General features: G+C 47.0%; 10 protein-coding genes and 1 non-coding gene across 28 annotated transcripts; 6 read left to right on the top strand and 5 right to left on the bottom strand.

The window, feature by feature from the left end:
• The first annotated feature begins 10297 nt into the window (after nucleotides 1-10297).
• Nucleotides 10298-11455, top strand: LOC133886488 (uncharacterized). Its single transcript, XM_062326176.1, has one exon. The coding sequence runs from the start codon at nucleotides 10298-10300 to the stop codon at nucleotides 11453-11455; it is 1158 nt and encodes a 385-aa protein (XP_062182160.1).
• Nucleotides 11456-16737: 5282 nt separating this feature from the next.
• LOC133886797 (putative disease resistance RPP13-like protein 1) lies at nucleotides 16738-33030 on the top strand. 3 transcript variants are annotated; one of them, XR_009903426.1, is made up of 4 exons: nucleotides 16738-17188; nucleotides 29337-31757; nucleotides 31899-32142; nucleotides 32356-33030. XR_009903426.1 is itself a non-coding variant. In XM_062326634.1 (3 exons), exons 1-2 carry the CDS (start codon nucleotides 16856-16858, stop codon nucleotides 31719-31721), a joined length of 2718 nt encoding a protein of 905 aa, XP_062182618.1. In that variant the 5' UTR covers nucleotides 16738-16855; the 3' UTR covers nucleotides 31722-31757; nucleotides 31899-32283. The 3 variants fall into 3 exon arrangements, 1 of the variants encoding a protein (XP_062182618.1); XR_009903427.1 differs by lacking the exon at nucleotides 32356-33030 and adding an exon at nucleotides 32230-32283; XM_062326634.1 differs by lacking the exon at nucleotides 32356-33030 and having other exon boundaries at nucleotides 31899-32283.
• Nucleotides 33031-39276: 6246 nt separating this feature from the next.
• On the top strand, nucleotides 39277-41954 carry LOC133886798 (putative disease resistance protein At3g14460). 3 transcript variants are annotated; one of them, XM_062326638.1, is made up of 3 exons: nucleotides 39277-40365; nucleotides 40491-41606; nucleotides 41743-41954. In XM_062326638.1, exons 1-2 carry the CDS (start codon nucleotides 39327-39329, stop codon nucleotides 40523-40525), a joined length of 1074 nt encoding a protein of 357 aa, XP_062182622.1. In that variant the 5' UTR covers nucleotides 39277-39326; the 3' UTR covers nucleotides 40526-41606; nucleotides 41743-41954. The 3 variants fall into 3 exon arrangements, with proteins under 3 accessions (XP_062182622.1, XP_062182621.1, XP_062182619.1); XM_062326637.1 differs by having other exon boundaries at nucleotides 39277-41598; XM_062326635.1 differs by having other exon boundaries at nucleotides 39277-41606.
• Nucleotides 41955-52484: 10530 nt separating this feature from the next.
• Nucleotides 52485-54991, bottom strand: LOC133886814 (protein ELF4-LIKE 4-like). 6 transcript variants are annotated; one of them, XM_062326667.1, is made up of 2 exons: nucleotides 54883-54991; nucleotides 52485-53375 (listed from the first exon to the last, which is right to left on the bottom strand). In XM_062326667.1, exon 2 carries the CDS (start codon nucleotides 53312-53314, stop codon nucleotides 52955-52957), a length of 360 nt encoding a protein of 119 aa, XP_062182651.1. In that variant the 5' UTR covers nucleotides 53315-53375; nucleotides 54883-54991; the 3' UTR covers nucleotides 52485-52954. The 6 variants fall into 6 exon arrangements, with proteins under 6 accessions (XP_062182651.1, XP_062182650.1, XP_062182649.1 ...); XM_062326666.1 differs by having other exon boundaries at nucleotides 54871-54967; XM_062326665.1 differs by lacking the exon at nucleotides 54883-54991 and adding an exon at nucleotides 54396-54841.
• A 10826-nt stretch (nucleotides 54992-65817) lies between these two features.
• Nucleotides 65818-66733, bottom strand: LOC133887441 (protein VACUOLELESS GAMETOPHYTES-like). Its single transcript, XM_062327396.1, has one exon. The coding sequence runs from the start codon at nucleotides 66680-66682 to the stop codon at nucleotides 65933-65935; it is 750 nt and encodes a 249-aa protein (XP_062183380.1). The 5' UTR covers nucleotides 66683-66733; the 3' UTR covers nucleotides 65818-65932.
• Nucleotides 66734-71393: 4660 nt separating this feature from the next.
• Nucleotides 71394-72948, top strand: LOC133887401 (stress enhanced protein 1, chloroplastic-like). 2 transcript variants are annotated; one of them, XM_062327343.1, is made up of 4 exons: nucleotides 71394-71629; nucleotides 72192-72385; nucleotides 72479-72626; nucleotides 72703-72948. In XM_062327343.1, exons 1-3 carry the CDS (start codon nucleotides 71533-71535, stop codon nucleotides 72581-72583), a joined length of 396 nt encoding a protein of 131 aa, XP_062183327.1. In that variant the 5' UTR covers nucleotides 71394-71532; the 3' UTR covers nucleotides 72584-72626; nucleotides 72703-72948. The 2 variants fall into 2 exon arrangements, with proteins under 2 accessions (XP_062183327.1, XP_062183326.1); XM_062327342.1 differs by having other exon boundaries at nucleotides 71395-71629; nucleotides 72479-72948.
• Nucleotides 72949-78662: 5714 nt separating this feature from the next.
• On the top strand, nucleotides 78663-86163 carry LOC133887537 (glycine-rich domain-containing protein 1-like). Of its 8 annotated transcripts, none has more exons than XR_009903597.1 (12): nucleotides 78663-78803; nucleotides 79293-79478; nucleotides 80264-80381; nucleotides 80597-80848; nucleotides 81129-81584; nucleotides 81809-82335; nucleotides 82793-82994; nucleotides 83086-83241; nucleotides 83314-84426; nucleotides 84508-84691; nucleotides 85416-85515; nucleotides 85769-86163. XR_009903597.1 is itself a non-coding variant. In XM_062327525.1 (10 exons), exons 2-10 carry the CDS (start codon nucleotides 79318-79320, stop codon nucleotides 84322-84324), a joined length of 2814 nt encoding a protein of 937 aa, XP_062183509.1. In that variant the 5' UTR covers nucleotides 78663-78803; nucleotides 79293-79317; the 3' UTR covers nucleotides 84325-84501. The 8 variants fall into 8 exon arrangements, 3 of the variants coding, with proteins under 3 accessions (XP_062183509.1, XP_062183507.1, XP_062183508.1); XR_009903595.1 differs by having other exon boundaries at nucleotides 85387-85515; XR_009903594.1 differs by having other exon boundaries at nucleotides 85387-86013; nucleotides 86097-86163.
• Nucleotides 86164-107954: 21791 nt separating this feature from the next.
• LOC133886085 (uncharacterized) lies at nucleotides 107955-110541 on the top strand. The gene is made up of 2 exons (XM_062325811.1): nucleotides 107955-108501; nucleotides 109864-110541. Exons 1-2 carry the CDS (start codon nucleotides 108155-108157, stop codon nucleotides 110372-110374), a joined length of 858 nt encoding a protein of 285 aa, XP_062181795.1. The 5' UTR covers nucleotides 107955-108154; the 3' UTR covers nucleotides 110375-110541.
• Nucleotides 110542-125595: 15054 nt separating this feature from the next.
• TRNAS-GCU (transfer RNA serine (anticodon GCU)) lies at nucleotides 125596-125677 on the bottom strand. Its single transcript has one exon. It is a non-coding gene; the product is annotated as a tRNA-Ser (tRNA).
• Nucleotides 125678-128413: 2736 nt separating this feature from the next.
• LOC133887265 (pollen receptor-like kinase 3) lies at nucleotides 128414-131514 on the bottom strand. Its single transcript, XM_062327206.1, has 2 exons — nucleotides 129855-131514; nucleotides 128414-129336 (listed from the first exon to the last, which is right to left on the bottom strand). Exons 1-2 carry the CDS (start codon nucleotides 131233-131235, stop codon nucleotides 128711-128713), a joined length of 2007 nt encoding a protein of 668 aa, XP_062183190.1. The 5' UTR covers nucleotides 131236-131514; the 3' UTR covers nucleotides 128414-128710.
• A 1189-nt stretch (nucleotides 131515-132703) lies between these two features.
• LOC133886831 (monosaccharide-sensing protein 3-like) lies at nucleotides 132704-137338 on the bottom strand. Its single transcript, XM_062326700.1, has 6 exons — nucleotides 137065-137338; nucleotides 136058-136170; nucleotides 135383-135949; nucleotides 134150-134835; nucleotides 133805-133992; nucleotides 132704-133392 (listed from the first exon to the last, which is right to left on the bottom strand). Exons 1-6 carry the CDS (start codon nucleotides 137319-137321, stop codon nucleotides 132960-132962), a joined length of 2244 nt encoding a protein of 747 aa, XP_062182684.1. The 5' UTR covers nucleotides 137322-137338; the 3' UTR covers nucleotides 132704-132959.
• Nucleotides 137339-140776: the final 3438 nt, after the last annotated feature.

Below are 140776 nucleotides of genomic sequence, written 5' to 3'. Positions count from 1 at the left end.
TTTCCTCATCCCGCAAGAGGGACCTCATAGGATGGTGACACATGGCGGACGGCGGGCCTGGCCTCGGAACTTAGGGATCCCCGGTTCCTGATACACCGACAGTAGCCCCCGGGCCCATTGGCAGGTGATGGCACGGAGACTGCGGATGGGCCCTTCGTCGCGGACGATGCCGAGGCTGGCGTGGACGCCACACGGCAGGCTTTCAAGAGGTGGCCTTTTAGACCCGGGCCTCGGGTACGGCCCAGCGAGGAGACAAGCGGACGCGTAGTCACACAACTCCTGAAGGGCATGACAATGGTACGGGCGGCACGCGCGGCTGCCGCGCAGATCGAGGAAAATACACCTGGCAGCCGCTGACGCCGCTGACGTCGCACGATCGGCGGGAGATTCGCCTGGCAGTTGCGTCAACCGAGGAGGCCGTCCCGCCGAGCAAACTGTTGGCCGGCAACGTTTGAACTCTGAAATATAAAAGGGGCAGGGGATCGATCCGCCCCCCCCCCCTCTTTACGCCTTCTTGCAATCTTGCTCTTGTCTCCTTCGTGCTCCGGAGCCCTTAGAAACCTTTCAGGCGATCGGAGCGCTTTCCCTCCTTTCTCTCCACCACCAGACAACCTCCGCTCCCGTCGAGATGCTGAGAGTCGGAGGAGGCCGTCGTGACAGGACTCCGGACGGTGTGCTGCCGGAGTCTCGTTTGAAGAATGAAGAAGCGGCGGCCAAAATTAGGAAGCTGCTGGTCCCCGAGGGGCAGGAGGGAGCCGTGGTGGTGACGTCGGCGAACTTCCCGCCGGCGACGACCGTTCCTGGGCGAATCGTTTTGTTCACTTCTTTCGTGGCAGCGGGGTTGGTGCCGCCGTTTTCAACCTTCTTCCTCCAAGTTCTTGATACCTACGGCATCCAGCTGGTGCACTTGAGCCCCAACTCCATCGTGGTGCTGGCGGTCTTCGCGCACCTCTGCGAGATGTTCGTGGGGGTGGTGCCTTCGGTGACGCTTCTCCGGCACTTCTTTGTCTTGCGGCCGGCCGGGAAGAAGAGGGGGTACTCCACGGCGGACGTCGCTGGGTGCTGCAACCTTCGGCTACGAGATAGCTTGGGGGAGCAGTACATCCCCCCAGGTGCTGCACAGCAAGTGGGAGGAATGGCGACGGGACTGGTTCTTCGTCGATGTCAACCCCCATGATCGTCTCGCTCTACCGGAAGCGGCGGCGGAGCCCCGGAGGTCGACGTGGGAGGTGCCACCGCCGGAGGACGCGAGGATGGAGCCGGTGTTCGAGCGCATCAGACTCCTGCGCGACTCCGGGCTGACCTCGGTCATGGTGGTGGCGGACTTCTTGCGCCGTCGCCTGGCGCCCCTGCGGGAGCGGGCCCGGCCGTGCTGGTTCTACACCGGGCCTGAGGATATCACTCGGACCCAAATCGGCGCAAGCTGGGACCTGGGCCCAGCAGAGCTGAGAGGCATGAACCGAGTGGTGACCGGAGTGGAAGACATGAGCCGGGCGGAGCTCCTGTGGCCGGAGATGGCGCTCTGCTCCAACCCCGAGCGCGCAGCGATCATGGCGCAGCTGCCGGAGTTCGATGCCCAGGGGCTCATGGACCGGCCGAGGAGCCGGAGCCCCAAGGCCCCCGAGCACCCTGGGTTGGAGGAGTTGGCCAGCGAGGAGGCCACGGATAGCCCGACGCGGGCTGATGGCGGGGCCGCTGCGGGCAGCAGTCGCCGCACCAGAGAAGAGGGCACCACCAACAGCGTAGTGGCGACGACGCCGGGGGATCAGGGGAAGCGCCCCTGAGTCTACATCCCAATGCCGGATTCCCCGCCGTCGCCATCGGCAGCGGCGGCGTTCCCGGTCCTGGAATCATGTCTTGTGAGGATGGGGCCTGACCCGGCGCCTCGGAACCGCGCGGCGGCCCCGCCGAGCCCCTGGCGGAAGAGGAGACGGGAGGATTCCGGGCCGGCACCGCCGGACCCAGACTTCAGGCTCCCGGCGGCCAAATGGCAGTACCGGGGGACGACGACCGAGTTAGTTTCATTCTTCGCTCTTTCTTGGGCGCTCTTTGCCCGAACTAGGCTTTGATTTTAACCTTCGTCTACCTCCCGCAGGCCGCCCACGGGCGCCGCTACGATCGAAGGAGCGTCGGGGCCGGCGCCAGAGCCAAGCCCGCCGGTCGGGCCGAGGCAGGCGGACGCAGCGATGGCGGGGGCGCCAGCGGACGCGGCGGCCGAGGGGAGGATGGCGGAAGCGGCGGCTGAGGGGAGGACGGAGCCGTTGCCCGAACCTACGGCACCGGTGGAACCTACCCCGGGCATGCAGAGCCCGGGGCGGATGGTGGCGGAAGCAGCGTCCTTGCCGGGGCCGGCGGATGCGGCGGCCGAGGCGGGAACGCGGCCGTCGCCCGAGCGCCGGGCGCCGGTCCAACCTACCCCGGGCGTGCCGAGCCCAGGGCGGATGATCGTGTGGCAGCCCTTGGGGACTTCGAACCCCCCGGAGACGAATCACGGGGAGACCGGCGCTCCACCGGCGCCCGGCCGGCCGGCCGACCCCTTCCTAGCCGCGATCGAGGGTGTCCAGGTGGCGGTCGGGCGGCTAGGCGCGGCGGTGGAAGCGAAGGAGGGGCAGCTCAAAGCAGAGCGCGCCCGGCCGATCTTGGAGAGGGCGCAGCTTGCGAGCGCCCAGGATGAGGCCCACGTGGCGGCTGCGCGGGAGCAGAAACTCCTGGAAGATACCCGCGCGGAGGTCGCGCGGGAACAGGAGATTTTGAAGGCCGCCCGCGCTGAAGCCACGCGGTAGTGAGAAGACGCCGCCCGCCTGGTTGAGGCGTCACGGCAGCAGGCTACCGAGGCCCTTGCCAGGGCGGGGCAGGCGCAGGAGAGGGAGGAAGCGGTCGCGGTCCATGAGAAGGCGACGGAGGAGCTCCGGGCCGAACTGACCCGCCGAGAGGGCGAGGTCGATCAGACGCGCACCGGCCTCCAACGTTGGGAAAAAGACCTCCGGAAGATTGAAGAAGATATCCGCTAGTGGGAGGAGGACCTCTCCCTCCGGGAGGTCGACAATGAGATCACGGCGGCGGATCTGGGCGCCCGGGAGGACTCGCTGGCCCACCAGGAGGACGTGCTGACCCGCCGGGAGGGGGAGCTGACCCATCGAGAAGGGGAGGCTGCCGCGGCGGCAGCGGCCGTTGCCACCAGGGAGGAGGAGAACGCAAAACACGAGGCGGAGCTAACCGCCGGTGAGCGCACCTTGTCCGAACTGGTGGCGCAGACAAAGCAAGCCGCCGGCTCCGCAACCGACGGCATTTCTTCTGGCCCGGCTGGGGGCCAGGGACTCGAGGCGCAGCTGCGGGCCGCGAAGGAGAAGCTCGAGACTGCCTTTGTCTCGCGGGTCAACCTGTAGCAAATGTTGGAGGACATACTCCGGCGGATGCGGCGGGCCGTGGAGAGGGCCGGCCTTGGGCGACTCGTCGCGGACGAGAAGAGTGATAGCCCCGCACGACAAGTCCTAGGGCTTCAACAAGTCTGCGAGCGCCTTGAGGCGCTGCCCTGGGCCGTCCAGGAACTCGCAGCCCGGGAAGGAGCGGCTTGGCCCACGCGGTGGTCGAGCACGTCCTGGCCTGCTACCGGAGCAGAGACCCGAACTTCCCGCTGGAGCCGGCGTGGGAAGGAGTGGTCGAAGCCGAGGGAGAGGCCGCCCGGGAAGCGATTCGGAGCACCACTGCCGAGGTGGCGGCTGGCTTCAGGCGGGAAGTGCCGCCGCCGCCGGCCCCCGGGGATGGCCCAGACGACTCTGATGCCGACTCTGCCGCCGATTAGGCTTTTTGTAGTAGTTTCCTTTTCTTTTGTTTTTGTCTTGGATGGATGTAAATATGGGAGCGATCCCTCAGAAATGCTTGTATTTTCCTTGTGAATATAATGGGAGCTTTTCTTTGGGCTTGCAACTCTAGTGTTCTTGAGTACTTAGTGTTTCTTCCGATGTTTTGCCTTGAAGCCCCAGGGAGTACTCAGTCGGACCGTTCCCGACCTTTCCGTCCCCAAGAACGAAGTCGTCCCGATCGTCGTTCTTGGCGCGTTCAGCCCCCGAGCCCTCGCGAGTCCGCATCGTCTAAGTCAAAAGACAAAGACACGAACTTCCTTGCTCGGGAGATGGATCGATCCAGCACGGAACACGCCATGACCGGTGAATACTTTTTCACCTCGCGACCACTCAGTCAGTAGACCGGAGACGCGCGCGGGTGGAAATGTGACCAAGAGTCCCCATGGTTCGGTGGTACCCGGGCTTAAGACGGACCGAACCGGGCACTGACAGCCCGCCCCTGAGGCCTAGGCTCCGGACTACTCGAGTGGCTCGAGCGATAGGATTACCCAGGGCACCCAGGGACTCGGTAGTTCTCGGGGTCCTTAAAAGCGGACCGAACACCACGACCACCACGAAGGGCTTCGGTCGGACATTACCGTACGTGCGGTACACCTTTCTACGAACCGTTCTGTCGTTCCAGGAAAAAGTAGACACACGGTAGGGTTTTGTGCGCGAGGAGATCATCTCACCGGGCAGATTAGAATACGAGGGCCCCCGAGGATGTCTCGGGAACAGAGTACTATTGAACGTAAATTTGTCTAAATTTAACCACTCACCGGACAGCTGTCGGCCTTCCGGCCAACCGATCCAGGAGGGGCGTGTGCTTCCGAGCTCGAGGTGCCCTGGGACTTGGTTCCTTCAGCCGGAGCGCCCGAGCGTCCAGGGGCACGCGAGGATCCCAGGGTCGGGTGATCTCGACCACTCATGCCTAAGCGGTAGGACCACCCGAGGACCCTTGGGGCCGACCAGCGGCCTGGGCATCGAGGCCCTAGTGGTCGAGCTGCTCTTGATGGTCGACTTGCGACTTGCAATTAATGGCCCCACGCCTCTCTGCCAAAGCATGGCAGGGACTGACACTGTGGCGGGAGCAGTTGGGGATATCAGGATGTCAGGCCGCGCACGCCCATTAAATGCGGCCTCGGACCTCTGACTGGTTAACACCTCGTCGGCGGGCCCCTCGGGAGCCCTTCTGGGTCGTCGGGGCACCGAGTGCTCGGGGGGTACTGTTCACCTCCCCGAGCACTCTCTCCCGGGCACTCTCGCACGAACCTTCGGGGAACCGAGTGCTCGGGGGCTGCCACATGCAACCCCGAGCGCTCTCTCCCGAGCACTTTTGCACTGACCCTAGGGGAGCCAAGTGCTCGGGGGCTGCCACGTGCAACCCCGGGCACTCTCTCCCGAGCGCTTTTGCTCGAACCTTCGGGGAACCAAGTGCTCGGGGGCTGCCACGTGCGACCCCGGGCACTCTCTCCCGAGCGCTTTTGCTCGAACCTTCGGGGAACCAAGTGCTCGGGGGATGCCACGTGCGACCCCGGGCACTCTCTCCCGAGCACTTTGGCACTGACCCTCGGGGAACCGAGCGCTCGGGGGCTGCCGCACGCAGCTTCTCGAGCTCTCTCTCCCGGAACTTAGCTCTTCTGATCATCGGGGGACTAGGGTGCTTGGGGGCGACCGGGCACCCCCCCCCCCCCCGAGCACTTTCTTCCCGGCGCTTGGACTCTGCGGGTCATCGGGGAAATGGGGTGCTCGGGGACCAGAGACTGTGGCCCCGAGCACCTTCTCCCGGAACTTAGATTTTCCTCATCCCGCAGGAGGGACCTCGCAGGATGGTGACACGTGGCGGACGGCGGGCCTGGCCTCGGGACTCAGGGATCCCCGGTTCCTGATACACCGACAGTGTCGAATATGTGTACAGGTTTGGTTACAAATAGGCTTCAGTTGTAATTGTGTGGGGACTAGGAATAGAGTTGTAGTCGAACTCCTAATTCCGGGCCTTTAAATAGAAGACACCAACATTGTAACCATAGATGGACTGAAAACAGTTGGGGAGGAGCGCCCACAGTCATGCCGCGATGATGTAGGCAAGTTGGCTGAATCTTGTTAAAAAATATCGTGTCTTGTGTGTTGATCTTATGTTTGGTTTGTCGATTCTAATGATGCTTCCGCTAAAACCCTAACAAGCAGTACCAGAGTCATGGAGAAAGATCAAGGGAAGACGCGAGGATATGCTCCACACCGCGCAAGGCTTGCACGGGTCCGGGGAAGGACGGGCGCAAGGTGGAGCATGGCGGCGATTAACGAATCGATCGGTGGATTCGGGCACTTCGAGCGCAGCAGCTTGAACCTTCCGATGGCCTGCATCAACGGGGATCCGTCCAGACATGGAGATCGGGTTGATGGCGGCCGGTGGCTGCTGTTCGATAGGGGTCGGTCAGACATGACGGCCATATTCGACGATGCGGCTGGAAGATGTCACGAACAAGGCGGTGGCTTTGACTCGCGATTTGATTGACGGGTAGTCAATCCAGATCGGAGTGGCTGCTGTTGGCTCAAGGTGGAGCAGCAACGGCGATGGCGAAAGCCATGGTGGACTTCGGAGGTTGCGAAGGCGTTCGGGAGGTGCAACGTCATCAGAGGAAGCCGGGCACACCCGCGAGGGCATCCAGACACGTGAACGTGCCGCATGGGAGCCGTGGTGACGGGCGTCGGTGGTGGTCCTGCACGGGCGATGTGGCGAACGAAGATGGCCCGTGGAGGCGTGCAGACGTGCGTGGAGATGGATGCCAGGAGATCGTGCATGCCTGGATCAGCCTCAGGCACGATGGAGAGGTGTTTTGGCGTCAGCATGGCGGTTGCAATCCGTGACAGTCTTGAGTGCAGAGGCTCGGTCAGGCGCTGGGAGGCTGGATGCGTGGCTCAGTGGCTGGTGCGGCCGTGACGCGTGGCCGGCCGGTGCTGCTGGCGTGCGGGCGCAGGACGTGGAGAGCACTCGGGGCTGGGCAGGAGGCGCTCGGCGCTGGCTCGGTGCGATGGGCCCGAGCGCGTGCTTGCGAGAAGCAGGCGCATAGGAGTTTCGGTCAGTTGGAGAATCGTGCGCAGGTCGGAGTTGTCGTCCAGTTGACGTACATGGTTTGGAGTCCATGAGTGTTGGTCAGAAACCGTGTCGGAGACATTGTCTTGGATCGGTCGATGGCCGGGCAATAAAAGGAACCGAGGGGATATGTTGTGCCGTGCAACAGAGGCAGCGCAGAGGCAACCAAAGAAGTATAAGTTCACAGGGATTGCAATCAGGTTGTTCGTGAACCGTTGCTTGTGGCGGTTGACAGCGAACAACGGGCGGCGATCGAGCGGGTCAGCTTCATCGTGTGCAAGCGGCGTGGCAGTCGACGGGGCTTGAGAGCAGCGGATCATGCACGGGAGGTGTACGAGGCGGCGTACGCGCGGTTCAGCATGTGCGTGGAGGTGCGTCTAGGCGGGGCGCGGGGACGAGCGTGCGAAGGCGCGTTCAGCACACATGAGGTACACGTGAGCGGGATTTGACGGTCTGCGGCAACAGGCAGATGGCATCGATGGCATCCAAATTCAAGGTGACGAGATTTGATGGGATTGGCGACTTCAGGCTTTGGCAGACAAGAGTTAAGGACTTACTGGGGCAGCAGGGGATCTTGAAGGCTCTTAGCGACAAGAAGCCGACCAAGGCAGATGATGACAAGTGGGAAGAGATGCAAGCACAAGCAGCGGCGACAATCAGGTTGTGTCTCTCTGATCAGATCATGTACCATGTCATGGATGAAACATCACCGAAAAAGATTTGGGATAAATTAGCCGATCAATTCATGTCCAAGAGATTGACTCAGAAGCTGTATCTGAAGAAGAAACTCTATGAGTTTAAGATGCAGGAGGGGTCGGATCTTGCTGAGCATATAAACATCTTCAATCAAGTTGTCGCTGATCTTGTGAAGGTGGAGGTGACAATTGATGATGAAGACAAGGCGATTATTCTTCTGTGTTCCTTGTCAAGGTCTTATGAGCACTTGGTCACAACACTGACGTATGGAAAAGAGGCAATCAAAGTGGATGATATTCTTGCGGTTGTTTGCTCATGAACAAAGGAAGAAGAACAATGTTAGTGAGAGTTCATCTGGAGATGCTTTTTTTGTCAAGGGTGATCGAGGCAGGGAGACTGACAAAAAAAAAAGAAGAAGAAGGGGTCGTGGTGCTATAAATGTAAGGATTGGGGACATGTGAGGAAAGATTGTCTGGAACTGAAGAAGGGCGTGACAAATATTATGGTTTCCAAGAAAGATGACTCAAATAGTGATGGTGATCTTCTTGTGCTATCAAGTGAAAGGTCTTGTGGTGAAGCGTGGCTGTTAGATTTGGCAAGCTCATATCATGCCAACATCAAGCAAGGAGTGGTTCACTTCATACTCTGAAGGTGACTTTGGTCTTGCTCGCTTGGGAGATGACACGGGTTACCGTGTTATGGGAGTTGGCAATATCAAATTGAAGATGTATGATGGACAAGAAGTGCTACTTGAGAGTGTGCGGCATGTGCTGGGACTTAGGAAGAATCTAATATCATTTGGATTTCTGCATGGAGAAGGTTGGTTGTATCAGGCGATGCCAGATAAGAAGACCTTGAATGTGATGCAGGATGGCAAGACTGTGATGATATGTGAGAAGACTGGAGGTCATCAGTACAAGCTGAAAGGTGAAGTCATGGAGGTGGGAGCTGCAATTTTTGCGGAATATGTTCCTGGCAGCGAGGCATCCTCGTTGGGCTGTTCGGGATGAGCAGCGGAGATAGACGGCTCAAGTCTAGGTACACGGAGGTTCACATATGGCGGATTCAAGTTGGCATGCATATTTGCCAAGGTGGAGTTTGTTGGAATATGTGTCGAATATGTGTACAGGGTTGATTACAAATAGACTTGAGTTGTAATTGGGTGGGACTAGGAATAGAGTTGTAGTCGAACTCCTAATTTCAGACCTTTAAATAGAAGGCACCACCGTTGTAACCATAGATGGACTGAAAACAGTTAGGGAGGAGCGCCCGTAATCATGCCCCGAGGATGTAGACAAGTTGGCTGAACCTTGTTAAAAAATATTGTGTCTTGTGTGTTGATCTTGTACTTGACTTGTCGATCCTAATGATACTTCGTTAAAACCCTAACACAGCATGCCTGCGTATTATGTTCCTGCAATGTGTATGCAGGAGCTGGTTATTACTCTACATGTTTCAAACACCCAATGTATCGTCATTTTCAAAGCTGCTACAAATTTCTGGAACCAAGACCTTTTTTTGTTTGAGTCAGTGAACCCGTTGATTTCTTGAAACAGGAAGATGGATGCATCAGCGCATTTAGTGCTCGGCAAATCTCTGAAGTTTTTTTGTTGGATATGAAGAACTGCCAATTATTACTTTTTCTGTTCTTCTGTGATTTCTTTTCCAGGGGTTCTTCATGCGTCTACAGATGCATTAGAGGAGGCTGGATAGTGGCTGTGCCATAAGAATTTGGTGGCAACTGATGATCCTCTCTGCTTCTCTGCTAGTGATTTGGTCTTCTAATTGCTGAGAGTGACTAGGGGGTAACCGTTTCATCCATAGTTTTAAAGCTTCCCCTTTATTGTCGATGTTGCATCCCTAATTCTTTCCTTTGAGATTTTCGGAAGATTTTACAATTTTCTGCTAGTGATTTGATCTTTTAGCATTTTTTCTTCTTGCTCCTGTTCTTCTGTATATCTTTTCATTTCGTGAGTACAATTTTTTTGTTTATTTTTGTCGTGAAAGGCAGCAGACGAGGATTGCCATTCAATAATATTTGTCCGTGCCGGGACCAAATCACTGAAACAGCTGATATTTTCAGTGTACTGCATCTAGTACGGGAAACAGAGCCTGACAGTACTGGCACTGGATCTGATACTCAGATTTACTGCTGGGATTTTGATTCTGAATGTACTGGAGTTCTTAATTACTGGTATAGTTTCGTTAATGTTGATCAAATTTACCTACACCGGAGGGATTACTGAATGCAGCTCAACTTGAGCTCTGCTCTTTTATCTGCAAGAACTGATGATGTCCAGAGAGAGATTCTGTTATGACCGGCATGCAGTATGAGAGGCGCAAGCGCATTAGTGGCTAGGATTGCTCCTTTGATTAAGTCCTTTTCTATTTTTAGTTGAGACAAGATCTCAGATTTGCTTGTTAGGCAGGGATAAATATCCCAAAACAGTGATTGAGATAATCAAGCTGGGCAACGCATTTGTTGCCAGGCTTCTCCCCCCCCCCCCAGCTCTCTCTCTTTCTCCCTCTCGTTCACCACCGCGCCGTGACCACCACGGCGCCCACTCGCCACGGGCGGTCTAGACCTCGGCCGCTGATCTCTCACCCCTACAACCTCCGCAGTAATCGCCGTAGGATCATCGATCCTATCAATCTGGTATCAGTGATGCCCGGTTCCGATGACGGCGAGCAGCAGCCTATGGCGCCGTCCGCTCCCTCTGCTTCGACGTCCGATCCCTTGGTCAAGGCCGTGGCGGAGTTAGCGCAAACGGTCGCCGGCATCTCTGCACGCCTGGCGACCGTCGAGGCGCGACCGGCCCCGGCTCCAGCCGCCCCCATGCCGCCAGACTTTCCCTATGGGTTGCCGGGGTACGGCACGGCGGCGCCTTTCCTTCCTGGCATCATCCCCACCACAGCACCGCCTGCCACTACCTCCCTTCCCTTACCCATCCACCAAATCCAATTTCCCCATTCCCCATCGCCGATTCCCTCCGTGGCGTTGCTCTCAGCGGGCTTTTCCGCGGCCGCAGACACGAGTGCTCCCGCGCCCAGCGCCGGCGCGACATTTGCTGCGGCGCCCAAGCGCGGCGCCCCCTGCCCCAACGGCGTGGCTGGCCCCTTCCTGTCCGGCGCGAGCGCGGGCCCCTCGTTCGGCGCGGGCGGCCACCTTACCCACGGCGCGAGCGCGGCCTACCCGCAAGGCGCCCCGCACCAGGCGCCGTTCCCATCCGCGGCGGGCACGCCCCCTTTCTTCGGCGCCCCTGACGCTCCAGTCCACGGTGCCGGGCCGGGCTGGGGCGCACCCCGCTTCTACAAGCTCGAGCTCTCCACCTACGACGGCTCCGAGGATCCCCTGAACTGGCTCAATCGGTGTGAGCAGTTCTTTAGGGGCCAGCGCACCCTCAACTCGGACCGCGTCTGGCTCGCCTCGTACCACCTGGTCGGCGCAGCACAGACCTGGTACTACGCGCTGGAGCAGGACGAAGGCATGCCCGGCTGGGAGCGCTTCAAGGAGCTCTGCAACCTGCGTTTCGGCCCGCCTGTCCGCATCAACAGGCTGGCTGAGCTCGCCCGCCTTCCGTTCTTGTCCACTGTGCAGGAGTACTCCGAGCGCTTCAACGCGCTCCTGTGCCACGCACGCAACCTCTCCCCGGTGCAAAAAGCGGAGCTGTTCGTGGGCGGCCTTCCCGAGCACATCCACGTCGACGTCGAACTGCGGGAGCCGCATGATCTCCAGACGGCGATGCACCTGGCACGGGCGTCCGAACGCCGCGCAGAGGCCACACTCCCGACGCCTGCCCAACGCATCGCCCGTGCACCCTAGCGACCGGCGCCGGCCCTCCCAGCGCCCCCACGGCCGGCTGCGGGCGCCCAGGCCGCGCCCGGTGCGGTGGCAGCCCTGCCGGCGCCCCCTCCATTTCCGGCCCTGCCAGCGCCACCTCGTGCCTTCCGCCGTCTATCTCCGACTGAGATGGCGGAGCGTCGCCGCCAGGGGCTTTGCTACAACTACGACGAGCCCTATGTCCGCGGCCACAAGTGCCAGCGGCTGTTCTACCTGGAGGCATCCGACTTCGACGACGACGACGTCCCCGCGGAGGTGGTTGTCGCCGCGGCAGTCGAGGACGCCGCTGACCAGCCGGTTGTGTCCCTCCATGCCATTGCGGGCATCCGCACGGAGGACACGATGCACCTCCACGTCTACATCCACGGCCACCGTCTCCTCGCGCTCCTCGACTCCGGCTCGACCCACAACTTCATCAACGCCGGGGTCCTGCGCCAACTGCAGCTGCCCACATCCGCCCACCCCAACATGCGCATCGCTGTGGCCAATGGGGATCGCGTCTCCTGCAAAGGGGTGGCACGCGATGTCTCCCTGGGCATCAACCAAGAAGACTTCGCCATCAGCTGTTTCGGCATCAACCTCGGCGGGTTCGATGTCGTCCTCGGCGTCGAGTTCCTGCGCACACTAGGCCCCATTCTGTGGGACTTTGAGAACCTGTCCATGGCCTTCTGGCGCGGCTCCAGGCGCATCCTCTGGAAGGGCCTCGGCTCCCACCACGATGACATTCGGGAGCCGGTGGTCCGTGCGGTCGCCGCGGCGCCCGCCCACCCCTGCTGGACCGCCTGCTGCACCAGTACAGCTCGGTGTTCGAGGAGCCCGCGGCCTTCCACCGGCGTGGCCCTACGATCACCGCATCCACCTCCTGCCGGGCACTGCGCCGATGGTCGTCCGCCCCTACCGCTATCCGCAGCTCCAGAAGGACGAGCTCGAATGCCAGTGTGCCGCTATGCTCGTCCAAGGGATCATCCGGCCCAGCACGTCCCCATTTTCCGCCCCAGTCCTCCTGGTACGGAAGGCCGATAATTCCTGGCGGTTCTGCATCGACTACCGCGCCCTCAACGACAAGATCTCAAAGGACAAGTTCCCGATCCCGGTGGTCGACGAGCTCCTCGACGAGCTCCATGGCGCGCGCTTCTTCACCAAGCTCGACCTACGTTCGGGTTACCATCAGGTGCGGATGCGCCCGGCGGACGTCGAGAAGACGGCCTTCCGCACCCACCACGGCCACTTCGAGTTCCTCGTCATGCCATTCAGCCTCTCCAACGCCCCGGCAACCTTCCAGGCCCTGATGAACGACGTGCTTCGACCCTTCCTACGCAGGTTCGTCTTAGTGTTCTTCGACGACATCCTGATTTACAGCTCGTCGTGGGCCGAGCATCTGCAGCACGTCCGCCTCGTCCTCGACGCGCTTCGTGCGCACAACCTCCACCTCAAGCTGTCGAAGTGCTCCTTCAGGGCTCCTTCGGTCGCCTACCTCGGCCATGTCATCTCCGCGGACGGCGTTGCTATGGATAGCGACAAGGTGGACGCCATCACCTCCTGGCCGACGCCCTGCTCCGCCCGGGGTTTGCGCGGCTTCCTGGGTCTCGCGGGCTACTACCGGAAATTCATCCGCGACTTCAGCACCATTGCGGCGCCCCTGACACGGCTCCTGCGCAAGGACTCGTCACGTGGTCCGACGAGGCGGCAGCAGCATTCCAGGCGCTGCAGCGCGCCTTATCCACCGGGCGGGTCCTCCAGATGCCCATCTTCGACAAGCCCTTTGTCGTCGACAGCGACGCCTCAGGCGCTGGTTTCGGCGCCGTCCTTCACCAAGACGCCGGGCCAGTCGCATTCTTCAGCAGGCCGTTCGCCACCCGCCATCTCAAGTTGGCGGCCTACGAGCGCGAGCTGATTGGCCTCGTGCAGGCCATCCGCCACTGGCGGCCGTACCTTTGGGGTCGTCGCTTCCTCGTTTGCACCGACCACTACAGCCTCAAGTTCCTTCTCGACCAGCGCTTGTCAACGGTGCCGCAGCATCAATGGATCAGCAAGCTGTTTGGCTTCGACTTCGCGGTGGAGTACCGCCCCGGCCGCCTGAACACGGTGGCCGACGCTCTATCCCGCCGCGACACCGACACGGCTGAGCTGCATGCGCTCTCGGGCCCCTCGTTCCATCTCCTCGACGAGATTCGCGCGGCTACGACCGCGGACGAGGAGGCTCGCGGCCTCCTTCAGCAGCTCCTGGCCGGTGAGCTTGGGGAACCCTGGCGCGCGTCCGAGGACCTCCTCCTGCATGGCTCGCGCATCTTCGTCCCGATGCAGCAGGACCTACGCCACCGTGTCCTCTCCCTGGCCCATGCGGCGGGCCACGAGGGCGTCCAGAAGACCCTCCAGCGGCTTCGCGGCGAATTCTTCATCCCCAGCGACCACGCCCAGGTGCGCGACCTTGTGCGCGCGTGCAGCACGTGCCAGCGCAACAAGACGGAGACTCTGCAGCCGGCCGGCCTCCTGCAGCCTCTCGACGTGCCGTCCCAGGTGTGGGCCGACATCTCGATGGACTTCATCGAGGGCCTCCCCAGAGTACATGGGAAGTCCGTCATCCTCACCGTCGTCGACCGCTTCTCCAAGTATGCGCACTTCATCGCCCTCGACCACCCCTACTCCGCCGCGTCCATCGCCCGCGCCTTCTTTGATGGGGTCGTGCGCCTGCAAGGGTTCCCCTCCTCCATCGTCAGCGACAGGGACCCGGTTTTCACGGGCAATGTGTGGCGTGACCTCTTCAAGATGGCGGGCGTCACTCTCCGCATGAGCACAGCCTTCCACCCGCAGACGGACGGCCAGTCGGAGGTCGTCAACAAGGTGCTCGCCATGTACCTGCGCTGCGTCACAGGGGATCGGCCTCGTGCATGGGTCGACTGGCTGCCATGGGCGGAATACTGCTACAACACATCATTCCACACCGCCCTGCGCGCCACCCCGTTCCAGGTGGTCTATGGTCGGCCGCCCCCACCGCTGCTGCCATACAAGGAGTGCACCGCACGAACAGACACGGTGGACACCCTCCTTCGCGAGCGCGATGACTTCCTAGTTGAAGTTCGGGAACGTCTTCTTCAAGCCCAGCAGCTCTCCAAGCGCTACTACGACGCGCACCACCGCGACCTGGAGTTTGCGGTGGGTGACTGGGTGTGGCTGCGCCTTCTTCACCGTTCGGCGCAGTCGCTCGAGCCGCGGGCCAAGGGGAAGCTTGGTCCCCGCTACGCTGGTCCGTTCCAGGTCTTGGAGCGTCTTGGCCAGGTGGCCTACCGGCTCCAGCTACCAGAGGGCGCCCGCCTCCACGACGTCTTCCACGTAGGGCTGCTCAAGCCTTTCCGCGGCGACCCTCCAGCAGCACCACCACCTATACCGCCCACGCTGGACGGCCGTCTTCTGCCAGCCCCCAAGCGTGTCCTGCGTGCTCAACTACGCAGGGGTGTGTGGCATGTCCTTGTACAGTGGCACGGTATGTCCAGCGCCGACGCCACCTGGGAGAAGCTCCAAGCTTTCAAGGACCTCTACCCGGACTTTCAGCTCGAGGACGAGCTGTTTGAAGAGGCCGGGAGAGATGTTATGACCAGCATGCAGTATGAGAGGCGCAAGCGCATTAGTGGCTAGGATTGCTCCTTTGATTAAGTCCCTTTCTATTTTTAGTTGAGACAAGATCTCAGATTTGCTTGTTAGGCAGGGATAAATATCCCAAAACAGTGATTGAGATAATCAAGCTGGGCAACGCATTTGTTGCCAGGCTTCCCCCCCCCCCCCCAGCTCTCTCTCTTTCTCCCTCTCGTTCACCACCGCGCCGTGACCACCACGGCGCCCACTCGCCACCGGCGGTCTAGACCTCGGCCGCTGATCTCTCACCCCTACAACCTCCGCAGTAATCGCCGTAGGATCATCGATCCTATCAGATTCCTTGCACAGAAGGACATTATTTCCCTCACCAGCTGCCAAGGCGAAATCCAGTACGATTATTGCAAAGCAGAGGCTTACGGTGATCGTGTTATCTGATAAGCATGAAGCTAGTCAGGTCAGTGATGAAGCAAAGAAACAGAATGTGCAGAAACATCGTCAAGGTGCTGAATGACTCTGTAAAGAACTCAATAGGATAACAGATTCAGAGAAATAATCCCAACTGCTGCTGGGCCCTGCTTGGTGTATGTTGCAACTGTTGCTGTGTGAGCCTGAGGAGTACCAGGAATCTGAGGATCAGTGTAGAGGAGGATTTGTCTGCAAAGGCACTGCAGAATCAAACGTTTGTCTCACTTTGTTTCCTTTTCTGTTCTCCTGACCCATTCCTGTTATTTGCTTCTACAATCTTTTTTTGAAAGTCATGATTCTACAGTCTACGATTTCGTCCTCTAGAGATCTCGGGGAGGGTGCTATCGCTGTTCCAAGATCTGTCTGCCAATATCTCCTTGTCCTGTGCTGCTGAAGGAATAATAGCATCATTTTTGCCATCCTGCAAACTCAATCATCTTGTCCCATGCTTTATGTGACTGTAAAGTTTAATCATACTAAAATATGACGCTTCACCTGATTGGTTAAGAAAAAAAAAGAACAAAGGTTAGCACAGCATCTCTGAATATGGTGCTCCAGTGCGTACTGATGCTGCCCTATACTCTCAGCTTAAACAAACAGCCACTTGGCAGAGGTTTCAATGCCTCCGATGTACGCATCCAAGACGTCGGATGGAAATCTCGCGGTTAAAATGAAACCAAGGAACCGGCGGTCGCATAGTTGCACAGAGACGTGCTCCCTGCCAACGGCGGCGACGTGCTCCGGTGGCTGCGCTACGCTCGCCAGATCCTCGCTCAGCCCGCCGCCGCGCCTCCCCGGCCACGCCCTCCAAGGTGATACCTCCTCCCGCTGCCCCCTCTGGCAGAAGATGAAGAGCCCCAAGTCAAGAAAGATGGATGCCTTTTGCGAGCATCATCTGTTTCTGCTTAAGAACTAGGATTACCGTAATGCGCCAAGTACCGAGAACCATCACGATAATTGCAGGCCGCGATTTTTTTTCTTTTGTAGTTTTTGCATCGAGTGATAAAGCAGTTGTTTTTCCCTAGCTTCCAGATTTTATGCATAAGTATTTCTTTTTATGTGGCAGCTAGATTATGGTTGACGGCGGATTCGACGCGCAAAGGACTCGGCTAGTCAAGCTACGAATGGGACTCAGTGTTCACCTGTGGCCATAGGATCTAGTGTTGCTTTCTTTGACTGATTCCAATTCGACTGCTCCGAAGCTACTCTCCATTAGCTTTGCGATTGCAAGGAAGCTTCCTCTTGTGCCTTACTATAGCCAACACTGCCTAGAACGACCTGCAGCCGCCTATCCTTGTTCTAGTCTCCCTCTTCCGAGAGCTTCTAATGGATCCGGTGAGCATTGCCGCCGTAGGGTGGGGCATCTCGACCGCAGGTTGGCTTGTCTCTCCAATCATCTCCAAGCTCCTCAACAAATGCTCCTCCTACCTTGGTTTTCGCTCGTCGGATGAGCTCGAGAAACTCGAGAGCAAAGTACTACAGATGAAGCTGATGCTTGAAGCAGCTGAGGCCAATCCTCAGAGGGGCAGATTGGAGCAGTGGACGACGAAGCTCAAGTCTGCTTTCTACGAAGCCGAAGACATCCTTGACGAAATTGATTATCACCAGCTGGAAAATAGTGTCCTATCTAAAACGAATTTTCGACGCCGCACGAAGCAGGTTTGGTTCATATCTTGACCTTAAATAAAAAAATATATACGTCTTTCCTTCTTTTAATTAATTGCTGCAATTTTTGGCCATTCTGTTTAAACAAAGGTACATGCGCTACATAACTCTCATGCTTGTGACTAAAATACAATTATATTTATTTTACCGTTCTAAAAAATAGATTAAATATATATAGTTGTATATGTCACACATGCGGGTGTTTTTGGTGATAAAATCTATAAGCGTGTGTGCGGTAGAAGAAAGCAGCAGGTTGGTTTTAATGTTCACCTTCATGAAAATATCTTTGTGTGGTAAGATGTGCAAAATAATAAAGTAAAATAAATGGACAATACGCATATGATGCTTAAAAGTATAAGGGTGTCTATAGGTTTTTTTTGAGCTAGGTCATATTATCCTCTATAAAAGACTTCGCATCGTTTATGTCAAATTTTTTTAGTAAATCTTTCGTTTACTTTGTCTAATAGATGAATATACCTTACTTGCATTGCTTAATTTGAAACCCAAGGAAGAAGTTGAACTCGTTCATCATCGACAGCTCGAATTTCCTGCTCATTCTTTCTGCAAATTTGGCCACAAGAGTATGAGAAGAGTAACCAAAAATGATATCATCCATGTATAACTAAACAAGTAGAAAATCATTGTCATGCTTGAAGGTAAACAATATTTTATCCATCGATCTCATCACATACCCATGTCCTAGCAACAAAGACTTAAGCCTATCATACCAAACCCTAGGCGTCTGCTTAAGCTCATACAAAGTCTTCTGAAGCTTGTATACTGTATGTGGGTATTTTGGGAGCTCAAAATCAGGAGTTGCCTGATATAGACCTCTTTCTCTATGAACCTATTTAGGAAAGCACTCTTGACATCTATTTGATATACTTGAAACCCTTTTAATACCGAAAATGCTAGGAGGATCATAATGGCTTCTAATTTAGCTACCGGTGTAAAAGTCTCTCCAAAATCTATCCTCTCTATCTGAGTGAAACCCTGGGTCACAAGTCTCGCTTTGTTTCTCACTACAAACACATCATCCCCTGTTTGTTTTTTTAAAACCTATTTGGTGCCTATGATATGAATATTTGAGGGTGGTTCTACAAGTACCCAAACTTATTTTCTCTCAAAGTTCTCAAGCTCTTCATGCATGGCATTGACCTAATTTGAATCAAAAAGAACATGTCCAACATCATGGGCTCAAAAAAGCAACGAATGCAGAATATGTGAAGTGAGCATTTTGAGCAGATTTGAACCTTGTTACCCTTTCACTGAGATTACCAATCATCAGCTGTGGGGATGTCTCTGCTCAATGTGTTGAGAGGCCTTACACTGTGAAAAGATCTCCCCCTCAAACTGTGCTGGTGCAGACTCGAAAGCCGCTGATGTGGAAGTAGAGGTTGCATGACACTCTGCCGGTGTCGAAGAGGCAGGAGCCAGCTCAGAAGCAGGTATGATAGCAGGAAGTAGCGGATCATCCTCATCATCACCGAGAGATGGAAGGTTGCCATATACAAAGATATTTTTGCTCATCTCTTGATCACCTGTACACTCAAGACATGACTAGCACAAGGGGTTGATTCATCAAAGATCACATCACAGGACTCCATGATAGTGTTAGTGTAAAGATTGTAAACCCTGTAAGCATGACTATGAAGAGAATAACCCAAGAAAATTTCATTGGAAGAACATGACTTGAACTTATCAAGATTGCCATGCTTTAGGATGGAGCAACGATATCCAAAAACTATCAAATGTAAAATCTTCGGCTTCCTCCCAAAGCGCAACTCATAAGAGGTCAAGTTCAAAATCGAGCATAACAAAATCCAATTTGAGATGTAACAAGCTGTGCTAATAGCCTCTGCCCAGAACCTCCTAGGAGTCCTATGCTCATCAAGCATCGTCCTAGCCATCTCAACCAAGGTTCTATTCTTCCTTTCAACCACGTCATTCTATTGAGGAACATGTGGGGTAGAAAATTGATGCTAAATACCATGTTCAAGGTAGAAAGCGTCAAAGAGATAGTTCTTGAACTCGATGCTATTATCACTACAAATTACTTTTAATACACCAAGGAGTTCCTTGAACAATCTCAAAGCTAAGCTCTGAAAGTGTGAAAACACCTCATCCTTGCTAGCAAGAAAGAATACCCAAGAATAGCGAAAGTAGTCATCAACAATGACAAGTACATATCACACCTGCCGAACGAACTCGAGATGGACCAACAATGTCCATATGGAGAAGGTCTCACAGTCGTTCAGTCATCACCAGCTTAATTGGTGGGTGAGAGACGTCAACCATCTTGCCATGCCGATAAGGAGCACAAACAAGGTTATTCTCAAACTTAAGCTTGGGCAATCCTCGGATCAAACCAAGGCCACTCAACCGTGTGAGCAAATCAAAACTCCTATGCCCTAGCCTCATATGCCACATCCAAAACTCAGAAGAAGGTTGTGCAATCAAACAGCGAGAAGAACCAGAACATTAAAAAAAATTGGCTCCAAAAACTCTCCCAACTTGAGAAATCCAACAAACCAAAGCGTCCGAAAATCAAGAACTCGAGAAGTATCACGTTTGAAACGTATTTCCAAGTCCTCATCCAACAACTGAGATACAAAAAGCAAATTATATCCCAGATGCTCCACCAAAACCACATCTTTGAGAGTAAAACTCTCACTCACCTTTACTATACCTTTGGCATTCACTCTATCTTTTCTATCATCCCCGAATGTGATGTACTTATGCCGCTTCGTCGGGGTAAGGTTGGAGAACCATGATGCATCTTCGATCATATGTCGTAGACAACCGAAGTCGATGAGCCACTTGTTCTCCAGGCCTTGACCTGTCACCTACACAAAGTAAGAGGAGCTCGAGTACTCAGTGCTGGGGTAAGTAAGAAACTTCTTGGGAATCCAGCACCAAGACACTTGAGGAGAAGAGGTAAAAATAGGTGTAGGCAAAACAGATCTAGCACACCAGGGGCGAGTTCCACGTGGACCACCAAAGTGTTGCAACTCAAAGCCTCTGACGTGCGGATCAAAACCATATGTCACATGGTATGGTCTAAGCCGGGCACCACCTCTAGAAGAGAACTGAAAAGCGTCAGAAACTCATGAGCGAGAGCAAGGAAAATGCTCATGTACACCAAAAAAAAGAGTGGTATATGTCCCAAGTGCTCCATTCCCACTCACACTACCCACCTCTCCTACGGCGAAAACAGAACTCAACTAGGTGACCCTCTCTCTGAAAGTGAGTGCACACATAGAGTCTCTCAGGAACTGGCATGCTGGTCACTATAGGCTATGTCATAGGGACTTTCCTCTTTGGCTAAGGAGCTCTCTTGGGTTGTGTCTTTGGGGCTCTCTCTTCTTAATTTGTGGTGTGGGATTATTCTTTTCTGGCACAAGCTATGTGGCATTGATCTTGGCTTTTTAGACTCTGGGGTAGTGGATGTAGTAAAAACAGTCTTGCCAAGACTGTTGTGAGCAACTCTCTCAAAGCCCAAACCTAGAGCTAATAATGTCTTATCCGCACACATTTTGGTCTTGGTCAAAATCGAATCCATTTTGCCCTTGCCTTCTGAGCACTTGTCCAACAAGAGAAAGGAGGTACTCATTTTCAGCCATGAACTTCTGAACTTACCCTCTAACCCAGCTGAGTTTGCCCTTAAAGACGATGCAGCTGGAACAGTTGGGCTGCACATCCTTAAAATATCCAGCACTCTCCAATCTAGATTCTAACTCCTTAATGCACTTGTCTTTCATTGCAACATCCTTTGCAATAGTCTAAGGGAGTAGATCTAGACTCTTCTCAGCAGTCTCAAGCCGACTGGCGACTTGAGCATGCAAAGTCTGAAACTCGGCAAGCTTAGTCATGACAACCAAACAACTCTCATAATCCTCATCCTCAACCTCGGCCCTAGACCTAAGCGACTCAAGTTCAGATACTGAACTTTCTAACTTAGACTTGAGCTCCTTAACCTCACAAACCGCTTTCTTAAGTAATCTATCCTAGCTAATAAGAGCATCATTCAAGGTATCAATCTGAACAGAGACCTGGTCGTAGGAAGGTAATACCTCAGAGGGATCAAGCTCGAGGTCGTTGTCATTGTCGTCCATGAAGCAAAGGCCGGTGAAGTTCTTATTCTTCTTCTTGTTCTTCATAGTCTGTTCCTCCTCTTCCGAGCTCTCATCCTTGCTTGAGGAGGTGTGGATGTCGCTGAGTGCCGTCACAAAAGCTCATGAAGCCGCCTTGGCCGCCTTCTTGACCATCTTGTCGCGCTTCTGGAAGGATTGTCATGGTCATGGTTACAATCTTCCTTCTTCTTGAGATTGGGGCAGTCCGTCTTGAAATGAGTGGTGTCACTACACTCATAGCAAGCAGGAGAACCACCTCTCCTTCGGTCTCATCGGTTGTTGTAGAAGCGGGTGAACTTCTTCACAGTCAGTGCTAGATCTTCATCATCAAGTGCGTCCACCTGCTCTTCTGTGATAGAAACCAAGAAAGACAAAGCAAATCCACAAGGTGAAGTGTTAGCACAAGAAACACCAACTCCTGCCTGAGTGCCACCACTAGATCCTAAAACCAACGTCATGTCCTGAGACAGGGGGTTTCCTAGACCTATCCTAGCCGCATTGGCTATCTCTGTAGATTTTAGCTTGCTAAAGAGTTTATCACATGCCAATGTATCATAACTGGATAACTCATCAATGCTAGAGATCTTCACTTCCCAAATGCTACGATCAAGAGTATAGAGAAGCTTGATCGCCCTCTCATGATCAGAGTAAGGCAAAACTCTAGTGTATCTAAGATTGCTAGGAATCCCATCAAATCTAGCAAACATAGCATCCAAAAACTCTTCAAGACCTTACACAAACATTTGATATTCTTGATTGTATGTGCTCTGAAGTCTAGCCTTGATTTGTTTAATGCCCTCACGAAAGACAGTAAGAGTGGATCAAATCTCTCTAGGAGGTGCTGAACTCTATCAAACTCATTACGACTTAGACTAGTGAACAATATATTTCTAGCCTTGATGTTAGCTTCATATTATTCAATATGAGCCTGAGAAGTGCGAGCGATAGGAACTTCATAGTTGGAGTCTACAATCTACCATATAGCACTTTATTGGCTTAAGAGATAAGTCATCATGCGCACCTTCTAGTACGAAAAGTCAGGACCCTCAAAGAACGGGATCTTCCCTTGTCTCTCCATTGTTGCCTACAGATCACAAAACTGGTTAAAGTCAACAATTGATCATATATGCTCTGATACTAATTGTAGGACCGAGAAAGACAACTAGAGTGGGGGTGAATAGGAGCCTCACCAAAATTTAGGATGATCTATCCTAATATTTCACCCAACACGCCTCAAATCAACAAGCGAAAGCAACAAAATGAGATAAACAGTCACAATGAAAATCTTCAAAGAAAATATGGCTCCCATGGATGGGATTGAACCCTAGGTTCCACAGAACACCATTCCAAGAGTCTTCGCCATAAAATTGCAACTTGAACGAGAAATACTTAGATCCAGGCATTGAATAAAGAAATTCTTCAAGTTGATAGATATAGAGGCAAGGAAATTCAAGACCAACTCTGATGTGAATTTTATGTCTCTAGCAACAAGAAGAATGACTCTAACACAATGAAAAATTTCAGCTCTCCAACAAAAACTAAAATCACAACAAAAACCGAAGAACTTGCAAACAAGCAAGGGAGCCAAGAGAGGGAAATTAGAAGAAGATGAACACAAGCATAAAAAGAAACATATTCTTCAATACTAGCAGAGGAACACCCTATTTTTGAAGGATTACAAAGTGTTTTTGCATACAAAACCTCTCACCTAAAACATAGGCTAAGCTATCCTCTCTCCTCTCTTCTAAAACCCTAGCACAATGCTCTAAAATGACTAGCTCAAAGGGCTCAACGAGCCCTCCCCTCTATTTATAGCATAGGTTCTTTGACCCTTAAGTTTTCTAAATTGTTTCCAAAATGTCCCTCTCTTCCAATACACTCCTACATACCACCAAGAGCATTTTCGTCTATTTTTTTCCCTCGTCCATCGAACGGTCGTGACACCTTCATGACTTAGCTTTGTCTCGTCGCAAGCTTTTGCGATGATGCTACATGCACTTCACACCTTCCCACGGTTTTGAGGCCAAACCGCGAAATCGCTTTGCACACTTCTCAAAGCGTGACTCACCGCCACTTGCTTACACCTTAAGCAAGCCACCCGATATCGACGCGTGTACTTTGTCTTGCGATCTCGACCGCCGCCAAGTATCTCCTGCTCCTGATCCCTCAGGCTACCTCTTCACTTGCACCGGCATTCCTTTCATTTGACTTTGTCAACACGCTGTCTTCATCCACATTTTCATGATTGGCTTGCTCTCCACGTATACAACTAGCATCACCCTTGACTCCGCTCGGCCTCCTTGATAGTCCGACACCAAGCACCCCGCTTACCCAATCATCTCGCCATCGATCACCAAGTTGCATCCGTCACCTGCACATCATAAGGCAAGAACAAACATTTCCCAACTCAATCTCGAGTTAGTCATAATCAAAATTCTCAATTGAAAGCTCATCTCAAAAAAATTGTGAACACTAGATGATCCGGTGTACACTCCTTTCTGAACACCGGACCATCCGCTGTGTAGAAGTCATTTCTTCACAGAGCCGAGAGAAAGTCTCCTGGAAAACACTCCGATGAAGCATCCGACATGTACATTCTCAATCATCGGACCATCCGGTATGTACAATGCTATTCTTCTGAAAATTTTCTTCTCTGCAAGAAATAGTCCAGTGTTCGCATCTCTTAAACACCGGACCATCCGGTGTACTCTTTAATTTTTGCCTCTGAATTGAAATGCTCTGGCGTGAACTTCATCTGAACATCGGACCATCCAGTGTGGTCAAAATCCCAAATACCCGACCATCCGGTGAGTTCATTTTTCCTAACTCAGAGATAAAAACTCCAATTTTCATTTCTCTTCAACTCCAGTTAGTCATAATCATAATCAAACATTATAATCCATCGACATGCTCATGCAAACCGACCTCAAGTCAATTCAAACATTATCAATTACTCATCACATGTAAACCAAAACACATATCCACTTGGGTTCTCATGTTGGAATGATGATATCTTTATTTTTGTAATTTTTTCAAATGGACGTCTAGTTTTGCAATTTTTTATTCTGAAATATAGAAATTAAAAAATTGTCAATTTCGCTACTGTACACGCGCCCCTCCTAGGTTTCGCTCTCTTCCTTGGGCCGCGCATGCTACCCGCCTGGGCCACGCACACTCGAGCTCAGGTCGCCAGCTGAGCTGGCCTCTTCATCACTTCACGTTGTGCGCCTCCTGGGCCAGCCCATCTGCGCCCAGAGCCGCGCTGGACCACACCTGGAGTTTTTTTATTTTTATTTTTTTTTTATTAAAATTTTAAATAAATAGATTCCTCATCGCAATAATTGCACAAATAGACGCATGCAGTCCCCTGAGAGGGCTGCAGCCCTCTAAGAGGGCAGTTAGCCTTGCCACCCTCTGAGGGGGCAGGTAGGGCCTGCCGCCCAGTGGGAGGGCGGTAAGGAAGCAAAATTTAGTGTATTTACTCAAAATTTGAAATAGGTATTTTGCAAAATTTGGATTTAAAATGGTTGAAGAGTACTGAAAATGGTATACTGAGGAAGCGAGAATTTGGAGTATATTGCGTATTATTCGAAGGATAAAAAATCAATATTTGTGAACAAATTGTATATGTGAAGCACTCGCAGCATATTACGAGGGTATGAGGTTGCGAACGGCAACAAACATAAGATTAAACATATGGTGGAAAACATTACATGAGACTATAACCACGACGACACGACGAGAAAAAAAAGGTGGCATGTACGGTTCGCACAAAGACCTACTTATTAGTGCGTCGCTCATAATCATAACATGCCTTAAGGAGTGGAAACATATCAGGTTACATTACATACTCTCTACTGAGTGCATCTATGATATTTTCCCTTTCGCATGGTATCGGGATCTGCCGCCTTAGCGCGATGGGCTGTCTCCCGCTTCCTTGCCCTCTCAGCCTCCCGAGCCTGAGCCGCGGTATGGTCGTGCGTTTCCTTCCTCATGCGCTCTTCTTCCTGCCACTTCAGGCGTAGTTCCTCTTGCTGTTGCTCGTACTCACAACATGCGTAAGCTTCCCTTCTCCACCTCATGGTCATGTTGACCCACTGCTTCTATTCCTCATTTTGCTCAATGTCGAGCCATTGAATAAAATCACAGATCGGTGGGGAGGACTTAACAAATAGAACAAGATGAGAGGTTAGTAAAATAGGGTGCGAAATCAACAAAGATGTGGCTGATATTTGTTGCTATACCGGTGGATACTCATATGTTCCATGTTGAGACTTGTCATATTGGTAGTTGGCACACATGAAGAAGCGTAGCCCATAGGTGTATAAGATGTCATGCGACTCTCGAAGCCTGCAACGGTCACCACAGAAGCACATGGGTGGTTGGATCCCTTGAGGGATGAGAATCCCCTAATGTTTTTTTGGTGGGTTTGGTGGAGCTGAGGAAGACATTGCACTTGAGAGATCTAAGAAATGAGTGGTGCATCAATGTATAGAGGTTGGGCTATTTATGGTGGGGGAAGGCAGGAGCATTGGATTGCCTCTTGAAGAAAGGAGTGGGTGGAAGGGCTTAGAGGGTGGCAGGAGCATTGGATTCCATCTTTAAGAATGGAAAAGTTATGGCATTGATGCCGGACAGAGATTCCATGTGTATTGGTACATGTGTTGTCATTAATTTTTTGGTAAAAGCTGTTCTGCATTGTCACTTCTTGTCTAAAGCTTGCGCAAGGAGACATGTGTTGTCATTTCATGGTTAAAGTTGAGTGGTCATATCGTTTCTACAAATTACACCAAGAAAGAGGTGATGTCGTTTAATGGTTACAGTTCAGTAGTGTGGTCACTTCGTGAGTAAAGTTAGACTCCCGACAGAGTTATCGAGCGGTCACTTCGTGTATAAGTAGCTTTGTAAGATATACTTTTCTAGTCTATCGTGAACGGTTCATACTTGTAAAAGTGTCAACATTGCCGTAACCATACAGCTCATGATTCCAGGTGTTTAGTATCTGATTCTTCATGAAATACTTTGAAACATATTGCCTGGAAAGCATATTGTTCTCTGCACACGCAACTTTGACGTATGTACAAGGTTTGTGAAGTAATTGTGGCTTCTAGCAAGTACAAATGCATGTCCCACTCCTAAGCATGCACTCTTACACATGCCGCTCACGTCTTCCACCCCTACGACCCTTATCCCGGCACAGGACACTAAACCTGTGCTCCGCAGACCCCTCTTGATTAGCACGATACATGTGGGCCTTCTTTGTGGCCTTCTCCATATACTCACATAGCATTCGTCCAAAAAGCATACAATTATCCTCCTTTACATTTTTAGTAGCTGCGTACCGATCAATAAAGTATTTACAAGTTCCATGCAAAATGCCTTCTACAATTCCAACAAGTGGGAGGAACCTCATTCCTCGCATGACCCAGTTATAAACCTTAGCAAGATTTGTTGTCATTGCTCCATACCTTGCCCCACGACTGTCGTACAGCAAAGCCCATTTTTTCATTTGGCTCCTTATGTATCCACTGTGAAAAGCTCCTAATAGCTGACCTTGACCTCCTTACTATCTGAGGAGTATCTGTTGGGAGAGATCCAGGAGTTATCGGTTCATCACCAGTGGGTGTAGCCTCCGCTATCTGTTTCAGAGTTAGTTCGTCCAGTCTTGCCCATAGCCCATTGAACTTCCATTGCTGGTTTTGACTGCACAATTTTTTGAAAAGCTTCATCAACTCTTTCTTTTTGAACTGTCTGTAGAAGTTCGCACCCATATGGCGCATGTACCACCTGCTCTTCAGGTCGGGCCACTGTGCTGCAACACCCCATCGAACACTCCCATGTTGCATATCCAGCAAAGCCTGCAACAACCCTGCATGTCTATCATGAATTAGACACACATCTGGCCAGTCAAAAACAATAGCATGTTTCACCCGCTCAAGGAACCAATACCAGCTGTCCCCGTTCTCACTCTCCACGAAGGCAAACCCCAGTGGCAGGACTTGGTTGTTACCATCGACTCCAATTGCAGACAATATATGTCATTTGTACTTCCCAGTCAGGAATGTCCCATCCAAGCAAATAATAGGTCGACAATACCGAAATGCTTTGATGGTTGCAGCGAATGCAAAGAAAGCACGCTGCAATACTCGTTTCCCGCTGTACTCCGCATCAGTGGAGGGGTAATGCTTGATATCATAGTAACTGCTTGGGTTCCTTCCACATATTGTGGCTAATTGACGAGATAGATTGTGATATGAATCTTCATATGTTCCAAACCTCATCTCAATAGCCTTCTATTTTGCCCTCAATGCCTTCGCATAGTTTATTGTGTATTGGACCTTTGCTCAATAGCATGGATTATTGATCGTGACTCATACCTTAGGTTGTCCACAATCTCCCCATACATAGCATTAGCAATAAAGGCAGATGACAGGTTCCGGTGGGCGAACTCTATTTCCTCAATATGACAATTATGTTCCCTGACTATTGAGCACTGCTAGTAGTCTACCCATTTCCCTCTGAATGCGTGCACCCGCCAAGGACATTGAGGCACCAAACACTTCACATCATACTCCCTTTTACTGGATTTAACAACCTTGAACTGCCTCCAAAGAGACAGTGATAGATCTGCCGGTTCAGCTTATGTTCGTAATATGAACCGACAGAGCAATAATTAACAACTATCACTACCGGTTCAAAAGCTCACTGACAGAGCAATAATTGAGCCAATACGAACCGACAGTGATAATCCTTATCTCTGTCGGCTCGTATTCCAAACCGGCAGTAATAAGGATTATCACTACCGGTTCATATGCTCACTGACAGAGAAATAATTGAGCGGATATGAACTGACATTATTAATTATTATCACTTTCAGTTCGTATTCCAAACCACCAGTGACAATTCTCTTATAAATCCCGAGTTCGTCTCACTCAGTCGCGCCCCATCTCACTTTGCTTCCAATCTCCAAAAGCTACTCCCGAGGGGTAGTGGCGGTCGAAGTGGTGCGATGGTCACCGTCACCACTACAGCCGCCTCTACCCCTTGTGCGCGGCTTCCACGTCCTCCAAGCTCGTTACCGTCTCCCGTGCCCGAGCCACCTTGGGACTGCCCTCGTTTCCCCGAGCCACCTCGCGATCGCCCGAGCCACCTCAACACCGCTGTCTACCAAGCCTGAAGCCACTCCTGGGGGGTACTAGCAGTCAAAGTAGTGCAATGGTCACTGTCGCCACTGCGACTGCCTCTACCCCTTGGTCCTGTCTTCCACGTCCTCTGTGCTCATAGCTCTCTTGCCGACCTCACCATCTCCCGAGCCCGTAGCCCCATCTACTCATCTCCCGAGCCCGGCGCCCCATCTCTCAAGCCTATCTCTCCATCTCCCGAGCCCATCTCCCCATCTCTCCAACTAAACAAGTGACAAGTTGAGTAGCTAGATTGTGGCAATATGCATATCTAAATGAGTGACAGAAAATACATTTGATTCAAAATGATTGTGTTTTTACCATTTATTTAGATGTATTATTATCATTTGGATAGCGCAAGATATAAAACGGATGGCGCAAGGCAGCTGTACTAAGAGCTCTTCAACATTCCCAAGTCGAAGAGCTCCTAACACAGCTGCTTTGTAACATCTGTTCCTATTTGTCTAGGTTTGAGATGTAAAATACTATACCGCGAACATTTCGATATGGAGGTCTCTTTCTAAGTAGAGATCAAACTTAGGCAGATCCCCATACTGAAGAGTTTGCGGTTGAGTATTTTTCACATATGAATGGATTATCACTATTGGTATATAAGCCGTCCATAATTATCACTGCCGCTATTTCACTACCGGTTCTAAAACCATCAGGGATGCCAGTTTTGTATGATTATGTGATTTTTTTACTGAAATTTTTCATGTTGTTTTGGTGTGCTAACCAAAGGGATTTGCATGATTAATTGAACAAAGGTACCAGTTTGCACAAAAAAAGAATTCATCCTAAAAAAATGGTTGTAAATTGCTTTTGCAGGATGCTGAAATCAATGTTCCTAGATTGTTAAGAGAGAAACTGGAGTTTACCTTAAAAAGGATAGAAACCCTAATCAATCAAGGACAGGGACTTCTTCCATGGGTCAAGTTGCCAGCCACCTGTTGCAATATCAAGAATACACCGAACAATACTGTGACATCGCCCACTAGAACTACTACTTCAACTCCACCAGTTGAAGTATTTGGCCGTGAAGATGATCGTAAAATGATAAGAAGAATGCTTCGTGATACACCTGCTGCTGATAAATCAAGCTCAAGTAGAACTAAATGTTATTCCGTAATTGGTATCCATGGCATTCCAGGTTCAGGGAAGACGACCCTCGCACAGTATGTTTGTAAACATGAAAGGGAAGATGCTTATTTCGACCTCGTCATGTGGATTCATGTTTCTCAGAATTTCAGTGTGAATACTGTTTTCACTGAGATGTTGGAGATAGCATCAAGTAAGAAACAGGATCAGCTTTGTAATCTTGACATGTTGCAAAGGGAATTGGAAGCAAAACTGAGAGGCAAAAGGTTCTTCTTGGTACTGGATGACGTCTGGAAAGGTGTCAGTGACCAGCAACTGGATCGATTACTTTCTCCATTGATGGTTGGGAAGATGGGAAGCAAAATATTGGTGACCACTCGATCTGCAGATGCAGCAAGAGCTCTTGGTGCTCAGAAACCGGTTTCAATGCCTGAAATGGATAAGGACCGATACTTGAAAATGTTCATGTATTATGCACTTGGTACCATGAGTAGTGACCAAGCATTATTTACAGAGCATTATTTGATTGGGAGAAAAATTGCTGAAAAGCTACGACGATCACCTCTGGCAGCAAGAACAGTGGCAGGACAGCTAAGGAGAAGACTAGATATTGATTTTTGGAGAAGGTCCCTGAACCGTGACTTGTTCAGTGATACTATGGGAGCTCTATGGTGGAGCTACCAACAACTTGAAGAGCATGTCAAGCAATGTTTCACATATTGTAGTATGTTCCCCAGAAGATATCAGTTGCAGCGAGACGAGCTAGTTCATCTGTGGATAGCACAAGGGTTTGTGGGTACGGAAGATATCGGTTATGACTGCTTTGATGTGCTACGATCATGCTCATTTATTCAACCAAAAGGAAAACTTACTAGTGGTATAGAGTACTTTACAGTTCATGATCTATTGCACGAGTTAGCGGAAAGAGTTGCTGGAAGTGACTGTTTTAGATTTGAGAAAGGTAAGAGGGTGGATCAAATTCCTCGAGATGTTCGGCATCTTTTTATTTCCTATGGCGTAAGAGTCCCTACAGAGCAGATTTTGAAGCTGCGTACCTTGCGCACTCTAATAATGTCTGGATATGCCGAGAAAATGACTAAAGAAGATTTCGAGCGCATGCTCATGAGTCTAAAGAAGCTGCGGGTGGTGCATGTAAGGCTCGAAATTTTGCATGAGATCCCATCATGTATTGGTCAATTAAAACATCTTCGCTATCTTCGTCTTTATGGGTCCGATTTCGTCAAGATAATTCTGCCACCCACATTTACCAAGCTCTACCATCTGCAGAAGTTCTATGTCTCACGTGACACCATTCTGCATTGTTCCTCCGGTGTGGAAATGCCCAATCTTGTCAATTTGCGGCGCATATTATGTCGCGAGTTCAACTTTCCTAACATAGGGAGGATGACGTGGCTCCGAACTCTGCGTGTCTTCAGGGTGAGGAAGACAAGGGGTTATGAGATACAGCAGCTGGAGCACCTGGACAACCTTCGTGGAACCCTAAACATCGAAGGACTTGAAAATGTTGATAGCGGGGTGGAAGCTCGTCAGGCCAAGCTAGATAAGAAGGTACATGTCTCTGATCTGGCACTTGATTGGAAAACCTATAAGATATCGGAAAACCATGATGGCCGAAAGTCAAAGAACTCATTTAGGCCCCCAAGACATTTTCGCATTCAAGAGGATGTCCTTGAGGCCCTCCGTCCACCGCCCGGGATCACATCACTGGAAATCAAAAACTACAGTGGATCGACATACCCAAGTTGGCTGTCGGGAAAACAGGGCACCCTACAGAACCTGAAATGTCTCCACTTCTCAAGTTGCAATGGATTGGATGCTCCCCTCAAGATTAGCAAATTTCTCGTGTACTTGCGTAAACTTATTGTTTCATACTGCAGCTGGAAATCTTTGCCTGAGAACATGGAACATCTAAAATCTCTCGAGGAATTAATTATTGGTAACTGCTCGGAGATCCGATCACTGCCAAGATTACCTAAGTCCCTAAAGAAACTTTCACTTTCCCAGTGTAACCGCTCTCTCGTGAAAAGCTGTCAGACGGTTGGACATCCAAATCGGCAGAAGATTGAGCATATCCCTGAGAAACGCATTTTTTAACTTTCCTTTGCAACTACATGTAGCAGCAGTCTGCACGTAAGTTTATTAATTATTTGTTCGGTTTTCTTCCCAATCCCTCCTTGTAAAAAGGATGTAGGCTCTCTGACAAAGAGCGTCACAAAAGAGTCATTGCTCATACTCACTCATCGGCTCATTTTCATTTTGGGCTTTCACCAGGGGTCAGAGGATGCACGGAGCTGATGGAGTATCATGGAGGCACACAACTATACGAGCCTAAGCCCCCTTCAACACGCCCACTTCTCGATCCAGCTTCTCTGCAGTCCCTCCCGCATGCTCGGGTGTCATATTGGTCGTGTGTATCAATGATGTGAAGACAATGTTTCGTATTTCATTTGTGACTATGTGCACGGGACATGGCTTTAAGGTTTTGTATTTGAAACGGAGTCCGTTTTCGGTACAGGTAATTTGTTACACATTTGTAATTTGTGGCCTTGAGCAGTAGTTGAGCAGCATGCCTGCGTATTCAGTTCCTGCAATGTGTATGTAGGAGCTGGTTATTACTCTACATGTTTCAAAAACCCAATGTATCGTCATTTTCAAAGCTGCTACAAATTTCTGGAACCAAGACCTTATTTTCTTTGAGTCAGTGAACCCGTTGACTTCCTTGGAACAGGAAGATGGATGCATCAGCGCATTTCTGGGGGTTCTTCATGCGTCTACAGATGAATTAGAGGAGGCTGGCTAGTGGCTATGCCATAAGAATTTGGTGGCAACTGATGATCTTTTCTGCTTCTCTGCTAGTGATTTGGTCTTCTAATTGCTGAGAGTGACTAGGGGGTAACCGTTTCACCCAAAGTTTTAAAGCTTCCCCATTACTGTCGATGTTGCATCCCCAATTCTTTTCTTTAAGATTTTCGGAAGATTTTACAATTTTCTGCTAGGGATTTTATCTTTTAGCATCTTTTCTTCTTGCTCCTATTATTCTGTATAGCTTTTCATTTCATGAGTACAATTTTTTGTGTTTATCTTTGTCGTGAAAAGCAGTAGACGGAGATTGCCATTCAATCATATTGGGACATGGCTTTATTGTTTTGTATTTGAAATGGAGTCCAGTTTGGGAACAGACAATTTGTTACACATTTGTAATTTGTGGCCTGCGTATTCTGTTCCTGCAATGTGTATGTAGGAGCTGGTTATTACTCTACATGTTTCAAAAACCCAATGTATCGTCATTTTCAAAGCTGCTACGAATTTCTGGAACCAAGACCTTTTTTTGTTGGAGTCAGTGAACCATTGATTTCCTTGGAATAGAAAGATGGATGCATCAGCGCATTTAGCTCTCGGAAAATCTCTCTGATGTTTTTTTTGGTGGATATGAAGAACTGCCAATTATTACTTTTTGTGTTTTTCTGTGTTTTCTTTTCTGGGGGTTCTTCATGCGTCTACAGATGCATTAGAGGAGGCTGGCTAGTGGCTATGCCATAGGAATTTGGTGGCAACCGATGATCTTTTCTGCTTCTCTGCTAGTGATTTGGTCTTCTAATTGCTGCCTCTCTGCATCTAGTACCGAAAACAGAACCTGGCAGTACTGACACTGGATCTGATACTCAGATTTACTCCTGGGATTTTGATTCTGAATGTACTGGAGTTCTTAATTACTGGTACAGTTTCATTACTGTGGATCAAATTTACCTGCACCGAAGGGATTACTGAATGCAGCTCAACTTGAGCTCTGCTCTTTCAGGCAAGCATTTATCTGCAAGAACTGATCATGTTCACAGAGAGGTTCCTTGCTCAGGAGGATACTGTTTCTGTATGATCAAGATTGACGATTAGAGAAGGGTGAATAGGCACCTAACAAATTTCTTGCGAAATAGATTACCTACTTCTTTTCACCCAACGCACCTCAAACTACACAAGCGGAAGCGAACCAAGAGAACTGAAAAGAAAATAACCTAAACTTAACAAGACGGTGACTCTAGTGAAGAAAGGATTAACCTTAGGTTCCATTCGTTACAAAAACACTAGTCATTGTCACAAAACATGCAACTTGCAAAGAAACTAAGTAAGATGAACGCCTAAGAAACTCTTCAACATGATAGTCTAGTAGCAAGGAAACTCAAGACCTACTCCAATACAAGAGAATGTGAGTGTTTATGCCACTAGCATCAAGAAAAATGACTTCACAAAGCAGGAAAAAAAAACTACAGCTCAAAAGAACAACTAAAAACACAACGAGAAACACCAAAAGATTGCGAACTAGAAAGAGGAACCAACAGAGGGAAACCAGAAGGAGGGGAGCACAACCAAATGCAAGAAAAACATCTTCATTAAGCACAGAGGTCGGCCCTATTTTAAGTGGATTACAAGATTTTTCTCACACAAAAGCTCTCACCTATTACAAGGCTAAGCCTACCCTCTTCTCTCCTCTAAAACCTATTACAAGGCTTTCAAATGGCTCAAGGGACACTTCCTCAACCAGCCATACCCCTCTATTTATAACCTAGAAAATTTGATCTCTAAGTTTCCTAGCATGTTCCCAAAATACTCCTAGCTTCCAATGACCTCCTATCTACCACCGGAGTATTTTGGTCCAGATTTTTCTCCGTCCATCTAACGGCCACGGCTTCTTCACGACTCTACTTCACCTCGACGCTAGCTTCGTGATGACGCCACGTGACCCTCCAGACCTCCCACGGTTTTACGGCCAAACTGTGAAACCCTAGCACACTTCTCAAAGCACGACTAACTGCCACTTGCCTCCATCTGAAGCCAGCGTTCTGATGGTGACGCGTGTCCTCTATCTTGCGATCTTGACCACCAGCAAGTCTCTCATGTTTCCGATCCCTCGAATCGCCTTATCACTTGCACCGACATCTCTTTCGCTTGACTTTTTCACCACGCCGTCTTCATCAATCTTCATCACATGCCTTTCTTGACCTCCACGTGTGTCTCTATTCGGAGCAAGTACCATCTCTACGAAATCAACTAAAGAATGTGGAATAGAACCCCAATGCAGAGCATCTCTAATAAGGCACCAAGAAAATTTAGCAATAGGATATTGAAACATGATATGATCATCATTTTCCTCCAAACCACAAAGCTTGCACCATTTACTCCCCTGCCAATTCTTCTTAATGAGCTGATCAGCAGAAGGGATTCTATTTTTGTGCAAACTCCAAAGGAAAATTCTAATTTTACGGGGAAGGTCAGCTTCCCAAATCTCCATCACTCTATTATCCCTCATCCCAGAAAAGAGAATGTGTTTGTATAAAGAAGAGGTTGTGAAGGAGGCTGTTCTATCAAAGGCCCAAATCACAGTGTTTGGGACATTACTCAAAACCACCATCCCTGCCAGCTGAATCAAATTCTCCCACTAACATTGGATTTTGGCGGGTCCGTTGCCCCGCTGCCGCCCTAAGCCGTCGTAACCTAGATCTGCCAACTTCGACATCTGGTTTGGGCGGATGTATTGCCCTAACACTGCCCTGAGCCGTTGGAACCTGTATCTGTCGCTCTCGACGCCAACTGATACCGCCGGAGCCCGTATCCGACACCCACCGACACCACCACAACCTCCATCTCGGTCGCACCGACACTGACTGAGCAGAGCCCTCCACCCCTCTCCCTTTCTGTGAGCCACCGCCGCTACTGACCCTATCCACGCCGCCGCCTTGAGTCACTCGGGCGTATGTGTGAGAGAGAGAAGAGTAGGAGAGGTGGAGAGAGTGGGCTGGGATGAGAGAGAGAAGGGCTGTTATGTTTATTGTAAATAAGTATTCGTTTTGTCCAAATTACTCCCTGAACTATTTTTAGTGTCCGGATCGGAACTTTAAAACTGTTTATTTAACCCCTCAAACTTTAAATACCGGATCACATAATCCCCCGTAGTGGTTTGCAATAGCGGTTTTGATGATGTGGTGCCAGTTTCACTGACGTGGCAGCCCATAATGTCATTTTCGTCGTCCCGCCCGCTCCACCGCACTAGTCCGCGTCACCGCTGACCTACACTCAGTCCAGCTGTCGGAGGGTTAACTCTTGTCGTAGGGATCCTGAGGGACCCCTTTTTAGAGATTCGGCCAGGGGGATGATTCTGAATATGTTTGCTGGAGAAATAAATGGATGTAAATGCGATGGCAGGTGGGGTGGAATGATCTAATACAGAAAAGAGTAACTGCGTTGGGGGGATTTTTAGACAGGTTCGGGCTGCACGGCGCGTAACACCCTACTCCTGTGTGGATGCTATAAATGCCCTGAGAATGTCACTCAGGAATGTGCTGGTTACAAGAATGTTTGCCTATCCAAGAGCCTCGTGCTCCTTGTTCTTCGGTGTTCACAGCTTCTATGCCTGTACGAAGGTGTTCTTCGGTCTCTGAGCAGGCGCCAGAGAGTTTGAGCGCTCCTCTGTACCAACTCAGACTTAGTCTCGATCTCAGCTTCTTCCTTTTTTCCTCCTTTTTCTGTCTGCGCCCGCCGGCTTCTTAAATATCCGCCAGCGGTGGCGTGCCCCGAATGGGAGGGCACAAGTTCCAAGGTGCCATAAATGGAAAAGGCAGTCATCATAGCCTCTGCGCGAAGTGACGGGGTGTCAGACCCCTCCTTTGGGGTCACCTCGTGTAGCTCATACCAATCCCTGGATCAGTAGCTGGTACGCATGAACTCCAACAGAAGTAGACATCATAGTCATAAATCGAATACATACGATAATAAAGTACAATACAGAGTTCATTACAATAGAAGCCCGAAGGCATAATTTAACAAACCCTCAAAACACAGTGGAAACACACAAAAGCGACCCAAGCCCTACAGGCAGCTTGAGTGTAGACGAAACCGGCTTCTCTAATCTTCATCTTCTCTTTCGACGAAGTCAGCCTCTAGATCATCTGGATCCACAATTAGCAAGTGTGAGTACATAAGGTACTCAGCAAGTCCTACCTCAAGGGGAGAAATTAGATGCTTAAGGGTAGATCGAGATAAAGCTATAGAGTCTTTTAGGTTTTGCGGAAAGCTAATTTTTATTGATGCAGGGTTCATTTTGTAAATACTAACTTTAATAAAAACATTTCCGAAGTGAACACATATGTTGAGCTTATGGGGGTTGACGGCCCTGGGGGAGGTACATCCGTCCCGCCAGTTCCCACAAGACTTTGCCAGCGGACACACAGTCCAAGAGGCTTAGGGCACAAAGCCAAAACCCTTCTTTTTGAAAACACGGGCACACAGCCCACTCACACACCAAGGAGTTACTCACGCCGAAAAGCTAATCATTGTGACCAAACCATAGCACGTCCTTAACTGAGAACACGGCTATCCGGATAGGTTTAACACTCTGCAGAGGTTGTACACTTTACCCACAAGATATGCACAGGCTCCCACCTTAGCAACTGGTGAAGCTGTCATAACGAGACGCAACGACCTCACAACGAAGCCACAATATCCACCCATGGGGCACTAAGATACCAGGGGCTTTAGAAGAATCACGGGAAAGATCACTTAGCAATTCCAAGGCTTTGACTTAGCCTCAATAATATCACCAGCCGGACCTTGGGCTACACACTACCCAAGTCTTCTCCTGGTCCCCATTGCCACTACCAGCCTCCAGGTGGGTACCGCACTAAGTCAGAGGGGTTAGATCAAGTCCTGCCCATACAGGCCATGTGGTTGTACGAGTGGATACTAGGTAAGATGTCACAGCAAACTGGTCCTTATACGACCGAGGCAAGAGTCTCCCAGCAAGAACACCACAAAGGCGAACCTTGCTCCAAGGTGGCTCCCACCTTTGTGGGGTACCTTACTCACCCTCGTCAACACTACTCTAGAGTTTTCTCAAGAACACAAGTGTTACAGGCACACGCACCAAGCACACATCACTTCATATTGTAAAGCATGATTATCACATGTAAATAATCCAGTTCTTTCTTTTGGACAAAGCAATCCTAAGCATACTAGTAAACAAGTATTCTTCCAAGCAATCATTATAGTTGATGTTGGAAACCTTCTAGGGTTTCAACGGAATAAAGGTAACAATGGCAAGGCATAGGATAAACAAGCTGGGTCATAACTATTCTAGCATTTCTTTAAGAATCATAACTATTAATCTAAACATGCATACTCCTATTATTTGAAACAATGGCTCTACGGGTTGTATTTAAAAACATAGGATCAACATCGTCAACGGTTGTAGGACTTGCCTTCGTTGAAGTCCTCGTCTGCTCCTTCTTCAAACTCTGGGTCCTCAGGGTCTTCCTCGAATGCTCCTTCCTCTAATAGTCGCAATAACGACATAGGCACAATCAATCAAACAATTCGAACAATGACCAAACAATTTACAAAAATTATGAAATTGATATGATTGGATAGATCTCGAATTTAGATGAATATCGGTGGAAGAATCGACGAAAACGGAGTTAGGACGGAGGAGAAACAGGCTTCGGAAGTTTTGCCGGGAGAGAAATTCAGAAAAAGAAAAAGGGGAGAATATTCCAGGAATATTCAGCTGAGTCGGCTCTGGATTAGACTCGGCTCATGGCTCACGGCTCAGTTTTCGGCTCGGCTCTTGGCTGTCGGTGGGCTCGACGGCTCGGCTCGTTCTGTTGGCTCGGCTTCAACGGGCGGTTCGGCTCAAGGAAACGGACCCACCTATCAGCTAAACAGTGAGAGAGAGATATATATATTAAGCGAGAGAGAGAGCAGAGAGAGGTGGAGAGGGGCGGCTCGGGTGGAGAGCGCGAGGGGGAGAGAGAGAGGGGCGGCTCGGGTGGCGGCAGCGCTGGCGCGACGGCGCACCGATGGCAGAGGGCGGCGGTGGAGCGCCGGCAGGAGGGCGGCAGCGGCCGGAGGGAGGCGGTGGACCGAGAGGACTTCGGCTGGCACGGAGAAGCGGCGGCGGCCGGAGGGAAAGGAGGGAGAGGGAAGAGGAGAAGGGGGGGGGCGGGGAGCTCACCGGCGGCGGGGTTCTCGGAGTGAGGTGGCGAGGTGGCGGAGTGCTCGGGGAGAGAGAGAGAGAGAGCGGGTGTGAGGTGGAAGGAGGGGCACTGTTCATCTCCTTTTATAGCGATCGGTGACGGAGCGGCACGTGGGACGAAGTGGCTCGGGGCGCGAGACGGAGCGGGGTGCAAGATGATGGCGCGGGGCGCGAGGTCTACCGGCGCGGCGCGCGGCGACGGGACGGCAGGCGTGGCGCGCGGCCACGGGACAGGCGAGTCACGGGGAGAGAGAGAGAAGAGAGAAAGAGAGAGGAAGGAGAGAGGGAGAGAGAGGGGAAAACAATTTTAGGGTTTTGACACGGGGGTTGAAAACGCGCCCTGCGCCCGGTCTTCGGTCGTCATGATGGCGCTGGCAACGGGCGCCGTGGAGAGGGCCTACTGGGTAGCCGCAGAGCGGCCCGGAGTGCTCGCTCGGTCTTGTTCGCCTGCCACAACATCGCGGTAGACGGAACACCTTAGGCCTCGCGATGCTATCCCGAGGCGCGCCAGATGGCGCAAGATGGGACCTATGCATTAAATGTCCCCACGCTCTTCTGCCAAAGTATGGTAAGGACTGACATCGAGCGTGGCAAGAGTAGTTGGAGGTGACAGGCCACACGCCATCGCCATGTGGATTCATGTTTCTCAGAATTTCAGTGTGGATACTATTTTATCTGAGATGTTAGAGAAAGCAACCAAAAGGGAAAAGGTTAAGTTTAGTAGTCCTGACATGCTGGAAACTGAACTGAAGGAAAACCTGAAGGTAAAAAGATTCTTCTTGGTACTGGATGATTTCTGGAGAGAATGTGTCAGTGACCAGCAACTGGATCGACTACTTTCTCCATTGATGGTTGAGAAGATGGGAAGCAAAATATTGGTGACCACTCGATTTGCAGATGCAGCAAGAGCTCTTGGTGCTCAGAACCTGATTCCAATGCCTGAAATGGACGAGAACCAATACTCGTTAATGTTCATGCATTATGCAAGGATCAGTGACCAAGCATTATCAAGTGAGCATGAGTTGATTGGGAAAAAAATTGCTGAAAAGCTAGGACGATCACCTCTGGCAGCAAGAACAGTGGCAGGGCAGCTAAGAGGAAAATATATTAATTATTGGAAACGTACCATGAACAGTGACTTGTTGAACAATGAAACTTGGGCCGCTCTATGGTGGAGCTACCAACAACTTGAGGATCATGTCAAGCAATGTTTCACATATTGTAGTATGTTCCCCAGAAGATATAGGTTGCGGCGAGACGAGCTAGTTCACCTGTGGGTGGCACAAGGGTTTGTGGATATGGAAGATATCGGTCATGACTGCTTTGATGTGCTACTGTCATGCTCATTTATTCAACCAAAAGGAGTGGGTTGGCACTTTACAATTCATGATCTGATGCACGACTTAGCGAAAAGAGTTGCTGGAAATGACTGTTTCACATTTGAGAAAGGCATGGTGGATCGAATTCCTCAAGATGTTCGGCATCTTTGTATCGAGTCCTACGATGAAACTGTGTTTAGAGAGCAGGTTTTGAAATTGAAGACCTTGCGCACTATATTTGTCTCTGATTGGATGGCAACGATGGCTGAAAAAGATTGGGAGAAACTGCTCATGAATCTAAAGAAGCTGCGGGTAGTGCAGGTGCCCGGATGGAAGGGAAAGATCCCAAACTATATTGGTGAACTGAAACATCTCCGGTACCTTTCTTTTAGTCGGATAGGTATTGAGACGATTCTGCCACACACATTTTGCAAGCTTTACCATCTGCAAAAATTTTCTGCATCAGAATGTAAAGTTGATTTATCCCTCGTTAATGAAACGATCAGCAACCTTGTCAATTTGCAGTACATCGACAGAGTCATCGGGTGGGACTTTCGTAACATAAGGAGGATGACGGGGCTCCGAACTTTGGGTGCCTTCATTGCGAGGGAGCGAAGGGTTATGAGATACAGCAGCTGGAGCACCTGGACAACCTTCATGGCGACCTATGGATCGAAGGACTTGAAAACGTTAACAGCAAGGAGGAAGCTCAGCAGGCCAAGCTAGCTAACAAGGTACATCTCTCAGAACTGACACTCAGATGGCCGATCGATGATCAGAGCTTGACCGAAGATGACCGGAAGTCAAAGAAAGCACGTAGGAATTGTTATCAGAGTCCAGATCCTCAAGAGGAGGTCCTTGAGGCCCTCCGTCCACCATCCCTGCTCAAATCACTGGCAATCAGAGACTACAGCGGATCGAAATACCCAAGTTGGCTGTCGGGAAAACCGGGCACCCTAGAGAACCTGCAATGCCTCAAGTTCTATAGATGCAATGGATTGAACTCTTTGCCTGAGAACATGGAACATCTAACATCTCTCGAGGAATTAGTAATCAGTAACTGCAAAAAAATCATGTCACTACCAAGATTACCTCCATCCCTCAAGAAACTTGAACTTGACGATTGGGAAGGATCGGATATTCCCTCTATGACCAGTGAACTTTTTTATTTGCGTGTGCTTGTTATTTCAGACTGCAGCTGGAACTCTTTGCCTAAGAACATGGAACATCTAACATCTCTTGAGGAATTAATTATCCGTGACTGCAAAAAAATCATGTCACTACCAAGATTACCTTCATCCCTCAAGAAACTTGAACTTCACAGATGGGAAGGATCGGATGCTCCCTCTGGGATCAGTGAACTTTTTTATTTGCGTACGCTTGAGATTGGATTCTGCAGTTGGAACTCTTTGCCTGAGGACATGGAGAATCTAACATCGCTCGAGGTATTGACTATCATTGGCTGCAAAAAAATCATGTCCCTACCAAGGTTACCTATGTCCCTTAAGGAACTTACATTTTTCGAGTGTAACCGCTCTCTCATGGAAAGCTGTCAAACGGTTGGACATCCAAATCGGCAGAAGATTGAGTATATCGCAGACAAATTCATTGGTTCTTACTACATGTAGCAGCAGTATGCACGTAAGTTTTGTTAATTATTTGTTCGGTTTTCTTCCCAATCCCTCCTTCTAAAAAGGATGCATGTAGGCTCTCTGACAAAGAGCGGCACAAAAGAGTCATTGCTCATCGGTTCATTTTCATTTTGGGCTTCCATCAGGGGTCAGAGGATGCATGGAGCTGATGGAGAATCATGGAGGCACACAACTATACGAGCCTACGCCATTCGGCACGCCCACTTCTCGATCCAGCTTCTCTGCAGTCCCTACCGCATGCTTGTGTGCCATGTTGGTTGTGTGTTACTTGTGTATCAATGATGTGAAGACAATGTGTCGTATTTCATTTGTGACTATGTTGTATTTGAAACGGAGTCCATTTTCGGTATAGACAATTTGTTACACATTTGTAATTTGTGGCCTGCAGCAGTAGTTAAACATGCCTGCGTATTCTGTTCCTGCAATGTATGTAGGAGCTGGTTATTGCTCTACATGTTTCAAACGCCCAATGTATCGTCATTTTCAAAGCTGCTACAAATTTCTGGAACCAAGACCTTTTTTTTGTTTGAGTTAGTGAACCAGTCGAAACGATTTTGATGGAACATCAATGTGTTTTTGGTGCAACATTTGGAAGGAAAAAAATCGAAGAACTTTCCAAAATGAGGAGCTCTCGACTACGCAAGTTGCATTGTGGATCAAGGAAGACATTGACTAACGTTGTTTAGCTCTCGCCCACTCTTAAGTTCCTCTGTTATGTAGTGGTCTTCTAGCTTTTGGCTTAAGCACTAGCAGCTGAGTTTTCTTCATTTTTGAGAGGGTTTCTGTCCCTAGCTCCAGTTGGTGTGAGGGTCAGATGACTTCTCTGTAACTCTTGAGGAGCACTGAACTTTTATTTTTTTCTTGAATTTTATTCCTTCTAATATATAACGGCAGCTCTCATGCCATCCGTTTGAAAAATTCATTTCCTTGGAACAGGAAAATCGATGCATCAGCACATTTAGCCCTCGGCAAATCTCTTGTTGGATATGAAGAACTGCCAATCATTACTTTTGTGTTCTTCTATGATTTCTTTTCTGGGGGTTCTTCATGCGTCTACAAATGCATTAGAGGAGGCTGGCTAGTGGCTATGCCATGAGAATTTGGTGGCAACTGATGATCTTTTCTGCTTCTCTGCTAGTGATTTGGTCTTCTAATTGCTGAGAGTGACTAGGGGTAGCCGTTTCACTCAAAGTTTTAAAGGTACTTATTACCGTAGATGTTGTACCCCCGACGCCCTTTTGACTCCACCAGTCTAGGCCTAAGGACCATCAGACTCAAGACCCCTTCGGGACCCCATGGCTCTGGAGGGTCCTGGAGGCCATGCCTTCGGAGCCCTCCAGACCCCCAGAGCCATCGGCTTTTCAAAAAGATCAATCAGGAGGGGGCTCGCAAGTCGCCTCTCACTTGCAGCAAAGTGACCGGCATTTAATACCAGTCAGGTAGTGGTCGCCTGACATGCTGGTGCAAATGGTGACCGCTTGACACGCTGGTGCAGTGCGGCGCCAAAATAGACGACCAATCACTAGAATAACCACATCACAGGTCGTAGCAATGATTTACGAGGCTTTCCCTATGCTTTGTGGTACAATAAAGAACTTGTATATCTACCAGCCTTATATAAGCATGTTTGTACATTTACACTCTGAATATCAATATAAATACAGACCCTTAGCCACCAAGCCAAGCGAGGCAGATTTCCCTAAAAACTCGTGGTGTTCTATCCATCTCCATTTCTCCTCTAAGCTTGAGTTATTCCTGTGAATTAGCTCTCACAGTGTTTTGTTTGTGGAAGATATTTTCTTTCACCAATAGTTGGCACTGTCAGTAGGGAGAGAATAAGTGTATAAGCACTGGGAGAGGTAGGATGTCGTCAAAGAAGAAAACTGTCAGAGCAGTGGCCCAGGTGGCTGACTCCTCGACCACACTAGTGCGAAAGTCCACACGACCGTCACAACCAAGCTCACGCTAGATGACGCTAGCCCCTCAGCTGGCCGAAATGAGGGCCCAGTGGCCACTGGCGATTCGGCTAGGACCCTGGCCGTGGCTGATTCTAAGGGCCCCACCGTTCCGGAGGCCCTTCAGAGGCAGCAAGGTGCAGACCTCGCTGCATCCCAAGGAGCTACGGTTAAGGCCACAACCATCCCAGCTGACCAATAGGCGCACGTGGTGGCCCTCTGAGCTCAGCTGGAGGAGCTGTAGGTGGCTCTGAGGACCGCACAACTGCCTACCGACTTGCCCATGCTAGCACCCGTAACGGCCAATGCAACACTAGCTCAGGCTCCAGGGGCCACTGAGGGCTTCAACATCACGACGCAACATCACAGTGTGCCATCCACGGCCGACCAACAGGCAGCGGAGCCTCGGGCCCGTCAACCCCGACTCTCCCCTTCAAGCGCACCTGCAAGTCGTACCCTTCCCGGATGGGTTCCAAACCCAAAGCTACCTAAATCCAAAGGTGATTCAAATCCGGAGGAGTTCACTCGTGCATGTGCCCTCGCCGTCAAATCCAACGGAGACGAGCATGCTACCATGGCTAAGTGCTTTCCTCTCGCTCCGGAAGTTGTAGCACTCCGATGGTTCTAGGCACTAGAACCTAGGTCTATTTACACCTAGGCGCACCTCAGGGACATCTTGTGCAACAACTTCTAGGGACACCTCATGCTCATTTATTCAACCAATAGGAGCGGGTTGGTACTTTACAATTCATGATCTGATGCACGACTTAGCGAAAAGAGTTGCTGGAAATGACTGTTTCAGATTTGAGAAAGGCATGGTGGATCGAATTCTTCAAGATGTTTGGCATCTTTATATCGAGTCCTACGACAAAACTGTGTTTAGAGAGCAGGTTTTGAAATTGAAGACCTTGGGCACTATATTTGTCTCTGATCGGGTGGAGGAAATGACTAAAAAAGATTGGGAGGAATTGTTCATGAATCTAAAGAAGCTGAGGCTAGTGCATGCGCCCGGATGGGAGGGAGAGATCCCAGAATATATTGATGAACTGAAACATCTCCAGTACCTTTCTTTTAGTGGGTCTGGTATTGAAATAATTTTGCCACACACATTTTGCAAGCTTTACCATCTGCATAAGTTTTCTGCACCACATTGTAACGTTGATTTTTCCTCCGTTAAGGAAATGAGCAACCTTGTCAATTTGCAGCACATTGAGACATACTGTAGGTGGAACTTTCCTGACATAAGGAAGCTGACGTGGCTCCGAACTGTGCCTATCTTCACGGTGAGGAAGACAAGGGGTTATGAGATACAGCACCTGGACAACTTTCGTGGCCACCTATGGATCGAAGGACTTGAAAATGTTAACAGCAAGGAGGAAGCTCGTCAGGCCAAGCTAGCCAACATGGTACATCTCTCAAAACTGGTACTCAGATGGAAAAGCGAACGTAGGACTCCTGATCAGCACGTCCAAAAGTCGAAGAAAGTGTCTTTTTTTTTTTTCGACAACGGGGGATCCCCATTTCCATTACCAAGATAACGGAAAAACCATTCTTAAGTCTTACATCCAGATAAAAAAGGTAAAAGAGGAGAAAAAGAGATCCAGAACAAGCAAGTGCTACCAGGAAACAAGATGCTAACAGACAGCATACAGGTCCAAGGAGTAATACTAATCCACGCTAAAACTTAATAGCAAATCAGGTCGAAGAAAGCACGTAGGACTCCAAATCCTCAAGATGAGGTTCTTGAGGCCCTCCGTCCACCATCCCTGGTCAAATCACTGATGATCACTGGCTCCAGAGGATCGACATACACAAGTTGGTTGTCGGGAGAACAGTGCAAACTAGAGAACCTGCAAAGTCTCATTCTTTCATTGCTATCAACTGGACGCTCCCCCCATGATTAGTGGATTCTTAGTTTATTTGCGTAGACTTGTTATTTGTAACTGTAGGGAACATGGAGCGCCTATCATCACTCGAGGAATTGATTATCGACCGGTGCGAAAATATCCAGTCACTACCAAGATTACCTTCGTCCCTCAAGAAACATAAACTTGTCAGTTGGAATGGATCGGTTGCTCCCCCTGGGATTACCAAAATCTTGGTTAATTTAAGTGTGCTTTTCATTTCATACTGCAGTTTTCACACTTTGCCAGAGAAAATGGAGCACCTAACATCACCCGCGGAATTGAATATCCAAGATTGCAAAAATATCCTGTCACTACCAAGATTACCTCTATCTGTCAAGAGACTTAACCTTGTCAACTGCAACCGCTCTCTCACGGAGAGATGTCTGGCGGATCCAAATTTGAAGAAGATTGTAAATATCCTAGACATGAATCTGTAAGTTTGTTAATTATCTGTTTGGTTTTCTTCCCATGCCCTCTTTGTAAAAAAGGATCTAGGCTCTCTGGATAAGAGCTACATCATCATCATTGCTCATATTCACTCATCAACTCATTTTCATTTGGGGCTTTGACCAGGAATGGGAGGATGCATGGAGTCGAAGGAGTATCATGAAGGTGCATAACTTCACAGGCCTACGTCCCTCGGCACGACCATTGCACTTGCTCCCACACGCTTAGTTTTGTGTTTTTCGTTTGTACCAGTGATGTGAAGACAATGTTTCATACTTTGTCTGCGAGATGTGCATGTGACATGGCTTTAAGGTTTTTTATTTGAAATAGATTGTGTTTGCTGAACAGACAATTTGTTACAATTCGGCATGCACATAGATTGTGTTTGCTGGTTACTCTACATGTTTCAAACACACACTGTATTGTGCAAATTTCTGGAACCAAAACTATTTTGTGTAGAGTGGTGTTGGTTTATTTTGAATGCAAAGATATATGCATCACACTACTAGAGAAATGGATATTAACGATAGGATAGGTGATCTTTAAAAGTCACATATGTGGTTGTTAAAGTTATTAACATCACAAAATTATTGTCATCTATTGTCGTTAAAGGCTCCGTCGTTAAAAGTATTAACGACTACGTTGTTAAAAGTAATAATAACGACCACATACAAATTCCTATTGTTAATACTAGAGAAATAACAACCACTTTTATAGTAATAACGACCACCTCGTTTTGTCTTTTGTCGCTAATAATATTACGCTGGTTACTATTGGAGAATTAACAACCACTCTGTGCTATTAACGACCACAATTTTGTCGTCACGAAAGCTACAGCACATATTCATGATATTAACTTCCACTCTTTTACCATAAAAGGAATTGCAGTGCACTCTTATACTGGAAATCACATATTTTAACAGAATGCAATAAATGACCGAGCAATAGCAGCCACTTCTTATTCATCAAACTCAACACGTCAAGAACTTCTTTTGCAACAAATAGTAAAAATGTAACCAATCTGAAACATGAAAATAACATTCAGTACTGTTTCACTATGAACTCACTCCATCACAATAAGCTTGTTAATATGCATCATCAAAGCCCTCCCCTCAAATAATTTTCTTCTCATGCTTCTACTATACGTGAGCCCTACGCTCACAAATTATGTTCCTTCTCAGCAGCTTGACGCAGTAAGCTTGTAAATTCGCTTCCATGCCTCCTTTAGTCTTCAAGAATGTGTTAACTTCATTGCACCCAAAACTCTTCTTCATCATGATCCCTACAATGACAAATGATGTTCCTTCTCAGCAGCTTGATGCAGTTAGCTTGGATGCCTTCCTCATTCGTCAAAAATGTGTTAACTTCATTGCACCCAAAACTGTTCGATGGAAAAACGATTAAGTACTTGAATTAATAACAGTCACTGAATATATGAATTAAGGACAACCTTGTAGCTTTTGAAAACCCTTTGTGTATGGGCTATCAATTACTGTCTGGCTGATGCATACCCAATTCTTGCTTGTAATATTTTCAGAACAAAGCCTTCTCAGATTTACTACTAGCATTTTTCTTCTTGCTCGTGTTAGTCAGTACATCTTTTCATTTCGCGAGTTAAATTTTTGTGTTTATCTTTGTCGTGAAAAGCAGTAAATATGGAGTGTCATTCAGTCATATTTGTACTGGCATCATGCCCTGATGGTCCTGCCCCGGTGCCGGGACCGGGACTGAATTACTGAAACAACTGATGTTTTCAGTGTATTGCATCTAGTACGGGAAATAGAACCTGACAGTACTGCCACTGGATCTGATACACAGATTTGCTGCTGGAAATTTGATATTGAATGTACTATAATTCTTAATTTCTGGTACAGTATCATTAATAAGGACCAAATTTACTCGTAGGAGTGTCGGGCTGGAATTGTTCATGTTTATTATTCATGAGAGGGACATGCATTTTCCCACTGCGTTAGATGCTAGCCTTTTTATTGTTTTCCTGCCTGTCAATCGATGACGAACATCCATCGCTGATATAAGCGCTCAAAAAATACTGGAGTTATGAATGTACTGGCACTGGATCCAACTCGAAGTCCAGTACGACTATTGCGAAGCGGAGGCTTACGGCGAGCATGTTCTCTGACAGGCATGAAGTTAGTCTAGTCGGTGATGAAGCCAAAGAAAAGAATGTACAAAAATATCGTCAAGGCCCTGAATGACTACGTCAAGGTTTGGATATCATCACAGATTCACAGAAATAATCCAGGTGTATGTTGTCACTGTAGCTATGTGCCTTGTGAAGCCTAAGAGTACCAGGAATCTCAAGAGCAGTATAGAATATAGCTGTCAGTGTTGGGTGCAAAGACACTGGATCAGAGAATCAATCGTTTGTCTCAATGTGTTTCCAATTTTGTACTCCTAATCCTTGCTGTTATTGGATTCTACAGTCTACAGATCTGTCTTGTAGCAGAAATAACATGGGCTCTGCTGTTCCAAGCTCTTTCTGCAAATATCTCTCTGTGCTCTGCTGATGAAGGAATGATAGCATCATTTTGCCATCCTTGATCGTCTTGTTTCATGTGTCATTTTCCAGATGTACCTTATGTGATTACAAAGCTCTATCATACATAGTGGAGAAGAATTTCTAGATTATTACACCTGTTGTACCTTAGGTTTGCACAGCATCTGTCAGTGTGAATGTGTGATGCTCCAATGTGTACTGATCCTGCACTATACTGACAGCTTAAACAAACAACAAATTGGCAAAAGTTTCAATGCTGTTCCTTCCTTTAAAAAAGATTGTCAGCAGTCTAGTAATTGTGTTGTCCCCTATGGCCCAGGTGTGTTGGGTAATAATTTAATATCATCTTGGTAGTTTAGATGGCTGAGGGACAGCATATAAACCTTAGCGTTCCAAATATATTACCTCCGGATTAACTATTTTACACGAAATGAAGATAAAAATATAAGAAATATGCTATGCATATGTGGGTCTGCTTCATAGGTGGGATGGACTAGAAGCGGATTTTAGACACTGGGTGTAACATTTCAGGAAAAGGACGTGGTATTTCTGAACCAGTATTGGATTGTAGCAGTAGCAGCAACTACCAGCAGCCCCATTCGCTAGTCTTAAAAAAAAAAGGAGCAGGACAATCAGGCTTGCGTTCTGGCTAAGGCCGAGTTCCATACTGTGAGAGGGATCATAGATTCTCTGCCTCTTTCTGTCTTTTTAGTGCTGCTGTTGCATCATGTTCAGGGACCCCAGCCTTTGTTATTTGTAATCTGAACATGGCAGCAACCATGTTCTTTTTTTCTCTCTTTGGTGCCTTTTGTGGTCCTGACTTTGTTATTAGTTGAGAGAAAATTGACTGCCAAACTACCTAGTTCTTGAAAGCAATACATCCGAACTTTCTTATTTTTTATTATTGGTTTCGATAAATGAAACCGGGAGAATTACTGGTACGACACCGGGTTATTACTTTGTATATATTGAGGCGTGGTCCACTGCTACAGGTTTTGAGAGATATCATAGATTCAAGATTTGATGGGCACACATATCAGAAAACTGCTGCACTCACTAGATGTGCTTAGGCATGCCATGAGGATTATTAGTGCTCTCTCTTTCACATCATTTTCAGAACAGCCAAGAGTCAGCTAGGTCTCTTATATTCATGTGGACTTGTGTGATTGGCTACGTGCAAGAAGATACAAAGGTGAACATGAAAGGATAAGCTGCTGATTTGTGCACAAGGCTGGCATCACCTGTGAAATATAATTACAATTGTTAATTAAAAAGGAAAATTGTTTGCATAGTGATAGCTTATGGAATAGAACTGGCGGTTTTTGTTTTAATCGAGACGCTTATTTTATGATAAGTATAAACATGTCTGATTTATAACAAAAAAACATAGATATGATTTATGTGGATTCGCAATAAACTCTCCAAAAAATTAAGAGAAAAGGCGCACCACTGGACAAAAATAATTGGCCACAAACAAGGTCAGCTCAAATTATTTTACATTATCAGCCTTAAATATATTTATCGCAGATAAGAACCATTCCTGCAAATCTAACATCAGAAAAATCTTCAAAGATGGTTCTGGCTTAATTTATTCACATTGTCTATCTTTAAGAAATGGTTGGTTATAAAACTGTAAAAGGCCTTTCATGCACCCTAGGGAGTAGCTAAGGACAAGTATCCTTGGAGGATTCTTTTAAGGGAAAAAGGAAAAGGAGAGCCCTTTCACTAGATTTTTGGATGGATATGGATACTTCCAATGCTCAAGAACACATAAGTTAATGCCTCAATGGCACAAGATAAGCCCAATTAACATCCCTATCATTGCACTAATCAGTGGTCCTAGTCCTGCCAAACAAGAAACACTTTGCCCCAATGTGAGGTGGTCCTCTCGCAATTTTTTTCCCAAACCCAACAGCTCCATATACCTACTCCAAGGTACAACATAATTGCTGGTGGTGATGTATCAGATTTCAGTGAAGTGGAGTCAATCAGCTGATAGAGTATCAGATCTGATCTGCCGGAACCTAATCCTCCACAGTTTTCAGTGGCGGCATTATTTAGCATATATAGAAACATTTATTATATATCCACATATATTATAAGACCGGCCCATTTTTTATTTATTTGGGTTAATCGTAAGGCTTGACTTAATGATGTTGTTTTTACTCATCGATCAAATCCTTAATTTCTTAGGACAATTCTGATTTTTATGTTGGTGTGCCTTGAACACTGTTAATAATTATTCTGTTCCTAAATAAAACTGAATTTCATTTGTCAAAATTCAATAACACTATCTCTGTTTTTTATCCATAATCTCCTATAGATTGTATGTTAGGGTATGAGATTTCATAAAAATACATCTTTTTTTGAGGTGATGTGCAAATTGGCCTTGAATCACTATCGTTTCAGTAAGAGAAAACTTTCTAAATAGACTGAACATATTCACTACAAGAAATTCTTTTGAAGAAATTTACTACAACAAATAAACTGCACCATGTGGTGCCAAGCTTGTGTATTTCCTTAACAATTAAGCAAGCAAAAAAAAACTTTTTTAACCAATCAAGTAGTATATCTATCCATATGGAATTGTTGTGGGACCCCCCAAATTTGGCCAGTTCCCAGAGCTGTGATCCAAAAACTGATGTGTTTTGTGTGACTGGGTGTAGCTTAGCTGTGGGCCCCACCAAAATGCAGTCTCTGAGCAATGGCTAATGACCATGTCATTTTCCTGCATTCATATGTAGCATTTTGATGGAGAAAGGAAACAGAAGATCCTCAAGTTCTAGAGAGAGACTGGGAAGGGATAAGCATTTGGAAAGAGCTGTCATCAGATCACAAGAAAAAAAAAAAGAAACAGCCTCTCCTGCCATGTGGGCCTTCCCCAGCTTGTCCTCCCTGCTAGGGGAACACTGTGCTTAGATGGTTCTGGTAATATTCTCTGGTGCTTTTGCTCATGCTATCCTGGCTATTTGATTATTGCTCAAGTAGTCCTTTGAGATGTCCACCAGATATATTTAATGGAAATGGTGAGGATCAGTACCTAGAAATATTATGATCAAGGCAACATGTCAAATGATCAAGGCTGAAAATATTGGAAATAAATAACCATAGCACTACAAGTAGCATTTAGCATTGCCCTTTTGTTCTAGGAAGAGCCACCTCAACGTACCTCAAATCATTTTAACTGGATTGTCGGAACTTCAGAAATAACCTTAGCCAAATAGAGTCGCAAAGTTTGAAGCATGCAAAATGAAACTCGATTTGAAATTCCCAAATGCAGAATTCATACATCTCAAATAGTACTTGTTATCATGAATTGGTTCTAGTCCAACACATATGCTGCCTAGCTACATGCCTACATTCCTTGTGTTTATTTCATTGTTTGAAACAGTTTAACACTGTAGACAGAGAACAACGGGGACCCAGCGATACTGTGGAGCAGGCCAAATCAGTGGTCAAAAAGGTTCACAAACTTAGATCAGAAAAGGGAGCAGATTTCACACACACACCACTCACTGAAATAGGAGTAAGATTCTGTCCATGGTGTTGCACACCATGATTGGCAGCCAAAAAATTATTGAAGCTTTTCCCTTGTCCTCCTGCTGCTGATGCTGTCCAGCATCTTGCAGATAGATGCCCGCCACTAGGCAACCCCATCTTTTTCCCTCTCCTTTGGCAGGCAGAAAAGGAGCCTTATCTAAATTATACCAACTCAAGTGAGTAGCAACAACAGTAGTAAAAAGTGTGTAAAGAAAAAGCAGGGAATTTTAGGGCAGCACAAGTAGGTTGGCCATCCTCAAGCTTTTCATGATAACTCATCAGGACAAGGAGGAAAAAAAATGGCAGGGGTGAGTGTGCAGGAGCAAATCTTTGAGAAAGCTGTAAAGCCTTGCACTTTGCATCGTCAGTACATGAGAATTTCAGGCTCAGATGAGCCACCATTTTGGTTGCTCTCATCATATTCAGAACTTCGCACATGAATGAATGATCCCTGGGGCAAAAGAGCACTGTGAGATCCTCAAAGTTATAAACTCATCAGATTCAGAACCTGGGTAAAGAGGAATGAAAATAATGGTGGCAATGTCAGAGATGGTAACAAAGATGCCTCAAGATCTGTCCTGAGAAGCATTAACTGCCTACCTGACCCACCTACAGTGACATGGAACTGCAATGCATATGCTCAGCTCTCCCATGTCCTGGGACTCGAAACTAGCCTGGAAATAATTTTCCAATGCTAATAGTAACAAGGCTGACAAGCATGAACATTTTGTCAAGAACATACTACAGTGCCGCTTTTTTTTTCTTTCTCATCGTCATAGCAACTTCTACATAAAAATTTCTGTTTCTCCCCTAATCGCTCATGCAGAAGCATTTGCAGCAAGGACAAAGAAGAAGTGCAAGAGAAGGCAAGCCTAGTAGCTTCCCCTGACTGCTACACAAAACACTAGAGAAGTCCTCCATCCTAGCTGAGCTTGCGCGTGCCAAGAAAGATCTTTCTTGGAGTACCAGACTAGCCGGGCCGGACGCGCTTCTGTCCGGCCCGGCCGTCGGAGGAGCGGAGCGTGCCCGACGAGTCGCCCTCCGAGGAGGCGTCCATGGTGCGGGCGAAGGAGGCGGAGAGGTCGGCGTAGAGGCCGACGACGCGGCGGATGTTGTTGTTGAGCTCCCGGATGAGGCCGACGTTGCGGGTGAGGTTGTCGGGCGCCCGGGACTCGTGGTTCTGGTTGATCTCGTTGATGAGCAGCCGGTTCTGGTCCAGGATGTTCTGCACCTGCACGAAGCTCTTGTGGAACGTCTGGACCAGCTTGCCGTCCACCTGCCCGCCGCCGCCGCCGCCGTTCGCCATCCCGGAGAAGCTGTCACCTTCCATCTCTGCCTCCACTTCTTCTGAATCCCACCTCTCACAAACCACAGCAACTAGCTAGCTAGTCCTGAATTGAACACAAACCAAATCAAATTCATTGAGTCAGATGGGGCTAGAAAGATTTGAATTTCAGACTTGTAAGCTCTGCATTAATGTGGGGATTGGGGTGTACTAGAAACAATTAAAGGCTCATCAAGAACATGTAGTGTGAGGATTCAATGGACACATACAGTACAGATGTACAATCCAAGCAGAGGTAAAAATTAAAAAAAAATCAACAAATGAAATACCATGAAGGTAAAATTCAAGAACTGAACTTGGATAACAGGCAAAAGCAAACAAACACAAACATGTGGTTTCAGGATGATTCACCTCTTTCAGGAGACAAAAGATTCAGAGGCAGCACAGTCTATTGGCATGACCAGTTACTGGTTACTACTGCTATTCTCTCCATTGTTGACATGGAATTGAAGAACTTAAATAGGAGGGGAAGGGAGGAAAAGCAACATGGAAAGGAGGGCAGGATTCTATAGGACTCACCTAGCAAATGTTATCCCTGCAGAAACCTTTGCAATTAAGAAGAGAAAAGGTGGAGGATACCAAGGATGATAGAGAGGGGATGGAATCTATTGGGAAATGTTCAGGGCAGAGACTAGGCAGAGAGCATGGGGACTATGTGAGAGAATAGAAGAGGGGCCTGAGTGACCCTGACCTGATGCTGAGGTGAAATCATGGCCAGTGGCCATCTCCTCATGCCCACTTTTATTCTCTCTCTCTCTCTCTAAAACACAAAACACACAAATTCAGAGAAGAGAGGCAAAGATGGAGGGATCAAGAGGACAGGCAGAGCTTTTCTAATCAGCAAAGCTGGCCCCAATTCCATAAAGATATGGGCCTCCCTATGTTGCTTTCTGCCCACATTTGCATGCACCAAAATGAGATGTTAACTAATGACCCCATAACCCAGACCTGCCCCTTTGCGGGACAAGATGCCAAGAACGGGAACTGAAGCAGCAGCACATAAAGAATTGCTACAGACTAGTAGAGACAGGGGAGAGCTTGGGAAGGGGAAGAAGGAGCCCGTCACCTGCTTTGCACCAAACAAAAAGAACAATTCCCTCTGGAACAAGCAGGCCATCAAAGATTGGATCTTTGATGTGTGCCTGCCTCCAAACAGAAGAATTCCCCGAGGATTGTAAGCAGGAGAAGGGGTTGTTGTTGAGCCCAAGATTGGCTCGAGTTCAGGCAGGGGAAGGAATCCACCTATCAAGGAACTGATCCTGCCTGTAGAAGTGCAGAAAAGGGAGAAAAAGAACTGAAAAGGCCAAGGCAGAGTGAGCACTGATCCGAACAAATAAAAAATTGCAGTTGTGTTGCTGGATGTGCAAGTAGGCAGGCATGCACAGCTGCACACAAGCACATGGAGATGTGCATGTATTTCTATTGTATAACAGCAGCAACAAAATAAGATCGCCATCTGCCACCGTGTTATTCCTTGTGCCTCGCCACCCGCAACACATGGTCACCGGACTAGAGAGCACAGAACAAGACATGCTACCTACCTTGGAGCTAACCTGGAAGAGGGAGAGCATTTCCTCGAGGGTGGGGTAGAGTGTGGCGTGTGGGTGGGGGGAAGAGGGCAGGGTAGGCAGGAGATGAGAGATGACGCATCGCCGGTCGGAGGAAGAAAAAGGGGTGGGCTGAATATTTGTTTTCCTAGTGTGTATCACGTTACAACTAAAATATAAATATTAGATATAATAATATTAAATATAAATTTAAGTATAAAAATATGGTTACGTTATAAGAGCATTGCCGAACGAATACGTTAGGAATAATAACTTAATTTGATTTTAGATATGATTCGAAAAAGGATAAGAAAATTATCTGTTAATTTTCTTATTAATTTTTTATTTATTTTTATTAATAAAATGAGTCTTATATTTATAGCCAGTAACGATATAGGAGGATAAATAATGAAAGTGGATAGCAAAAGTGAGTAAATTATTTAAAATTTAAGAGTTTTTATTAGATAAAAGAAAAATAAAATAAAAAATTATATGAAAATTATCTTATATTTTATATAGTAGAGATTTGTTTTTAAGGCTTGAGGAAAGCAAGCCAGCCACCGCCAAGGACAAACTGCTACCGGGGTGTCTGCGTGCACAAAAAGGCAGGTGGATAAGCATGGTGTTTTCTTTTTGTTTGTCTCTTGTGCTTGACAAAAAGAATTGCCCGTGTTCAGTTCCAACTCCAGTGAGCTTTGGACCAAATTTGTCCATGGTTGAAGCTGAATGCAGAACCAAGCACGAGAAGCTATATATCCCTACACAATCTGGTTTCAGTGTAACGGCTAGAGATGATGCAAAGGGATGTGACTAAAATTTCTAGAGTCTACTGGATGATCCTATTAGTCTATTACCTACTAATAGATCATACTTCTAGAAACATCTACACGTTTCTACTTGGTAGTGAATCACAAGTATCTTCTAGAGAACACCCATGAATATGAAATATCTTCTTTAGGAAAACCACAATGTGAAAAAAAAAAAACAGTCCATATACAATAAATATGTCTTACTGTTTGTCTATAATTATTATGAAATTAATATGTAGCATAATAGATAAAAAATCGTCCATTGCTATATGAGCAGTCTACAAGTTACTAAACTATATTATTTTACTGAGGATCAAAATCTTGTCACGCGCAAGGGTCATAGGAGATTGAGAAGGAACGATCGTGGGATCCACTTATTTTCTATCCTATACATCAACATTGTGTTTTTTATCATAATTACTCTACCTACAGTGGGTCCCGCCCATATAAATTACTTGGCTAGATACATTGCTCTTGCCCAAGATAAATAGACACTGGTGTGTAGTATGTGTGTGGTAGAGATGTTCCTTTCGTTGGGTGTTAGTACTTCCCGAACTGTGGGCTCTGAATTTCGTACGATATTTCCATACGACTCAATTTCCAACCAAAACTCAGCACAAACATGTGATAAAAAGAAAAGCAACCGCTCCCTTATGTAGAGGTTGACCTGGCCTTGTGAGACGTCAGACCCCAACTTGGAATCGTTATTTCAGCGGCGGATCAGGGACCTGGACGGGGGCTTGAGCCCCTACCCGGGAATACTTGAGAGCTATCAAATTTCTCTGAAATTTTTAGGAATAAAAGAGGAAGAAAAGAGGAAGAGAAAAAAAGGAAGAAGAAATTGAGCCTCCTCTAAATTTTGGCTTTTAGTCCACCATTGGTTATTTGGGCTTTGTTCCCATAATTGGGACCAACGCAAACCAGAAGCGTGGAGTTGGACTCCACCAAGGCTTAAGGCAATACACAGGCAGTAACATCGGGTGTGGCAGGATTTTTTTTATTTTTTTATTTTCATAATAAAAAAAATTGGTGCGACTTGCGTGGAGGGAAGCGTATTGGACTCCGAGAATGGAAGCAACGGCCAGCGAGCAACGGCCACATCCTCAGACTTTGATGCCAGCGAGCAACAACCGCGTACTCAGATTTTGATCCTTCAATTCGAACCGAGTTGAAGCATCAAATGGAAGAATATTTTGACATGTGTTGGTGCCTGGAGCCGTCTAGGGTGTGTTTGGTTCCCTAGATGAGCTCTTGTAATGCTGCATTATATAGTCTGACTGAGTAAAAGTATGTTGAGTTGAGTTATATTTGTTGAAAAAAAAGAGTATTTGATTGGTTATATCTGTTTGGACAAACTGAGCTGAGTTTCTGTTTAGTTTATCGAATCTGATGTCGTATGAGCGGGTGCAAGAGTTAAGATTATAATTGATTGTTCGAATGAAGATGATTTCATGATACTGACAAGTGGATCCACTTGCATGAGCGGATGCAAGAACATGCATCTATCGAGCCAGGCTAAAGAACTATATTTGTATCCATTGTGTCAGGTTGGAATAGTGGGATGCGGACAACCAAACACACTTCTCTCTGAGATTATACGTATCCATCGGACCATGCTAGGGCAAATTTGGACAACCAAACACAACCTTAATAAACACCAAAATTCAGATAGGAGGCAGAGGCCGGTGGTGAAGATGAGGCCGAGGGTGAGGAAGAGGAGGATGACACTGGCAAGGAAGAGGAGGATGATGCCGACCAAGGACCCCTCCGGGCGTGGGCAATGCCAAGCCTAACGTCGAGGGCGACGTCGGCACCGAGGATCCTTTAGTATTAGTTGGATGTAGCCATTTAGTAATGATGATATGGATTGCAATATTTTTTCTAAATCCGGATCTCTTGTAGTAACTGATCTTTCTTTTGTGTAAATTTATAAAAAGATCAGTTAGCAGTTGCGCTAATGAAGAAGGCTAGGATAGTATAGCTAGGAATGCTAAAATGATCAAGGTCATCCTCCATGGCTACCACGACCGCACCTAGTCGCGTGACCCGATCACTTTGTAGGGCCCCACCCACTTGGGAGGGAGCTTATCCCGACCTGCCTTATTCTGGATTTGTCTAAGGACAAGGTTGCATATGGCTAGTGTTCATTCCCATACTTTGCAGTCGTAGTAGTGTCTAAGGCTCAGCCGATATTGGGCTGCTCAAATTAGAGCACGATTGCGGAACTCTTTGATCAAGTTTATATCATCCTCTCATTGCGCCACCTAGTCATCGTTCGAGTAGTTGGTCACTTAAGGTGATTGGAGGGCGATCCCTGAGGGGAGCATTGCCTTTACGCCAAAAACTAGGAAGAAGGGGTTTCGACCGTAGCCCTATTGGGAGTCATCCGTAGCGACCAGAGTATTGTAGGCAGCTCATCTGCCTGGCGTTTTGAATAGCTCTGGAGCCGATCAAAGACTCGGGTTTTGATCCCCCACAGTATCATCCCAGTCGCCCCTTAGACCTGTTAGTTGCTTTGGGGGTGTGCAACTGATGCATAGCAAACTTTTGTCCCGATATCTTCGCAGTAGTCTCGGAAGGCACTACTGACAAACTGAGTTCTGTTATCCGTAATTAGATAATTTGGACTGTCAAACCGCACTACCAACCCACGTATGAGCATGATCGCTATTGCGGCCATGATCTTTCTGACAGGCTCGGCGTCGGTCCACTTAGTGAATTCGCCGACTGCCTCGAACAGGAATTGAAAATTGCATCAGGCTTTAAGGAATGGTCTCACGATATCGAGCCCCAGCCAGCGAAAGACCAAGAGAGTGGTATGGTTTACAGCACCTGGGCGGGTAAGTTGATATATCGGTCATAGTATTGACATGACTCGCACCGTTTCACTGGCTCGTAGGCATCCTGAAGGGCAATGGGTCAATTGAATCCTTACCAGAACGTTCGTCCATCTAAAGTGCGGTGTGAAGCGTGGCTACCACATATGCCTCTGTGGATACTAGGGACCGTTGTGCTCCCCTCTTCCTAAGTGACAAACTTCAGTAAAAGGTCGTTGCTGCCCTGTGGTAAAGGCATCCATCTACCAAGGAATATCTGCGTGCTTGCCACGAGACCCTTTCTGCTGATGTATCATCTTCAGGGACTGCTCAATTCTGAAGGTAGTTCAAGATCTGATTCATCCAGGTCATATCCAAGTCGAGCAGGGGGACCACATGATGGGCGTCCGAGGTCGACAACACCAAAGGAGGCGTTGCCTCAAAAGGTGTTACCTCTGGTGCTCCTTTTCCAAGCAAAGCATCCCTTCCACGTCAGCCCGAGACAGCAGTGGGTGGTCGTGTGAATATTTTTTCAAAGACTTCGATCGGGATAGGTGCGCGAGAAGAGGCCAGACAGGTTAGCTCATCGGCTAGGAAGTTATCCTTGCAAGGGACGTGTTGGACTTCTAAACCGGTAAAGCATCGTTCTAACTTTCTCACTTCAGATAGGTATGTCGCCATTGTCAGGTCCGAGAACTAGAAACCCTTTTGCATGTGGTATACAACCAGTAGCGAGTCCCTCATCGCTAGTAGGTGTATCATGCCTCGTGCAGGTGCTGCTCGTATTCCAGATAAGAGGCCCACATACTCCGCAATATCAATTAGTGGTTTGAAAACGTAATTAAACTACATACTTGTGGGTGTGGCTGGTTAGTAAGGACATGATCACTCCATCCCCCGCTCCCTTCTGCGTGAGCGACCAGACGAGGTGCTCGATCCAGTGGTCGTCCATCTCTGGTCGCTAGTCCTGCTCTGGTTCAAAGGACAACCACTCGGCCTCAAGGTTGACCAGCGCCTAGAGCCCGATAGCCGTTGGTGGGACGAATTGAGTGTCAGATTCCCCGAGATCTACTGCCCACTTTGTTGTTCTTCTCATCATATCCAGGTTGCGGAGAATTTTCCTAATCGGGAGCGATGAGATACCTTAATTTTACGGGTTTAGAAGTGGTGCCTAAGCTTATGAGAGGCTATCAGCATGGCGTACAACAACTTCTGAACCTGGGGGCACCGAGCTGTACGATGGTATTTTGCCACGGACAGTTGCAATCCCCCGTATACGCATACATACATGTATACATATATATAAAAATAATAAGAAAAAGAAAAGAAAAAGAAAAAAAAGAGAAATGGGTCCTCAGCCGGCCCATTCTTTCGGCCGGCCCGGCTCGGCTCTTTCCCCCTCCTCCTTTCTTCATCAGGCCGGCCCGGCCCATCCCGGGCCACCTTATCCTCATGCGCCGGCTACCCTAGGGCGCCTGGGCGCTGTTCCTCTTCCTCACACACCCGAGCGGCCGCCTCTCTCTCTCACACGCGCCGCCGCCTCGCTCAAGCCGCGCGTCCTGCCGGCCAAGCTGGCTCTCCCCCTTTTCCCTCCCTGCTCCTTCGGCCTACGCCGCTCTCCCACGCAGCCGAGCCGCCCCGCACCGAGCTGTTGCGCCGCACCGCCTCGCCCCTTGGTCCACGGGCCGCGCCGCTCGCGTCGCCCAAGCCATGCCGGCGCCCTCTCTCCCTTTCCCCTGTATCTCCAACTAACCGAATCCTCTCCATCTCTATCTTCAATCCCCAACGGAATCCCTTCCTATCTCTACTGGATTTGGGCGGAATTTCCTCTTCCCCAATCGGGTTCCTCGCGGATTCGTGGAGTCCGGTTGCAACACTCAGGAAATCCCAACGGATTTGAGGTAGGCTTCATGATTATCTCCTCGCAGGGGAGCCCTGTGCCGTGCCTATATAAGGTGCAGGGAGGGGGTGCCCGAGGGGGAGGAGTTTTTTTTGGAGGAGCACGCTGGAGCCCTGCTACTCTGCGCCGCCACCTCGCCGCTACCTCGCATTGTCGCCTTCGTGCTCTGCCGAAGCCTTGAAGGGTGTCGCCCTGCTGCTTCCCCATCACTGATCAGAGCGCATTGTTGATCCGTCCCCATCGCCACCATGACGTTGACCCAAGGTGAGCCCTGGCTGTGACTTTTCTTTGTGATGCACGGCCTTGCCGTCGTAGCCGGTGCTCCGGCTGTGCCACTGCTCTTCTCCCCCCTGCTCTGTGATAGCCCAGCCTTCGTGCCGTCGTGCTTTTGCCGTGGCCGGTGATGTTAAAACTGAGGCCCGGCTGTCGTTTCATGACCTGTGTGCTCCGTGGTGCTCGAGTTTTGAGCCCGGTTGCTATCTTGTTTGTCATCTTGCCTGTGCACGTATGGTTGCTGTGCTGCGCTTGTCCCCGACCTTTGTGCTGCGGTGCTCTTCGTTGGTGAGATGTTGTCGTCGGTCTGTGGTGCCTTGCCGTTGTGCTGCTGATTTCCTCGCCATGGGCCGGTGATGCTAAAACTGAGGCCCAGCCGTGACTCTCCCTTATGCTCTATGCCGCCCACGCGCCGCCCGAGCATGCCTTTGTGCTGTTTTGAGCCCCGGCCACCCTTTACTCTCTGTGTCATGCGCTATTGAAGCACTGGACTCCGACCGTGCGCCGTTGAAGCTTGGCGCTTTCGGCCATACGTTGTAGCAGTTTCGGGCTTCAATTATCCCATAAGTCTTGCCATTACCTGTTACTGTTGCCTCCTGGTGGGTGCTTATGAATGAGACCCCCTTCTGTTGTCAGTTGATCTCAAGCAGTTAGGTTTTGCTTCTGTTCCTGGTCGATGTGGAGATGGCTAGTGATAGTGCTTGCCCCCATGCCATCTGCTACTCGGTGTTGGTTGGAGTTTCTACCTTGTGACTGCTAGCCTATGCGGATGCTATCCTATTTGTTGGCCTGATTTGGTCCAAGTAATTCTGATTATTACACTTTGAGGTGCTGTTGTCGGATGGCGCTGTTCTTGTGCGGCTAGGTGTGTGGGATTGGTTATTGATTCCATCGCCCTATTGTTATTATTCTCCCTGTTGCTATTTGTGATATGAAACAAATACGATGATGGCTTGCTGGTGTGTGGCTGGACAGAGATGGTTCGGTATAGGGAGGGAGAGTTGGCTTTGATTACCTATAAAAAAAAAAAGAGCTAATGATGCTACTTTCAGAGAGGTGGTTCTCTGCTGTACCGAGCCCTCTTGCTACCTGTTGCCTTTGTGGCTTGATACTCTAGTGATTGCTCTTCGCCTATGTGGCATAGTGCCTGTGTGGCAGAGAATAAATGCGCCGTTGTGGCTGGAGCCTGCGTGGCCCGCAAGTGATCACCCCGCCTTTGTGGCTTTGCCTCTGTGGCATGTTTGCCTGTTGCTTTCGGAGACGGCCGATGAGGACAAGTCCGAGGCCCAAAGAGGAGCTAGTGAGTCAAGCACGACGTCGGAGCTCCCGGTTGTGGCCATGCTGCTGCTTTCGGTCGAAGCTACGCGTCGTGCCGCGCTCCTAGCCCACCTCTTCATAAAAAACATAATTCTGAGGCCTACGAGGCCGATGATGACCCGGGATACATAAACAGTCCAAAAAGCTCATGCTAGACTGTTATCCCATTCTTTACTACTTTTGATTTCTAACGCTTACTTTGCTTGGTCTTTGTTGCGTGTGACTACAGCCTTGCAGACTCAGAGACGACTTCGGTATGACGACCGCCAGCGCACTTAATCGGAGGTAGCCCGAAGACGGGCGTAATTAACCGGAGAGCCTCACGAGGCCACAGGAACCAAGACAAAGCAATCGCCAAATCATGAAGATAGTCAGATAGCGTGTGCGTTTGAGGAGTAAAACAATTGTAATCGAAAGATGTACTTTATGAATTCAATATGAATGAATAAAGTTACAATTCCATTACATTGTATCATGTCTCTTGTATACTCTGTATACTAGCACGCCCGCAATATTACATACACAGTTTCAAATACAAATTCAAACGCGAGACGTTTTGAATCCGCAAAACACGAGCCTTACTAACGTAGCATACTGGTCGCTCAAACCCTCCTCACCTAACGATCTGAATCGTGCGTGTGTCCTGTGGAGTAACCGTGCATAGAACATGATCCCCTCATCTGGCTGAGGCGCGGTTAGTACAGGAGGTGAAGAGAGATACCTTTTGAGATCTTGGAAGACCATTTCTGCTTCCGATGTGCACAGAAGGTGGTTGTCTTTCTTTAGAAGCCTGAAGAGCGGCATACCCTTTTTTTCAATCCTCAAGATGAACCAGTTCAAGGAAAAAAACGCATCCAGTCTGTTTCTATACATCCTTTAACCTGGTCGGGAATCTCATGTGGACGATGGCTCTGGTTCACATTACGGAGGTCACTTTGGTGAAGAGGATCGCACAGGTTAGCGGGTTGGCTGTCCTGACACGATGTGTGCTCTTCCAGGCAGTGTTGTAGTTACCAGGGATGGTTCCCCCAGGGTACACGGCCTGGAGCTCACTGTAAGTACCTGGGACATAAGAACCTCTGCTGCTCTCTGTTGCATGGTCTTTGTTGAATCTCGAAACCTTTGGATTTTGATCTGATGTCTTAACTCTAGGGTGCACCGGACTCATCTAGGTCGCATCCCATGATGAATACCTTGCGGTGATTGAGGTCTTCGGAACAGGACTCGGCAGTTATCATAGAACCGGCCATGGTTAGCCCAACCAAATTTCCAGCACTCACCAAAATGCAGAAACGCGCTCCCCCTACCTGGCGCACCAACTGTTGAGGGTTAGTCCCTGACAATGATTCCGGGGTGTACCGATCGATGGGCACATAAACAACGCTTGCAGTGTGTGTAATAAACTCAAGAACAAATGGGTTGTCCAAGTTCATGTCTCCCAAAGTATGACAGTCGTACGTCCTATGTATTTGGTTATGAGTGTTTGTGAACTGGTTATAGATAAGTTCCTTCTAAGTCCTCTGCTTCCTCCCCTATAAATCGAGTCCTCCTCTCTTTATATACTACAGATAAGGAGGACTTACATGCGGGCCTATACAAGAGACCCAAGCCTATCTAAGCCTTTCACACCTAGGCCATCATTACACAGGGCTCATGCATGCTCCTTGCTCTAGAGACATGGGGTGGGGCCCATCCCATCTGATGGATGCCTCTGTGCTTACCTCACCCCAGTTGTCCGGCCTACACTGTCCCACCTTTGTACTCCGCACGCACTCCCGCAAAACCCACCTAATGCGCCTACAAGGACGTCCCGTAGCATTTAATGCTATGGGGCGGGGCACAGCACCCCTGCGCTGGCCATAACCTTACCCACAGAGGGGGAGTACCTAGGGAAGGAAAAAGCACTTGAGTAGATCGCATTAAATGAGAATAGACTGGTTTGATATATACATGTCCCGCAACCAGCAAAGGCTGATCGTGGAATTTCCTTCTATAGTAAGGAGCCTGGTCACGCAAGCTCTGGCTGGTTGCAAGATGGCATTGACCCATGTGGATCTTCCTGACCGAGGACCCCTTATTATTTACACCAACAAAAGGGGAGGATGATGCCGACCCCAAGGGCCTCGCCACGAGTGGGCAATGCCAACCCTAACGTCGAGGGCGATGCCGACACCGAGGATCCTTTAGTATTAGTTGGATGTAGCCATGTAGTGATGATGATATGGATTGCAATATTTTTTTCTAAATTCGGATCTTTTGTAATAACTGATCTTTCTTTTGTGTAAATTATGAAAAGATCAGTTAGCAGTTGCGCTAATGAAGAAGGCTAGGATAGTGTAGCTAGGAATGCTAAAATTTACTGGTCTTATTTTGTGTATAATGAAAAGATCGATTCTTAAATTAAATTTACTTATAATTATCTTGTGTTCTTGTGTTAATGTATGGTTTAAATTTTGGAATCACCTGAATGTACTAATAACAGGTTAAAAGAAATATATTATGGAACCCTTTCATGAAACACAAGCTAGCTCAATGGTAAGAGGGTTATATCACAAGTATGAGATCTTGAGTTTGAATCTCAGACGAAAATAGTTAGAAAATGGTGAAAAAGAAGGGGGTGATGCCTGGGTGGCTTGGCTGTCCCAAAATTTTTAGGCACATTTTACTCTCTTTTTTTTTTGTCTTTTTCAGCCTCTAGAATAAAGTATCACTGACATCGGCCTCTTATGGTTTCAACTGTGAATAGTAGGAGATAGTGATTATCTCACTTGGTTATTTATCAGTGGAAGATAATATACGGTAATATCTGACGATATAACTATGACGGCTAAAAAACGTACGAAATGAGGTCTTAGTTGAGAATAGAGCTACTTACGGGGAGCAGAGCTCATTGAGCTCAATCGACACCGCTGGGGCAATTTACAACATGATTTTTTGAGTTGTTTGTTGAGGAGAACCAGGTTGAGCGGAACTATATTTACTGAAAAGAAAAATATTTGTTAAATTATATCTATTTGAATAGGTTGAGCAGAGTTTTTATTTGGTTAGTCGAATATGAGACTGTATGAGGAGTTAGATGTGTTGAGCTTGCACGACTCGGGCTAGGCTCGGGAACGAGAGACCTCGCGGGCTTCTTTGCGGGGACACGCCAGGTGGGTATTTTTGCATGCATTGAGACAAGCCACTCAGATTTATACAGGCAACTAATCACCCTTCTCTTCAGGATTATACTCACAAGTTGAGCCTAGTTGAGGCAGATGCGGGTAACCAATCAAATCCTTAGGGTGTTTTTGTTCCCCGTATCCCCCATACTGACACAACAGATACGTATAATCTCAAAAAGAAATTTATTTAGTTGTTTGTATCTACTGTTGTAGTATGGTCTGACGAGTACAAATATACGGTATCATCCTGACCTGCACTCTGTAGCCTGGCTAGCCTGCATCCGCTCATACAGGAGGACTTATTTGTCAGTGTCACAAAATTATCTTCAAACGAGTAATTAATCATAATCTTAACCCTTGCATCAATTCGTACGGCCTTAAGTTGAATTAATCAAACAGAAACTCAGCTTAACTTATACAGATAGATACAACCAATTAAATATTATTTTTTCAATAAATATAAGTTAACTCAATCTATTTCTCCCCAATCTACTTATATAATACAAATATATAAAATCTCATCTGCGGAACCAAATATAATCTTAGTTTAAACTATAGCCACTCATGGGGAGCAGAACCCGTTGAGCTCGGCCGACACCTCGGGGCAATTTTGAACATGATTTTACACGATTTTTCCAAGTATCTCACGTGAAACAGTTCAATTCCCCAAAGATTCAGATTTTTTTTTTCAAATTTCACATAATTTATAGAATTCCCGCGTTACAAATCGAGCATAAATAACGCGGGTTGCAGCATAAATCGGCGCACACTGAATTATTAACCATTATAATAACCACGGTAATGGAGGGCGGTGCCCATCGTAGCCATGCAGCGAGTAACGTCGTGCAGCAGCCCACAGCAGCAGCTCTTCGCCACGGACTCCTCGCGTTCGCCGGTGACGGCGCCAGCATCGCGGCACTGGTCCGTCGCCGGCACGAGGCACCGCGGGTGCAGCTCCTCGCAGCACTCCACGCACTGGTACCGCCACGCGCCGACCGGACGCCCGCACGCCGCGCACGCAGGCGCCGCCACCTTCTGCTTGCCGTCGCTGTCGTCGCCCGGCGGTGCAGACGACGCCCGGACCAGCCACGCCTCGTGGCCGCCCGGGTGCGCGGGGCCCCGGGCCGCGCCCGGCAGCCGCGCGCACAGCGGGTGCACGGCGACCCCGCACGCGGCGCAGCCGTAGCACGCGCCCTTGACGTCCTCCCCGCACACCTCGCAAAATCCGCAGCCGCCGCCGCCGCCGCCGCCGCCGTGGTCGTCGGTCTCAGTCTCCGTGGCGCTCTCGCGCCGTCTCAGCCTGTGCTGCGGGTGGACAGCGGATTTGAGCGTCCTCGGGAAGCGGCGCGCGCACACCTCGTGCAGCGTGAAGCCGCAGCCCGGGTTGCCGCACCGGTACCGACGGCCGGCGCCGGCCACTAGGCATCCATGACAGGTGAACTCGCCGCCGTCACCGTCGTCGCCCGCTGGAAGCAGCCGGTGCGTCGGGTCATGGGCGAAGTAGGCTACTGACTTGCTCCTGCACATCCTTACAGTGGCTGGCTGGCTGGCAGCTACCCTGCAGTGCAGCTGCAGCTGGGACTACTGCATCTCCACCTGATATATACGCAGCAAGAATTTTTAGTGCAAGACCCCACACGAAAAAAAAACCGTAAGAATTTTCAGATCTCGTGGATAACTAGTTTGTGGTAAACTTGGCAATGCAGATTTCAAGAAAAGTCTCCTGATGGCGATCCAAATCGTGAAGAAATTTTGTGGAAAATGCTGCGCGTTCGTGCTCATTCACTCACTCGATCGATTTGGCCTGAAGCTGTGGACTTGACTATTCGGAGGTGCATGCCGAAAGGAATTGCCAATCAGACAATGATCTCCGGTTGACCGTTGAATATTCCCTCCAGTCCAATCACAAATATATTTAAAGAATCTGTCGCAATGAACAAGAAACACTACATTTTTTTTTGGAAAGATGTGAATGAACACTGGTTATTTCGACAAACAATATGTATCCTGACATATACTCTATTGTCAAGTCAGACAAACACACAGTTCAACAGTAAATTCTATTGTTCAAACTGTTATTTGGACATTTAACAGATTTTAAGGCGCCTAGATGGATTTCACTAAAAAAAGCAAAAAAATTAAAAGTTAGGGAGCATCTGTACGACATCCGGTTGTTTTATAGGGGCTCCAACACCCGATTTTTTAGCATCCAATTTTAAGATTTGCAGCTCAGATTGGATCTAAATTTGTACTGACAAAAAAATCAAGTGTTAGTAGGGTTCTTAACACCCGAATTTCACCCGAATTTTATTACACTATCATTACTAAAAAATACACAAAAAAGTGATTTTAACTCCTTTGTAAAGTAACTATAATTCCAATACAATCTAACTGTAACTAAGTTGTAAACAAAAAAATCAGGTGTTAGGAGGCCTTAAAACACACAATTTTTAGTTACCTCAAATATTAATCTTCCCTAAAGCGCAAACTTGGCAAAAATCCGAGTCACAAAATTCAAGTGTTGGAGCCATCTAAAACACTCGGGTGTGATTTAACTGTTTCCAAAAGTTGTAGATCCCAACAAGATCTATGAGTGAGACAACGACTAATTTATCTAATTTGGACGTGAGATGAGTGCGAAGATGGTTCAAACACCCTTTGCCGCACCTCCAATAGCAAATTGTCAGTCTCTGTGAGAGCCAAATTCAATCTGATTGCCAATAACGTGATCCTCTCCTTACAAATTACAGTTCCGATAAGGGATGTGAAATTCACGTCATAAAAACATGCGAAGAACTATGGATGTTAAAACATGTCGTGAAAGGAATTCAGGGACGTAGAAACCCACACAAAGGAACAACAGAAAATAAAGTCTACATCGCGATTCTTCTGAGCTCGGGCCGGGCTGGGCCCTGATATGAAGCCAAGCTCAAGCCTCGGGATAAGAACAGAAAAAAAAATTATAATCAAATATATTTATCTTTATTTTTTTTAAATTGAACAGGAGGGGCAAGCCCCTACTGATTAATATATATTAAAGAACACAAAACTAATTTGCGGATTACAACATAAAAGGAAAGAAAATGAAGGGGGAGAGAACCTAGATTAACAACTAACATCATCCAGAGAAAGTAGTAAGCCAGCTTTGCATTGGAGCTTTATATTTTTCTTTTGCTCTATGGATAACCATGGCAAATTCATGAATGAATCTTGCTTTGCATCTCTGGACGCTTGGGTCTTGAAAGTTGAAAATCAAGTCGTTACGTTCCTTCCAGGCTTCCAAAGTCATTAGGATACTAATCTCCATGAACAAAGGTACCACCAACCTTTGCCTGAATAGCTTGAGAATTTGCAAAAATTGAAGCCTTTTGTAATGATGCAATCCAAGAAGAGCCCAGCAAGCTTTAGCAAATTTACAATGAAGGAAGAGATGGGATAGAGTTTCTTCTCACTGAAGAATACAGAGTTCACAAGTGTATGAGTTTAGAATCATATATTTTTTTTCTCTGGAGAAGTTTCCTTGTGTTCAATATGTCTTTTAAAATCAACTAAAAGAACACTTTATGCTTGGGTTGACATGAGGAGTTCCAAAGCCAAAGAAAAGCTTGATGCACTCTGGTGTGACCCATAAGATATTTATATGCTTTGGAGGAAGAGAAAAGATTATTACCCCAGATATAATGCCATGGATGAGAATTTTCAGTCATGGGCATAGAATGCAACAAATCTTCCAGCTCAGAAAATTGGTTGAAGGCTTGAGTTGAGAGAGGCAAATTAAAAAGATGGAGCACGTGATCAAGGGTGCCCACATTCAGAAGAGTGATATGCTTGTTTGACGTGTAAGAGTGAAGTTCAGGGAATTTGTGCTCTAGGAGCTGCCCATTCCAAAGGTCTTGCCAAAACAGAATTGTTGAGCCATTTCCCACTTGTGCTGCTGCAATGCCTTTGAAAATATGTAACAATTTAAATATATCCCTCCACCAAAAAGATCCTTTTTCTGAAGCCTAGGCAATTTGCCACTGGAGTAGTAGGATTGCAAAAGAAGATGGACCCAAGGTAGATCTGCCTTGTTGAAGAATTTATGCAGATTTTTTTAGAAGAAGAGTGTCATTGTGAGTTCCAAGTTTAAGAATACCCAGACCACCATCTGATTTTGGTTTGCACACATCTTCCAAGCTACCAAAGAGGCTTATTGGCATTGATATTGGAGCCTCTCTAAAGACAATGCTTCCTACAGTTGAGGAAAGCTTTAAGGTACACATATAGAAAGTGGGTAAAGAAGAGATCACTGAGTTGACCATTTCTAATTTTCTGGCATGAGAGAAAATTTGAGCAAGAGACCGGTCTTCTTTCTATTCTTTGGACCAGATGCAAAAAATGCTCAATTTTGAGCTTAGTAATTCCCAAAGGAAGGCCAAGATATATAAAAGGCAAAGATCCATCTTGACAGCCAAAGATTTTGCAAAGATGATCCATTTTACCTTGATAGACATTATGGGTACCACGAGAGATTCACTATAGTTGACTTTCAGAACTGTTGAATCTGCAAAAGTATTAAGAAGAGCTTTGAGAACAAAAAGTTGGCGTGGACAAGCTTTCATAATTAACAGTGTATTGTCTGCATATTCAATAATAGGAAAATCTGAGCCCACTCCGCTAATTAAAGGGAGATGAAGAAGTCTTTGTTCTTTGGCTTTGTTTACAATTGATTGAAGAAGATCTGCAACCAAAACAAAACGAAGGGGAGAGAGGGGATCTCCCTGTCTGACACCCCTCCTGCAATGAAAAGTTTTGCCAAGGACTTCATTTAACAGAATGGAAAATGTTCCAGAGTTGAGGATGCTACTAATCCAATTGATCCATCTGATTTCAAAACCTTTGTGCCTTAAAATATCAATAATAACTTGATGCTCACTTTTGTCTAAAGCTTTCTCAAAGTAAAGCTCAAGAATGACTAGCTCTTTACTGCTTTTATAGAACAGTTGGAGATACTCAAAGGCCCAACCTAGACAGTCTTGGATGGATCTAGTTTTAATAAAGCCATATTGATTCTTGTGAAGAAGATCAAGGATTGCAGATTGAAGTCTGTTAGGGTGTTTTGGTTAGGTGGATGGGGGTGGATGTGAGATGGACATCTTAGTTTTTAGGGTGTTTGGTTGGATGGATGGATGGATGGGGTGACTAGTAAAAAGGATATACCATGAGGATACTGGATGGGGGATCTGAGGAAATCGGCAAGACCGAGTGATCCAGGTTCGTTTGTGCTCTTTGTACGTGTGTTCATGTTTTTCATTTAACTTCTGATTTTATCTAGAGTACAAGAGTGATTCAAAAATTCTAAACGTTTTTACGAGCAAACTAGAGCTCACCAGTAACTCATTTTAATTAGTTTGATCCAAAAACATGAGCCAATATTTAATTAAAATTCTCCAAAGAAACATATTTTTATAACTTCTAGCAATTTTTAATTCCTCAAATAAATTCCCAAAAATCATGAAAATTCACTAGTATTCTTCTCATGTGATGTACTAATTTATACAAATATTTTGAACCCTAGGTTATTTAGTGAAAAAGTAAGTTACTTTGTAATGCTCTATTTATATGTCTTTGTATCATTTCATGTGATATTATTTTTTAATTCAATTTGAATTCCAAATAAATTTAAAGATACATAAATTCATCCAAATGCTGCATAATCAAGAGGTAAGTTTACCAAAAGATTATCATAACTAACTCAACTCATCATATCTATCCAACTAAATAGAAAACTAGCGCATCATATCCACTCTAATCTCGTCAACCAAAAAAAAAACTGATTCATCTCATCCATTCAAACTAAACGGAAAATTAGATCATCACATCCTGAAAAATAGAGGTGATCCTATACTATTTAACATCGCCCTCTAATCAAACACACCCTTAGTCAAAAAGCATTGTGATTAGCTTGATGGATGAGTTAAGGAAAGAAAGGAGCCTATAGTCAAAAAAAAAAAAAATCCAAGAGTTAGTACTATCTTATTTAGAATCTCAAAAAATATATTTATACTTTGGGCTTCTGGTTGGGCCTCGGGCCGAGTGTTGGTTTCCAGACTGGGCCTTTTTCAGGCCTGGCCTGAAGCCGGCCCCAACAATGCACATGAACAGCCCTGGCCCACATAAACCAATGGGAAATTTTGCCCAGGATTTTTCATTCCTGGATAGGGTGTCTTCCATTTCCAAACGGCCACGTCGGCCAGCCGCCGACGGCCACTCACTTCGGCTGGCCCCTACGCCGCCACCCTGCAACAAAAAACGAGAGCACGAGCAGCACAGCTCGAGCAAACGGCAAGAAATCAGAATCAGGGAAGAAGGAAGAAGAGAGCACGCGATTCCGTCTCATGGCGCTCTTCTCCGTCCTGCACTCATCGCCGCTGGCTGTCGCCGCGGCGGCGCCGTCTTCTCGGCCGCCGTGCTTCAGCTGCAGTTCTAGCCATGGTACCTATCTAATTCCAGTGAAGCTTGCTAAATTTTGTTTCTTGTTTTTTGCTCTTGGAGCTTTGGTTAGTCTGTCCTTAGTTCCTTGAAGCCACATTAATCTAGGGAGCAACCAGCATCATATAATGAAGGTACTAATTTGTTGATGCTCGGGAGATCAAATTTGTTTCTTTTCCCCTCTTTCCATTGGCTGTAGAAGGTTCATTCAAGAATCTTCAATTTGTAGAAGGCAGCAAATAATCCTACGATTTTCTGGTTTTGGGGTGCTCGGTTATTACAGTTTCATGGCAATTCGTTCCCAAGAAGAACTGAGCTGAACGAACATTGGTTATTACAGCTTTAAAAACAAACACTGGATTCTGAAAAATTAGCGATTTGAACATGGCTACTGAAAAAAAATGATATGCAGATTGGCTCGAAAAAAAGAATTGATAGGCAGGTCAGGTGTCATCAAACAGCGGTTCAAACCTCGGAGGATTGCGCGATTGATCTTTCCATTCAGTCATTCACTGTCTAGTATATTGAGTTGTTCTGACTTCTTTACCGTTCCGTCAAAATGCAGCATCCGTGCTGCGCGTCACCTCCAGCAAGAGGAGAGTCTCCTCCAGGGCTGCCACGTCACTCTCCATCAGGTGCGAGCAGAGCGCGAAGCAGGGCGGCGGCGGCGGCGCAGACGTGTGGCTAGGCCGCGCGGCCATGGTCGGCTTCGCCTCGGCGATCGCCGTCGAAGTGTCCACCGGCAAAGGCTTCCTTGAGGTACGCAGTACGGTAGTTAGTACATGACACAGTAGTAAGTTCAGTAGCTCTTGAAACGTAACGTAGAGCTTAAAGTGCTGGCCATTGCTGCAGAACTTCGGCGTGGCGACTCCGGCGCCGACGCTGGCGCTGGCCGTGTCGGGGCTCGTCGTCGGCCTGGCCGTCTTCTTCCTGCTCCAGTCCGGCTCGCAAGACTGAGACTGACCGCATCAAAGATCACACCGCGGTGCAGTGCATGCAGGTTGATTGGAGAGTCTGCATATATGTGCTCTTTCAGATTATTATTTTTCCCCCTTGTGACATCCTATGCTATGCAGCAACTGACGCTCATCTGCCACTTACCAGTTCGTGCGATCACAATGAAAATTTCATGTAAAAAGAATTTGCTATGAATTTTTTCCTCCTGCTCAACAGCTCAAGTCCACATCGCCAACCTAACCTTGCCGGCCTCAGATCAGTGGCCCGGTCAGCTACTAGTAGTACCAAATACAATAATTATGTTTACTGTGCATTTGTGCTTCGATACATCTGAATATGAACATATGGAGCAACATTTTCCTTTCCCTTTTCTTCTTTTGTCTCAAGGGATTAACATGTGCCGTAAGAACTCAGGATCGGTTTGATAAAGTTTCAGCTCTTAAAATTTTTAAAGCTTGTATTACTGGTTCTAAAAATTTATAAAGCTAGAGTTGTGAATACACTAAAGGTATTTGAATGAGTCATATTATTCTATTTTCTCGGCCAACCGCATATATACCTGGAGCTCGCAAATGTTACAAAACTCTCACAAAAATTACTGACAGATGTGTGTTGCCTGTAATCGGAATTCCACCTCCATCGGAGCAAAGCAACATGCCATGATCCTCAACATTTGCTTCAATGTCACACCTCAAAATTTCTATTTTAGATTGTGAGTATTTTAAAACAATAAATAATATTTTTTTCTAAAATTTAAAAGCTTTTTTGAAAAAAAATTAGAATTTAAAAATAATTTGTTTTGTATGATGAAAAATGTATTTATAAAATATTAAAATAGATTAAGGAATTTCAAGGGTGGACAAATTATTATTCTATTTTTTCCATATTATCAAAAAATCCTCCGTGAACAATCTCATCTTGCATCATTTTGATCCAACCCAATCCTCAACGTTATTCTCTCTAGCATGTGGCTCCAAATCAACATCAACCCATCAACCTTGCATCACATTAGATTGCTAGCATGATGGCACACATGTGCACTAAAGTCAGCCTAAACCAACTCTCTTGCATGTGCATGTAACTGATTGTTTCATCCAATTCTAAATGATGTCATCCTTTCGCTTGGCAGCCAAAGCTGACCAACAAAGCTTGAGTTAGTGCTCAATCAAGACGCATTGACATCCATTTATCCTCTTTCAATTCCCAAAAATTCATAGTGGAAACCGCCGCTTAAATGGCCATTATGGCAATTGAAGCCGGCTACTAGTTACTTCTCCTTGTCAGCCTCATCTTCTCACGCAGTTTCAGAGTTCAATACGGTCTCAAATGCAAATATTGACAATACAAAAAATGTAGGTCTCGTCGAGATCTTTGATTTTAACCTATGGAAGTCCACTTTTGGATAATGGATCTAGGAGTTATGGCCTCCGAAATCAATGCTGCGCAGATAAGTCTATGTTCAAATAGTTTATTTTGTGTTGTATTTTTGAAAATCAAGATGACGTTTTTAAAAGTTCCAATGAATACCAAAGTTGTAGATCTTTTCGAGTAATATAATTTGGAGTACAGAAATGTTCAATTTGGAGTCCGGACGATGGAGATATCATCCTTGGAACATAGAAATGCGATTTAGCGTCGCGCAATCAGATCACAACTTGGGCTTAGGCCATGGCCGGCTTGGATCCCACCATGGCTCACCAGCCCGACGTCCCTAGCCTCATAAAAAGGGACCAACACACCCTCCCCTGCCCTTTTGCCACGTCCACCAAACCCTAGCCACTGCCCCCAACCTGCTAGGCACTGTTCACCGTTGCGGATAACCATGTCATCATCGGTTGGCATCCGCGTTCCCGGCGATCCATCCATCCAAATGACTTCATCTTTTATCGAGATGTGACCTAGGTCATTCCTCACCATGTTCCAAAACCGTTTGTCCAGAGGACCAAAGAAGCTGCCGGGATCTCCGTCGCCACTGCTGCCACCACGCCGTCAATGTCGCCGCCACCGATGCCATCGTCTTCTCCGCGAATTCTTCATCACCGATCGTCATAGCAAGGTCAGGACCGAACCAGCCCCTTACCCTCCTATTTTACCCTGTATGGATGCCATTTGTGAGCCTTAATAGAAACCCCAGTCCAAACAAATCCCTTGCTATGCGGCCACGGCCATCGCCGTCACAGACAGCCACGCGACCGTCAAATGGCATCTACGTTCCACGGCCGATCAGAGGTCGGATCACCACGCCCTTGAACCAGCACGTACCCCTGGATGTACCACATGCCCTCACCAAACCGTTTGTCCATTAGAGCCCCGACGCCACCGGGATCACAATCGTCGTGCCTGCTACCTAGTCATGAATTCTATGCATGCAGCGCGGGTTCAAATTGCGTTCTCCGGTGAACTAGCACTCCAATCCACGATTCCTTTGGACGAGACGTGCCCCTACTAGTCTTCTACATCCTCCCAAGATCGGTTTATCCAAAGCTACAATAGAGCCCCCGTTCTCGACGTCAAAATCTCTGCTGCCCAATCTCGTACACGTTCTGCATACCTATAATGTCAGCCACGTTCCCCGGCGAACCGGAGCTCCAATCATCGATCCCTTTGATAGAGACGTGCCCCTAGTTATCCTCAACAATCCCTAAAAGTAGTTCAACCAGAAGAGCACCGACGCTGATGATTTTGTGGTCGCTACGTTGCTGCCCCCATGTGTGTGTGTTCTGCATGTGCACCCAGAATGCATTCGCGTTCCCCGTCAATCCATGAGCCATTTGGATGCACCAACCGCGTCACAGTGTGTCCCATCACATCTTCTGTGCGGCCACATGAAGGTTCCCTCGCATCTGCAGTGATGCCACCAGGAACGCGATCCTAACTTCCAACGTCGTTGCGTAATCTCGCCAAAGTTCCAACCAATCGATCTCCTTCTCAGGTGAAGTCCTACCCAAACCATCATTGCAAAATCGTGTTCCAGAAAATATGAATATTTTTGTTCAAACCATTTCTTGAATATCACAGCCAATCTCCGAGAACATGCACGTCTTTTTCATTGTGTCTGTGCGCTGTCACCTCCGAACCTAGGATCATTTGTCTCTCTTTTGCCGCTACCTCAGAACTTCTCTGACAAGACCAACCATAAAACCGAGCTTGTCTTCTTGCATTCTACACCTGTGCTCTTCTTGATTTGTTGAAACACCATTGTTGCCCAATGTCAACATCAATGATCGTCGTTGCTATCACCATCTAATCGTGCACTTCGCCGCCTTCAACTCGCCGGTGTACGTATCCTTCTGTACCTTAGGTCAAACTGAGCCCTTCATGAGTTTATGGCTGCGATGCGACCCCGTCTGAACCATCTCCGTCAACCTCGGGCTTTTTCCCTCACAGATGACGCCGAGAGCCCACCACCGGTCGACTCCTCCATGCCAAACTCCCCTACTCTACTCTCTGATCTCGCTCTCTTAGTGAATATCCCAAATAACCCCTCCAGAGATTCTTTATTTCTATCTTTACTTTCCTCTTTATGATGTTTACACGTTAGCCCTGTCTTCTATAGTTAATTATGTTCCAGCCCTTATTATTCAGATAGAATCATCTATTCAAATCTTGTTCAGTGAATTTCATTCAAATCCAAGCAACACTTTATGAATTCATTTAAATTTTGTATCCTATCCAACCATAGAGGTTTTTATGATGTGATGCCTCTGTTTGATATACTGTTCTTAGTTATTTGTGTTTTCTCTTCTGTCGGTTGTTCCTACGAGTAGACGGCTACGTTCCAAAGCAATACGAGGATCTCCAAGAGCAATAGTTCGGAAATCGATGATATGCAAAGTCAAAACTTCGAGACATGCCAAAACCAGGTTCACGAATATCACTGAGCAGTAGCCATGCAAGTGTCCTTGAACATCTTACACCTATTTTAGGACTTGTATATTAATTGTTTATCCTTCTTGCATGCTTTTTTCTAATTTAGAATCTCATGATTAGGTTTACTATTTATATGCTTATCCTTATTGCTGTTGATGAGTCATGGGAAATAAAGGGTAGATATGCTAGTTGCTATCATAGTTGGGGTAAATGTTAATCTTTACTAATATTTATGCAACAAGAATTGTGTATGATAATCTTGCAGTAACATGATGTATAAATTCTAACTGGATGGTTAGTTGAGGTGATGCTGTACAATTGTATGATAATCTTACAGTAACATGATGTATGAATTCTAACTGGATGGTTGGTTGAGGTGATGCTGTACAATAGATTTGTGATTGCTCCTGTGTGGGATCCTAAGGACCAGTTTTTGGAGCATGTAACCAAGCTAAACCGCAACCATCCACGAGGCCTGTATAGGTATGGCCTAGCCAATTAATTAGCCACTCTTCGGTTCTACGAGCACCATTAGACGGTTAAGTGGTACAAGATGGGGCTTCTGTAGCGATGTACGTCTGTTAGCGATGAAATCTTAGTGGGTGCTTGCAGGTCAGCGAGAGCTTTGTAAAGGTCTTGTAGTGATCTCCTGGTGCACACCTCGGAAGTGTGTAAGTGCTTGACCGGCACGGCAACATGGAGATTGTCACCTGGTAATACGGGTGATGAAATCACGATAGTCACTGCTATCATTGATAATATCACCACATGTATGATAAAACTGATCCTATCATATATATATATATATATATATATATATATATAATTAGTTATTTGTTTAAAACCTGGATGTGACATTCAACTGACAAACCTAACGATTTTTCTGTATGTCACGCAAAGGACGAAAATCATGAGTCATGACTCATGACTTGTTGGCCGGCAAGTTGCTTGCCCGGTTCGCTATCTGCTGTTGTACGATCCAAAGCTTCGCAGCCCTGTACTACAAGGCTCCATCTCTTTGTACTACTTCAGTACTGCATCCGGGCTATGTGGAACCGACCGCTTCCCGGGAATAGTATGGCTCTGCCTCACCAAAATCTTTTTTAACAGCACCTCTCACTGTGCGGCCTTTTATGGAGGTTAGAGGCGCGGGATGGGGCTCGAGCCTCATCGGTTCGACTGTCTCACGGAGTCTTACCACTGGACTTCATATTCGTCCACAAAATCTTAAAAATGTCAATTACCGTATATTAAATTACACATACTTACCCTTCTAATACTTATTTAAGCAATTTTCAAAATAGCAGTGACTATCGTGATTCATAAACAGTGGGAATATTATAAGTGGAGGAGAAGATGATCTGATGATGCAGCAGATGCACAAATATAACAAGATGGACCTAGTCAGCCTGGGCTCTTGTACTACTGCATATGCCATGTACTAGCAGGCACAACTGCAACTGCACGACCTTCTCTGAGACCTCTGGACAAGAGTAATTATTTATACCTCCTTTTTTTTTTATCATTTTCCATGTTTGGAATCATTCTTAGGCCGTCCAGATTAAGAAAGTGGTGTCTTGATGAGCTTCTTCTCTACTGATCCAAAAATATGCATTGTGCAGGAGTGCCAATTTCTTCACTCTTGGCAGTCAGTACATTTCTGATGTTCAAACAGAGGAATTCTATGCACACAAAATTCCACACAGGTAGACGGTGCATTAAGATCAAGGAAAGGCGGTCGAGATTAGGAGTAGGATTGAGTGTGGTTCTCGGCCAATTCCTCTTCTAGATGAGGTGATCAAGCTCTTTTTTCAGGTTGCAGTTTCTTTCCTTTTCCCAGATAACCATGCGTGACCACTATCATCCAACGCTCCCCTGTTTCGAGGCATCACGCAATGCTAAAACAGAACCAGCGGTCTTGCTTCCATGAGCAAGTTAGCAAAAGCAAAACAAAAAGAGGTTTATCTGTTTGAGCAATCTCTCGTAAAGCTGACACCACCACGGCTTTCTGCTGAGGTTGCTGATGCAGCAGTGCTTCGGTTCGTACTTGGTAGTGTGATCAGAACAGCACAAGAGTAACCTGCATAAAGTCCTTTAATCACTGCACATACGCTTTAGTTAACCTGCGCGCGTCGTCGACGATGGATGCTGATCTCGATTTTTGTCCCTGAACATGAAGATAGGATGGCAATGCCGTTTCAGTTCATTAACACTTGCTTGCGTTGCGTCTCCCCTGCACCCACCGCCTGCCTGCCTGTATAAATAGGGCGCTGGCACAAGAGGCAGCGGCAGTAGCAGAGGCAGTAGTAGCACAGGTCTCGCAGTTCCAGCTGGACCTCATCTCTCTCAGGTCCTTGTTCTCATCTTCTGATCACACTTCCAGCGAGCATGTAGTAGCAATTCAGTTTCTGCATCTCGTTGATTTATAATAATCTACTACTGCTACGACTGCGAGTAGTGCTTGTTTCTTCAGAGATCTTTTTTGGTGGATAGTGACGTGTTGATGCTGTTGTTACGACGATTTTGAGACGTAAATTTGACGCTTGAGAGCTCAAATCCGAGAGGAAAACAAGTGGATTTTACGTACCTGTTGTAAAAATATATATGTTCTTTGCTATGAAAAAAAAAATCTGTTCTTTGTCATACCTACCTGAAATAAAAATCCCATCTTTGAGTCAAAATCTCATCACACCCCGCGCACCAAGAGACCGGAAGTTAAACCGCAAGATCAAACAAGAGAAACACCCGTAATCCTGTTCTTGGAGGACTCTGATCAAGAAATCGTCGAAGAGAAGTACCGGCGATCGTGCTGTTGACCTCACAATCTATCAATTCGCAGGCGAGCGTGCTGAAGGGAGGAGGAGATGAACGGGGATCAGGCGTCGCGGTGGGCGGCGGCGCAGGAAGGGGTCGCGGTCGGCGCGGACCTCGCCACGGCGGCGCTCCGGCAGCTGGAGTTTCTCGCGGCGGTAGACCTCCGCCGGTGGCTCTACGAGGGGCCTCTGCTCGAGAGGGCCATACACAGGTATGGATGCGCACAATCCCTTTTGGTCCTTTTGCCCCCTCGGCTTTGGCTCCCCAAGAACGCAAGGGACGCCTCGTGCTTGCGTCATGGTTGGTCGTCGTCTGTTCATATTTTGTTGGGCCTGGATCATAATTCATAGATGGATCCATAGGGCATTTCGAGATGGAAAATTCTCGAACTTGAACCTTGATTTTAAGTTCCTTTTTTCTTGGAAAAGAAACAATCTTGATGAAAAATCGTACGAGAAGTTCAGTAAAGTCCGCAGGTGTGTTAACTTCAATTTTGGGGTTTGAATTTCAGATGATACTTGCAAAAGCTCTTGCTGCCCTGCTAGTTTTGAACTTACCTGTAGATTTAAGTTAAAGACAATATGTATATCACATAAGAAGTCACTGTCATGTTGAACGTTAAATTACTGATAAGAGTGATGATTTGATTTTTACAGTAGTTTGTCTTGGCATCAGTTAAGGGTTGCAGGAAAAACATTGAAACCAGACTTTCAGTATGGGTTAGAATTCAGATAAGAGTTGAGAGCAATTATAAATACTATCAGTTTTGGCCTTAACTGGAGATGTTTTAGTGAAAAAAAAAAAATGCATATCCCATAAGAAGTCACTGTCACGTTCAATTATGGATAAATCGTTTATTTCTTTAAAATTTTAAAGTGAGAGCTTTTCACTCGTAAGAAAAAAAGTTGGAGCTACTGTTAACAGAAACTTAATGATCTGATTCATGCTCTGAGATGTATAGCCTTTGATTTTTGTTTGGTTCTGTTGTTATGCTAGGTACAAAGCATGCTGGCTTCCCCTTCTTGCCAAGCACACTCGGGATGCTGTTGTAGATGGGCCATTGGTTGTCCCTCTTGATTGTGAGTGGATATGGCACTGCCATCGGCTTAACCCGGTACGCATATTCACCGATGATCATCTGCATTCAGGATCTTACTCATCCCACTGGATGGAATGATCTGAACACTAGATTAGAGAGCCACCTACATTTTCTCTGATAATAAGATGGTGACTCCATTCGGAGATGTTTATATGCAAGCATCTTGAATTCCTGTACTCTTGTTGATGATGCTATTCAGAGAAGTAATTATGCTATTGTACATCTTTCAGGCTCAGTACATCAGGGACTGCAAGAAAGTATATGGCAGAATACTGAACAATGACAATGTTGAGTCATCCATTCGAACAAAATCGAAGCTTCAGTCGGAGAAAGTTTGGACAGAGTTGTATCCTGAGGAGCCCTTCGAGTTGGAGTACAAAAGTTCTTCTGACACTGCCATAGATGTGAACCCTGGCGCTGCCGAGGGGATTTCCTATGATTTGGTTTCAGCTGTTAAGAGACAATCTTCTTTCTATTATCAGGTATTTATACAATCTTTGCTCCAGTATATGCTATGTATCTCTGTGATACAGTGTTCCTGATTGAACGATAAATTGAAAGTTTGCTATTTCAATTTCAATTTCGTATCATTATGCACTGAAACAGCAGTTATTTCTTTGGACAACACATTAGAGATTGTTCGCCTAGTTTAGTTGACCCAGTAAGTGCAGGTGATAATTATTGAAATCTTTTCTTTCGTGAACCATACATTAGCAAAAATGATCTGTACAGAAAGTCAGAAACTTTACTTCCTTCTGGCAGGTTGGCACACCAACCATGCATGATCAGCGTTTTCTTGAAGAAGCGTTAGCTCGATACAAAGGGTTTTTGTATCTGATCAAGATGAATCAGGAGAAAGGAATGCAGCGCTTCCATGTACCAACCTACGATGTGGATCTCATGTGGCACACTCACCAGCTGCATCCTGTTACCTACCGCAATGACATGTTGAAGCTTCTTGGAAAGGTTCTGGAGCATGATGACACCGACTCTGATCGATCTGAAGGAAAGAAGCTTGACGTCGGCTTTACTGAGACTGCAGAGCAGTTTGAGAATACCTTTGGTGTAAGATACTGTAAGGCCGGCTCTATGTACCGTGGCAACATGCCATCTCCTGTGACAGCCGCGCCCCAGATGTTTAGTAGCGAGGTTGGAAACGGGTTGAGTATCTTCAAAGCTGAGAAGCAACTTAATGTTCTTCAAACAACGGTTGTAGAGGTATGCCACTCTCTTCTTGAAGCAACTGTCACAAAGTACGATAATTCTAGCTGTAGCTAGCATGATCTGATCTGAAAATATGATTCAAAATGTGGCATGCTATACTACCAAGTACTGTTGTTTGCGGAAATGTAATTGGTATGGTAATTTATAACATCTGATGAAGTAAACAATTATTCTGCGAAGATGCTTCTACTAAATGTATTCATTTCCCTCTTTTGCAGTTATATTTAAAAATTGTGGACATCAATAATTTACCATCTGCAATTCCAAAGGAAAATGTGCATGTATGGTTCACCAAGAATCAATCTGATATGTTTATCAGTGATGGCGGCAGGCTAGATATTTCAACAAATACTGGGAAGAGTATTGGAGCTGGTTTTCAATGTGAACCTACTGGAGAACTTATTCTGACAGTAATGGTTGATCAGGCCTCTAAGAAATCAGAACCAATAGGGAAGGTTTCTATTCCTCTGCAGGAGTTGACAGGGCCTGATTCTAAGCTCTCCTTCGAGAGGTGGTTTGAACTGAAACCTCATGGTAGGCATGCTAGTTCCCCTCCGGTCAGTCTTCGAGTTGCCGCCTCATCTACTGTCCCAACCAGGGCTCAGCAGGTGCTTAGGATGATCAGGATGGAGCCTTTCTCTTTGAATACCTGTCTGTTGCCACCTTCCATCACGGATCAAAAGATGGGCAGCAGGATCCGCTTTGTGTATGATTGTGGCACTGAGCTTATCCGTCTTCAGATAAGGTAATTCTTTTCCTTCTGATTCGTTCCTTCTCTGCCACTATCAACAAATTGCGAGAACAGTACATTGAGTCAAGAAGCGCATTTGTGATTACTACAACATAATACTGCTGATTTTTGTTCCCTGTTTGAACTTTTACGTGGCCTTGCCAGCTATACATTTCAATTTTTAGATGCTGTTAAGTGTGTAAAGTTCCAAATTGGTATATGCGGTAGGAGCTGATATTCAGCTTATGAAGCAATCTATAACTATTCTTTTGAACCAGATATAAAAGCAAATTATTCCAATAGGCGAAGTTCTGTTCTTGGAGATCTTGTTTAAGTTGATGACAGAACTCCTAGGTCAAGCAGGCTAAAAAAACAAATCTTTCAGAAAACTAGAACATCTCTTACATTTAATTATAGTCTGAACTCTGAAGCCATCTGGCAAATGAGTAATGACTCCTCCCCTCTACCTCAGAGAGCACAAGGCAAAGAACGGCATGGCTTTCATCCGGGAACTGGTTGGAGTCTCTAAGCCGTCCAAAACGCAATTTCAGCTAGCAGAATTCAAGGAAAATAAGTGGACACTGAAAAACTCCAACTTGTCAATCGCTGATGATGCAATACCAAGCGACAGCGCCGATGGCTGTATGCTCGTGCTCAAAGGTGACAACCAACTGGTAAGCATAACTCAAGCTCAGCTCCAGTGATATCAGTAACTAGCATTCATGTAGCAAACTCAAAGTTCTAACACCTGTTTGAGCAAACCAGGTCAAACTGTACCGGGGAAGGAGGCTCGAATACGAACCGAGATGCTGCAATCGTCATTCTCAGAATGCCTCGGCGGTTACTGCCGTGAAGTTCTGTGCTGAACACCCATATGGCAAAGCTGTTGCATTGCTCGACACTGAGTCCCAGTTCATCATGGTACACCTTTCAGAGAGCTTGAATTTTTTTTCATTCTTTCAACTAATAATCGTGTTCTTTTTCCTTTGTTAGGTGAATGAAGATTGGTTCCTGCTTCCCTGGATTGCGATATCATTCCTGTCCCTTGATAACACCGATGGTGGAGACGGTGCAAAGCTCATTGGTGGCGCCATGGTTCAGAAAGGGGCAATGTCTGAGTCTGACGCCACTATGGTTTCAGAAGCAGTGGCCGTTGGAGGAGTGGGCGCCGCCATGGCTCCTGCACAATGCGGCACTTGTGGCACGGCGAGCGGTGGTAACATGGTCGTGGCGAGCGACAAGGCTGACGATGCTAGCATGGCCATTGGAAGCGGCGAGGAAGCTGATGCCAAGTGTGGTGGTTGCGGGTCGGGCTGCGGTGCTGGTTGCGGCTCCATGGTCACCGCGAACTCCAAAGATGGTCATGCGAGTTGTGGCACTTGCAGGGCAATTGTTGGGACCGGCGGCAGTTGCAAAGCCCATGCCAAGTCTGGAGGCTGCGGTTCCGGGTGCGGCGGCGGCTGTGGGGGCGGCGCCATGTTCAATGCGAGCACCATGGCCGGCCAGGCCAAGCCCGGCGGCTGCGGTTCAGGCTGTGGCGGCGGCTGCGGTGGCGGCGGTAGTTGTGGCGCCATGTTCAACGCGAGCACCATGGCCGGCCAGGCCAAGCCCGGCGGCTGTGGCGGCTGCTGCGGCGCTGGCGGCGGTTGCGGAGCCATGGTCGTTGAAAGCTCCAAGCCCTGCCACACCAGGTCCGCGGGCTGCGGCTCTGGCTGCGGCGGCGGTTGCAGCGCGATAATGTTCAACGCGAGCAGCGCTTGCAAGGCCGGCCAGGGCGAGGTCAGGTCCGGAGGCTGCGGGTCAGGCTGCGGCGGCGGTTGCGGTGGCATGGCCATCGAGGGCTCCAGTGGCGGCGGCCGCGCCAAGTCCGGAGGCTGCGGTTCAGGGTGCGGCGGTGCGGTGTTCAACGCGAGCGCCTGCAAGACCGGCCAAGAGGCAGAGTCCGCCGGCTGCGGCTCCGGCTGCGGCGGTGGCTGCGGCGGCGGCGGCATGTTCAACGCGTGATCCAAGCTGCAGGCCGACGATTGAGCCAGAGGTGAAGTGAGCTGAGAGTAAAACCCGTGTGCTGTTGCCATCTTCTACTACATGATTCGCCATTCGTGAGCTGTGAGTCGCATCGAGCTTGTAAGATAAATAAACAAACAAATGAACAGATTAATAAAGGTGTGCCCCGTTTCATGATCCTAGCCTCCTGGGGACGATTGGGATGGGCGGCTGTGACTGTGATGATCAGCTCGTGAGGAGGTCCAAAAACTAGAAAAAGCCAAGCGGTGGTTGTGGCGCCATGTTCAAGGGTGGTGCATGGTGGTTAGCAAAGCCGCCGCCGGTGCTTCGGCTAGCCGCTCCTCCAATGGCCGTGGTCGAGACAGAGGTGAAGAGTGAACTCCTAAGAGCATGAATATCTGTTACCGTCTTGAGTTGTGTGCTAGGGTAGTTATCCAGTATTATCTTTGTTTTTGGTAACTTCTATTTTATCCTTTTTCTCTTAACATAGTCTTACAGTGTTAAAGTGATTTAAAATATTTAATTTTATTACTAATATGAAGTTAGTACCATTAGTAAATTTTAGCATCTACGTTGTATATTTCATCCTTCGTATTCATGTCTACATCCGTTAGCATCGGTGCTAAATCATTTTTGTCTTCGTGAGCTTCTTCACGCTTAGAGCATGTGTATTTGTTACCCTCTCTCTTAAGCAGTAGCATAGCCACGTTGTGAGAGACGGGTACACATGCACCCCTTCTCATCCAAAATTACTATTAAATATAACTATAATAAACAGTAAATTTTTGAACAGTAAACATGCGAGCACCCTTCATTTTAGTCTGGCTTGGTCCATGCTCTTAAGTGCTAAAGGTAGTTAGCTAGCTACACCTCTTTCTTAACTACTTGTGTTGTATCTCTTAGCACCTTGCTAAGGTGATTTAAAATATTTAATTTTTTTACTAAAATAAATTTAGCATCAGTAACAAATCTTAACGTTAATATAATATATTCTAACTTTAGCATTCATACTTATATCTCTTAGCGTCGATACTAACTTATCTTTCTCTTGTTTCTTCATAGTACCGATGGATATACTTGCTCTTTAACAGGCCAAGAATGAAGAGAACTCGATCGTGTGCTGTTGCCATCCGTTACCTGCTGTGGGCCTGTGGCATTGGCGCGTGTTGAGAATTGGGATGCCCTGAGCTTGTAAGATAAATAAATAAACAACCCTGTGTTCGGGAAAGAAAAGGAAAACATGTGTTGCCGCAGCGGTGTCGCAGTGTCGCTTATGCTGTGACCTGTGCGAGCCATGTGGCCATACGTTGGAATGGCGTAGTCTGGTGATGGTGAATGGTGGCCGGTGGTGATGCTATGCTGAATGGCACGCGTCATGTCCTTGGCCCATTTTTCTTTCCACACCTCCTATTCTTCAAGTGACTGATTTCTCCAGTTTTTTCAGTTCACAAAGTCCGGCGAGGTTAGCGGCGCAGATTAACTTCCCAGGGGTTCATCGGTGCCGGATTTGGATTTGGAGAGAGCCGTGGGAGATAGGCTGGCCTCAAGACGGGAGCAAGGTGATTCCGGCACGTGGAGGAAGAAACACAGCACGTGTTGACTGGAGGAAGAAGAGACGAGGAGCGTCGTCGGATGGAAAGCGTGTGGCTTTGCTTGGTCGACCCAAAAACAGGACGTTTTCGGTCTCCTGTAAAATACTTATTTCGTTCTCGTTTACTTATCAACTTTTTATTATAGTAAGTTTGACCTTATGTACATGGTATTTTTCACAGCCAGTTTACACGTCGACGTGACCACGTACGTACACAGGCACTCTACGAACGCAAACGCAGAGAGCACGTACGTTTTTCTCCAACAAAAAAAGGGAGTTGTCACGTAGGTACGGTACGGTGCTTCACTGCTTCTGATGAACTGGTAAAGTTGCAGAAAAAATGTCATGCAGATGGAGGTGGAGCAGCACACGGCAGCGGCGTAGGCAGCCACAGAGGTGTAGTGTAGGCAGCCACAGAGGTGTAGTGTAGGCCTGGAGGCTGGAGCTGCTGCTTCTGCTGCTGCTGCTTCGACGGTAGCAACACGTCGACACGACGGGCTAGAACCCAAGCAGCACCGCGGCGCTTCCTCTCGTCGCGTCATGGCCCCTGCTCGCCCGTGTCCCCGCGCCGAGGCGCCGAGGACACGCCCGATTCGATACCATTCGACGCGGTGCTGGCGGCTACCTGCCGCTGTTCACCGTGTCAGGCAGGGCCAGCGCGCCGAGGCAGAGCAAGCGACAAGGCGAGTGGGGAGGAGATCTCAGAGCACAGCAGTGGGGCAGCGGCATCCATCTATCCCGTCAGGTCGGGCGCCAACTCCAACGCTTCCTCTTTCTCGTTCTCCTCTGTGGAGAGAGAAACCAATATTATATCGGTAGGATTTAATTGTAATAATTAAAGAGGGATAAATAAACATCTTAATAATTTTTCGTAAAATAGATAGTCTTCTTCTATTTTTAGTCAACCAACACATCTTAAACATTGAGCGGAACTAAAATATTCAGAGAGATAAAGCAAGATAGAAAATTTCAATTTAATATGACTTCACGGATGGAATATGAACTATAAGTTCTATTCAAAACTATTTTATGTGTCTTTGTACTCAAAAGCTCTCAACTTTGAAGATAAACGAAATAGAGTAAGATCATTGAGCAAGTAAACTCTTTAAGATAATGGTCTAAATGTAAGTGAATTCAAGACTCCATCATATATGCATGTGTATGTGAATTCTATACCTCTAGCATCAAGAAAAATAACTTCCTAAGATGTTAAAATTTCAACTTAAAAAGAAAAACAAAAATCAACAATAAAACACCAAAAACTTACAAACTTTCAAGAGAACCAATAGAAAGAAACTAGAAGGAGAAGAATTCAAGTATATGCAAAACTTAAACTTCATTACTTAAAGAGACCGCCTCTATTTTATACGGATTACAAAGATTTATCTCTCAAAACTCTCACATACATAGGCTAAGCATCTCTTCGTCTTTTATAAAATTTTAGTACAAGGCTCTCATATGGATGTCTTAAGGGATGGGCTTCCCAACCTGCCAAACCCCTCTATTTATAGCTAGGAAACTTGATCCACAAGTTTTCTTGACTGTTCCCAAAATACCCCTCACTCTCTTGTAATACATCCCTACCTAACACAGGGGGTATTTTCTCCTCTATCCATCGGACGACCGTGACGCCTTCATGACTTAGCTTCGCATCGACGCAAGCTTCGCGATGATGCCACGTGCACTCCATCCACCCACGGTTTTGTAGCCAAATCGGGAAACCGACTCGCACGCTTCTTAAGGTGTGACTCACAGCTGCTTGCTTTGACCTCAAGCAAGTTTTCCGATGTTGACACATGTCCTCCGTCTTATGATCTTGACCACCGGCAAGTCTCTCCCGCTCCTGATCCCTCAGATCGCCTTACCACTTGCACTGGTATCCCCTTCGCTTGACTTTGTCAACACACCACATTCATCAATATTCATCTCTTGCCTTGCTTGATATCCACGTGTACCGCTAGGATCATCCTTAACTCTGTCCGACCTCCTTGATCGTCCGACACCAAGCACTCTGTTTAGCCCTGATCACTCGTCGTTGACCGCCAAGTTGCATCCATCATCTGCACACCATGAGACAAGCAAACATGCATCTCCAGAACCATATAACATCATCACATGTTAGTCCAAATCAAAATCAAGATGAAAAAGATCAGACATAACAAAAATATAAACACCAGATGGTCCAGCGTTCACACCAGTGCAACACCGGACCATCCGGTGAGTACAACTCCACTAGAACCCGGTTTGCATTCCGCTCTTGAAAAATTAGTCTGGTGATCACAAAATCCCAACATCGGACAATCCTGTGAGCACCTCAACATTTGCTTCAGAACTAAAAAGCTCCGGTGATACTCTCCGGTGTTCACACGCCCTTCACCAAACTATTCGGTGAGTACATCATTACTGGAACTTAGTTTTTCAACCTCTTTGAAAATCTTTGTCCAGTGTAGCCTCCGGTGATCACCCGTGCACATACCAGACCATTGGGTGAGGCTACCCCACCAGACTTTCACATTTGCACCATTCTCTGTAAAAATTAGTGTGATGATCACTCTCACCCACACCGGACATTCCGGTGAATGAATTTTCCTTTGCTTCTGCGCTGAAAAGCTCTGGTGCTCACATCTACCACATACTGAACTATCTGGTGAGGTCAAAAATCCTCACACCGAACTATCCGGTGAGTGCAAGCTTCCTGCACCGAGACACCGATACAAACTCTACAAACTCCAATTCTTTTCAACTTTGGTTAGACAAAATCAACATTGCAATATATAACCATGCATATGCTAACCAACAAAGCCATACAAATGTTAATCACTTATCACACAATATAAACTAAGGCACATCTCAACTTGGTTTCTCAATCTCCCCCTTGGTGAGTACATTGACAACATCACAAAAAATAAAGGAAGGTTTGAACATCGCATAAGAAGCTCATCCAAGTGAACAAAAACTCGAGAAAGAGCAAGAACATGCCACTTGGCATAAGAATATTACAAAGGATCGAAGAGAAGAAGAGACTAGTCAAAAAGCAAATAAAAACGGAAAAATACAAAAGATACTCTCCCTATGCCCCCCCCCCCCCTTGATGAATGCACATGTTACATTTTCCCCCTTTGAGACTTGCTTTCATAATTTCTCCCCTTTAACTTGCTTTCATGATTTCTCCCCCTTTGGCAATACAAATATCAATGATAAAACATTATGTAATGCATGAATATGCAATCTTAATGAGCTTTCAGAAGTATATCACAAAGCATTTGCAAGAGCTAGAATTATCAAAGGGCTGCAAAACTGAGAAAGTGGAGCTCACAATTGCATAGAGGCTCAAAAAGAGACAGTGATACAAAGACATGAAGCATTACAAGCTAAACCTAAATAATTGGTTAGCGCATTGAAGTTCACATAGCCAAATCATATTCAAAGTGACTACCACATAAGCATCCACTCGTGCCGAGGCAATACAAGCATGAAAAACTAGCTAATTTCATCCTCAAACTAGGCAAACAAGAGTTCAGGACATATGTCTTTGCTAACGCTCACATATGAAACCAAGACTTAGATTGATCAAGTGGTTAAAAAGAATTAATATTTATGTACATTTCTCTCTTTTTCAATTTATCCTCAAGTTGCCTCTTATCCAAGCAAAGTGTCGCGCGACTGAGTACGACAAACACATTGAGGCTTCAAGACAACCTTGTTGGATCATATTTTAGCACAAGAGACTTGATTTTTCATAATTATTTAATTTGTGCAAGATAACAAGATGGTCATAAGATCAAGTTAAGTAGTGTCTTTGCGACACAAGGAACACATATTCCCCTAAGGTTTTATCATGAGCTAAATATTTAACAAAGACAGAAAATATAGTGTAATGTTCCCTAATCCACTGTCTTGAACTAAGAAGTCCTAGAGCAAGATATTCATCAAACTAGTCTTAACACAAGCATTGACTAAGCCTAAGACAATACGAATATGGTGATCAAGAAAATAACATTTCATAGCCTACATGAATTATAAAATTGCCAAATTTTATCTTAGTGAAAGCTAGCTTGCTCGAGATGTTTAATATCAAAGCATCAAGAAGAGCCTAAGATTAAAAGATTGCTCCGCACAACTACTCAACTTAGTCCAAATTCAAGTCTAGCATAAGAAAATGCTAAAAACATACAAGTCAAAGCTCAATTACTATGATTATCTTATATGATAAGATGCAATACGAATGTTCAAAAGTAAGATAGAGTATTTACAAGAGCAACTCCCCCTCACACAATGCCATAGGGATGGTACACTCTAAGCTCTCCTCTTAAATAGCCAAATACGGTTGCATTTAGAGGCTTAGTAAATATGTCGGCTAGCTGGTGTTAGGTATCAATATAGCTCAACTTAATGTCTCCCTTCTTATTATATTATCTTTGAAAGTGGAATCTCACATCTATATGTTTTATTCTTGAATGATGAACTGGGGTCATATAAAAGTGGCACACTCTTGATATTTAACTTAAAATCTCTCAAGGTAGCAACCATCCATAAAATATATGAGCAACAGCTAGCAGCAGCTACATATTCAGCTTTAGCAGTAGACTACGCAACGCTAGACTGCTTGTGAGAAGACCAACACACAAGAGAAGTACCAAGAAATGACAGGTACCAGAGGTACTCTTTCTATCAATTCTACAACCAGTAAAATCCGCACCCGAAAAACCTCAAAGAGAGAGAAGAAGTGGAAAAATATCAAAGACCATACTCCAAGGTGTGCTTGAAGTACCTGAGTATGTGTTTCACCGCTTGGCAGTAAGACGTCCTTGGTGAAGCTTGGAAGCGCGCACACAGGCAAACAACGAAGTGAATGTTCAGGCTTGTTGCCGTCAGGTACAAGAGGGAGCCAATCATGCTCCTGTACTCTCGCTGGTCCACCTCCTCTCCATCTTCATCAGAATCAAGCATTATCAAGGTAGCCATCGGTGTGGCCAAGGGCATTGCATCGCTCATGTTGAACTTCTTCAGTAAATCCTTGGTGTACTTCATCTGGTGAAAGAATGTACCCTACTTGCATTGCTTGATTTGTAGTCCGAAGAAGAAGTTGAGCTTGCCCATCATCGACATCTCAAATTCCTTCCTCATAATTTCTACAAACTTGGCCACAAGAGTATGAGAAGAACCACCAAAGATGATATCATCCACGTAAATCTGAACAAGTAGGAAACCATTGTCATGCCTGAGAGTGAATAAAGTTTTATCTACAGACCCATCTCATACTCATGCTCTAGCAAGAAAGACTTAAGCCTATCACACCAAGCTCGAGGAGCTTACTTAAGCCCATACAAAGCCTTCCTAAGCTTATACACTCTATGAGGGTACTTGGGGTGCTCAAAACTTAAGGGTTGCTTGACATAGATATCTTCTTCTATGAAATCATTTAAGAAAGCACTTTTGACATCCATTTGGTACAACTTGAAATCTTAGGATGCCGCAAATGCAAGAATAATCCTAATGGTTTCTAGCCTAGCTACTAGTGTAAATATCTCAACAAAGTCTACCCCCTCTACTTGAGTGAACCTTGAGCCACAAGCCTAGCCTTGTTTCTCACTACAGATCCATCATCCCCCTGCTTATTTTTGAAAACCCATTTTATGTCAATGGTGTGAACATTAGGAGGTGGTTCTACTAGGACCCACACTTGGTTTCTCTCAAAATTTTCTAACTCTTCATGTATGGCATTGACCCAATTTGAATCAAATAAAGTATGTCCAACATCATGGTGCTCGAAAGAAGCAACGAATGCAGAATTAGTAAAGTGAGCATGATGAACAGATTTGGAACGAGTTACCCTCTCGCTTAGATCACCAATCATTTGGTGTGGTGGATGACGCCGTTGAATGTACTGAGGAGCCTCACGCTGTGAGAGAACCTCTCCCTCAAACACTGCTGGTGCAAACTCGAAAGCAGCTAAAATGGAAGTAGACATTGTAAGACCCTCTGCTGGAGTAGAAGACGCAGGAGCCAACTCGGGTGTGAGTGTAGTAGGAAGTAGTAGATCATCCTCATCATCCCCAAGAGCTGGAAGGTCGCCATCCAAGAAGATGCTTTCACCAATCTCATGGTCACCTGCACACTCAAAGGAAGCACTAGCACAAGGGGTTGATTTATCAAAAGTCACATCATAGGACTCCATGATGATATTAGTGTCAAGATTAAAGATCCTGTAAGAATGACCATGAAGATAATACTCCAAAAAAATACCATCGAAAGAAAACGACTCAAACTTGTCAAGATTGCCATACTTTAGGATGAAACATCGACAACCAAAGACTATCAAGTGTGAGACCTTTGGCTGCCTCCCAAAGCGCAACTCATAAGAAGTCAAATTTAAAATTGAGCGCAAGAAAACCCGATTGGAGATGTAGCATGCTTTTAAAATTGAGTGCAAGAAAACCCGATTGGAGATGTAGCACGCTGTGCTAATGGCCTCAGCTCAAAACTTCCTAGGAGCCTTATGCTCATCCAGCATCGTCCTAGTCATCTCCACTAAAGTGTGATTTTTCCTCTCAACCACACTATTCTGCTGAGGAACATGTGGGACAGAAAATTGATACTCAATTCCATGCTCAAGACAGAAAGCATCAAAGAGATAATTCTTTAACTCGGTGTCATTATCACTGCAAATTGCTTTCAATGCACCAAGAAGTTCCTTGAACAATCTTAAAGGCAAGTTCCGAAAGTGTGAAAACACTTCATCCTTGCTCACAAGAAAGTAGACCCAAAAGTAGCTTGAGAAATTATCAACAATGACAAGTACACACCACTTACCACCCACCGAACGAACCCGAGAAGGACCAACAGTGTCCTTATAGAGAAGTTCTTTTGGTCGTTCAGTCATCACCAGATTGACTAGTGGTTGGGAGGCAGCAACCATCTTGTCATGCCGATAGAGAGCACAAACAAGATTTTTCTCAAACTTGAGCTTAGGCAAATCCTTAGATCAAGCCTAGGGCACTCAAACGAGTAAGCAAATCAAAACTCATGTTCCCTAGTCTCCTATGCCACATCCAAACTCAGAAGAAAGTTGAGCAATTAAACAACGAGAAGAACCAAGAGACTCAGAAAAATTAGCTTCAAAAAACTCTTCCAACTCTGAAAATCTTACAAATCAAAGCGCCAGAAGAATCAAGAACTCGAGAAGTATCACGTTTGAAACGCACTTCCAAGTCCTCATCTAGCAACTAAGATACAGAGAGAAGATTATATCCCAGATGCTAAACCAAAGCTACATCCTTGAGAGTAAAACTCTCATTCACTCTTGCCATACCTTTGGCTTTCACCCTTCCTTTCTGATAATCCCCGAAAGTGATCTACTTGTGCCGTTTCATCGGGGTGAGGCTGGAGAACCATGATGCATCTCTAGTCATATGGCATGGACAACCAGAGTCAATGAGCCACTTGTTCTCCAGGCCTCCGCCTGCCACCTACATGCGAGAAGAGTAGTAGGTGGATGACTCAGTACTGGGGTTAGTCATAAATTTCTTAGGAATCCAGTACTAGGGCATCCGCCCTGAGATAGTAAAAGCAAGTGCATGCAAACTAATCCTAGCACTAGCACGCTGGGGGCGAGTACCTTGTCGAGGAGAGCGTGGTCTACCAAAGTGCTGCGACTCAAAACCTCTTACACGTGAACCAAAACCATATGAGTCATGGTAGGTTCCACGCCGGGCAACACCTCTGGGAAGAGACTGAAAAGCGCTAGGGACTCGTGAGTGGAAGTGAGAAAAAGGCTCATGTATACTAACAGAGGGGCGGTACATGTCCCGGGTGCTCCACTCCCACTCACGCTGCTTATCTCTCCTACGACAAAAGCAAAACTCAACCAAGTGACCCTCTCTCTGGCAGTAAGTAGAGTGGTAGCGTCTCTTAGGAACTCGACTGTCGGTCACTCGGGGCTCTCTCACAGGCTCTCTCATCTTGGGCTGTGGAGCTCTCTTGGGTTGTGATACTGGCTTCTTCTTCGAGAGTTGTGGAATGGGTTTCATGATGGTTTGTGGTGTGGTATTGATTTTGGACTTCTCAGCTTCTAGGGTAGTAGGTGTGGTGAACACAGTCTTACTCTCTCCATTATAAGCCACCCTCTCAAAACTCAACCAAAGAGCCAGACCTATCTTATTGGCACAGATCTTGGTCTTAACCAAGATCAAGTTCATTTTGCCTTTGCCCTCTCAGCATTTCTCCACTAGAAAAAGGAGATACTCATTCTCGACCAAAAGCTTCTCAACTTACTCTCTAACCTAGCTGAGTTTGTCCTGAAAGATGGTGCAGGTAAAATATTTTGGCTGCACATCCTTTGAACTCCCAGCACTCTCCAATCTAGATTCCAACTCCTTAATGTGCTTGGCTTTCAGTTCAACATCCTTTGTAAGTAAAGGATAATTCTTACAAGCACCTAAGAGAGTGGACCTAGACTCCTCCTCGAGAGACTTCTTCTCAGCAATCTCAAGTCGACTGGCAACTTAAGCATGCAAAGCCTGAAGCTCAGCAAGTTCTGTCATAACCACAAAACAACTCTCACACTCCTCATCATCCCTCCTAGACCTAAGCAATGCAAGCTTAGAAGAAATAGACTCATACTTAGGTCTAAGCTTCTTCAACTCATGCACAGTTTTCTTAAGTAACGTATCTTGGCTAACGAGAGCATCATTCAAGGTATCAACTTGGATGAAAAGTTGATCGTAGAAAGTTAATACCTTGGAGGGATCAAGCTCAGAGTCATTGTCGTTGTTGTCGCCCACCATAAAGCAGAGGCATGTGAGGTCCTTGGCTTTTTTCTTGCTCTTCATTTACAGTTCATCCTCCTCTGAGCTCTCCTCCTCTCTTGAAGAGGTGTCGATATCGCTAAGAGCTGCCACGAACGCCCTAGAAGTCGCTTTGGCTGCATTCTTGTCTATCTTGTCATGGTTCTTCTTGAAGAACGTCTTATTTTTCTTCTTGTGCTTGTCCTAGTCGTGGTCGTGGTCTTCCTTCTTCTTAAGTTTGGGGTAGTCTGCCTTGAAGTGGGTAGTGTCATCACACTCAAAGTAGGTATGGGAACTGCCTCTCCTTCGGTCTCGGTGATTGTTGTAGAAGAGGGTGAATTTCTTCACGATCAGTGCAAGATCCTCATCATCAAGCATATCCACCTGCTCCTCTGTGATAGAAACGAAGGAAGACAAAGCAAAATCACCAGATAAAGTGTTAGCACAAGAAATACCTACTCTAGACTGGTTGCCACCACTAGGTCTGGAAACCAATGACATGTTCTGAGACAGGGGGTTTCCGAGACCAATCCGAGCTGCCTTGGCTATCTTGGTGGACTTGAGCTTGCTGAAGAGTTAATCACAAATTAACGTATCATAACTTGATAACTCTTTAAAGCTTGAGATCTTCACTTCTCATATGCTACGATCCAGAGCATAGAGAAGCTTGATCACTCTCTCGTGGTCAGAATAGGGCAAAATAACAGTTGATCAAAGATTGCTGACAATTCCATCAAAGTAATCAAACATGGCATCCAAAAACTATCCAAGGCATTGCACAAACATTTGATATTGTTGATTGCATGTGCTTTGACGTTTGGCCTTAATCTAATTAGTGTCTTCATGAAAGACATTCAGAGTAGTCCAGATCTCTCATGCAGTATGGAGGTTGTCGGTGACATGGGAACCAGAGGTCCCCGAGTCTCGAGGCCAGGACAGCAAAGTGCCACGTGGCGCCCTCCCTCCGGGATTATCTCCCCGAGGTCCGAGATGTCCAAGTTCCGGGAGATAGTGCTCGGGGCCATGAACAGTGGTCCCCGAGTACCCGAGTTCCCCGAGGTCCGAGAAGACCAAGTTCCGGGAGAAGGTGCTCGAGGCTATGAACAGTGGTCCCCGAGTACCCGAGTTCCCCGAGGACCCGAGAAGTACAAGTTCCGGGAGAGGGCGCTCGGGGCCATAAACAGTGGTCCCCGAGTACCCGAGTTCCCCGAGGACCAAGAAAAGGCATATCCGGGAGAGAGTGCTTGGGGCTATGAACAGTAGTCCCCGAGCACTCACAGTTCCCCGAAGACTTGAGAAGCCTCTTGCCGGTGGACCCCGCAAGGGCTCAGCAGTGAGGTGTCAATTGGTGAGAGACCCGATGCTGCATTTAAGAGGGAGCGTGGCCTGTCACTTCCAACCACTCTCCCCGCGCCTGCTGTCAGTCCCTGCCACTGCCTGGCAGGGAGGCGTGGGGACATTTAATACGGCAGGTCCCATCGCGCGTCATTTGGCGCGCCTCGGGATATCGTCGTAGGGCTCGAGGCATATCGCCTGCCACTCTGCTGTGTCAGGCTCGCTTGGACCGGGCGGGCACGTGGGCTCGGTGGCTGCCCGGTGGGCCCTCCTTGCTGCACTCGCTGAAAAGCGGGATGATGACGACAGGACCGGACGGGGCGCGTTTTGAACCCCCCGTAACGTCAAGCTGTAGCCCATGATAGTTGCTTTCCATTTATGGCGCCTTGGAACTCACGCCCTCCTTTCTGGGCACGCCAGGCCACCCCGACGGGGTATAAGAAGGGGCGGGCTCCCTTTAGAAGAGGAGAGAGATATAGGACTGAGGTTAACGAAAGCCTCGAAGTTCAAGAAGCCCAACAGATGAAGAACAAGACACACGAAGCTCTAGACTTAGAAAAAAACCCTTATAACACAAGAGATCCTCAGAGAGGCATTTCCAGAGCATTTATAGCATACACACAGGAGTAGGGTATTACGCTCAGTGCGGCCCGAACCTGTCTAAAATCCCCTGAGCATTTATTTCCACTAGCATCCGACCATCCATCCCACCTGCATCTCATTTACTCTTATTTATTTCACGTACGAGGTAGATTCAGAATCATCCCCCCGGCCGAATCTCAAAGGGGGTCCCTCCGGATCCCCGCTTGTGGAGTTCATCCTCCCACAGCTGGCGCGCCAGGTAGGGGGGTTGCATCCCTGAATTCGCTTTGTTTTCTGCAGAAAAGATGACAGGTGGACATCGTCTCCAACATACCGGCTCCAACTCCAGTGAAGAAGTGGAGCCCATCGCTCAGGAGGCCTCAGTTTCTGCTGTTCCTAAGCAGCAGCGGCGGTCGGCCTGTACGGCAGCCCCCTCCCTTGGGGACAATGGCGCTAAGACCAGCAGGGCCGCCGCCACCATCGCAGGCGGGCTGCCTAACCCTCAGCAAGCGTCAGACGCCCCTGCCGCGAGATCTACGTCCGGACAGCGACGGGCACCGTTACGGCGCAGGCTCTCCTTCGGTGACGCCAGCCCTGGGAGTGCGTTGCTTGCGGCGTAAGCACTCCTCAGGCACCCGCCTGTCCAGGCAGCGGGGGAAACCCCAGAAGGCCGCTGGCTGCAGGAGGTGGCCGCCCTGGTGGGCACAGCTCACCGGCAGGTGCTGGCCGAAAGCTCCCGTGCCACCTCCCACCGCGGCGCAAACAAAGCCGGTCCATCCTGAGGTGGCGGCAGAATCGGCCGGGGGGCCTCCAGGTGGAGTGCTCCCCCCTGGCCACAACAGGAGCCCAGGACATTCGCTTACACCTCAATGAGAGGAGGGCCGGCGAAGATGCGCGCGTCACCCATGTGCGCCACCGAGAGTCCCAGCACGAGGCCGAGGCAGAGGATCAGGCTTCCTCTATGCCGGCCCGTGACCGCCGGGTCTCCCCGGTGAGCCGGCATTCTCCTCCCAAGGGCGCTGCTCGCGCCGCAGGATACGGCAACGACTGCCACGCGTTCACTAACGAGCTTCGTCGGGTCAACTGGCCCACGAAGTTCCGGCCAGAACTACCGGAGAAATACGATGGGTCCATCGATCCCGTCGAGTTCCTCCAGATCTACACCACCACCGTCCAAGCGGCGGGCGGCAGTGAAAAGGTTATGGTCAATTACTTCCATGTAGCCTTGAGGGGCTCCGCCCTCTCCTGGCTTATGAACTTACCCCCAGGGTCCATCAGCTCCTGGGATGATCTCTGCCACTAGTTCGTGGCCAACTTTTAGGGCACCTTCTCACGCCCCGGCTTGGAGTGCGACCTCCACGCCTTGAAGCAGCAAAAGGGGAGACGTTGAGGCACTTCATACAGCACTTTAGCCAGGTCCGCAACACCATCCCGCGGATTACCCCCCATGCCATCATCGTCGCATTCCGGCAAGGCATCCGCGACGAGCGGATGCTCGAAAAGCTAGGTACGCATGAGGTCGAGACCACCGCGGAGCTCTTCGTGTTGCCGACAAGTGCGCTAAGGCGGCGGAGGCTCGGGCGTGGCATGTCCCGCGCCCAGATTAACCCGCTGCTGACAAGGCAGGTCCTTCCTGCTCTGACAGGCGGGAAAAGAAAAATAGAAGGAGGCGTGATGCTGCCCCTGTCGTACCAGCAGAGGGCCCTGCCCGCAGGAAGGCACGCCAGGTGGCTGCCGACAGAAGGCCCGCTCCCGCGAGGGCTCCCAATCCCCCGAGGGCTCCCGCTCCTGCGAAGCCCGAGCTGGGAAAGTGGTGTGAGATCCACCAAACTGACTGGCATGACCTCACTGAGTGTCGGTCGGTTAAAGGACTCATCGAGCGGCGCAAGAAGGAGCGCGAGGAGCACCGCAGGGGTGGTGACGACAAAGCCGCCCCCGAGAATCAAGAGCTCGGGTTCCAAGAGCCCGAGCACACCGTTGCCTTCATCGACGGGGGAGCGTACACGCCCTCCTCTCGTCGCTGCGTCAAGACAATGTGGGCGTGAGGTGTGCTCGGCTACCCCGAGCACTACGGCCGCGAGGCCTCTAAAGTGGCTGGAGACCACGATCATGTTCAGTCTGGCGGACCACCCCGCGAGTACTGCAGGCGTGGGGTGACTACCTCTAGTAGTATCCCCCACCATCTGCAATGTAAAGGTCAGCAGAGTGCTGATCGATGGGGGTGCAGGACTAAACCTCCTGTCCCAGGAGACCTTCAAGAAGCTGCAGGTGCCTTCCAGGTGCCTAAAGCTGTCGCTCCCCTTCTATGGGGTGACACCGGGGCACACTCTGCCCCTCAGGCAGGTCGAGCTGCCCGTCACTTTCGGGAGCCGAAAAAATTTCCGGACGGAGAACGTCATCTTCGATGTCACGGAAGTCCCTCTCCGCTACAACGCCACACTCGGGCACCCGGCGCTCGCCCGGTTCATGGTGGTGACGCACTATGCCTACCTCATGGTCAAGATGCCGGGCCCCGTAGGCCCTATCTCTGTGCCCGCCGAGACCGGCAGCGCTGCCTCCTGCGCTGAGCAGCTCTACTCGGCCTTGGTCTCTGCTCGGGCTGAGATCGAAGGGCACCTAGGGGGCCCAGGACCCTCTTCATCCAAACCCCGACTCGCCGCTGACGCCTCCATCCCCATGAAGGAGGTCGTGGTGGGCGAAGACTCGTCCCAGGTCATCCGGAACGGCAGTGACCTAGGCGACAAATAGGAAAGGGCGCTCGTCGCCTTCCTTCGGGCTAACATCGACGTGTTTGCATGGCAGCCGTCCGATATACCCAGGATCCCTAGGGAGGTGACCGAGCACCATCTTGCTGTGCGACCAGATGCACGGCCGGTGAGGCAGAAGGTCCGGCGGCAGACGCTTGAGCGCCATGAGTTCATCCAGGAGCAAGTCAGCAAGCTCCTAGACACCGGCTTCATCTGAGAGGTCCTCCACTCAGAGTGGCTGGCAAACCTAGTCATCGTCCCGAAGGCCAACGGCAAGCTATGCATGTGTGTCGACTACACTGACTTAAACAAGGCTTGTCCAAAAGATCATTTTCCTTTACCCCGCTTAGATCAAATTGTAGATTCCACTACGGGATGCGATCTTTTGTGTTTTTTAGATGCAAATTCGGGTTATCACCAAATCCGTAGGGTCAAACAAGACGAGGAAAAAACTTCTTTTACTACCCCGGTGGGGACCTATTGCTATGTCTCAATGCCTTTTGGTTTGCGCAACGCTGGGTCGTCTTTCTAGCGGGCCGTGCGCATTACCCTTGATTCGCAGGTTGGCCGCAATGTTGAAGCTTACATCAACGATCTCGTGGTCAAGTCCCGAGACCGCGCCACCCTACTGGAAGACTTAGTCGAGACTACCCGCCTGAAACTCAACCCCGAGAAGTGCGTCTTCGGGGTACCCGCGGGCAAGCTCCTCGGTTTCTTGGTTTTCAGCCGAGGAATCGAGGCCAATCCGGAGAAGATCCAAGCCATCGACCAAATGCGTCCCCCGGCTCGACTCAAGGAAGTCCAGCGTCTCGCTGGCTACATGGCGGCCCTGGGGCGCTTCATCTCCAAGTTCGGAGAGCAAGGGCTCCCCCTCTTCAAACTGTTGAAGAAGACCAGTCATTTTGACTGGACACCAGTGGCCGAGCAGGCCTTCCAGGACTTGAAGAAATATCTCACCTCACCGCCCGTACTGGTGGCCCCCTACGAGGGTGAGACTTTATTTCTCTACGTCTCGGCCACTCCTCAGGTCGTGAGCATGGTACTGGTGGTGGAGCATTACAAGTGCTCGGGGCAAGGTGCTGGGTCCGAGCTCCCGGCCGCCCCCGAGCAGTCTTCAGTTCTCGGGGCTCCTCCCGAGGAGGGAGTCGAGCCCGAGACCATGGCTCCTCCCAACCAGGAAGTCGAGCCCGAGAGCCCGGCTGGCCCCGACCACTGCGCCGAGCTCAGGGCTGTGACAAGTCCTCGGGCGAGGCCATAGTCCAGGCCCGCCGTATACAGCGACTGGTGTACTTCGTCAGTGAAGTCTCTGAGACACCAAGATGAGATACCCTCAAGCCCAGAAGATGCTCTATGCCGTACTCGTCACATCCCGAAAGCTGCGCCACTACTTCCAGATGCACAAGGTCTCGGTGGTAACCACATACCCACTGGGGCCGATCCTCCGGAATCGAGAAGGCACTGGACGTATTATCAAGTGGGCGGTCGAGCTCGCAGAATTCGATCTGCACTTCGTTAGCCGCCAGGCAATCAAGAGCCAGGCTCTGTCTGACTTTGTGGCAGAGTGGACACCGGTCCCCGAGATCGACAATGAAGAGATTTTCGCGTACCCCAGGCAAGATGGGTCTGGGTACTGGGTCATGCACTTTGACGGCTCCCTCAAGCTGAAAGACGCGGGGGCTAGAGTGGTGCTCACCTCCCCAACGGGTGAAGTACTCCAGTACGTCATGCAGCTGCATTTCTGAGCAACCAACAACATGGCGGAATATGAGGGCCTCATCGCTGGTCTTCGAGCAGCGGTGGGCCTCGGGATCTGGCAGCTGTTGGTCAAGGGAGACTCCCAACTGGTGGTCAACCAAGTATCGAAGGAATACCAGTGCACGGATCCTCAGATGGCGGCATACGTTGCGAAAATTAGGAGGCTAGAGAGGCACTTCGACGGCCTGGAGCTACGGCACATACATCGCCGCGACAACTCTCTGGCCGATGACCTCTCCCGCCTGGCCTCTGCCTGGGCACTCGTCCCAGCTGGAGCCTTTGAAGAAAGGCTCATGAGGCCATCTGTCCTGCCTGCCGACCAGGATGAAGGGGAACCCTCGAGCCTAGTTGAGGGAACCCAGGCAGCACCCTCAGTGGGAGGTCCCGTCAGGGTGCCACCGCCCGGTGAGTGCGCCGCGCTTGCCGATGGTTCTCAAGATGCCTTGTGGATCGATGAGATCCGAGGGTACTTGAAAGAAAAAATCCTTCACGGGGATGATGCCTCTGCGGAGAGAATTACATGGCAGTCCAAACGCTATGCCATAGTAGATGGGGATCTCTACCGGTGCGGCACGGACGGTGTCCTCCTAAAATGCATCACCCGGGCAGAAGGCAGTGAGCTCCTCACTGAGATCCACGAGGGCGAGTGCGGTGGCCATGCATCGCTGGTCGGGAAGGCCTTTCGGCAAGGCTTCTACTGGACTACAGCTCTCCAGGACGCTTCCGAGTTGGTTCGGCGCTACAGGGTGTGCCAGTTCCACGCAAAGTAGATTCACCAGCCAGCTCAGGCTCTCCATACCTTCCCCCTGTCATGGCCCTTCGCGGTTTGGGGGCTGGACATCTTAGGTCCATTCCCCCGAGCAATCGGGGGCTATGAGTACCTATATGTCGCCATCGACAAGTTCACCAAGTGGCTGGAGGCGGTTCCAGTTATCAAGGTTACCAAGAACACGGCACTTCAATTCATCCGCAGTATCACAAGTCGCTTCGACGTCCCGAACAGGATCATCACTGACAATGGCACCCAGTTCACAAGTGCCTTGATCGGGGACTACTGCGAGGACCTCGGCATCAAGCTCTGCTTTACCTCTGTCGCTCATCCTCGGAGCAATGGGCAAGTCAAGCGTGCAAATGCCGAGATACTAAAGGGGCTTAAAACCCGGACCTATGACGTGCTGGCAAAGCACGGGAAAGGTGGATTGACGAGCTGCCTGCTGTGTTATGGGCCAACTAGACCACGCTAAGCTGCGCCACCGGGGAGACTCCGTTCTTCCTCGTGTACAGCATTGAGGCGGTCCTCCCCTTCGAGCTCACTCTCGGCTCCCCTCGGGTGAATGCCTACTCAGAAGGCGAACAGGAACAGCGAAGACGGGACGACATCAAGTACTTGGAGGAGCACCGGCGACGAGCTGCCGTCCGAGCAGCTAGATACCAGCAGAGCCTGCGGCATTATCATCGGCGTCACATCCAGGCTCGGTCACTCGAGGTTGGGGATCTAGTTCTCCGACGCGCTTAAACGCACGAAGGAAAGAATAAACTGTCCCCTATGTGGGAAGACCCCTTCATCGTGACCGGTGTCCCGCGACAAGGCTTGTTTCAGCTAGCCACAGAGGACGGGCAACCTCTCCCAAATGCGTGGAACATCAAACATCTGCATAAGTTTTATCCATAAGATGGCATGTTTGTGCTCGGGCCAACCAGGCCAGGGGTCCCCCCTGCCCAAGTTGGCCAGGGGCTGCCACCAACCATGTAAGTTAGCACTTCTGTACAAATTGTCAATATACACTCTTATTCCGAGTTTTTCTCTCTGGAATCCATATGTTTAATCTGTTTGGTGAGATGCTCGATTTGTGCGAGAAAAACACGCTCTCTCATTTTTCACGTTGATAAAAATGGATCCCGATCGGTATGCGCGCAGGCAATAGCTGCTGACTTAAGTCTGTTGTGGTAGGCTGTGGTGTCCGGCCGCATGGCAGTGCCCCGAGCACCATCGAGCCTCTGAGGTTCTCGGGTAATCCTACCGCTTGAGCAAAGAGTGGTCGGGACCGCCTAGACCCCAGGGCAGGTTGTCTGTGCTCAGCCTAGTCAGTCCTGCCCTGGGCACCACCGAACCATTGGACCTCTTGGTTATGCCTCTGTCTGTACACTTCGCCGATCCGGGTATTCGAGAGGTCTCGGTTCAAAAACGAGAGCAGTCTATAATGAGTACCACACTAACAGAGCGCACCAGGCAAAGAACATTTCCCTATTTTTCAAACTTATAGATCAATGATCAAGAACAAAGCAGCCCGACCATAAGGGCCTCAGTGCCCAGGGCTCTGCTCGAACCTACGGGGTCCTCGGGTAATCCTACCGCTCGAACATGAGTGGTCGGGACCGCCTAGCCCTGGTTCTCTCACCTGCTTTCCAGTGCTCGGGCGCCCTGTACAAGGGAACCAAGTTCCCGGACGCCCCGAGCTCGAGGCATCTACCCCCTCCTGGATCGGTCGGTCAGAAGGCTGACAGCTATCCGGTGAGTAACTAAAATTATATGAATTTACTTTCATACATGCGCAATAAATTATCGTTCCCGAGTTATCCTCGGGACCCTCGCATGCTAATCTATTTGGCGAGATGGTCTCCTCGCGCGCAAAACCCTGCCCACGTGCTCGATTTTCTGGAACAACAAAAACAGACAATAGTCCATGTGCCATACAGGCGACGATGGCTGACCGAGGTCCTTTATGGTGGCCATGGTGTTCGGCCGGCTTGGCAGTACCTCGGGCACTATCGAGTCTCTAGGGTTCTCAAGTAATCCTACTGGTTGAACAAAGAGTGGTCGGGACCGCCTAGACCCCTGGGGCGGGCTGTCGGTGCTCAGTCTGGTCAGTCCTACCCCGGACCCCACCAAACCGTGGGGACTCTTGGTTGCGTTTCCGCCCGCACGTGTCTCCGGTCTACTTGTTTGGGAGGTCGCAGGGTGGAAAGTGTTCAGTGGTTGTGGCGTGCACCGTGCTGGATGGACTTATCTCCCGAGCAAGGAAGTTTGTATCTGTGTCTCTGACTTAGCAGCTGCGGACTCGCGAGGGCTCGGGGGCTAGACGCTCGGGTGGTCCCACTACTCGTACGATGAGTGGTCGGGGCAACCTAACTCTCGGGGGAGGAAGGCCGGGCTCTGTCCAGCCAGTACTTCTCGGGACATCAAGCAAAAAGCAAACAATATAAAGACAAACACAGTGGAGTTTCGATCCCGAAGAAAGGCTTCTATTATATTTCAAAGGAACCGTTCTGGAAAGGATCACTCCCATATTACAACATTCCAAAAACAAAGAAAACCTAACTATCCATAGGCTCCGGTGGAGGCAAAGACACGTCGTTGCTCGGTTCCGGCTCCGGCTCCCGCATAAAACACGCCGCCACCTCGACAGCGACGTTGCGGACGGCTTCCCGGGCGGCAGCTTCCTCGGCTTCGACCACGCCCTGCCGAACTGGCTCCAGCGAGAAGGCGGGGTCTCGGCTGCGATAGTAAGCGAGAACGTGCTCGGCCACCGCTTGGGCCAGAGCACGCCCCTTCCGGGACGCCAGCTCCTGCACAGCTTCTGGAAGGGCCTCGAGGCGCCGGGCGATCTCCGCAAAGCCAAGGGCGATGTGGCCAGTCGTCTCCTTGTCCAGCGACTGCTCGCCCACATGCACGTGCCCAAGCCCGGCCGCCTTCACGGAGTTCTGTGCCTGCTGGAGGATGTCCCGCATAATCAGCTTCACGTTGGTCCGCTCGGCGATGACGGTCTCGAGCTCGTCCTTTGCGTTCTTCAACCGGTCCTCGAGGCTGGTGCCATCGACTGCGCTGGTAGGGACGCCCCTCATGGACGGGATCTCGACTTGAGCTCACTGCAGCTGCTCAGCCCGGGCCACGACGGTGTGCTCTCGGGCGGCCAGGTCGGCCTCCCGCTTGGCAGCTAGCTCCTCCCGGACGGTGAGAGCCGACGATGCTGAGGCGGCATCTGCCTCACGCCGCGCGATCTGCTCCTCCCGGACATCAAGGGCCACCGTCGTTATTTCGACGTCGGTCTCGCGTACCGTGACCTCCTCCTCCCGACGGAGGACTTCAGCACGGCCACGCTCGAGCTCGTCGTTCTGGCGGGCCAAGTTCGCCTGAGCAGACCACACAACCTCCTCCCTTTTGCCGGCCGCCTCCTCCCGAGACAACAGCTGCCGCTCCCGAGCAAGCAGCTCCGTGGCCCACCTCCGGGATGCCTGGTCGCGCTCGATCGCGAGCCGCTCCATGCGGCTGGCCTTCTCCTGCGCAGCGACGGCCTTGTCGCGTGTCTCCTCCAGCACTTCCTGCTCCTCGGCCACCTCGCGCATTGACTTCTCATAAGAAGTGCGGGCCGAGGCGATACGGGCCACATTGCTCATTTACTCTCATTTATTTCACGTACAAGGTAGATTCAGAATCATCCCCCCGGCCGAATCTCAAAGGGGGTCCCTCTGGATCCCCGCTTGTGGAGTTCATCTTCCGACAGAGGTGCTGAACCCTGTCAAACTCATTCCGTCTCAGGCTTGTGAATAAAATATTTTTGGCCTTGTTGTTGGTCTCATACTGTTCGATTTGAGCCTAAGTCGTGTGAGCAGCAGAAATCTTGTAATTGGAATCAACTACCTCTTAAATTGCACTTCCTTGACTTAAGAGATAAGCCTCCATGCACACCTTTCAGTAAAAAAATTACGACTATCAAATAACGGAATCTTTCCACTTCTATCCATATCGTCTACGAATCACAAAGCTGATTAAGATCAACAAGTGATTAAACTGGCTTTGATACCAATTGTAGGACTGAAAGTGACGACTAGAGTGGGGAATGAATAGGCGCCTCAACAATTTCCTGCGAAATAGATGACATTCTCCTATTTTTAGTCACCTAACACACCTCAAACCTTGAGCGGAAGTAAAATACTCAGAGAGACAAAGTAAGATCGTATGTTTCAAGATAATATGACTCCATGGATGGAATATGAACCATAGGTTCCATTCAAAAACATTCCGTGTGTCTTTGTACTCAAAAGCTCACAACTTTGAAGATGGATGAAATAGATATAAGATCACCGGACAAGTAAACTCTCTAAGATGATGGTCTAGAAGCAAGATAATTCAAGACCCCATCACATATACATGTGTATGTAAGTTCTTTACCTCTAACATCATAAAAAACAACTTCCCAAGATGTTAAAATTTCAGCTCAAAAGGAAAATGAAAATCAACAACAAAACACCAAGAACTTGCAAAACTTGCAAGGGAACCAATAGTAGGAAACTCTAATGAGGAGAATTCAAGTATATGCAAAAACTTAAACTTCATTACTCAAAGAGATCAGCTCTATGTTAGACAGATTACAAAGATTTATCTCTCAAAACTCTCACCTATTACATAGGCTAAGCACTCTCCTCCCTCTCCTCTAAAACCCTAGCACAAGGCTCTCATATGGGTGGCTCAAGGGGTCGGCTTCCCAACCAACCAAACCTCTCTATTTATAGCCTAGTAAACTTGACCTACAAGTTTACTTGACTGTTACTAAAGTACCTCTCTCTTGTAGTATATTCCTAGCTACCACCGGGGGTATTTTGGTCTATTTTCTCCTTCATCTATCGGATGACCGTGACGCCTTCACGACTTAGTTTTGCATCGACGCAACCTTCGCGATGATGCCACACACACTCCATCCGCTCACGGTTTTGTGGCCAAACCGGGAAACCGACTCGCACGCTTCTTAAGGTATGACTCACAACTGCTTTCTTTGACCTTAAGCAAGTCTTCCGATGTTGATGTGTGTCCTCCGTCTTGCGATCTTGACCGCCGGCAAGTCTCTCCCACTCCAGATCTCTCGAACCGCCTTATCACTTGCACCGATATCCCCTTCACTTGACTTTTTCAACACGCCACCTTCATCAATCTTCATCTTTTGCCTTACTTGACATCCACGTGTACCGCTAGAATCATCCTTGACTCCGCCTGGCCTCCTTGATCTTCTGGTACCAAGTACCCTGTTTAGCCCCGATCACTCGCCGTCGACCGCTAAGTTACATCCATCACATGTACACTATGAGACCAGCAAACATGTATCTTCAGAACTATATAACATCATTACATGTTAGTCCAAATCGAAATCAAGATGAAAAATATCAGACGTAACAAAAATATGAACACCGAATGGTCGTGTAACACCAGACCATCCGGTGAGTACAACTTCACTATAACTCGATTTGCATTCCTCTCCGAAAAAAATAGTCTGGTGATCACAAAATCCCAACACCGGACAATCCTGTGAACACCTCAACATGTGCCTCAGAACTGAAAAGCTATGATGATACTCTCCGGTGTTCACACGTCCATCACCGGATCATCCGGTGAGTACATCATCACTGAAAATTAGTTCTTCAACCTCTTTAAAAATATTTATCCGGTGAAGCCTCCGGTGATCACCTGTGCACACACCGGACTATCCGGTAGGGCTACCGTATCAGACTTTCACATTTGTACTATTCTCTGAAAAAATTAGTCTGATGCTCACTCTCACCTACACTAGATCTTCTGGTGAATGAATTTTTCTCTGCCTATACGCTGAAAAACTCTGATGCTCACATCTCACACCGCACTATCCAATGAGTGCAAGATTCCTGCACCGAGACACCGATACAAATTCTAATTCTTTTTAACTTTGATTAGACAAATTATGCATATATTAACCAACAAAAACCATATAAACATTATCACTTATCACACATGGTAAACTAAAGCACATCTCAATTTGCTTTGTTAGCGTGACTCCATCTTGGCACGTACGTGCACAAATCTCTCTCTCTCTCGTCAGCTTTACGCTTCTCTGATTCCGCGTCCTTATCTCGTCGCCATGATAAAGCAATGATTCGGTTGTAATCGAACTAGATCACTCGACACACACTCCTCCCCTGCAGCGCCGACCCCACGCGGATCCGAGGGCGGGCCGGGCGTTCTCGGCGAACAGCGCGAGGAAGCCGAGCTGACCACCAGCTTGCCGTCGATGGGGTCGTTCAAGGGCCACGTGCTGCCGGGGACGCTGTTCCTGGCGGTGGGCCTGTGGCGGGTGTGGGCGTCCGTCGCGCGCTTCGCCGCCGGCCCTTCGTCCTTCCGCGTCCGCGCCTGGAACCCCGTCTCGGCGGGGCCGGCGCCGCTGCGGCTTCTGGAGCTGTACGTGGTGGCCGGCGGCGCGTTCGCGGACATGTGCGTGGAGGTGCTCTACTCCACGCACCTCCGCATCTTCGCCGGCGGCGAGGTCAACCCGGCCCACCTCAACGACCTCGAGCACGGCGGCATGCTCCTCATGTTCTTCCTCTTCGGGGCGCTCGCCCTTCTCTCCCAGAAAACCAGGTCAGCTCCGTCTCGCCACCGCCATCGATGACGATGCACTCTTTCTTCTTCCTTGCTCATCTCCTAGACTCCTACACGGATCAGCACCAACGCGATCGACATTATTAAGATCCCATTTTTTCCCTAAAAGAATCATTTTTTCTCATTTGAACCTGGAAATGAACATAAATTTAGAACTTTCCATGTTGCACGCGATTAGGATTTGGATCAAGGATGAATGAACCGAGCTAACTGCCACGGGCGTCGTACATGCGAATTGAAAGAAAAAGTCGACATTTTTGCTTTGGTTAGTTGGGTGTTGTAGGATTCTTCATTGCAAGGGCATGGCTGGTCCAGGGCTCCAGGCTAAGCCATGTGGTCTAGATCACCAAAACTGATCCAGCTTGGCTAATGGCTAGTACTTACAATAGTTCCATAGTACTTTTTTTGGAAAGAAATTTCCTAGTACCTTTCTGAATGCATCCTTTTTTTTTTTTTGAAAGAAATTTCATAGTACCTTTCTGAATGCATGTAGTGCCATTTCTCCAGGTAGCCAATAGCCATCCCAATTTGTAGAAGAAAAAGGTATTTATGAACATTGTTAATACTTAGTACTCCTAGTTGTTAATTGTGTAACAGTGAATAGATTCTTCTTAACTGTGTTCACTGCACTTAGCCTCTCATCAGTGAAAAAAAAAACTGAATTGGCATGACGGAGGCAAAGACTTCGCTATCAGTTCTTGCATGCTTGAGCTGGACAAAAAGATAACTCATGCAGATGATTTTCTATGAGTTGTAGTACTTGTAAAGTGGGAGGTGGACTATGGTGTCACACCGTCACTACTGTAAGTGCAATAGCAAGTGCAGGCTGACTCTGCTCTGCATTTGGCTGTTGGGGGCCCAGTTTGATTTCAGTGGAACTGGAGTGAGTCCCTGCTTACCTTTTCCCCTGCAATCATATGGCCAATTGTCCCTGGCTCTCACACCCACAGTTAACAAAAGGGAGTGATGGTTCTTATTTTTGAAGCTGGTATTACACAACAATCATGGCCTCATCACCCTGTGGATGAGAAAGTAACCATTAACAGTTCAACACTTTTTAGTGCAAGGAACCTTCAGTTTTTGACAAATCCAGTGCAAATAACATAACTAAGCAGTCGGGACGTAGGAATTTTGCCGGAAACAAAACAAAGTTTATAAAATTCGTGTGAAATTCATACCTGCTGGAAGACATGTTTTTGCCTTTAGTTACCACCCGGTTTAAGCTCTCTCCCTACTTTTCATTGCCATTTTTAGTATTATCAATCAGTTTAGTATAGTTGATCGCCATGTCATACAGAATTATCATAGTAACATAAGCTCTCGCAATGGTGATCGCCGCAGGTACCTGCCGCTGTCGGACGGCGCGCTGAGCCTGGTGGCGGCGACGGCGTTCACAGCGGAGTTCCTGCTCTTCTACTTCCACTCCACGACCCACATGGGCCTGGAGGGCTACTACCACTACCTCCTGGTCATCCTCGTCGGCCTCTGCATCCTCGCCACAGTCCTCGGCGCGCTCCTGCCCGCCAGCTTCCCCGCCGACCTCGGCGCCGGCGTGCTCATCGCCCTGCAGGGCCTGTGGTTCTACCAGACCGCACTAACGCTGTACGGTCCCATGCTCCCCGCCGGGTGCAGCCGGGACGCCGACGGCCACGTCGACTGCCGGAACCGCGCCGCGCAGGAGCGCGCCGAGCAGGTCGCCAACTTCCAGCTGTTCGGGATCGTGTTCCTCGCGTTCGTGTACGTGCTCGGGTGCTACGCCGTCGCCTCCGCGAGGTACGGACACCCGGACCTGACGACGACGCATGGCAAGCACGTCGCCGGCGCCGGCTCCGAGGAGGAGTGCGCGATCTAGCGGCCATTGCTGCTGCGTTCTTCTTGGATTTGGTATAGGAGTGAATATATGTTCAGAAATGGCTGAGCTGTTCGGAGTTTCAGAATTGAGCTCAGCTAAGGGTACGCAGTGTACATTGGGATTAATTACAGCAAAATAGCCAAATATTTTGGCACAAATTCACCAAAGCTTTCATCACTTGCTTAATTTCTGTTGTAACAGTTACTGATTTTTGTATGCTTATTACAGGAGGGATAGAATAAGGGAGAGAGAGTTCGTGTTGAGTGCAAAGGCGTTCTTTTAGCGAATTGTGTTGTACATAGCCAGATGTTGGTTCGATTACTTGACGGTCTCAGAAAAAGAAAATTGCACCGTCTGTTCATATGAAATTTCAGAGTTTTCCTTTTCTTTTCCTCGTGTGATGTCCATCCCTCTTGGATCGAGTCACGCGATCGCTTCGCTGGTTTCCCTTCCTCTCTCCGAACGCTCCACGGCTTCCATGCACAAGTGCGTTGTCGCCGATGCAGCGACGGCTTGCCGCCGGCTAGGTTGTCGTCTGCGTTGCCCTGCGACCTGGCCCCCCTTTCCTCCCGCATGCTGCTACTACTTGTTCTTCTACGACCTCTCCAAAACCCTAAGCTCAAAAGGGGAGAAATTTTTGGTAAATTTGGGTTTCGAAGTTGAAATTTTGATTACAAAGATCTAATTACGTATTAAAGTTTCGACTTTTAAACTAAATTTTCGAGTTCAAAGTTATTTTTCTTGGGGTCAAAGCTGATGAATATGAGTTCAAAGTGATGGTTTATAAGAGTTCATAGTTCTAATCTGGTCGGTTTTGGAGGACTTCAAAGTTCAGGGTATTGAGTTTACAATGACCTGTGTGGGTTAAAGGTAATTTAGCCTTTTCGTTTATGAATACAAAGTTGATTGATATGTGGTTAAAAGTTGTCGGCCTATGTAGTTCAAAGTCAGTGAGGGATGGGATTCTGGCTGTCGACGATTGGTAAAGTTGAATATGTGAATGCTTATATAAAGTAGAAATATCTTGTCATCAATTATACGTATTAAAGATAGATAAGAGATTTTATACAAGTTCAAACTTTCTTTAGGATAATAGTTATATGTCATGTTTCGTCTTGATTAATTTTAAAAAAGATAATTATAATTGAAATGTGTCTAGATCAAATTATAAGACTCTGTACGAGTTCTCTCGTGTTCTAAGTTCTAAAGTCTTTTACATGGATGTGGATTGCTAAAGGCAGTGGTGAGCCTAGCAAGGGTCATGAGTGTACATACATACACCTAGAAATTTTGACAAAAATAGTATATATCGTATTCTACAACATCCAGTTGATAACGAGCCCAATAGCCCAAGTGATCAATCCCAAGACGCAACTACAGCCTGCCCAAATGGCCTGAGTGGCCTAGCTAACATCCAGAACTTCATCAGTCACCAGACCACCACTCGACCTACGCGTTGCCACCCACCACCGGCCTAATGGGCCGACGCACGCCCCTTGCAAGAGTCAAGATGCAGCATGGCGGGGAAGCGCTAGCGAGGTGCCGACGGGGCGCAACAGCTTGAGTTGTCCTCGACCAAGATGGCACCAGTGACTACGATGGCTTCGACTCCCTCTCTGACACCGACAGCCACGGACATGGCCCGCGGTTGAAAGTGCCTAGAGGGGGGGTGAATAGGCTTTTCTGAAATTTAAAACTAAAAACAGCGGATTAAACTGCCGGATATTCCGGTGAAGTCCGGATACTCCGGTATGGTCCGGAGTATCCGGTCTAGTCCGGAGTCTCCGGCCTGACAGGAAATTTCAGAATAAATTTGAACTAAAGATCACAGCTAGATTCTATGAGTTGCTCTAGGTCAGGTAGATATTACTAAGCTAGAATAACAATTAAAACTAGCAAGATTGATACTATAGCAATTTAAATGACAAATTATCAAATGCACACGATCAAGTAAGTTTCACAAGTAAGAACACGAGAATATATCCCGGAGTTCGGCCACCTCACAAAGAAGTGCCTACGTCTCCGTTGAGGAGCTCACAAAGAGCCGGGTCTTCTCTAACCATATCCTCTTCTAGCGACCACAAAGATCAAGCTAGAAATTCTTACTCAATATGAAGATGCTTACAAACTTCCCGAGGCACACCACAAGTTTTGGGTGCTCTTCGGGCGACTCCTTTCCTTCTAGAAACCCAAAGCTTCAAAGGAGATGATCGCAGTAAATGCTCGATGAAGAAATCAATGCTCAAGTGGCTTGAACCCTCTCCAAACACACACTCTCAAATTTGTGCAAATTTGGCTCTAGAGATGATTGGAGAGGCTTTGAATGCTCTTAAAATGCTCAAAAGGTCTCAAGGAAACCAGCCACAGCAAGCTCTAAATGATATGGAGAGAGGGGGCATTTATAGCTCTCTCTCACAGACTAGCCGTTACTGTTTTTGTCAGAGCTTACCGGAGTATCCGGTTATACCGGAGTCTCCGGTCCTAATTCCAAAAACGGCGTCAGAACGGTCACGAACGTGTCAGAACTAGCCGTTACAGTTCTGTTTAATTACCGGAGTCTCCGGTGAACACCGGAGTCTCCGGTCCTAACAGATTTTCCAAAACAGACTAAGTCCGGAGACTAGCCGGATCCTCCGGCATCTCCAGGTACCGGAGTATCCGGTGAACACCGGAGACTCCGGCCTTTACTACTTTTTATCAAAAAAGATTAAAAGCTAATCGAGAGCCTCTGCCGGAGTCTACCTCGGAGATTCCGACTGCACACAAAACATTTTACCGGAGTATCCGGTGAACACCGGAGACTCCGATCTTTTTCTTGAAAAGATTAAACCGTAACCGAGACTCTCTGCCGGAGGCTAGCTCGGAGACTCCGGCTGAACGCTGAGTACCGGAGTATCCGGTGAACACCGGAGACTCCGGACTCTGAAGATTTTTCAGAAAGAGTTTCGTATCCGTGAGTGAATGTGTCTCTCAATTGGGTGATTCTAAAGGATCTCTTGAGCATTGAGACACTAATCAAGCAAATGAGTTCATCCATCTAAGAAAAAATCTATCCTAGACTCAATTTCAAAAGTAAAAAGAATTTAAGCCCTATCTTGTATCCTTCGTTGATTCTTCAATTGTTTCGACGGGCGTCAATCATCATTTACCTTCACAACTAATGCTCATACCTGTTCAATACTCACAAAGCATGTTAGTTCTTTAATCGTTTTGTCATCAATAAGCCAAAACCCACTTAGGGGGCCTAGATGCACTTTCAATCTCCCCATTTTTGGTGATTGATGACAACCCGATTAAAGGATACACAAGGATATATGAAAAAGGTTTTGAATTCTAGAAGATATGGTAAGCTCCCCCTAAATGTGTGCATTGTTTTAAGCGAAGTTAAACAACAATGCATTTATTTAGGAATTTGAATCCACAAGAGCTCCCCCTATATCCTAGAATCCGTGGGATGCAAAAGTTTATGATAAGACATAGAGCACACAAAACTAATAAAATTACAACAATCATCATACTAACATAAAAGGTCTTATGAATTTAAATAACACAAGGTTCATCACAAATAAGAATCCAATTGTCCAACGGCGAAAGAAATTAAAGGAGACCAAAACTAAGGAAACTAAGAGAAAGGATAACTATCTCTCCCCCTTTGGCATCAAGCACCAAAAAGAGAGAGAGAGCCTACTCGCTGCTACCATCTTCCTCATCATCTTCTTCCTCGTCTTCACTTCCTTCGTTGCCGTCAGAGGAATCGTCTTGAGCTTGTTGTTGAGAACTCTCGGCTGCTACTTGAGCTTCATCATACCATGCCCAAGGGTTCTCAACCTCAAAAGGTGCACTCTCCGCTTCATCTGACTCAATAGGAGAGCAAGGAGGTTGGAGATTCATGGATGTGTACATTTGTTTCTAACGATTCTCCATTTTCTTTAAGCGAGCACCTTGATCCTTGATTTGAGTGGCATTGTGAGTGCAAATCTTGAAAATTGCTTTGAGAGCACTCTTGATGAATGAAGACCCTCGAGGAGGAGCGCGTCTCGAGGCAAATGGTCTTGAGCTAGGAGGAGCACGAGGAGGTGATGGAGATGGGGAGGGAGCTCGAATGTTCAAAGGCCTTATTCTGTATGGTTCATGCTTAATCTCCTTTACAAAAGTCTTCTTGGATATCCTTTCAATGATAAACATGAGATAAGGGGCATATCCACAACTTTTTATGGGCGACTTGGATGTAAAAACAATTTCCTCCCAAAGAAAGTGAGCCACGCTGAAAGGAGCATGATCATTTGACATGGCTGCAAGGAGATTTCTGGAGATACTTTGAACTGTAGTTGCATCTCCACTCTTGGGCGCCAAGGTGAGCCAGAATAGGGAGTTCAAATATCGATAGAAAGGCCTCATCCCTGTGAGTTTTCCGAACTCAACTCGTCCATGATTTAGATACATGAACCCAATTTCTTCCAATGTTAGTTGATTCTCATTGTGAATTTGATCCTTGGAAGTATCTCTGGCATCTAGATGGAAGTAGTGAGCGAAGCCTCTGAAACTGATCCTGTATTTGACTCCCTCTGTCATCCAGTGCATAATGGGATTTTCACATCCCCCAAACCACACTGTGGCATAGAATTGTGCGATAACCTCCTCGCACCAATCATACCTGAAAGCCATAATATTTTTTACCCTTTTGCTCTCACAGGCTGCAATCACTTTAGTGAACACCGGGTCGTTCTTCCTGGCCATATAATCCCAATCAATCCATTGCATGGGAGTAATAGGCTTCTTCTTGGCCAAAATTACTGTCTCATAGAAGTCTGCCTGAAAGTCATTCCAGAAACGATAATCGGCAACATTCTTCTCAAAATCATATGGGTTGTTCAACCTTTCACTAACAACCCTTGATACATTCTTCATGTAGTTTACTGTCCTTTTTGGAGCATCAACAACAGAAGCAGTTCTCCGGGGTCTGTGAAGCTTTAAGGGTCCAATGACTTCATCAGCTTGTTCTTCTTCATTATCCTCGGATTCAGATGAGTTATCTTGTGCAACACCTTTGCCTCTTTCTTCAGTAGAAGGCATTCTTCCTCGACCTCTTCCTGCAGTTACTTTGGCTGGCCCCTTTCCCCTTGCAGACTCTCGGCCTCGCATAGCTTGAGATTTGGTTCGGCAGATGGTCACAAGGTCACTGTCACAACTTCCAGCAACTCCGCCTTCCTCAATGTGAATACCACCACTTGCGGCTATTTTGCGGACTCTTTCACCGCTAGCATGGCCGCTTCCACTATCTTCTGATTGGGCAGGAGCACTTGATTCTTGAGCACGGGGGTCACTTCTTTGTTTCTTTTTCCTCTCGAAAGTGCGACCCTTCTCAAAACGGTCTCCAGCCATTGCAAGAACACCTAAAAGAAATGGAATGAACAAAGAATTTTGAGGAAAAAAGGATTGGACAAGAAAAGCTGAAATTTTAGGCTGATACCGGAGTATCCGGTGAACACCGGATACTCCGGTCGGCCCCAACAGGAAACCTAACCAGCTAGGGTTTGGAAGATATGGCCAACTAGAGATGAAACAGGTTTGGGAATGGGTTCTAGAGGGTACTAGGAACTATTCTACAAAAGAAAAACAACTCTAGACGAGAGCATTGAGAGATCGGAAAGATTGTTGAAAACGGTACCTTTGAGCTCAAATCCTCCGGGGATTTTTGAGAATAGGGATCTCCGGAGATTCCGACCTTTAATCCAAGAGAGAAACGTAGCAAGACTTGAAGATTCTTTGGTTCCTCTCAAAATCGCCAGAGAGAAGGTTGTTTGGAGAGAGGACAAGAGAATATATGGGAAAAGATAACTGTTCGGGTTGGGGGAATATATAGAATTCTGGAGACACCGGAAACTCCGGTGTAGACCGGAGAGTCCGGTCCTGACACTTTTACGGGATACTCCGGTGGAGACCGGAGACTCCGGTCCTGACACTTGTACCGGAGACTCCAGTGAATACCGGACTATCCGGTAACTGGAAACGGAACGGAATACAGCTGAGGCTGTGAACAGTGTCAGGTCCGGATACTTCGGTGAACACTGAACATTCCGGGACCTTGAACTGTCACAGCAAGATTTAGAGCTGAAGAATTGGGAAAGAGATTTTCTGGAAGGAAGATGTTGGACAAGATGATTAATTTGTCAAATGTGATCAGCCAATCAAGCATCATTACATAACTATGATCACAAGTTACAAATTATGATCGAGAGATCAAAAAATCCAAATAATTTTGAGAAAAACACTCAAAATGCAGTTTTCGCAAACTCTTAACTAGGAAAGCTATAAATCTACAACAAGCAAGTGTATGCAACAGTTCAAGCCACGTTCCGAGAATCTAGGATATTTAATTCACTTCTCAACTCACAAAACCTTTGCTCATCTAGTGGTTTAGTGAGGATATCGGCTAATTGTTTTTCGGTTCTCACATGGCGAATGTCAATATCCCCTTTTGTTGTATGATCTCTCAAGAAATAGTGTCTAATATCTATGTGCTTGGTTCTTGAGTGTTGTACGGGATTGTTGGCTATTTTGATGGCACTCTCATTATCACATAAAAGTGGAATTTTGGAAGTTTTGTGGCCATAGTCTCTTAGAGTTTGCTTCATCCATAGGAGTTGAGCACAACATGCTCCCGCGGCAACATATTCAGCTTCGGCAGTGGATAGAGCTACGGAGTTTTGTTTCTTGGATGACCATGACACTAAGGACCTACCTAAGAATTGGCAAGTTCCCGAAGTGCTTTTTCTATCCACTTTACAACCGGCATAATCGGAGTCCGAATAGCCGATAAGGTCGAAGGATGACCCTTTTGGATACCAAAGCCCAAGGTATGGAGTATGAACTAAATATCGAAGAATCCTCTTAACGGCCATTAAATGGCACTCTTTGGGAGCGGCTTGAAATCTTGCACACATACACACACTAAGCATGATATCGGGCCTAGATGCACATAAGTAAAGCAAAGATCCAATCATGGAACGATATACCTTTTGATCCACACTTTTGCCTTCTCCATTGAGATCAAGATGTCCATTAGCTTGCATGGGCGTTTTGATTGGTTTGGCATTCTCCATGTCAAATTTCTTGAGCATATCTTTGCTGTACTTGGTTTGACAAATGAAGGTTCCTTCCTTGAGTTGCTTGATTTGAAATCCGAGAAAGAACTTCAATTCTCCCATCATGGACATCTCAAACCTCCTTGTCATGATCCTACTAAAATCTTCACAAAATTGTTGATTAGTAGAACCAAATATAATGTCATCGACATATATTTGGCAAACAAATAAATCATTATCAACATTCTTAGTAAAGAGAGTAGAGTCGGCTTTGCCTATTTCAAAGCCCTTTTTGTCAAGAAAATCCCTAAGGCATTCATACCATGCTCTAGGAGCTTGTTTTAGCCCATAGAGCGCCTTATGGAGTTTAAAAACATGCTCGGGATGTTTGGGATCTTCAAAGCCGGGTGGTTGCTCCACATACAATAATTCGGAGATTGGTCCATTTAGAAATGCGCTCTTCACGTCCATTTGATATAACTTGAAATCATGGTGAGTAGCATAGGCTAATAAAATACGAATTAACTTTAGCCTAGCTACGGAAGCGTATGTCTCACCAAAATTCAAACCTTCGATTTGAGTGAATCCTTGAGCAACCAAACGAGCTTTGTTCCTTGTTACTATCCCATTTTCATCTTGTTTGTTGCGGAAGACCCATTTTGTCCCAATCACATTTTGTTTTGGCCTTTCCACCAAAGACCAAACTTTATTTCTTTTAAAGTTGTTCAATTCTTCTTGCATAGCCATTATCCAATCCGGATCATCAAGCGCTTCTTCTACCTTCAAAGGTTCCAAAGAGGAAACAAAAGAGTAAAATTCACAAAAATTTGCAATTCTTGAACGAGTAGTTACCCCCTTTTGTATATCACCAAGGATGTTGTCCACGGGGTGATCTCTTTGGATACTTTGATGAACACGTGGATGTGGCACTTGTGATTGATGTTGGATGTCTTCCACTTCATCATTCAAAAAATTGTTCGGATCTTTATGGTCTTGATGTTGATCTTTTGATCTCTTGTCGTCTTGATCTTGAGTTGACATTGATGGTTCAACTTGCATTGATGAAGATGGTTGATCCCTATCAATTTAAGCTTCTTGAGTCTTTTCTTGTTCTAGGGGCTTGATTTTGCCAATTGCCATCTTCTTGATTGCTTCGCTTGGTATTTCTTCATCACCTAAAACATTTGTATCCACTTGCTCCACTTGGGAGCCATTAAATTCATCAAATGTTACGTCTCTCGCAATTTCAACACATCCGGTGGATTTGTTGAAAATACGGTAGGCGTAGGCATTTGAACCATAACCAAGCATAAATCCTTCATCTACCTTTGGAGCAAATTTAGAACTTCTAGCTTTCTTGTTTAAAATAAAGCATTTGCTACCAAAGACTTTAAAATAGGAAACATTTGGCTTGTTACCGGTTAGAAGCTCATATGAAGTTTTGTTCAACAACTTGTGTAAATATAGCCGGTTGATGGCATGACATGCGGTGTTGATTGCTTCCGCCCAAAATTGATCCGATACTTTGTATTCATCAAGCATTGTTCTTGCGGATTCAATTAGAGTCCTATTCTTTCTTTCGACCACTCCATTTTGTTGAGGGGAGTATGGAGCCGAGAACTCATGCTTAATTCCTTCTTCATCAAGAAACTCTTTAACTTGTATGTTCTTGAATTCGCTTCCATTGTCGCTTCTAACTCTCTTGATCTTTACTTCGAATTCATTTTGTGCTCTTCTCACAAACTTCTTGAGAATGGCTTGAGTTTTGCTTTTATCATGCAAGAAGAATACCCAAGTGAACCGTGAAAAATCATCAACAATAACTAAACCATATTTGTTACCGCCGATACTTATGTAAGTGATTGGCCCAAATAAGTCCATGTGAAGGAGTTCCAATGGTCTTGACGTGGTCATCACATTTTTCAAGGGATGAGATGCTCCAACTTGCTTTCCCGCTTGGCATGCACTACAAACTCTATTTTTATCAAAAGTCACATTCGTTAGTCCTAGAATATGTTCGCCCTTTTGAAGTTTGGACAAATTCCTCATGCCAACATGAGCAAGTCGGCGATGCCAAAGCCAACCCATGCTAGACTTAGCCATCAAGCAAATTTTAGGTATCACTCCATCCGTTGAAAAATCAACAATATAGAGTTTACCCTTCAACTTGCCGGTAAAGACTATAGAGGCGTCCTCCCTTCTAGAGACGACCACACCCTCATTTGTAAAAAGACAATTATAACCAATTTCACATAATTGAGATACGGATAATAAGTTGTAATTGAGTGATTTTACTAACAAGACATTTGAAATGGAAGTATCATTTGAGATGGTAATTTTACCTAGTCCCATTACCTTTCCTTTTCCATTATCGCCAAAGATGATGTTTTCATGAGGTCCTCCATTTTCTTCAAAGGAGGAGAACATACTCTTTTGTCCGGTCATATGATTGGTACATCCGCTATCAATGACCCAACTTGATTCACCGGAGGAGTATGCCGACAAAACAAAGTTATGCCTTTATTTTAGGTGCCCAAATTTGTTTGGGTCCTTTAGCGTTAGTCACAAGCACTTTTGGCACCCACACATTTCTTTTTACAATTCTATCTCTTGTGCGGGGATCAACATAGAGAGCAACCACTTTACCACGGTGGTCTCTCTTTAGCATGTATGAGGCATAAAAGGAACATTGGGGGGCATGAGCCTTCGGTTGCCTTGTTTGAGTAGGGTGATCAACTTGTTTGCCTCCTTTGACAAACTTGAGGCATTCCACTCCATTCAATACCACACGATCATTTGGCTTGCTTGTATATTGGTCAAAACTAAGACCTCTCTTTTGCTTATTGTCTTTGGCTTGAATGGTCTTGTAAAGTGCATCCTTTGACTTATAAGTTTTGATGCACCCATATTTGACCAAAGCATTTAGCCTCTCATTTTCCTTTTGTAATGCTTGCAAGGATTCAATATTAGTTGTACAAGCATTCATTTCAAGGTTAGAACAACGAGAACATCCATTGCTAGTAGATGCATTAGATAGTAAATTTGCTTCACTAGAGTTAGAAGAGCCTTTCTTAAGAATATCAATTTGTGTTTCAAGAGTTCTATAATTTTCATCTAAACAAGATAATTTCTCTTGAAGCAAGAAATTGTTACTCTTAAGATCGGCAATTGAGGAATTGGCTAAATCACAATCTTTAGACAATTTCTCAACTTTTTCTTTCTCTTTAGCAAAGAGCTCCTCGAGTTCAAGGTTTCTCTCCTTTTCAAGGATGAGCAAGTCTTCTTGTCTCTCAAGGGTCTTTTCATGACTATCTATTGTATCCATTAGCTCCTTTATTTTAGCCATGACATTTTTATTCAAACCTTTGAATAAATTATCACAATCACTATCATAGTCACTATCACTATCTAGGAGCTTGGATTGAGATTTTACCTTGCGGTTCTTGGCCATGAAGCATTTTGGGGAGTCTCCATCATCATCATCATCACTCATTAAGAGTGATTTTCTTGGTGTAAGCTCATGAATAGCAATGGTGGCGACTCCTTCATCATCGGAGTCCGAATCGGAGTTGGAATCCCACTCTTCTCCAATATGTGCTTGACCCGAATATTTCTTCTTGTACATCTTATTCTTGTCTTTCTTGTATGACTTGACTTTATTGTCTTCTTTGTCCTTTCCCTTCTTCTTGTTTGGACAATCGGCTATAAAGTGACCAATTTCGCCACATTCATAGCATGCCCTTCTTGATGTTCTCTTCTTAGGCATGTCTCTCTTGTACTTTGAATAGCCTCCTTTTCTCATGAATTTCTTGAACCTTTTCACAAAGAACGCCATTTCTTCATCTTCGAAGCTTTCATCATCACTTGTGCTTGATTCTTGGACTTGCTTGCTTTTGCTTGCCTTGAGTGCAATTTCTTTATGCCTTGAGGTTGAGCTTTGTTTAGCATGAATCTTCACTTCATTAGCTTCTTCTTCCATGAGCTCATGAGCAAGAATCCTTCCAAGCACATCACTTGGTGTGAGCCTCTTGTAATCTCTTCTCTCACGGAGGAGCGTCACCAAAGTGGGATTTCTAGGAGTAAATGCTCTAAGTAGTCTCTTGACCACTTTGTGATCATCAATGTCCTCGCTTCCAAGTCCTCTTAGCTTGTTCACAAGCACCATCATCCGATCATACATTGCTTGAGGAGTTTCATGATCCTCCATCACAAATCTTCCTAGCTTTCCCTCAAGCAATTCTATTTTGGATTCTCTCACACTTGTAGTCCCTTCATGAGCAACTTGAAGTGTGTCCCAAATTTGCTTAGCTTCCTCAAGTCCATCCACTTTGTTGAATTCCTCCGGACTCAAGGCACTAAGCAACACACTTGTAGCTTGAGCATTGCGATGTATATTTTGTTCTTCACTTGAGGTGAGCTCTTGGTCTTCCTCCGGCAGCTCAAAACCTGTGCAAACAATCTTCCAAATACTTGGATGAAGAGAAATTAAGTGCATTTTCATTTTGTGCCTCCAAGCAGTATAATGTGTACCATCGAAGAATGGTGCACGTCCGGAAGGCACGGAAATGTAATTGCTAGAAGAATTCAAACGATCATAATTGAAAGGAATCTCACTTCCCTTTCCTTTACCATTACCATCATCACTTCTTGATGGATCATCTTTGGGACCCCTCGGACTTCCGGATGTCGACATAATGATTCCCTCCAAGCGGTGAAGCCTTGTAGGAGGTTAGGCTCTGATACCAATTGAAAGTGCCTAGAGGGGGGTGAATAGGCTTTTCTGAAATTTAAAACTAAAAACAGCGGATTAAACTGCCGGATATTCCGGTGAAGTCCGGATACTCCGGTATGGTCCGGAGTATCCGGTCTAGTCCAGAGTCTCCGGCCTGACAGGAAATTTCAGAATAAATTTGAACTAAAGATCACAGCTAGATTCTATGAGTTGCTCTAGGTCAGGTAGATATTACTAAGCTAGAATAACAATTAAAACTAGCAAGATTGATACTATAGCAATTTAAATGACAAATAATCAAATGCACACGATCAAGTAAGTTTCACAAGTAAGAACACGAGAATATATCCCGGAGTTCGGTCACCTCACAAAGAAGTGCCTACGTCTCCATTGAGGAGCTCACAAAGAGCCGGGTCTTCTCCAACCCTATCCTCTTCTAGCGACCACAAAGATCAAGCTAGAAATTCTTACTCAATATGAAGATGCTTACAAACTTCCCGAGGCACACCACAAATTTTGGGTGCTCTTCGGGCGACTCCTTTCCTTCTAGAAACCCAAAGCTTCAAAGGAGATGATCGCAGTAAATGCTCGATGAAGAAATCAATGCTCAAGTGGCTTGAACCCTCTCCAAACACACACTCTCAAATTTGTGCAAATTTGGCTCTAGAGATGATTGGAGAGGCTTTGAATGCTCTTAAAGTGCTCAAGAGGTCTCAAGGAAACCAGCCACAGCAAGCTCTAAATGATATGGAGAGGGGGGGCATTTATAGCTCTCTCTCACAGACTAGCCGTTACTGTTTTTGTCAGAGCTTACCGGAGTATCCGGTTATACCGGAGTCTCCGGTCCTAATTCCAAAAACGGCGTCAGAACGGTCACGAACGTGTCAGAACTAGCCGTTACAGTTCTGTTTAATTACCGGAGTCTCCGGTGAACACCGGAGTCTCCGGTCCTGACAGATTTTCCAAAACAGACTAAGTCCGGAGACTAGCCGGATCCTCCGGCATCTCCAGGTACCGGAGTATCCGGTGAACACCGGAGACTTCGGTCTTTACTACTTTTTATCAAAAAGATTAAAAGCTAACAGAGAGCCTCTGCCGGAGTCTACCTCGGAGACTCCGACTGCACACAAAACATTTTACCGGAGTATCCGGTGAACACCGGAGACTCCGGTCTTTTTCTTGAAAAGATTAAACCGTAACCGAGACTCTCTGCCGGAGGCTAGCTCGGAGACTCCGGCTGAACGCTGAGTACCGGAGTATCCGGTGAACACCGGAGACTCCGGACTCTGAAGATTTTTCAAAAAGAGTTTCGTGTCCGTGAGTGAATGTGTCTCTCAATTGGGTGATTCTAAAGGATCTCTTGAGCATTGAGACACTAATCAAGCAAATGAGTTCATCCATCTAAGAAAAAATCTATCCTAGACTCAATTTCAAAAGTAAAAAGAATTTAAGCCCTATCTTGTATCCTTCGTTGATTCTTCAATTGTTTCGACGGGCGTCAATCGTCATTTACCTTCACAACTAATGCTCATACCTATTCAATACTCACAAAGCATGCTAGTTCTTTAATCGTTTTGTCATCAATAAGCCAAAACCCACTTAGGGGGCCTAGATGCACTTTCAGCGGTGCTATGAGAACCACTTACACGAACCTTTTCTTTATGTGATCTCTAACATTGAACTTTTAGTTGGGTTTTTAACTTTCATTGTTTGTAAAATTTTGACATTAGGTTTGCACGTTACTTTAGAGTATGTTTTATGAAAAAGACTTAGGACCTGTTTGGTTGGATTTTTTCTGCCTTTTTAAGTAGGAGCTAGAAAAAAGTCTAACCAAATAGGTTACTGAGAAGCTAGTTTTTGAAAAGCTGAAAAAGTGATTTTGGAGGAAATGAACTAAAAACTAAGAAGCTAATTTGAAAGGAGCTTTTCTGATTTTTATGGTGTTGAGAAACTAAAAAATTATTTAAAAAATCAATAACAAAAAGTCATCAACCAGAAGTCAGAAGCCAGCTTTTCAATCAAAAACTGAAAATTTTAACCCAACCAAACACAGTCTTAAAAGACTCCGTGATCTTTCACAAAATTGCAGCCTTAGGTACCTTGAGAAGCTGCAAGATATAGGTAGATTGTTCTCACCACTGAATGGAACAACAAGCTGCAAAAGATACCGACCCAGATTCTATGTACATCTCGGGCCTCGTTGGTCTACGCAACATCGGTGGACCGGATGCCCCTCGACATCTCCGACCGCTATCTAGATCTGCATGCAAATCGACCATAAAAGTCTTCGGAATCCTTGGGAGATTTTCCGTTGGTGTTGGTTCGTTCCCTTGCCCGAGAGAAATCGACGACAGCGAAGGTGGTTCTGACATGGGCATGGGAACCTGCCGTCACTCCAGGGTGTCACCGTTGGCTTGATTTCTTGATGGTCTCGGAAAATAGAATCACTTGGAGTAGTAGTTTAGGCTGTGTTTGTTTGCTGTTTTTGAAATTACTTCTGCTACTGATAGAAATCAGAAGTCAGAACAAACGAGGTTCTGGAGAAGTGGTTTCTGAGAAGTCAGAAGCATGTTTCTGAGGAAAATGAATTAAAGCTGAGAAGCTCGCTGAGATGTGTTTCTCTGAGAAGCTATGTGCTGAGAAGCCAAAAATTTATTGTAAAAATCAACAACCTATTTCCAAAAGCAGCTTTTCAAATAAATCAAAAGTACAGCTTTTCAGAAAAACTTAAATACAAAAGCTCAAACAAACACGGCGTTAGTGTCTGCATTGTGATATTATTATACCGTTTGTTGGTATCAATCTTCACAGTCCTGCCCCTTCGACTGCAGAAAAGCGAACCAAGTTGCTTCACGTAATCTGCAGCTTGTGCCATTGGTCATCTTGTGAGTCATGTAGATTTCAGAGCATATTTATACAGATGTCGGCATAGTGGTGGTTCGTTCATAAATACACCTTCTGGTTATAAATACTTGTTTTTTTTATTTTTTTATGATCTTCGGCGTACAAATTTGATTATTATTTTCTATCAAAGTATAATTCTAATATATAATAGAAATATAAAAATATTTTTAAGAAAAATCTACATATGTGATTTTTATGTTCCAAACTAAATATTTTAAAAGTTATTAATGATTAAAGTTTTAAAAGTTTGATCAGATCTTAATCAAAACAAAAGTATTTATGATCGAAAGAATATAAATATGCGTGATTCATTGCAACTACGAGGATTAATTAGCGCAGCAGAGATGAATCGCTAACGGAGAAAAACAGAGAATTTTTTTTGACCGGAGAAAAGCAGAGAATTTTTTTGACCGGATTACAGGAAAGGGCAACAAGTTTAGGGACAATAACGATTTTATTTATAAAAAAATACCTTGCGGAAAACAAATGCCAAAATGTTGCGACGCCTGAGAGATTCGAACTCTCGCGGGGAAACCCCATGTACTTAGCAGGCACACGCCTTAACCACTCGGCCAAAGCGTCGCTTTGCGTACTGTGCTTCGCATATTATATACTTAAATGTTAGCGAGTAGCAGATAGGCAAAGGCTTTTAGATTTATTTAATGGTTCATACGATACTTTTTTCAGACGATGTTTTTTTTTTTAAGAAGACCTAATTGGTACGAGACTTTGGCCGCCGGTTTTATCGCCCTATTAGGAATAGCATGTAGTGCATAAGAAATCTTACGGATAAAAGAGCTCACTAATTTGAAAGTGGCAGTATGTTCAACCCACTCTGAAAAAAACAGGAAAAACAGAGAGTAAAATTAACAAAATTATTCCAACTATGTTCGTGCAGTCACAAAATCGCACTTTTAAGAAACGATTTTATGGAGCCACTCTCAGTGTTTCACAAAACTACACTGCTAAGGTTCTGCTCAGACCACAATTCTATTTGCGTAATGTTCCATAAAACCATACTTCTGTTTGCATAATCTTTCATAAATCACACTTTTGAGCACTCATGTCATATTTCACCTTGTGTGGTTGGCAAGTGCCTTGCTCCTTAAATATGAATGCTTGAAAATGTAGTTTTATGAAGACAAAATTGTCTCCATGACACTAAAAGAAGGTGGCTTTATCCCTATGGAACACACTTACGTTCGATATTGATCTTAAGACATTGCGAAATTGTGGTTTTGTCTGTAGGACAATTGTAGCGAACATGATCCTTATAGGGTATGTAATATGATTTTGATGATTAATGATAATATAATCAATAGGACTAACATGTTTATCAAGTATATGTTTTAGTAGGTCTCATAGATGCAACGTATAAAAGAGTTACCGAAGTTGGAACAAAGATAGGATTAAATTGAACAAATTTCAAAAAAAAAAATATACACGCCGGATGATCCGGTGATGGAGGAATTGTACATGCTGGAGCTTTTGTCTCTGAGCATTTGTAAACGCCGGATAATCCAAGTGATTGAAGAAGTTGTGCACACCGGAGCATTTCAGAAGTTCAAGTTCAAGTGGTCCACGCTTCAGATGGTCCAGTGCATGAAGTTGTGCACGTCGGAGCATTCCAGACGTTGAAGTTCAAGTGTTCCACACGTCGGATGGTCCAACGCTTGAAGTTGTGCATGCCGGAGTATTTTCCAGAGATTTCCTTTGGTTCAATGGAAGATGGAGTTATACACGTCGGATGGTCCATTGCATGTATCGAAAGGCTTCGCCGGAGGATTTTGTATAGTAACACCTAGTCTTTGGTGGGCGATGCACATCGGAAGGTCCGGTGTTCGGAGGTGGTGCACGTCGGATCATCCGACGTTCAGATATGACCGTTGAAACAACAACTAGTATGCGAGGTTGAGGCTATATATACCCCCACTCGATCATTTGAGTGTGTTGGAGTTCAGAGAAGCTCATATACACTTGAGGAGACATCTAAGCTACCAAAGTGCTAAAAGTGATCATCTAAGTCAATTAACACAATATTAGAGAGTGATTAGTGCTATTAGGCCTAGAGAGAGTTGTTGCCAGGTATTGCTATCTAAAGAGGGGATCAAGGAGTGATCCTAACTTGTATCAAGTGGTACACCGACGTCTTGGAGTCTTGGTGACTCGTCGGCACCGTGAGCCTTGGTGGCTCAACCTTGTCAACCTTTCGGCTTCGTGTGTATTGGCGGCAAGAAGCTTGTACGGGGACACAGAGACCCTTGCCTTGGTGGCTCAAGCTCCGAAATGAAGATGGTGGTAAATGACCGGAAGATAGGCTTGTGGTGAGCCTTGCCTTTGTTGCTTGGTGGCTCAACCTAATTGAGGCCTATGTGGTTCAAGAGTCGTGACCGGGTGCCGATCGAGAGCAATAGTCTAGGTGGCTGCTCTAATATGGACTAGGGGTGACATTTATATCAACGATACCATGAGATAAAAATCCTTTGTATCGAATTGATTCTCTCTAACTTATTTACGTTTTCGCATTTACATACTTACAAGTTACCTTTGCATGTCTACCTTTCTAAGTAGTTTGCTAGGATAGAATATAGGTTGCAAAAAATTTTGAATGTTAGAGTAGACATACTAGGTAAATTTAGAGCTCTTTTAGATAAAAATTAATATAAATTTATTTTATAAAGTTTTTTTAACCGATAAATTTTAGATGTCCTAATTCAACCCCTTCTTATAATGCCATCAATCCCTTTTAACAATAGAGGAGGGGGAAAAGAACATTATACCCTCAGCTTCATTATGGAAAATCTGAGAAAACAATCGCATAGATGGGGAATAGAGCATTGCATCATTCTGCAAATTTTTAGGATAAATTATAATCTATGCATGGAGAAAATATTTTCAGAGGTACCAAACTAAGAGCATAATGGTCTTTTGTTCCTCCTCCTCTAGTGTTATATAGACAAAATCATGATTTGGTAATGTCTTGAGCCAATATTGAACGTAAGGGTATCCCGCAGGAAAAGCCACGTTTTGTTAAGTGTCCTAAAGATAAATTTGCCTTTTGTAAAACATTAGGCAAATATGAATGCGGTTCACTGACACTTTGTTTAAATGTGCAGTTTAGTTATAATTTTACCAAAGATGTTACGCCTTTGTGAAACTTACTAAAATAAGACACCAATTCAAATCTAAAACACATCCTTACAACAAATACATAGCATCCTAAGGCAAAGAATTGCTTTTGACATGTACACAATAGGGATAGATGATGTTTGGTCTCTTCACAATTCACCAAGTATGGTCGTAAATTCCCTCCTCCGCTAGAAGAAATATTTTCTTAAAGGCTCCTAGATTTTGAAATGGCACGCTTACACCCGCAGGTCCTTTTTTTTCCTTTGTCTTTGTTCGTTTTTTTATTTTTCCTTATTTTTTTTACAAATGAAGGCCTTTAATGTACACGCAGCGCAATCATATCCCCTCTCACATTCTTCTCATCATCTGTGATCAACGGCCAGGATCTGACGATCGAGCTCCACACGCATGCATGCATGCATGCGCACCCGTGCATGACGTACCACGTACTCATCCCAATCCCATGCAGCGACGAGTAGTGAGTGATCACGGCGCGCCGCCGGTGGCGATCTCCTCCACCATCCAGGCCGCCTCCGCCATGCTGGGCCGGCACTCCGGCTCAGCGCTGGCGCAGTGGACGCCGACCCGGAGCAACCTCACGGCGGCATCGCCCCCGCCCGCGGCGACGGCAGGGTCGACCAGTTCCCGCTCGCTGCCATCCGCCACGGACGCCGTCGCCCAGTGCACGACGTCGGTGCCGCCGCGCGCGCTGAGGAGGTATTGCGAGGGAAACCTCCCCGTGACGAGCTCCAGGAGCACGACGCCGAGGCAGTACACGTCGGACCGGGCCGACACGACGCCGCGCGTGGCGCCCTCGGGGGACCGGAACGCGAACATGGCCTGCGGCGCCTGCGGCGAGTTCACTAGCGGGAAGAAGCCGTAGTCCACCAGCCGCGGCTCCAGGTCAGCGTCCAGGAGGATGTTGCCCGACTTGAGGTTCCCGTGCGGAGGAGGCGGCGTCGGCGCGTCGAAGTCGGCGCCGTCCATGCTGACGAGCCGCCCCGCCGGTATCCCGAGCTTCTCGTGGAGGAACGCCAAACCGCGCGCTACGCCGACGGCGACCCTCATCCGCGCCGGCCAGTCCAAGATCACCCTGTTTGGACTCTGATCCCCTGCGCATAAGTAATCACGTCATTAACATCTAACATATACTAATTACAAGTGATTAGTTGCTTAATCATAAGGCGATGCTATTTATCAGCTTTTTCTTCTTTATTTTTCAAGCAATCAGCCGTATTCAATGGCTCACAGCCGTTTTCAACCTCTGTCTATCTCATATTATCGTTCCCCCGCCTCCTATCCTTCTCCACCAGTACCCAATGGTGTTCCCAACGTCGAATCCACCGTCGCTACACTAACCCGATTTCCTTGCCTCTCCGCTCCGACACTAGCTTACTAGTCGTCCTCCGCCATCTCACCGCCCTTTGCCTACCTCCTCCACTAGTATGCTTTTCTAGACATCTCTATACTCGAGAAGCACACCGGCGACTATGAAGATCTCCTCCCGAACCCAACTTTGCCAGCCATAGCATACATGGTGGTCGCCGTCGCCGGATCTCCACTTCTAAATTTGACTGAAATTTAGGAAGTGTGTAATCATAATCCTTAGTACTTAGTACAAGTTAATTACCATGCAGGACGTAGAGGAGGCTGCCGCGGGGCATGTACTCGGAGACGATGAGCTTTTCCTCCTTGCGGTAGTGGTAGCCCATGGGGGGGAGCACGTTGGGGTGGCGGAGCTCACCGAGCATCAGCAGGTGCTGGTCGAACTCGTCGCGGCCGACGCGGTTCATGTCGCGCATGCGCTTCACGGCGACGGTGACGCCGTTGCGCATGGCAGCCTTGTACGCCGACCCGAGGGTGCCGTTGCCGAGCACCTCGGCAGACGCCTTCATCAGCTCCGGCAGCCCGAACGGGACGCTGTCCTCGCTCATGAGAACGAACTCGCCCATCCGCCGGCCGCCGCGGGAGCCGCCGTGGCTGGAAGACCCGCCACCCACGTCCACGGCCACCATCTCCGCGGCGTGCGGCGCCGTCGACGCCACCGCGGCCTTGCCTTTGCTGGCGCCGGTGCCGCTGTAGTAGTCCCACGCCGTCGCGCTTCTCTTTCTCTCGTCCTGCAGCAGCATGAGCACCATGGCGCCGGTGACCAGCAAGATCACGAGCAGGATGATGCCGATCACCACGAACACGCTGGTCTCCTCCTCGACGGCGAAGTAGTCCGCAGGCGTGGGTGGCGGCATCGGTTCAGGCGCCGGGTTGGCGGCCGCGCATGCATCGGGGTTGCTCCCTGGCGCGCCGCATAGGCCGGGGTTCCCGGCGAACGCGGACTCGTTGTAGCGCATTGCGACGCCGCTCGATATCTCACCGGTGAGAAGGTTGTGGGACACGTTGAACAGCCGGAGCGATGCCGGGAGCTTGGACGGAACAGAGCCCTCTATCCGGTTGTGCTCAAGGTGGAGCTCGATGAGGCGCGGAGCGTCGGCGATGGCGTCGGCCGGCAGAGGGCCCGTGAGGTTGTTGTTGTCGAGGTAGAGCTTCTTGAGCCACCGCATGTTAGTGAGCACGTCGCCAGGGACCGGCCCGGAGAACGAGTTATACGACAGATACAGCGCGCGGAGGCTGCGCACGTCGGCGAGGCTCGCCGGCAGCGGAGTGGAGAAAGCATTGTGCTTGAGGTTGACGGAGTGGAGCCCCGGGAGTTTTGCGAGCGCGGCGAAGTCGAACGTGCCGGACAGGTTCAGGTGCGCGAGCCGGAGGCCGACGAGGATGCCCTTGTAGCACTGCACGCCAGGCCACGGGTCAGTCTCATCGCACGGCACCGACGGCGACCGCGGCGACCACGCCTCTAGCGCGTTGTTCGGGTCCGAGAACGACTCCTTGAGCCGCAGGAGCGCCGCCGCGTCCGTGCCGGCTGGCGGCTTGCCGCCATCGCCGCCGCCGGCGGCGGCGAGGGCGGTGAGCAGGAGGAGGAGAGGGAGGAGCCGGAAGGCGAAGAGGAGGGTGACCATGACCGGTTTGGTTGTGGTCAGAGCCTTTCCTCTAGCTTTCTTCCAGCTTCCTTCTCCGGCGATCCCTTTCCTGGATTGCTTCTCCTGGTTTTTCTTCTGCTCCAGTGGTTGGGCGGGCAGTTTTGGGAGCTAAAAATAGGGTGAGAGCTGAGACAAGAAGTGATCAATGGAGCTGATGCAATGCAACATCAATTCCTGCCAGCTTCTTCAAAACAGGTGTGCAATTGAATTCAATGGAATGGAATGTAGGATGGATAACAGCACAGGATTGGCCTAGCACCTCTGTGTGTGTGTGTGTGTGTGTGTGTGTGTGTGTTTTTTTGCTCTGAAAAAAATGAGGCACGTAAAGTGGTAACTATTTCAGCAAATCAGGCCTAAAGATAGTCAAGGTGCATAATAAGCAAGGATTAAATTAGTACTCGTATAACTGAAAGGCTTCGTGTTCATAAAATGTTAGAAACCAGAGCTATGTGAAAGAAGTTATATAATTTGAGTCTGGTATTTTGCATCAAGATATAACTTTAGAATTGAAAGGTTTTAAATTTAGTAGGATCGAAATCAAGTATATCAAGCAGATTTCAGTGATACTAGACTTAAGAGAGAAATGTTAGTCTTGGTAGAGAGGTGGTTTCTAAGAAAAATACCCTTCGATATGTGTGATCGATGCTATAGAGGGATGGTGATATTGATAAAGATGTTAGTCATAAAATCAAAGCCAAATGGATGAAATGGCATCAAGCTTCTGGCATCCTCTGTGACAAGAGAGTGATTTAGCCTGTGATGTTGTATGACGACGAATGTTAGCTAACTAAAAGCTGACATGTCCAACAGTTAAGTGTAACATGTATGTTGCAATGGATTTGTGGCTATACAAGAAAAGATCATATCCAAAATAATGATATATGTGATAGTGCAGATGTAGTATCAATTGAAAAAAAAACTTGTCTAACATCGGTTAAGATGGTTTGGATATATCTAACAAAGACTTTCAGAGTCACATGTGCATAATGAGATACTAAAACGTGTTAATAATACGAAGAGAGACAGAAGTCGACCAAACCTAATATAGGAGGAGTATGTAAAAAGAGACTCGAATGAATTAAATATTCATATAGAACTATTCACAGATAGAAGCATGTGAAAATTAACAATCCACATGCCAAAACTATAACTTATATTTCAATCTTCTTGTATCATTATTATTTTATTTTTTACTATTACTAATACTTTTATTATTTTTTACTCACCATCTTTTTAATAGATTTCTCTAGCCTATCCTAACTTAATTAGGACAAAAGCTTTATTGTTGTTATTGTATATATAACAAGAGTACAGAATTACCATTTCACCTGGGGGAGGGGGGACGAAACTAAGATAACATGTGAAACATGTTTTCCTTGTGTAGGAATTTTACATGCTTATTTTTTTATGAACAACAGCGAATAAAGTTTTACGTCAAACAAAACTATTATTGGAATATCCACAGGCAACTCAATCTGTAAACCTTAGCAGTATAATTTAGCTTTCAGAAAGAAATCATGCAATGAAAAATTTCCTGTTCTCTAAAGAAGAAAAACACTATGACCAATCTAAACACAAGCAAAAAATAAACTACTACAAACACTATCACCTTCCTAACTAGCACAGAAGTTACAACATCCAAGCTACATTTGTCATATGTACATGCATTAGCAAGCAATCAGCCTGGGCTACCTTAAGTCATTCTACTGTACATACTCATGCCTTGACAATTTGAAAACCTCGGCAATGAGCTCCAAGGGAAGCCCCTTTGGCTCTGGTATCCTAAAGTAGATGAAAATAAGAGCAATGCAGCACACGAAAGCATAGATCACGCATGCTCCACCAAGCCCGATCGTACTCAGCATCACTGGGAAGCAGTATGCTGAAAGCAGCCCTCCAAACCAGAAGGAAAGCGAACAAATGCTTGCACATGTTGCACGGGCCCGGGTTGGAAACATCTCGGAACAGAGAATGTTGGGGATCGGTCCCGAACCAACGACATATGAACAGAAGCAAATGGTTAATGTGAGGTAGAAGAGGATGGCATGCTCCAACGATCCCATCTCCACCATGTTGGACAAAGACATAATGCTGAACGATAATATCAGGATAGGAGTGGTGACCAGCAGAAGAGCCCTGCACAAATGTAGAAATGTCTTAGTCTGAAGTTTTCTTAGGAACGTGCTACTGTAAATAATGGTTTCTTGAAAAAAAAAATGATTCATTCTTCAAAACCATGACCACTACATGACAAATTTGTTGCTAGAAGATCAGAAAAATTAAATACTGGTAGACAGTTTTGACAAGAACTTTGTAAGATGATCAGAGCAAAATGAATCTTAGCGACAATGTGGGGAATCACAACTCTGCAAATGTCAGACAAGTATTGGAATTTGGAAATGATACAGCATATAAATATTGAGGCGGTAAAATGCTACAGTGACATCAAGTGATATCATGAACAAACCCTTTTTTCTTGGTTTTATAGACGCATTTCTTCTAAATGTAAATTATTATTTTTAATGTTGATGTCGTATTAAGAGTTTACCTTCTTCCACAGACATCCATCAGAAGCATTGCAGCAGTTATACAAGGAAGCATCAGCAAAGCATTAAGGATGCTCATGAGGATTGATGTTGAATGAGGAGAAAATCCAATGTCTGCAAACAAACTAACCACTCCAACCTGTTCAAGTATTTCTGGTGTGTAACGGAGAAGGACACTGATTCCTGCAGACTGTGTTTTAGAGAAAGAGCAAACAGGAAACAAGCAAATAGAAACTGTCAGCATAATAAGTAGCGCGATGCATATATGGTTGCCATTATAGAAGGATTGTGAACTGAACGAAGTGTTGAATTGCACAAAAAAACCTACAAGTGACATAGAATTATACCTGCTGCAGAGCTTGAATCAACATGCCATAACACAAGGCATGCCTGACTCCTGGCTGAAGAAGCACTCGCCATTTAGACTTCATATCAGCTGTTTCAGATAGCCGCACCATTTGTTGTCTGAATGGATGTCGCCCTGTGTTTTCTACATCCCGATATGCAGGCTGGTGAGGCACTGCTGATGCATGGATCTCTTCTTCTTCTTCAATATCATAATCATGTAAAGAAGCCATAAACTCTTGCGCAAATGCTGATGTACCATGCCTTCTTAAATATGAAGAGCTCCCTTCAGAAGTAAAAGATGTATTCATATCATTTACTTCAACACTTGCTGCCTGGGAGAGCAGAGAAGCCCGCAAACCATCTCCGTTATTAACTTCGCCAACAGAATAAGCCTCCCTAGTCTGTTGATCACTGACATCATCCCTGTGCTCATTCATTTGTTCATGTTCCCCAAAAGAAAAACTGTTTAAGACTGGGAAAAAACTATTCCGCCTACTTCCTGCTTCTGACATATTCTCATGGATGCTTCCAAGAAGATCAACCAATGGGTCTGAAAGGTGCCAATAAAAAGTACTATGGGGCAAAATCTGGCTAGCACTGGTTCCAGGGAAACTTTGACCCTGAGCAATGCCAATGGCTGTCTCTGATATAATGTCCATACCATCCACAATAAGAGCTATTTCTCCTGCAGGTCTATGTCATGTCATGATGCATCTAAGCTTCTTTAGATGATGACAAAATCAGAAACAGATAAATAATTATTGGCTAGATTTAAAAACAAGACACCATCAGTTGACACATCATATGTAAATAAACCGCGCTTAACCCCCCCCCCCCCCCATTCATTGTATTGTTGTCAGTACTTTATCAATATTTTATTTCACAGCCTACAATTGTTATACAAATCGCATTATCGACTTGTTCTATCTCTTATGTTATGAGTAGAATTATATAGCAGAAAGGTTAAGGACATGACCAAGAGGTGGATAGAACAGTGCCATCAAATCTAGGTTCACTATCCCACAATTTGACCCATGGCAATAATATGTCCAAAACTGCAAATGTATTGTATGATCATGCTGTCAGACAACTATTACAATTATACATTTCTCTAGTCCAAATGCCCATGACTACATCTGGTTCCTAATTTCCCTATTAATTCAAACCTTACCAGCTTCAGATGAAATAGTAACATGTGAATAATTTTTGGAAGCAACTGGCAACATCCTCACCTGAAACATCATGCTTCCCTCTAAGCCATTGCAGAGAAACTCTGGCCTCATTAATCTTTCCATCACTTACAAGCCACCTAGGTGACTCTGGCAAGTAGAACACCAATAAAGCAAAGTAGAGAACTGAAGGAGCAAAGATTGCACCGATCATAATTCTCCAGTTGGGTGAAGACATTAGTGTGAACCAGAATATCAGGCAATAGGAAAAGATAATTCCTACAAAAAACATGAACTGTGGCATCGTTCCCAGTGATCCCCTCATATTTGGAGGAGATGTTTCGGATATATAAATAGGGACACAGGTGAAAACCAAACCACTTCCGGATCCGACAATTAGCCTAGCTACAAGTAGAATGTAGATGTTAGGAGACCACAGCATCAGGAGGCCACCAGAAAATAATAGCAGAGATGAGTGAATCAATACGGCACGTCTGCCAAGCCAATCTAATAATGATCCAGAAAATATTGTTATCACAATAGCCCCAAATGCTGAAACTGCTACAGTTATGCCCTCAATAGAAGGTCCATTCTCCAATTCAAATTCCTTCTTCATATGAAGATTAGCCTCTGTCAGATAATAAAAATCACGGTTAGTACGACTGTCTGATAATTGAGTTTTCTGTTGGAGGTAAGTAATCTATAACGACAAATCAATACCAAACAAAGAAAAAATACCTAATAATGTTGCAAAATCCCATCCAAGTAATGTATAACCAATAGAAACAACAACTGCAGAAAACACTGTTGACTTCATTTCATCAAGTACCTTCTGCAAATAATTTGTATACCTGAAAAATATGAGTACTTGTGAGAAACACTTGCTTAAAAATAGAATCCAATCAAATTTCCTTTTTGAGGGCAGCCAATCAAACTTCTGTTTCCAGAGTTAGACGTACAGTTAAAAGCTACAAACTCAATGCCTGCCCTATAATCCCATGTGTTACTATAGCAGCTATGTTGCAATATATGAACCTCTTATTCGTTGTATAATTATGGGGGATGCATTAGTTATCTCATCAACTCTTGTGCCTATTGATTCTTAATTCGCTATGTTTTGGGTAGGAAACTACTTAGATACTTCTCCAGCGGTCCAGCCTCATGGTCCAATGATGCTGCCACCTATCACACGTGGCCGGATGGTGGTGCTATTGAAAGAAACAAGTCACCAAACATTGGTTTGCTGGCACAACGTACTACAACAATGAACTGATAATAATCTTTATAAATGATAAAGTGGTCCGGTCTCATTTTCATGACGATTGATTAAGAAAACTGTGTTGATAATAATTGCATGCCAAGGTATCTGTGACCAGTAAAATTTAAATCAAAAGATTCACATAGCCACTCCAGACATACTGTTCAGTTTACCAATCTCATCCATAAGAAAATCCTACCCAATCTACAGTACCAACCCAGGCTCCCACTAATCTCATCCATAAGAAAAAAAAGTTTCGAATTTTACACCGAAGATAGATATCTATCTGCGCGTACACACTAGCAGGAATGGCCGCATGGACTAGCAAGAACCCCCTCAAACCACCCCACTGGCTCCCAAGACTCGGCAAGAGATCCCCTCTACCACGCGTCCACGCCCCATCGTCGCACCAACCATGGAAGACTGCCCCCGGATTCTCTAATCCCCACCAAAATGACGCAAGAGAAAAAACAATAGAGATCCTCACCGGAGAGTGACGGACGGGAGGTCAGCAGGCAAGCGGTGGCCGCAAGCTAAGGCGGAGAGGCGGAGGGGGTGGGGGGCTGGGTGGCGGCGGCGGCGGCGGCGGCTTCTCGGGGAGGAGGGCGGGGAGACGCGGCCAGCGAATGGCGGAGACGAGACGCGACGGCGGCAGCGAGCGAGGGAGGCTGATGATTGGATTAGCTGAGCTGCTGAGGGAGAGAGAGAGAGAGAGAGAGAGAGAGCAGGTGAGATGGCATTCATTAGTGAGGAGGCGAGAACGCACGGCTCGGTCAGATCGGTTTTTGAGCTGCATCTGGGCCATCCGTTGGTGGAACAACGGTCTGTCTTGGTCTTGGAGGAGCCGTAGTAGTGCTCAGCAACCACTGCAGTGGTCTATGCGTTTAGGCCGGGTTTGTTCCGAACTCAGATTATAATAAGTAGCTTATAGATAATAGATTATAATAAATTAGATGTTGATAAGTTGGTGGGAAATAAACTGTGAGCTGTTTGGTAATTTGGATTATTAGTGTGGATTGTTGTTTTTAGATGGTAAAAATCTATTTTGGTTGACTTGTTTATCTTTTTGTGAATATAAATCTAGCATTAGCAACATGAACATGGGTACAGATATTAGCATAAGTGTCTGTTAACATAAGCATATAGATGGAGTAAGCTCACCATATTGCTGGTGGCCACATGTGCAGGCGTGTCAGCTTCCTCACCGTTAGTCCTCCCTCGATAACACCGGCCTCAAGGCCACTAGCTATGGAGGATGGACAGGGCGGCACGTAGGGTCATTTCCCTCGGTGCCTAGCCGGAGAACTATCCACGCCAGCAGGGGCGACCACTATTTCACAAGAGCCTCCCGCGGTTGCATAAAGAGGTCTAGTTGAGCCGCGCCTTCCACGCCACAGCACCGCCGGAGAGGCCTTTGGTGCGACCACGGGCAATGGGGCTGCCACGCCGGGCATGGCCCCCACAGCAACCAGGCTCAACGTGCCAGGGAGGTCGTTCGCGCTGAAGAGTCCATGCACGCCGGGCAAGGAGGTGCCGCCATGCGTGGCCGCCGCCGGTCCTTAGCCAATGAATCCCGGTAGGAGAGGGCAAGGGTGAGGGTCTCCTCTGCATCTTCAACGTCGATTGGCTCCATCTTGACCGGACCAACGCTGGGCTCATCGAATTTGGGGAGAAATCAAGGTTTAGAGTTGGAATAGAGAGAGGGGGCGAACAGGAGGGGTCGGACGGGAGGGGGGCTAGGGCTTCGGGTGGAGGAGTGGTATTGACGGGTAATTCCTCCTAAATTCGATAGGTAGTATAGTAAAAAATTGAATTATAAGTTGAAAAAAAGCTTATTTTCATAGCTTATGTGGTTATTATAATATGAGCTTCAGCTTATAATAATCTGAACAAATAATCTAGTTGTTTGTTTACACTTTAGATAAATAAACTAGTTTATTATAATCTTAAGTGAAAATAAACAGGATCTTAGTAATGATTGAGAAGATGTATGGATAGATTTTAAGTTTGATGAAACCGTGTAAATATATTAAAAATTCTTTTAATAATGGGTGATGCTAGTTTTTATGAAAACTAGCACCCTCTCAGGTGACACACTGGAGTTGTTTGATGGTGATTCAATGTCTACGAGTTCATCTTTTACCTTCAGTCATCTTCTTCCTCTACTTGCTTTAACTCGTTGTGCTACGCTCCCCGCCCTACTGACCTCATGTGTCTCAAATAGCTTCCCCACTATTGGATCCACTATCACTGTCTCTCCTTTCTAACTAATCTATTTTCGAACTCTACTGCCGTTGACACCACCCACCACCCGCCTACAACCCGTAGCGCCGGCGCCGCCCCCATTGCCTCGCCACACTGCTACTCCACCGCACACCATCGTTCAAATCATCGCCCCGAACATCCCTCTAAGTCCGAAAAACACAACCCAACCCTAAAAACTCCCTACTCGAACTCGAAGGTTACCTCACCAGCAACGTTGCTTGCTCGATTTGATGTGTTTCAAGCACCTGAAATTTAAAGATGACTGTTTATTATTTTAAGAATATATCCTAACTCCCATGAATAAGTGGGAATAATTAGTCGCACGAAAAACAACAAAGTCACAACAGTCGCATAAAAATCCTTTATTGAATCTAAGAAGACATTCCTAACTCCCAACGAAAGCACAATGATGCTGCTGGAATCAATCATGCATGCTCTCACTCTGTGCAGGTGCAGCGGATAGGCTAGGCAGGAAATGAAGGCGCTGGAAATGGATTTGGTTTATTGATTCGTACAACGCTAGACAACAAATTAAATCAATCAAGGCCAACATTGGGATCAGCATGCATTGCATGAGTAGAGCTGAGACTTGGGTCTTATTTTTTTCCGGTCCAAATAGGACACGGCATGACCCGATCTGATATCATCTCTAATCATATATTTTTCCTTTTATTTTCTTTTCAATTATCCTCTTTGTTACTATTTTTTATTTTCTTTCATCTTTAACAGTTTTTTTTAAAGGATTCGTGAAAAAAAAAAAGAGAGAATCTCGTCTCGAAGGAAATGATCTTAAAATTAAATGGATTCGTGAAGAAAAAAGAGAGAATCCCGTTTTGAAATAAATGATATTGAAAATCTTGTCATGATGGAAACTATAAAACATAACCGTTAAAACACTGAAGAAAAAAAATCCTTTCATAAAAAAATTAGTTGGAATGATCAAAGTATGGCCTGATATGAGTACAGATGGATTGAGCTGGTCCGACACGATTCATGAATCAGATCAGGCGTTAATACGAGACAAGGTGGATGTCTCAGTCCGGTACCAAAAATGGCCCGTGCCTGGCGCAAAAAATGGCCCGACTGCTCAGTCCGTTGTAACGGCGGTTTGGACTCTACACAGCAGCCAGCTGCAGTGTGTGCCCTTTTTGTGAAAAAAAGGGCATCCACGCAGGTGCGAGAGGCAGGCTGAGGCTAGGAATCAGCAGCCGAATAAAATAATGCCAGGTGTGTGACGGTGACGCGGTTCGTGAAAAGAACTTGGCCAGCAGGACGCGGTTGCGTGGAAGAGTCCATGCAGAGTCTCTGATGCTGGTAGCGAGCGGGCGGAGCCCCGCGGCGAACGAGAACTCGCCGGCGGGAGAGGACGACGCCCCCGACGAGCGTGAGCCATTGGCGGCTCCGCAGCCGGCTCCGGCCCGTCTCCAGCACCTCCCTCCTCACCTTGGTGCCGCTCCTCACGATGAGAGCGTCGAACTGTGCCACCTTGGCGAGGAGTACACGTTGGGGCACTGAGGACACGTTAGAGCATTTCACAGAACTTGGAAAATTCTTCGGAGAAAAGGTTTTGAATACACCGGACGTCTGGTGATAAAGATTGGTTACATCAAAGCATTTTTCAGAAGTTGTATTTCAGTGACAGAAGTAGTTTGAACATTAGATGATTAGGCGATGAAAAGACGTATACATCGGATGTTTCAACGGAGCATTTTTCAGAAGATTTTCTCTCAGCTTAATGGAGAAGTAAATTCTATTTGCCGGATGGTCCATTGTATACTAAGGAAGCTTCATAGGAGCAAATTCAGTAGAGTTTCAATGGCTAGTTCATAGATAGTCTATGCTGGATGGTCTGGCGTTTGTAATGTTGCACACGTCGAATCATCCAGTGAGTACAATAAAATATAACCGTTGGAACAATAGTTATTTTATAGGGT

This window comes from Phragmites australis, chromosome 12 (genome assembly GCF_958298935.1).
Source record: "Phragmites australis chromosome 12, lpPhrAust1.1, whole genome shotgun sequence".
In the NCBI taxonomy this organism is placed as follows: domain Eukaryota; kingdom Viridiplantae; phylum Streptophyta; class Magnoliopsida; order Poales; family Poaceae; genus Phragmites; species Phragmites australis.
The sequence above is the reverse complement of the archived record's forward strand: the minus strand, read 5'-3'. Positions and strand labels throughout refer to the sequence as shown.

Bases quoted from the DNA above. Each gene is read 5' to 3' on its own strand.
- LOC133887401 (XM_062327343.1), top strand. From the start codon at position 71,533: ATGGCGCTCTTCTCCGTCCTGCACTCATCGCCGCTGGCTGTCGCCGCG. The intron at 71,630-72,191 runs GTACCTATCTAA...GTCAAAATGCAG, and splicing joins CAGCTGCAGTTCTAGCCATG to CATCCGTGCTGCGCGTCACC. The intron at 72,386-72,478 runs GTACGCAGTACG...CCATTGCTGCAG, and splicing joins CCGGCAAAGGCTTCCTTGAG to AACTTCGGCGTGGCGACTCC.
- LOC133886797 (XM_062326634.1), top strand. From the start codon at position 16,856: ATGGATCCGGTGAGCATTGCCGCCGTAGGGTGGGGCATCTCGACCGCA. The intron at 17,189-29,336 runs GTTTGGTTCATA...TTGCTTTTGCAG, and splicing joins TTCGACGCCGCACGAAGCAG to GATGCTGAAATCAATGTTCC.
- LOC133887441 (XM_062327396.1), bottom strand. From the start codon at position 66,682: ATGTGCAGGAGCAAGTCAGTAGCCTACTTCGCCCATGACCCGACGCAC.
- LOC133886831 (XM_062326700.1), bottom strand. From the start codon at position 137,321: ATGAATGCCATCTCACCTGCTCTCTCTCTCTCTCTCTCTCTCTCTCCC. The intron at 136,171-137,064 runs GTGAGGATCTCT...CATATTTTTCAG, and splicing joins CTCCCGTCCGTCACTCTCCG to GTATACAAATTATTTGCAGA. The intron at 133,993-134,149 runs GTATAATTCTAT...TCTAAAACACAG, and splicing joins TGATTCAAGCTCTGCAGCAG to TCTGCAGGAATCAGTGTCCT.
- LOC133886488 (XM_062326176.1), top strand. From the start codon at position 10,298: ATGCCCGGTTCCGATGACGGCGAGCAGCAGCCTATGGCGCCGTCCGCT.
- LOC133887265 (XM_062327206.1), bottom strand. From the start codon at position 131,235: ATGGTCACCCTCCTCTTCGCCTTCCGGCTCCTCCCTCTCCTCCTCCTG. The intron at 129,337-129,854 runs GTAATTAACTTG...ACTTATGCGCAG, and splicing joins CCTCCTCTACGTCCTGCATG to GGGATCAGAGTCCAAACAGG.
- LOC133887537 (XM_062327523.1), top strand. From the start codon at position 79,318: ATGAACGGGGATCAGGCGTCGCGGTGGGCGGCGGCGCAGGAAGGGGTC. The intron at 81,585-81,808 runs GTATGCCACTCT...CCTCTTTTGCAG, and splicing joins TTCAAACAACGGTTGTAGAG to TTATATTTAAAAATTGTGGA. The intron at 82,995-83,085 runs GTAAGCATAACT...TGAGCAAACCAG, and splicing joins TCAAAGGTGACAACCAACTG to GTCAAACTGTACCGGGGAAG.
- LOC133886814 (XM_062326667.1), bottom strand. From the start codon at position 53,314: ATGGAAGGTGACAGCTTCTCCGGGATGGCGAACGGCGGCGGCGGCGGC.
- LOC133886085 (XM_062325811.1), top strand. From the start codon at position 108,155: ATGGGGTCGTTCAAGGGCCACGTGCTGCCGGGGACGCTGTTCCTGGCG. The intron at 108,502-109,863 runs GTCAGCTCCGTC...TGATCGCCGCAG, and splicing joins CTTCTCTCCCAGAAAACCAG to GTACCTGCCGCTGTCGGACG.
- LOC133886798 (XM_062326637.1), top strand. From the start codon at position 39,327: ATGTTAGAGAAAGCAACCAAAAGGGAAAAGGTTAAGTTTAGTAGTCCT.